Here is a 144,179-nt window from a genome sequence, read left to right as displayed (position 1 = left end):
ATCACTCCAGGGTCCTTGGACAGAACTATAGGCACAGAGGTGATTCTGTCCACCCATTCCATCAAAGACAAACACAGACATGCACAGAGGAAACAATATATCAAGGGAAATCACGGGAGCAAAACTATTTAATAGTCTTTTAATTTAAAATGGGTTTCCACCCAGAGGAAACCCATATGAACAAAGGGATAACATAAAAAAAAACTATGCAAACAGTGCACCAGACACCAGGGCCCTAGCAATGTCAAGGAAGCAATGCTAGCCACTTCCCCACAAGCAGCTCAATATTTATATCATTAAACAAATTGTGAAACTAGTGAAAACAAACTGTAAAAAATGTAGCTTCTATTTTCTTCTATTTCTTCACATTTTAATTTGCAATATTATAACAGTTTCAGGACCAGGATTGAGAAACATAAGCCATTGTTTCAACAGACCCTAAAAGGGTTGCTTTAAAATCTGTAGCCATTGTGATCATTGATGCTTAATCTCAAAGGACATTGCTCTCTGTTTCCATTGATCCAACTGAGACAGAAAACATCATTTTTAAGCAGTCGTGGGCAACTCATGCCACACAGTACCCCCCGAGGAATTCCAAAATGTATGCTAGAGATGTTTTCAAAACATTTCAGCAGTAGGAGCCACTTAAATAAATGAAGTGGATGTCATTTATAAAGAAATGAAGTTTCTCATTAACTGCATTGCTGTTGTCCTTGAAAGATACTTTAGGACCACAGATGACCTCAGGGACCTCTTCTTAGTATAAGACCTAAAGTATAGCAGCTTCATAGTTTGTCACTAGATGGTAAAAATTGGTCTCGGATATACACTAAAAGTCTTGTTCAGACATGTCACAGCCTCCTCAAAATACTTCCAATTGTTCAAGTGTACAAACATTTTTATTCCTTTTTATTAGACGTTTTTTTTTTACTCAACAGAACTTTAAATCATTGCTAAAGTGCTCTTACACAAAAAGCAGTAAGTCACATTTTTCTTGCTTTGATGACTTTCAAGATAATATGATAGATAATTCTCAAATGTTGAACAGCCTCTTTTCTTTTACTACTAGTGATTTTGTGTTGATTTTTCTGATTATTATTCCTCATTTTAATCTGGCATTCTAGCAGAAAAGGTGCCATACAAGTAAAGGTCTTAAGAGCAGTGTACCACTTTATTTGTCTTAAAAATAAGTAACTTTTTCTTATGTTTTTTTTCTGGAATACTTAGCATAGCAAGGAGCATGCAGAATAAATCCAATAAGTCAGACTCTAACCAAAAGGTTAAGAAAAAAAGCCTTAATCTCTGTGATGATGAGAAAAACTGGACCCTACAAAAATAAGCAGAGAGCCAGAAACTAAAAAAGGTTTCAAAGGTGATTGCCCAGTATAGTTATTTATACAGTATATGCCAGAACAATTGTGTTGCTTTGTTACAATGTTCATTATATAAATCATGATAATGCCATGTTCCTCACCTTAAATAAAGGCATTGTCAAATGATATACATTAATAATTAATTATTAAGGCAAAAACCATCCCATATGGTGTGCTGAGAATATACCAGCTGACTCTCATATACTCAATCCTGGCAGTGCACAATTTTACACTGCTCCCTGGTGCTCTCAGTTGGATCTGCTTACATTGAATATGTGATCCATTCTGATCTTCAAGCAGATGATGCTCTCTTCTTTGCTGCATTTATATTTTTTTCCCCAAAGACTTTTAGCCTTTTGCAACTATCAGAAAGGAAGTTTAATTCAATTGAATGATTTTGTGAAATTTGTTTTGTTTTCAGTTGGTGTCTTGGATCCTTCATTTTGTTGGTCAGATATAACATTTTCTACAGAAATACTGACTGTATGGCTTAGTTTGTAAGGAGTAACGTTGTGTGGGTAAAGTTTTACAAATGGGAAAAGCCTAAAGGCCATGGCACGAAATAAATGTATTCTTTTTTTTCCTTACAGAACATTTCTTGTATGGATTTCAATTGGATTAATTTCACTTTAGCTTTTCATTACCTTAATTTTTTAATACTTTTTATACTGGTCCTTAGAGGCATTTACTTGTACCTGCCTCATGAGAAAATCCTATACTCTAAAGCAAAAAAAATAACGACGACTCCTTTTTGAGTAGCAGGCTTCAATCTCTTTAATACAACATTAGTAAAATTGTTCCACAGTGTACATTTAAAACTCAAGCCAAGGTTTTAAATGAAATATATGGACTCATCAGAATCCAAGCAGCACAGCATTTAATTAATTTGTTTTGTCAGGCTTTGACATTTCTTCTAAAACATTATAGATTTTGTATTACTGATATTAAAGAATGACTGTGCTTCATGCATACTGTACTTCTTTTCTAGCCTCTTTCATCTGTTGCTTTTTAAAATATTACCTAACCTTGCCAGATGTTCAAGATATTACATTGGAAATTGCTATCTTAAAACATGAATATATCATTCTTTCTTTTATAAACATAATGTAGTTATGAAACCACTAAGTATTTTAAATTATTGAACAATTTTCAACAGAACTCCTTTATACACTTTACAGTGTCACTAAATGTACTGAAAAGGCAAAAAAGCATTTAATGTGTTCAAAGCTCTTGCATATAAATTGTTACTGAATTTAGATTTGTTATATTTTAATAAAGAACAGCTGTGATAAGTGACCTACATGTATATTGTAAGTATACTTGCCACATTGAGCAAAATATTTTTACAGTAATTAAAAAAGTCTTAAATTGGATGAAAAAACAGAAAATAACTGTGACAGTTTGGAATAAAAGTTGAGAAACTGTTTTGGAGATGTTGACTCCTTTTCCATGCGTAATTATCATGCATCTTGCATAGTTTTCCACTCTAGCATGATAGATAGATAGATAGATAGATAGATAGATAGATAGATAGATAGATAGATAGATAGATAGATAGGACTTTATTGATCCCCAAGGGAAATCGAGGTGTAACAGCAGCTGTGAGCTTGGCCAGCATTCTCTTCTCCGCCACCACCTCCAGGGGGTCAAGGCTCAGCCCCAACACAGAGCCAGCCTTCTTGATGAGTTTGAGTCTATTTACATGCCCCAGCACACAACAACATAGAAGATGGCCGCTGCCACCACTGATTCATAAAAAATGTGTAGCATTATTCCACATACACCAAAGGACCTGAGCCGCCTAAGAAAATAAGAAAATCCTTCAGTTTCATATTTTTTGGTCACAGGGAAGCCAAAGCCTAACTCAGCAACAGGAGCAGGACAGGACATACCTGGACGGGATGCCATTCCATCTTAAGGCAAACACATAGACACAGACTGACACACACACTGTCAGACTAGGGATAATTTTTACTGAAGCTAATTAACCTACCATTACCTCTTTGTTTCTGCCGGAGGAACCTGGAGCACCTGGAGGAAATCCACACAAATACCACGAGAACATATAAACTCAACACAGATAGTACCCCAGGAACTGATCCAGGGCCCCAGCGCTGCGAAGCAACAATGCTAACGACTGCACCACTGTGTTATCTATTTTTGGAACATTTTATTACTGCATTAATAAAATGGAATAGAAAATAAAAAAAATATAACTCTCAAAAAAAAAGACACAGATTATGGCAGCTTGAAATAAAGGAAGAGGGGAAGAGACCATTAATAAATCTCTTTAGCCTTGTGATGGACTGATGTCTCAAGTTGCTCTCCTGCTTCTGACCACCTGGTGAAAATCCACATGAACACGGAACATGAGGAACACGCAGACTCCACACAGATTGACATCCACAGCTGGGTGATTGAACGCAGGAGCTCTAAGAGTGCAGCAGAGACTGCAACACCATGAACTCCCCCAAACTATTTTATCTTGGATATATATTATCTTGGATTTCTCACTTGTGGGATTTATATCTCTACATTGTTTTTCAGTGTTATTTGTTATTAGTTTTTGCTTCATGTTAAAACTATTTAACACAGTAGGATGAACAAACATGGTCAAATACTTCATTAGCTGTAGTGTAATATATTAAACAAAAGGGCTCAACATCTACACATGTATTTTGTAGAATTAGTTAGATACTTCTCATAATTAGTTGTTTTTGTATGGGGTGATACATCCCTTACATGTACAGTATTGGATGATTGTGAACTTAAATTATGTAATTTTAAAAGTTCACTGTAAAAAGCAACAGAGGCTCAGCAGAAAAATGGTTGGGAAGAGAGTGGTAAGGAAAGTACTGTAGCAACTTAGACATCTGATCAAAATGTGATTAGATCAAAATTGTTTATATTTGTTGTCTAAAACAAAGGCATGTGTACTTTTGGAAAATAAAATAACTTTCTTTTGTTACTTTTTAATTTTTTTCTTTGGAAACACCATAAGCAATATAACAAAACATGGGAAATTGGGAGCATGAACAAAATGCAGGGGCAGCAAAACATAGCACTTCAATATTGATCAGTTTAAATAGCATCTTTAAATATTAAATTTATTTAAATTCTGTAAATTAATACATAGTTATTATTTACACTCCCACAATTTATAGCACCACTCAATTATAATTCTTGCTCAATAACACAATAACCCCAAAAAGTTATTGACTTTATAACTTGTTAATTTGTTTGTGCTTATAATGTTTTATGTTTAAAGGTTTATAATTAATTTGAATTTCTTTTTCTTGTGTTTCTTTAAAAACTTGACTAAGCTGATTATCTATCTTTGTGCACAGAATCCATGTAAACTACACCAATGTCACTGACATGTTCTGACTTGACTTTTAAAGATTTCACATTTTGACGTTTTGTCATTTACCAAGATCATTGTCATGCAATCAGTAGCTTTGGAGGCCTTACCCCAGAGGCCTCTTTTAAGCTTAGCTGAAGCTCAGCAGTGGATCTCAGCACTGCCATGCATTAACATCTGGTTCATCATGTGACAGCCAAGTAATAGGCCTTACACTTCATTAATAAAGAAGAACGACTGCAGATAAAGCTACAGTACCAAACTGAAGTCTACAGAAAGAACTCTAGTACATGTTTAAGAATGGAAACATCTGGAGAGAAGCTGATGACATGATGTATTACTTTAGAATAAGCAATCTGTCCTCTGTGTTTCTAATCTTTAAAAACTGTTTCCTTTTTGTCTTTCATTTTGATGTTTCACTTTAAATAGTCCTACAGGAAAGCAGAAATATCTAATCAACTATATCTCCGGTTTTCACCAATAAACATATAAACATACTGACATATATCCAAACATGTCCGCATGCTATAATTTATTTTGCTAATAAACTACTGATACTGGACATGTTATCTTGAAAATGAGGAGACCCTTGCAAAAGAGGGACTTTTTAAAAAATCTTGGATACCCATAACTCTACAACATTTTGAAACTTATATAATACTGCTCTTTCTTTGCCTGAATCCACATGCTTAATGCAACTTCACCATCCTGATTCTAATTTATGTAATGTCTTGAAACACACCTATCTATTAGAAACTGTTCTTCACTGACTTACATAATTTGTGATGGCTAGTTAGGTTGCGATAATGTTTAATGATGTGTGCATTAACACCAACTCCTTACAATTTCAAATACAACAAACAAGGCTATATTTTTTAAATTTTATGATGATCAGACCCTCATCAAAAAAGCCACAGTTTCCAAACTTCTGTATAACATTACTAGCATGAACAAAATCAAAACCAGCACCAAATAAATCAAAGATAAGCAATGTTCCTGATACCATTGATTTTAAATATAATGTTTATGGAGAAATAGTTAAATGCTTGGACTATTAAAATAAAAAACAAATATTCACTCACACATATTTTGGTCCTGCCAATGGATACAAGTGTACATGGATACAATTCTCATTTATTTATTTGGCAAATTTTACTTCTGATCACATTGAACCAAAAGACAGATGTATACCAGAAAAAAGAAGGACTGGTATTTCCTGAGAAATCCAAATAGAACATTTAAGCTGCTTGGTAACAGGAATGGCTGCTTATGTAATTGTCTTTTTCTCAGGAAGAGAACAGAGGCAGAGATGGATCACTGCCAAGAAGAAAGCTAACAAAACTAAGATTTAAATGCCTAACAAAACGTGCTAGCAGTGAACAATGATGGCACGCTTTTGAATATGCTTAAAGAAAACTTGAGGTAGAGAAATAGGTTTTTTTTAGTCTTTATTTTTCCTTTCATTTATTTTAAGATCCTTTTCAACTATGACAACAAAAAAAACTGAAGATCTGGACATTTTGAAGACAGGGGAAAGAGGAAAAGGAGATTTTGCCATGGCCATTCAACTCAGATGAGTTAACAAGACAAGTAATTAGAACATGTGCCTGTATCGATAAAAAAGGGTATGAACAGCTAGAGTTTTGTCTTTTTTGAGACTTGGGTCTGTATTTACATCAAACAACATAAAAAAAATTTAAGAGACAGGAGAAAAGAGCTATAGATCAAAGGAACTGTATACAAAAAACAAAGGAATGCTTGTGTACAGTTAGTTAGCTATTGTTGGTTGTCAGAAAATGGTTTGGGACCTGAAGCAAAAGTGAACTCATGACTCCAACAGGAGTTATGTTGTGTTCAGTTTGTTTTTGTTTTGTTACCTGAATTGTATAGTGCAAACATTATATCTTTATGGAATGTGTTCTTGTAAATGTACCCTGGATTACCAGTACCTCAAGAATCCTACTCAGTGTGGCTCCTTGTTTCTTCGCTCTAGGTCTTCTTCAGTTTGGAACTACCACCTAGTCTATACAGTATATTCTCTCTTTTTGTGCCCCTCATTGCAAAGAGCTCTTTTCCTTACTTTTCCCAATTTCCCATTTCCCTTGCTGCAGAAAACAAGACTGGCAATTTTATTTTAAACACTACACCATACTTTAAACAGCATATTTTCCCTGACCAGTTCCATTTTAATACCTTGTCAGTGTATGCAATCCAAGGAACTGTATCCAATATAGACAGATCATGTAGTCTGATTTTGATCATGTTTTTACTGTACCACAAAATGGGACTAGTAAAGATTTTGAGTGATCTTATTCCAGGCACTAATTTTGCAAACCCTTCAGTCCTACTGGATCTACAGTACCAGCATCTTTTCACCCAGTCAACCATGCAGCACTGGTACAGCCTACACCCAGATGTGTCCCTGCTTGTCTTTGTGCAAGCAATCTGTCTTCCTTACAGGGCCATGATTGTTCCAGAGTCAGGTTACATGTGGTGTCCCACGAGGTTCTGCTCATGCTTTTTAACCTCTTTATGCTTCCCTTAGGTAATGTGATTTGACAACACAGCCTCCTGTTCCAATGACACCCAGATTCACTTGAGGATTACTCCTGGATGTTCATCTGTTGCCTCTAAAATGTAAAAGCTTGCAAAGTGCATTTCCATGAAGCCTTACTTTATTTGATTGTCAGTTTGTTCTGGAGGGTTCCAAACTATGCAGTCAAAAGCATGCCACCTTCATTCTTCAGAAAGGAAACTGCCTGCTTCTACCATCCTTGTAAATGAAAACCCCAGTTTTCTTGAACAGTCTTCCCTTTGATATGAATATCTTTTTATCACAAAATCTTCCATCTGCCACGTCTGAAACATAAAAGTAATGCTAGATATGTCTCTTGTTAAATGTAATGTGGAACATTAAACAAATGCATATTAAATTTTTGTCAAGAAAAGAAAAGGTTTTTAAAATAAAATCACAATGATTACAATGAGATTTGAAAAAGCTTTACATCATTTAGTGCATGGACTTCTCATGTCAATTGCACTTGAAAGCAAGTGAAAAGTTTAATTGCACCAAGACAACTATTGGTTCCTACTTGGTTCTTGCCTCCAGCAGATTTCTTTGTAACATTTAACTTAATGGTATTTACACTCTCATAGTTTCTATTTAAACTGCTTTAACTGAAGAAGCTCTTCCAATAACAATGTGGCTAAAATGAAGAATTATCATAAATCCTGGCAAGCTGATTAGCCATTCCTTTCAGACTTCAAAAAAGATAGCTTTTTCCTCATTTGTCACTCTTGGCATTTTTATATACGACTGAGGGCTAAAATGTAGAAACTTGCCTGAAAAGTTATTTCCCCTGTCTGACCATCATTAATTTCAGTTCCCCAGAGAAGAAGTCAACCTTGTCATCTTGAGATGGTGAATGCAGAGGTGTTATTTTGGTTTTAAGTGATTGGACTTTTGGTGGTTACCATGGAGATTATCTACTTCATTGGTTTATTCCTGCCCCAAAGCTGTCATCATGCAGTGCTTCATTTATAACTGGTGGGATCTGTGTCTCCATGGTTAAAAAATTCAGATTTTTCCGCAGCTTTATTGCTATTATTTTTTACTGTCAGATTAAGCATATCATTCATCAGAATGCCGGATCATTACCCTAAAGCAATAACTGTGGCCCTTATATTCAAAACACTTAGGTATTTAAATCTCTATAGGAAGCTACGGGGATTTAAGCACCTAATTGCTTTGAACATACTGTAGCGCCCCAGAAGTTTTCCTTAGAAAGGTATTACCAAATAGAATGGTTTCTCATTAGCCTTCTGGAAACTGTATAATGAATGATGGCGTCTGTTTTTCATCTAAAGTCAAATAGATAGAAATGGCTATTGTCAAAGTCTGCCTTCCCTCAAGAACAAATATAAGCATCACACAATGTTTTCTAACACGCTTTTTTAATATTATCCTAAAATTTCCTTAGAGTTTTAAGATTGAAAGGGGAGCTAATTTGCTTCTACCTAACCTTTATTCTCCCAACTGAAAAAAACAACAAATATAAATATGTGAATTGCATCTCAGCATTTAAACCCTTCCTAGATTTCAAAGATCATTGATCAGTGGGCATCTTCTGCCCCAGTTCTGGTACCAGACAACTTTTTTGACAAACTCAAATGTTAATGGTTTGCCTCCAGGTCATACAACCCACATGTACAGTATAAGGACAGGGTTTAGCTTCAATGGTCTCTTAAGAGGCTCAATAGTGCCTGATTAGAAGAATTTGCTTTGTCACAGAGAGCCAAGTCAACCTTAAATGATTTTGCCTCTGAACCCTGTGCACAGGGAAGTGCACTAATTCCTGTGAATTCCTAGTGATGACCTACAACTGAGTGTTGTTACTGGGAATCTGACTGGCAGGCTCTAAAGTGCATGGGTTGTTTTTAACACAGCTGTGTTCTGGTTTTATCAAGCGGTACACAGAGAACTGAATTCTGACAGAGTGAAAATAAATAAGTCTATAGAATTTCTTGGGGTACTATTCCTGTGCAGATGCAGTCAGATATTGTACCTGTTGCAGGTACCATGGACAGATGCTTAGATTTGTGTTTGACTGTAAGCCACTACATTATTTAAAGGACATCAACGTGGTTATTTTGATGGAATTCAGCTTTAAAAACACGTGATTTTGGGTTCTCGTTTCAGGGAAACTTGTGAGCTCTGGTAGACTCATACATATTTACTATTCTGTTGGTACAGTACATCAAGAAAATTAATCCATGGTCATGTTTTGCACTACATATTTTTAAACACTACATTTTCTTAATTACATCAGCAATCAGACAGCACAGTGTTACTGTGGTTAGCATTACTGCCAAGAAGCACTGAGGTCCTGCTTTCAGTTCTGGACCTGGGGTGCTATCTGCATGGATTTTGTACCATATGTTCTCCCCATGTTCACATGGGTTTCCTCCAAGTGCTTTGGTTTCCTCCCACAGTCCAAAGTCCAAAGTTATACAGTACTGGTAGGTTAACTTGCTTTTGGGAAATCTGGCTCTAGGTGTGAGTGTGTATATCTGCCGCACAGTGAACTGGCATCCAATCTCACCTATCTTGACCTGTTGCGTGCCAAGATTGCAAGATTGGTTCCACCCCCTCCTTTCACCTCTACACTAAATTTAAAAAAAGCAGAAGAGAGCTCAAGAGCAGAAAGTACTACCCAGAAACCTGAAGACTGAATATGTGAGTTCCCCCGATATATGATCTGACCATAAATAAGCCATTGCAGAGTAACATGGCAAATGTTAGAACATGTTTTATAAATGGCATCTGAAGATTTTTATGTATTTTTTTTAAAAAATCAAATAGTCTTTAATTTTTTTTTACTTCTGTCTAATAAATTTGCAGCGTTCAGAAAGCCAATGCCTCTGTCAGTAATGGGAAAAGTAAAGACCTTTAGAGAAAAACAAGTATTTTATTGAAAGTTTTCAAGTCTATTTTTCATATTGAGTTATACCCTGTGTTGACTTCCCAAGTTATAAAAATATTAAATACCTGCTGTTAAATAATACAGAATATATTGTATGTTTCAAATTTTGTGGACTGACTTCCAATTTTGAAAAAAAATCATCATAATAAAAATCAGAAAGTCAAAGGGTTTAAATAATACCATTTAAATCCAATGCACAACTAAGAGCTGTGCAGATGTATATTTGAATCTGCCCAGACACCCACTGAAAATGTTTTTGCATGTTCCCACGACTGAGTAGCTGAACAGTTGTTATGTCTCATTTACAGCTGTTGACAGTGTCTATGTTGTTCCCTGCAACTCATTTTGAAAGATTTTACACGATTTAAAGTTCTGCATCTGATTGACTGACAAAAGGAGTCAGTATTTTTGTTGAATTTCTTTGGCACCAGAGGGCAAGTGCTGAATCCACTTGCATTGACTATATTCTGAAGTTGTACAGTTGTTGTTGGAGGACATTTGTACAAAAACAAACAGACCCCCACAGTATACATATTCATTGTATTTCAAAGTTAGCTTTTGCACTGATGCATATTAACATCCTGCAAAGAAAGGAGACTGGCTTGCGATATTATCGTCAGTTTAGGAATACAGCATGTAGAACTATCACTACTGCTTCTTAGAAGGTTACTGCCCCCAAGATTGTGATGCATGTTTAAGAGTTGGAAAGAGTGCAAATATAAGCACATACTGAAATGATCACTTGATGTCAATGACTTTAGGCTTTCACGACTTAAATTTTGGTGCTTAAAATAAATACACTATAAAAAGGGAAGCCCCTAAACATATACTGTACATAAAGAAACCAAAGACATGTCCATGAGACGTTTTCTCAGCACCTGTTAAAAATATTCATCAACTAAATTTAAATATTTTATTCTAGCCTTGAGGCATTTTTAATCAATAAGTTAATATTTTATTTGCAGTCCATTAATTATTGGCAGATGTGAAACTGTGTCACGACAATTATTAATCTTTGGATTTTTCGAAAACAGCTTGGCTACAATATCTGTACCATGAAATGCCACAATCAATACTTTGGTTTCACTAGAAAAAGGAAAGGTCTGCAAATAATTAAATGCATTACTATTTCATTATATTGTTGTGACTTTATCTGGACCATTTGTTTGAAACTTCACATTTTGTTGTTTCTAAATAAATAGCAATTACATAAACATTAATCTTTATGCAGTAAAACTTGAAATCTTCAAATAAATTTAAGCAGAAGAGCCAGCAACCACTGCAAGATTCTTTACCTACCCTGGATATGTTAATGGCCTAGAGACCTGTCTGAGAATTGTAAAATTAATTTGAATACAAATACCATCACAATGAAACAGAAATTTTAAATATTACACAATGTTAATGCAGACGTTCCATTACTCAACATACTGTAACAAGGCATTTGTCAGTGTACATTATGGATTTTTGTCTTAGAGATTATGTTTGCTCGGTAAGGTTGTTCTGCACAATGTTTTACATAACAGGCTTTTGCCCAGTTGAAATTTTGTTTTCCCTTAGTATTACAAGGTACAGAATGTTTGTTTCATTTCCAAATTCCCTGTTCAAATAAGCATACTGTATGTTCTCTGAAACAAGACAGTATTGTTTGCATAGTGTGAACAGATCTGTTAATATATTTTAGGAAAACTTAAAGAAGCTAAATTGCATAATATGACATAACATTTAAAATAGCAATAAATCTTATACAAATAATCAGGGGTAATACTTTTTTACATTGTAAGAAAGCCATCTCACAAAAAATGTGGTATTTATCTGTGCTGACCATCACATTATAATAAGCAGTGCTTTTTTCAGGAAGAATTACTGCTGAAAAATGTATGCCTTTTTATATCTAAAGTAGGGTTTTGTTAATGGGCACAGATATACAGTACACATTAAAAATCATCAATAATTAACACAAAGCTACTACTATAATATACTGTAACTCTCCCTGAGTGTATACAAAAATGATAGATACTGTAGATAAATCTACATTTATCCAACCTCTTCAGACTCTACTAAAAATAATCAGTTTAGTCAGACTTTCAACTTTCAGACTATGTTCATAGTGTTGTGCAGCTCAACAGGAGACCTTACACTTATGAAGGAAGTGCAACGCCTGACCAGGCAAAGGAAATCATCTAAACAACATTTGAATCCTGGGGAGGAATTAAAATGAGGATTATGACAACAGCATGTGAGATGCAACAATACTCAACATTCTACCTACTGTACAATGAACATTCTTTGGACATCTTAACTAAAACAAGCCCTCAAGGTTAGGTTGTCACTGTGTGCAAGTGTTGGCATGCTCAGAAGGCATAAAGCACACCTTTAGATTGCATCATCATTATGTTAGCAGATGTGTACAATAGCGGCTTTATGACAGGGACTTCAAATCAGATTAACATTTACTTCTAATGTTGTCCTTTTACCAAAATTCAGTCCACTATGCACAACATTGAAGTACCTATAAAAAATCTATACCGTATTTTGGGCTCTGCCTTAGCTGTAATTTTAATTTTACTTACAAATTTATTTACTTTGTGTGGCTCAGAGAATAGTGTAACTGTGGGGTGTGGCTCTAAGATGAAATCAAAAGAAAAAACAGCAATAAAATACATGCACACTAGCACATAGAGTACATACTGTAAAACCTATCTGAAACCTCTATTATTAAAAAAATATATAAAGCATACGTAAACATACATTAATATTCATAAACACTTTGTATTTTATTAATGAATAAAAACAGTTTCTATATATTGGGGAAATTTCAAATCTAATCAATTTAATAAGGAACCAGTTAAATGATTTCTGCTGTCTAGAGGAGATGTATGCCAATAATTAAATAAATTATTATACCGTATATTTCTATAGCAACATTTCATAACAAACTAAAACAATAGTTTCACAGACGTTGATTAGCACTCATACTGGATTGTCTCATATTCATTTAAGTGAGTGCAAGACTTAATGCCTGTGGATCTGTGTTAATAAAGATTAAATACATTTTCAGATGTTGAAAGATCACACAAATGACATTAATATAGCAGGCTTAAATGATTTTATATAGTTTAAACTAATACATTACCAAATATAACGCAGAAAATAGATCTTTGGATAGTGTACTTCAAACAGTAGATGTATTTCAGCTCCCTTGAAAATGTAAGAAATCTATAAAATACACAGTTAAATATATGATTGGTGTTCAAAAATGATATTTAGTTTGTTTTTACGTAGTACTATTTATTTACATATTACATATTTGCATAAGAGGTACCTTAACACGCTAGATTTATAAATTAAAGGAAACATTTATTATTAGTCGCGCAGTATTACAATTTTACTGCACTCATACTGTCTACGTTCTACTCTAATTTAAGAGAAAAAAAATACAAAACCGGGACAACACTTCAAAAACGATTCAACTGTGTCCATCATATAGAACTCAGGTTAATTCATTACCTTTCCTGGCAGCAGTCATTATTCTGGAAGAAGAGAATTCCTTTAACAATTTTAAATCCGTATTGAAGAAAAATGTTAGTATAGACCAGTGTGTAGTTGTATGTTATATAATTTCATCACTATCCATTTTAAGCGTGTTGCAAATATAAATGTTACGTGTGCCGATTAATTAAGGCTTCAATAAATGACACCTTTGTTTTTCACCTGCTAAAACTTCTTGTTCTTCAAATTGATCTGTTAAGCGGGTTCCCATAACATTTACCTGTTCGATACATTTCATGTGAGGAAGTTGCCTAGAAATATATGATTACCCTTTGTAAGTAAAAAAAATATTTTTAAGTGCAAAATTAATCTGAAAAAAATCGATCACAGAGTCTGTTTATTTTTATTTTATGTCTAACCAAACCATAACGTAGTAGTAAGGCTGTTGAAGTTGTGTCTAGGCGAAATCCATTTACAGTACACTGCTGGAATTAAAATGTAGATACTGTAGATAATTATGGCTGTAATACCAATGAATTTCTAAGCAGTAATGCTTTATCAAGCGAGGAAAAAACGTTTAAATCCGGCTACGGCTCCAGTGCATTACAGTAAACTCTCGTTTTCTTCGCTTAATGGTCGATATCGAAGCATTGCTGAAAATATTTGCTTAAACAGTCACAACAAAAACATAATTATCTACTTCGTATGTCATGTTCGGATCGAATTAGTGCCAGTTTGGTGGAGACCGTTGTCTATCCTGATTATAGTCCCTATTGTTCGAAACCCACAGTAAAGTGCCCCAGCCAACACCGCATTAGCGCAACATGATTTTATATTTCACTTATTTAAATTAACCTATCCAACTGCTTGATTTCTAGCTTAGCGCACCAAACCATTAAAACGCTTCATGTGCAGTTATTTCAAGTTAAGACACCCCACCCAGTTTTAGTTCAAATAACGGTTGATGACAACATACAGTACAGAAGAATGGGCAAGTTTTCCGTATGGGCTATACTGTAGCTATAGCAAGGTTGAAAATGAATGATATTCTTTGAAAGTTCTTTATTGTAAGTAAAGTGGCCATTTTCGCCCCCTATAGTTAAGAAATTAACTACCTCCTTTCTATCTACAGTATATATCCGTCTATCTATAATCTATATCAGTATCAGTAAGAAACTGACAGATACTGGATTCAGTCGGATTCAATACCACGTTAGAGAAAGGTGTGACGACATCACATGGAGTATTTAATGAAAAACAAAGTAGTCTAGATTCCAAGATGAGGTAATGAATGAGAACAGGTGACCAGAATGTGAAAATCAGTTGTATGATTGGAATTCTTTAGCATTTCAATTGTATGAACTTGCAAGCAATAAAGCTTTTGGATTAGTCCACCAAAAAGGAAGAATGTAAATGTCCGTTACATGCCATCTTCCCTGAACTGCTCGTGTGCTTTCAGACAGCCTAGGAGATTTTTCGTGATCAGATTATGAATTTCACCTAATCCTTGCTCGATCTGCCGCCGTCTTTCTTAGTTCAATATCACTAATGTAAATTCTATTGGCTGCATTAGACAGATGTCTAAATCTCTCCCAATCTGATTCCCGGTAATACTTTCACTACTATTAAAGCCACATGACTAGCCTTTTACTTTTATTCTAATGGACAGGTTATTTACAACATGAAATACATTAAATACATGTAAGAGATGTGCTTTATCCTGGAAGGACACGCAAATAAAGGAATACATTTCAGGCCATACTATTAACTATTCCTTTCCCTCCAGATTATAATAAATATATTCAAACTTTACATGAAACAACATAAATACACCTTCCTTTACTAACAGTATGTAAATTATTTAAATTCTTAACAAATGTAACCCAATGTTAGCTTCCTTATAGTGTGTAAATTATTAACACTATTCACTCTTCTGAAAATATTCAAAAATGCTGTTCTAAATCACACGAAATCATATTCATAAAGGCGTTGGAGTTACAGTATATTCAGTGAAGAGACACCCATCACTAAGATTTGGTAATTTCCATGTGACTGAGCAACCTACGCAGATCAATACTGAGGAAATCTATAAATCTGCCATCATGTCAGGACAAATCAAAATAATGCTTCTATTATTTCAATCAATGAACTATTTTCATACGAAACATCTGATACTCAGAATTTGTACGCTTCATTCATCACTAAAGCAAATCATTAATATGTCTCCCAGTGCAATAAACATAATGAGGTCGCGTTTTCCAAAATGCTAGAAATCAAAACAAAGGTTTTGAAATTGCTGTTTTAAAGATAACACAATGAGGCCAATATACAAGACCATTTGTTTTTGCGTTAGGCGTCCTCCTACAATTAATGTATATGGCTGTCGGAAGTGTACGAGTTGAGTGATGTTTTACAGAAGACGTGTTATAGAGGATCGCAGCTTCAGTATGGTATTAATAATGACCACTTAAATTGAAAACCGGTATTGTAGACGTGCAACTTTTTCCAATGGCATCCACCTGCATGATACCACACTAACAAAACTTTATTATTATGATTATGATTATGATGATGATGATTATTATTATGTACAAGGGCATTATACTTATTCAACAAATATCACTCCGTTATACCCATTCTCTTTCCAAATGTGTTAGGTTAAACAGCAAAATGCCATCTGTTATAAATTAATAATCCCGATTTCTTGTATAATCTATTGCTTGCAGTCTGCCCGAAATTCTTAATCTTCTAAGATTCTACTTTAACTGAGATTTGGAACATTTACTGTGGGGATTTAACAGATGTTCTTTAGAGCTAAGTGGAAATAAAGACATGCGATGTGTTCTAAAATAAATGTCGGTTCTAAATTCCGCAGAAGATTACATTTGAATGTGACAGCCAATATTACTACTGTACAGTTTATTTCACAATCACGTCCCTTTTCGTAATTATTACGCGTATTTTCAGAATTTCACAGAAATATTACAAAGCGTATTAAATTCTGCCACTGAAGTCATTAAAGCTCAAAGTATTTTTTTAATTATATAAACCCACCAGCAATAATGAATATTATTATTGTATAAATATTATTATTACTGCTGATGTTGTTGTCTGCAAAATACACATTTTAAGTAAAAATATTTTTTTCTTATGTAAACATACGTTCTACATATTGTGTTTTTTAATAATAATAACACTTTAAATAATTGCGATGCCATCTAAATTTAATTAACCGGAAAATCTGATTTACGGCAGCATTTTTTTATAATCTCAATTCCGATCCCCCTCCCCCCTTATTTTAACAACTATCCCTACAAGTGCTACGACGTAGTGGATCTGTAAAGGTTCCATTGCGTTTCTTCTGCCCATGAAAAATGGCTTTGAGATTAACTATTTGAGGTTCATTCATCACTGATGCAAGATTATTCTGCCAAAATCTCTGTAGAAATTTAAAAGAGTAGTTCAGTATTTCATGATCATCACCAAATCAAGTTATTATTTAAAAGTCATAAAATTTTAAAGTAAATGATTATGATTATTATGTTACTCGGTGTATTCTTCTATTGTTTTTGTAATATTTCACTTTCATTCCTTATGGTATAGTGTTCTTCTACATTTAAGTGCATTTCAATAATGTTTAATCGACTGAAAATAAACTGTTGTGCATAATTTTAAAAACAATTCAATCCAAAAGCGCATCACATAGTAAAAAAGTTAAATATAATCCCACTTTACAAGCGGAGGAAAAATACAGTTTGTATTAGATTAGGACCGTTTTAAAAAGCTTCAAAAATGAACTTTAGGAACATCTTTTTGTGCGACCATATGAGTGGGCGTGTGAATTACAATATTTATTTAGTCTAAATAAATACGCTTAGATTATGAACATCATTTTTATTTAGTATAAAATATAACATCGACACCGCTAAATTAGTCTATCCCACAGGATTGTTATGGATAATCCATACTTCAGATTTGGCTGGAGGTTATTTAATTTGCATTAAAAAAACTGTATCAAGTTAAACTTCTATTAATTGTATTGGCTACTTATAACACTTTCCGCAACAATGCGTCAGGATATTCTTTTTGCTACCATACCTTTTTGTCAATAGTAGATTCCCTAAAATCTCCGGTCAGTGTCTCCATTCTTTAGACATCATCCCAAAATTCGAGTGTAGGCTTGAGGTCTTCTTACGAAAATTGTAAATTTAAATCTTATACTGCAGCACGTCGCAGGTGGCCAGTTCTGTGAATACTGAACCGTTTCAATAGCACAGCCTCACTCCTAGTCGAGTGCCTTATAATTAATTTTAAGTTACTCGAAGCACCATATCATTAAGGACAGAATAGAAAACAGTGTCAGGAAAACGAATGATTTACATAAAGCTTTCTGCCTTTTTAGTGTCTGGCTGGCAAGGGTTATGGTTTAAAGCTAATCGCACAAAGATAAATGCAACTTGCTCTCTCACTAGTCGGACAAAAGAAGTAGGCCCCATTTATAAAATGAACTGAGTATTTTTATGAAACATAATCCAATACCTGTAACACATGCATCACAATTAAGTTAATGTTTAATTGCTTTGTTTTCAATAAACAAAGATCTTAACTATAATCACATCCCGTTACACATAAGTCATGTTTATCTGAAGTTACACTTTCATTACGGGAAGCTGATTAATATGTGTCTAGAATCCGGGTGAGGTTATCTTCAAAAACACAGCAGTTATATAAAAGAAAATATTTGGATTTCTCGTCCTTAAAAAGGGATTGTGACGGTAACAGAATTTCAGTGTATTATCTCCACCTAGTGGACACAGAAAAATATGTGTTACCCTTAACTGGCAATGCACATCAAAGTGGACATACACTGACATCCAGTGGACTCCTCAATAATTACAACGATTATTTTCCTGCAAGAACGTTTTTTTTATTTGTAGTTCGCAGCAGAATTTTCAACTTGGCACATACAAAAGTCCGGTAACCTACCACTTCTGTCATAGACGATTTGTTTACCCTTAAATTTTTAAGTGATACCTTGATCAATTTAAAAAAGAAAACAACGGCTTCACAAGCATTTTATGAGCACATTTCAAAAGTTAAAGGAACGTTTTTTGCAGTGCAAAGTGTAAACAGATTACAATACACCATACATTAAACAGTATTATTATTATTTTACCTGTTTAGAAAACAATTGTGTGAGATATACATATAAGAGTTCTTTTATATATTCAGTTCTGTACTCAATATTTTGTCATTTAGAAAAATCAAAATATAAATCTGAATTTAACATTCAATTCAGAAGCTCAAGGAAATTATTTTTTATAAAAATAATGTTTCATTATTTCAGGTGGGTAGCTGTGCCAGCATGCATAGTCTGCAAAGGAACAAGTAATAGGTTTATTCCATGCTGAAAGGAGAAGAGAGAAAACACAACATTTCGGCTGTGAAGCCTCACACCTGAAGAAGGCTTCACAGCCGAAATGTTGTGTTTTCTCTCTTCTCTTTTCAGCATGGAATAAACCTATTACTTGTTCCATATTTCATTATTTATGCATATACTGTAACATAAACACATAATTAATTCTTATGTACACTGTCATATTCAGCTGACAAGAAACCCTTTGCCTTTTTAATCATCATACTGTAGGTACAGGGAGACACCCTGGATAGGACACCAGTCCATCCCAGATCACACACAGACAGACACATACTCACACCAAGACCAAATTTCCCCAGAAGCCAGTTAACATACAGTACCAGTATATCATTGGACTGTTGGAGGAAACAGAACAGCTGGAGAAAACTTATACAAACACAGAACATCCAAACTCCACTCTCATAGCACCTCAAGTCAGGGATTGAACCCAGAGGCCTAGTACTGCAGAGCAGCAATGTTAACCATTGTACCATCATGTTAACCATATACAGTAGGTATAGAAATGAGCTTCCCAAACTAATATGCCACAGTTTCAAGAAAACATATGAAAGGCTACACAGTTGGTGCGGTGGCTCTGTGGCTAAGGATCTGCACTTGTGGCTGGAAGGTTGCCAGTTTGTATCCTGTGGCCGACAGAAGAATCCTACTCTGTTGGGCCACTTGAGCAAGGTCCTTAACCCCAGCTGCTCCAGGGGTGTCGTATAAATGGCTGACCCTGCACTGCCAGAAGCTTGGGGTTAGAGCGCAGGGTCAGCCATTTATACGGCGCCCCTGGAGTAGATGGCGTTAAGGGCCTTGCTCAAGGGCCCAGCGTAGTAGGATTCCTCTGCCCGCTGCAGAATACAAACCGGCAACTTTCCAGCCACAGGTGCAGATCCTTAGCCACAGAGCCACCGTACCATTCCCGATGTGGCACAGGATGCACCACAGTGGTCAGCATTCCTGCCTCTCAGTGCGGTAGCCATGTGTCACGTTTGTAAACCCCTCCTCTTAAGGACGCTCCAGCCCTTCCTTGTTTTTATACTCATCTCCCACACCTGCTCCCTGTTCTAGCCCCCTTTTCAGTTCACCTTAAAAGCCAGACACTCCTGTTCCAGGCTCTCCATTGGTTTCCGTACCAGGTGAGTCCGGGACCTGGAAGCGCCTGGTTCCGTCAAATTTTTAGTTCCTGTTCCCGTGCCAGTCCCGACCCGGTTACTGCTTTTAATCCCCTTTATCTTGGATGGACCGCCTGGCTTTGGACTTTTGCCTCGTTTCGGATTCTCCCTTGGACTCACTTCTGGACTGTTTGCCTCGGCCACACCTCACCCGAAAACCAGCGGACATGCCCCCTGTTTTCATTCCCGACTCCCGCATTCTTTTTTCCCCGTGTTTTCCTTACTCTACCCCGGATTGTGTCGTCTGCATAGGGTCCTGAAAGAACGCTTACGTTACACCATAGGTTCAATTCCTGGGGGGCTATCTACATGGAGTTAGTATGTTCTCTCTGTGTGCATGTGGGTTTCCACCGAAGTCCAAAGACACACTGTAATAGTACTGTAGGTTAATTGGCTACTGGGAAAATTGGCCCTAGTGTGAGTAGGTGCAGGTTTGTGTCTGTGGGACCTTGTGATAAACTGTCATCCTGTCCAGGGTGTGTCCTGCCTTGTGTTGTTTGCTCAGACAGGCTCCAGCTCTTGTGTGACCCTGTAATAGATAAAGTGGTTAGAGTTATGAGTGGATGAATCTTTTTATCAAGCCTCTTTGTTTTTTTCACTGTTGAAGACCACAGAGATAATTTGCTTTTAATCATATGATCTGCTTCTCATCAGCACTGACTGGGAAGTTTGTTATGATTTAGGGGAAAATAGATGGAACAAAGTTTTGGCAAATCTTAGAGGAAAACCTAATTCAGTCTGATAAAGACCTAAGACTCGTTAAAAATATTATTATTATTATTATTAGGAGGCCATGGTTGCTAAGGGCCAATGGGAAGTTTGGCCAGGACACAGGGGTTACTGTCACGAACACGGACTAAGATCCATCTCAGGTCTTGTAGTAGACCCTATGAGATGCGGTAAGAGCTGAAGAAAACAGGAGGCGTGGTAAAAGGAAACACACAGGGGTTTAATAGTGCACAAAATAATAGTGACAGTCCGTGAGACAGTGAATGGGAGAGACAAAGAACGGCATCCAAATCCAAATGGGTCCAAAGGCAGGTCAGGGCACAGTCCGAGAATCCATCAGCAAGTAATCCATCCTGGGACGCGACAAGGTTAAAATCCCCGGGAGAGGGGAACACACGGACAGACAAAACATGGAGGTCCAAGGGTGACGGGGTGAGATCCTCCAGACCCCTTGGACTCACTTCTGGACTGTTTGCCTCGGCCACACCTCAGGAAGTGGGAGGTGTCGGGGATGAGGCCTATGCCCTCAGGAGACGGACATAGGGTTTCCTGGTGCTAGGCGGGCCTCGCGACATCCTTACCCTAATGATGAGCCCCGAGGACTGGAGGAGCTAGTCTTTAAATAATACACCTAAGAAGGTACACCAGGGGAGCTTAATTACAGGAACAATAACAGGAGTAGTGGAGCCCTCTAGGGAGGGATGTCGGACGTAACAATTACACCCCTACTCTTTTCGAGAAACGCCCTGGGATATTTAATGACCACAGAGAGTCAGGACCTTGGTTTTAAATCTCATCCGAAGGATGGCACCTGTTTACATTATAGTGTCCCCGTCACTATACTGGGGCATTAGGGCCCACATGGACCGCAGGTTAGTGAGGCCAGCAGGGTGAGTGCCCCCTGCTGGCTCCACTAACACCTCTTCCAGCAGCAATCTTAGTTTTTCCCAGGAGGTCTCTCATCCAGTTACTGACCAGGCTCATACCTGTTTAGCTTCAGTGGGTTGCAGAGTGATATGGCTGCTACTGTATATCACTATATTTATATTTATATGTTTACAGTTTATCTTAATATCAGACAGACTCCCATAGATTGCACAAGGCAAATCAGAAATATCTCAATTGCTTTCCAAGCAAATCTGAGTGTCATTAGCATTGTTGTGAAACCCAGATACTTGATGGAAATGATCTGACCAAAAAATAATACATAAACACTAAATAGGAAAGATCTCAGCATAGAACCTTGGGGATAAACTGGCATGAGTGGGACAACACCTGACTTAGAAAATATCCATGAATTAATTCCTGGTAGCCTAATATGACTAGCAAAATCAATACAGGGAATCAATACAATCAATGCAGAATGAAAATGTTGAATGAACTAGATTCCAATAACCATCAGAAAATCATTAGGTACCTTATTAAGGGCTTTTTCTGTATTATGTTTCCATCTAAACACTGACTGAAAAGGTTAAAAAGACCTCATTAGGTTCAAATTGGAAAAAAACTTTGAGATTTGGGCATGGCTTTTCAACACAGATGTGACAATACCATACTCTGAACCTTTGGCAACAGGAACAGATTTTAGATACTTAATGGGGAATTGAATAACTAATAGACAAAGACCAAATAAGTTATCTCTGAGTACAACAGATGCTTATTTATGGGGCCCAAGACAAGAGACCTCCATTTAGCTCAGTGACAAAGGCAGCATCAACAGTAAAATAAGAGAAACCCTAACCTACAAAAATAGGTTATATGTAGTCAAGCCTGCAGCAAAAGAGGTCTACAGTTGGTTATTAGTGGTGTGTATACTGTTGTGAAAGTATTGGAGGGATGTGTTATATTTTAAATAGTAGGAGGTAAAGCACACATATTAGTTTGATCATTTTAATGACCCCTGCTATTAGGACTGGAATAGAAGGAGAATATGGCCACCTTAGTGGCATCTCTGAAGGCCTGCTAATGTTAGTTACAGTATGTTGCAAACCTTGACATTGTTGATGTTTATAAGCCTGTAGAATATCAGTCAACCCTGTCTTCTTCCACAATTGATTTTCATATAGTGCAGTTCATCTGTATACTATGGGAATGAATGAACAAGGGAAAGGAGACAAATTTTCATAGAAGCAACAGTATATCAGACATGGCCTGGCTGGAAAGCCAATTCCAGAAAAGATGAGTTCAAATGCCTTTAAGTTGGGTGCTCAAAGCATGACATGATTAATCTAATACATTAGGCCACAATTATGTGTTAGAAAGCTGACATGCTGCATATTGTATCCCAAGGAGAATCCTCATAGTGAAATCAGCAATAAGAGAAATACATACTGTATATAAACTGGGCAAAGTAGTGCTGGGAAGTCTGAAAACTATCTGAAGGATTTAAGTGTGTGGTAAACTAAAACTGCAAGCAGCGATTGAGATTGATTTGGACTAAAAAGCATCAGAAGGATGTAACATTAAATATTGGATAATTACACCACTCCCCCCCAAAAAAAGTTTCAATATAGCATCTCCCACTGGGAGTGACCTTGTTCATTTGATTTTGATTTCAAAATAAAATAATATTTTTTTAGGTGTTGTGTTTCAGTTTAAGTGAACACTACCTCTGATAAAACTAACCCCAAAAGCGTATTAAAAAACCCAAATGGATGTATTACACTAAAGGTTACAAGCATGATTAATAGTTAATCATCAATATCAGTTAATACTGTGCACCATATACAAACTATTTACCGCAGCTATAAAAAGTATTCAGTCACCCCTTGGATTTTTCACATTTTATTATGGTACTGTTATGATGCACAATCACGTGGTGATTTGTCAGATCCAGAGCAGAAGAGACCAGATAGTGGCAGAAGGCTCCAAGAGAGCCAACTGACTGGAACTCGAGCGCTCTGGGTCAGAGGAAAAGAGAAAGTGAAAGAAGGTGGTAATTCATGGATAACCGGTCAACGGGGCTTCATCAGTCCGGGCTGGTCAATAATGGAAAATAGAAAGGAAAAATTAATTAATAAAGAACTAGCTGGCTGAGAAAGGATTGGCCTAGCTGGTCAGCAAAGAAAAACAACTGGTGAGGCGCGTCAGTCCTAGGAGAAACTGGTTCATTGCATCCCTGGTGAAAAGAGGGAAAGGCTGGCCTGGCACAGTGCCAGCCCTGTACAAACTGCTCAACACAGCTGGTCGGTCGGGATCAGGGAGGCTTGACATCGGGATGGAACTGACTGGTCAGCCCCCTGAGAAAAAGGGAACAGCACAGGTCTTGGAGGGCAGCCCTTATGAGTAGCAGGAAAGTCAGTGAACAAAGGAAGAACCACCACTGACACAGCTGTGCTCCTTTTCAAAGGTCTCATCTGAGAGGAGGGGTCTCACCCACCAGTGGTGAGGCAGAAAATCCCCACTCGGTCAAATTCTGAGGTCAAATAAAGTGAATATTGGTTTACATAATAGATGCTGTGTTGTCAAGATTGTTCATGTCAAACTGCTACATTAAAAACATGGCTGCCATGAGTCTGGGTAATTTGCATACTTGATTATGTCTTTGTGGAACAAGGTGCCAGATTCATGAAGCTTCATGCAGTCTGAGAATGTGGAGCTAAACTTGATCAGTCAAACAGGCTCTTTTTGAGAATTCAGTAGTTTAAAGACTGCTTATTTAAAACCACTATGTTTTGGTCTCATAATTTGGCCACCATATTGGACTGGCTAAAAAACATTTAAATAACAGTTTCTCTCAAAGCATGTAGCCAAATGGAGCTAAATTTGGTTAGCCTAGACTAGAAAAGGTTACTGTTTCAACATTATTCAAGGAAAGCTGCTTCATTAAAAACATGACCAACATAAGGAAATAAAATGTTACGGGTGCTTAATATACATATTGTTATGTCCCTTGTGAGGGAAATTAAACAACTGTTTTGAAAACACAGTTGTTTGCTTTAAAATCACACCTTGGATGGTGCAAATTACTGTATCTTATGAGCTACATCCATATTTTAAAGAAATACACTTCAATTGTTTGCTTTTTCTTCTCATTCTGTAAAATGTTTTCCTTTTAAGCATATATCATTTATTATGCAATACAAGATCTTATTTGTGGGTGGCATGGTGGTCCAGTGATTAGCATTTCATTTCTGGGGCCCTGAGTTCAGTTCTGGACTTGGGATGGTATCTGCATGTTCTCTATGTGGGTTTTCTCCAACTGCACTGGTTTACAACAATCCTAAGACATACAGTACATGTAGGTTAATTGGCTTCTGGAAAAATAGGTCCTAGGGTGGGAGTTTGTGTGTCCTGTGATGGATTGGCATCCTGTCTAGGTTGTATAGGATAGACTAAGGCTCTCCTGAGACTCTGTATTGGACAAAGTGGTTAGAAAATGAATGGGTAAATCTTTTTTTTTTCCAATAAAAGACCAACAGAACACTCTCATAAAAAAATATTTTATTATTTAGTAATAATGCTGTATTTACAAAGTACAAGTGAGAGAAAATGGGTTGTTTTTGTCAATGGTTTTATATCAGTAATAAAAAAGTACTTGGGAGAAAACCGAAAGAACAATATATTTTAATAAGTAGTTTATTTTATAAAAAAGGGTTGTACATAAACACTTTAAGGTAGTTTGTTGAACGTTGACTATCTTACAATTCTGAAACCTTAAAACTAAATTTCCAAAAATAGTTTTTTTTCATTATTATTTTGTGGACTATGTAAGAAAAAATAAAGTCTCCTATACCAGCAGGAATGGGTTAAGGTATTTTGAATAATTCTTTAATATTCGCACCTCCCTCTAACTCCACCTCCTCTTCAACTAAAACGAAACTAAAAGTGTCACTAGAAACGAACTCCACAAGTGTCCTTCAACCAAGCATGGCAAAGGCGGACACGATTTAACAGATTACATTTTTTAAACCACTGACATGGCGAGAAAATTGTTGTGTCCGAAGAATATCAAATCACATTGAATCTGAGAAGTGACGTATATGACTATGACCGCCTATTTTCGATAAATATGTTTGTATATTACCATTAGCAACAGTTAACGACACCGTTTCAAATACTGTGAAGTTTATTTCCACAAACATCATGTCCGGCGGAACAGTAATTGAGGTACGTATTTACCAAACAACGAATGTTTGTCAATTGGTAATATGAATATGGCGTTTAGTACAAAGACAATTGTGTACATTTCTAGCATAAAACATTTGAAACTTTAAGAAGATACCATGAGCCGTATTGGCAGCGTTTTCCGCCAAAATACATTTAGTGCATTTAAAAAATAACAAAAACAACATAATAATAATATTGAGAAAAGAGATTAGATTTTTTGCATGGACTATAAAATGAGCATCCTGCCTTGACCTGAAACTTTTCAGGAATAAATCATATGTAGTAGCTTCATGAAAACTAGAAATGTAATTTTTTAATGATTTGTTAACAAATTGAAAATCAGTTTAGTATTTTTTTAATGTTGAATGAATGTATGTCTGATGTAATGGAAGTATTTTACATAACCAAAACATTATTTTTTTAGCAGAAGCTGTAGAAAAGTAAAAAAAAAAACTTTTTAGATTTAGATGTCTGTTAAACCTTTGGATTCAATAAAATGCATTTCTGTTAAAGATTGATTAAATCTTCCCAGTATGAAAATATATTTCATACGAAGGGACAACTATTAAGTCAGAAATCATGGCTTTACAAAATAAAGGGTGTAATTAATGGTTCTTCGTGCATGTTTTGATTTGTCCCCTGTTCAAGGTTGAGGTTAAAATCTCACGTTTTTAAAGTACAACGTTTTATGTTGGAAACTGAATACGGCATTGATATTATTACAGTAGTAGTAATTATAATTCCCAGCCAATTGCAGATAATACACAACCAAAGAACAGAGTACAGTGTGATTCTGTATGATTATTCAATTATTTATAGATTGTTATTATATTAAAATCTTTAAAAGGTTGAGAAAACAACACTGTACAATATCACATTTAACACCTATACACTGTAAAAAATCTTTAACATTTATTGAACTTCATAGACAAATGGAAATGTCTCTATACATATAAGTATACAGTATGCCCTTATAAATTGTTTATATATTTCTCATCTTGTATATTTGCGTTTTTTGTATTTCCTGCATTGTTTGCATTCAATTTTTTCAGGACTTTTACAGATTTTACTGAAATGGAACATGAACAATTAATGTGAAACACAAGGTTCATGGTCTTTATGGCCATAGGTTTGATAAAGAATGGCCTTTTAATGATATTTATAATTACTTTGGTTTTTTAACAGTGCTCTTTTTTTTAACATATTCTTATAGATATTCCCGTTCATGACTCTGACTGTTGATCTGGCAGTCTTTGAAGATGAATATGAAGCCCAGGACATAATTAAAAGACACCAACAGCTTTCTGTGAAAATGAAGGGGGACAAGTGTTTGGAAGTTGGAGGCTCATATGAAAAAGTGGAAGAATTGTTTGCTAAATTTTGCAAGCTGAAAACAATAAAACCTTTTCGTGCTACCAAACATCCACCATATACTAAACCTCAACGGCCTCCTCATTTTAGCCAGGGGGAACCAGTTGAGGTTGCGGAACCCATTATGGAATACATTGAAGAAAAATATTCCAAGGAACTTGATGACATCAGAGGTCATAATGTTATTATACAAAGAAGTAGATCTAGCAGCAAGATGCTTATTGATTTTCAATCTCTACAGCCTAAAAAAGGGACTGATTTTGAATGTCACTGTGTCAGGGAGAGGTTTCTAACTTTGTATCAGAAGATTGCAACCAACCTCCAAGTTAAAACATACAATACAGACTCGGTCTGGAAAACCCATTACAAAAACTTTGAAAAGGAATTTCCAAAACTTTCCATTTACTCAAGAAGGGATACCATTACAGTGACTGGGAGCTTCATTGACATAAGAAGGCTGGACAAGCTCTTACAGGATGGTGAGACTCACACAACAAAGACTCACACAGGCAGCAAAATGCTTCCTAAAAATCATCAGTTGTTCAGGTCAGGGGATAGTAGCTTAAGTTCACCTCCCGTCCAAAACCACCAGAAAGCCAAGGAAGATACTTGTCCAATTTGTTTGGAGTTAATCAAGGAAATAGACAAGACAATATTATCACGCTGTCAGCATGTATTTTGTAAAGACTGCTTAAAAACTGCCTTTGATGTAAAACCTTCCTGTCCAATCTGTGGTATAATATATGGGAAGCTAAAAGGGACCCAACCTGAAAATGGTAAAATGGATGTTACCATTTTGGCATCATCTCTACCAGGAAATGAGATGTATGGTACAATTGTAATAAAATATCACATTCCAAGTGGGATCCAAGGGGTAAGTATAAAGATTTATGTGAAAGATTTAAAAATTCACATTTTAAATCCTGAGGGACAAACAGGCAGTTTCTGTATAGATGTACAGTACTAATATGTACTGTATAATGAGCAGATTCTTGGGCTTTTTTTTTCAGTATTCATACACCCACATGTTTTGGATAACTATATAATGGTTAGATTAATCAGATGTCAGATGGCACAGCAGAGTTTCAGCAATGTTAGCAATTCCAGCCTTATTTGCATTAATCAGAAGGTTGGAAACAATAGGAATTTGTTTGCTGTATTTATGTAAGTGTTGAAAAGAAAACAGTACACTCGTTTAAGGTTTTATTGTTTTAACAGACAGTATTTAGATACATTTAAATTCACGTAGTCCTCTCCAAGCCCTAATAGGAGATTAAACTAACCTCATCTGAGAAATAACATGCAACCTTTGTCATTATTATTAAAAAAATCAGCATTCAATATCTTTGTGTGAAAAAGTAAGTGCACCTCTTGATTCAGTAACCTGCAACATCCCCTTTAGCAACAATAACTTAAATTCCCGTAAGATTTCTGTAAGAGTTGATCAGTCACACATCACCTGGGAGGAATTCTGACCAACTCTTCCTTAACCCTATCGACTCCACCGACATCCCCTCCAAACTGCAGTGTCAATTCAATTCTAATGCACAGCAGGCCCAAACCATCACCCACAAACAACTGTGCTTGATGGTTATATGACGTTCTTCTGGTCAATGGCAGCATTTTCTGACATTTTGCATTATGGCCAAACAACTCCACTTTTTACTCATGTGTTCAGAGCACATTGTTCCAGAAGTTTTTTTTTTCATTCAAGAGCTACTTAGCATCTTACACTGTGCTACAATGTTCTTCTTGAAGAGCAGGGGTTTCCTTCTGGCTATCCTTCTATGAAATCCATTCTTATTCAGTCTTTTCCTAATAGTGGATATTTACCATAGCAAGAAAGGCCTGTAGATCCCTAGATGTAGCTTTGGGCTTCTTTGAGACTTCAGGGAGTGATGTACAGTCAGATCTTGGAGAGAATTTGGTAGGATGGTCACTCCTGGGTAGATTGGCAAAGGTCTTGAATTTTCTCCATTTGTAGATTATCTTTCTTCCTGCATCAACTGAAAAATCTGTTTTCTCATTCAGTGTTATAGAGCCATTATTGCTTGCATTCTCGTAGCTTCTTTAACTGTTTGATTTGGCAACTCTGTCCATTATAGAATGAAAATCCTATTTAATTTTCACCACAGTGTCCTTGGGTTAGGAAGCATGTTAACCTGGAGGAAAAATTAGATTTACCAAAGGCTGTTCTTAAGGATTATGCAGGTTAATTAACTTATTTTACTGAGGAACAAGTAAAGGTTTATTCTATGCTGAAAAGAGAAGAAAAGAAACACAGCTGTGGAGCCTTCTTCAGGTGTGAAGAATCATGTCTCTCATTTCACATAAATGTTAAAGATTAAACTGCAATTGATTAAGTCTTAGTTAAAAAACAGTACACTAGTATGGCTGTGTTTGTCACTTTAAAGAAGAAAGACAGCTGTGTAAACAGTTAAAGAATTTTAATTGTTTTAACTTACAGAATTAGATATTTTGATGTGAAATTTAAAGAGTTGTGTGTCCCCAATATAGAACAGTCTATGCTCTTGTGTAATTCAGCTACTGATATTCACTGAGCATGAGGATTCTAATAATACTTTTTTTTAACTTAGGAAGAACATCCGAATCCTGGCAAGAGTTATGAAGGGGCCACCCGAACAGCCTATCTTCCTGACTCTCCAGAGGGCAAGAAGGTTCTGAAGCTTCTTCAGCAGGCCTTTAAGCAGAAACTAATTTTCACAATTGGAAGATCTTCGACCACTGGTAGAAGCAATGTGGTTACGTGGAATGATATTCACCATAAAACCCACATATATGGTGGGCCAACTAAGTAAGTACTCAAAAAGAATTTTCTTTGATCATTCTCTCATCCTAGCGTTAGTCCCGCATCAGCAGGGTCTGCTTGTCGGCACGCCCGTCTCCATTTGGTGGTTTGAATCAAATCTTTGAGCTGACGTTGCCATTAAATGCAACCAAGAATACTCCAACCGGCGCGTCGCTCCGCCTGCCGTCGGAGTGGGGGGGGGGAGGAGAACAAAGTAATGTAGCCAATTCATAGAGGGGGATTATTAGGTGGCATAGGAAATTTAGCCAGGACGCCAGGGTTACACCCCTACTCTTTTTTTTATGTTTTATGTCTCATCCAAAAGATGGCACTTGTTTACAGTATAGTGTCCCCATCACTATACTGGGGCATTAGGACTCACATGGACCACAGGATGAGCACCCCCTGCTGCCTCACTAACACCTCTTCCAGCAGCAACCTTAGTTTTTCCCAGGAGGTCTTCCATCCTGGTACTGACCAGGCTCCCACCTGCTTAGCTTCAGTGGGTTGCCAATTGTAAGTTGCAGGGTGACATGGCTGCTGGCACAGGGTAAAAGATATTAAACTGCTAAAAATATCATTACAGCATTAGAGCAAAAGAATTTAAAATGATGTATTGGTTAACATTAATAATGCAAAAGTTGGTTTTGAGAATGTTTTATCCATTTACTTTTAATCTAAACAAGAAAAGAAACTTAAATCCTTTAAAATAAAATAATGAATCACATATATTAAGTGCATTGTATTTCAGAATTCAGTCTTGTGTAATATTAGGAACCATCCTAAACTCGTTTAGGTTTATTTAGTTTTTTTTTATTTTGGATCTGCAATGTTCTTTATTTGAATCTTTAGCTAATGTGTGTGATCTTTTTTTTATTCAGCTATGGATATCCAGATCCTGATTATCTCACCCGTGTCCAAGAAGAACTGAAAGCCAAAGGAATTTACTGAGGACCAGTGAAAAAATAAAGAATAACTGTTCATACAAAAGTGACTGCCAGCATGGCATCATAGTGGTTTTCAGTTTCAAGTGTTTCATTTTTATCCTTAGGAATCTTAACTCTTTCATGTGAGTCTCCTCTTAGAGAACTTTGCATGAGTCTCTTCCTTCTAGGTTGGTCTTCATGTGGCTCTACTCACTAGATTTTCAGTAAACCCCAGGCACTGGAGTACTCAAATCAATTAACTCCTTATCACACAGTTGTGAATCTTCTGTTTAATTCAAATCTTCACAGTCACTTTTCACCAAGCACCAGACCTTCACTAACTTTTATGACCACTAACTTTTCTGGCTGATCCTGTTTAGTAAGGGAAGCTTCTCTACAGTACTTTCCTGACACGGCAGCAGCTAGATTACCGTTTTCTTTCTTGTCTCACACACTTAGAGACCATCTGTCTGTTGGTGTTAATGTGCAGGGAGTAGACAGGACTCAACTGCTGCCAGCTCTTTCCTCTTGCTCAGCTGTGGGAAGAAGAAGGTACACTGGTATCTTGCCAAGTGATGCCCTAATTCTCCAGGTACTAATGCTTTCAGTCAACCCTGTTCCTTAGCAGTACACATCATTCCCATTGTTCCTGGCAAACAAACATGCATCCCACTGTCCAGAAACTGTGATGCCCTTTGACAGACTGCTTGTTTTTTTTCTTTCTTTTGATGAATATGAAATACTCCAATATTTCCCTCTACGCTTCTGGTATGTGTGTATGTGATATGAATGAAGTGTGAATGATACTTACCTTTTTTTTGTTTCCCTAAAATCACTGCAGTGTTTTCCCCGTTGGAGTATTGTATTGTGTTGATCAAGATGGCCACCAGTCACTTTTCCTGTTTGTAGTATCCCACAAATAATCTTAGAGGGAAAGGTTACTGATGACCCATCTATAAATAACAAATGTAAGGTTATTTGTTTTGTTTAAGTGGATATATAACTCTTGCATGACTCTGTTTAAATGTATACGTTTTTATGGATGGTTAAATACTTTATTTTGATCAAATTGCCCATCTCTGTTATATGAACAAGTAATAGGTTTATTCCATGCTGATAAAAAGAAGAAAGAAAACACAACATTTCGGCCGTGGAGCTTTCTTTCTTTTTTTCAGCATGGAATAAACCTATTACTTGTTCCTTTGCAGCCTATGCATGCTGACGCAGCTACCCACCTGAACTACTACATCTCTGTTAAATGTCTGTTAAAAAACATGAGCGGGTCCCTTTAAGAGGATGGTCCTTGGAGAGGAGGGGCTATAAAAGGGACTGGGAGAGCTCAGTAGAGACAGGGTGTCTTGGAGAGAAGGTGTACAGAGAGTACTCCTGTGAGGGTTTTTTGTTATCCCTATTTTGATGGCAATAAATCCAGTTTTGTTTGCATTTGCAGACTGCTGTTTGGGAGTTTCTTTTCTTTTGAGCCAAACCTGGTCGCTTGGCAGGTGACATGCCCCTAAGTACAACCAAAGCTGTGTAACCCTGCCCAGGTCTGTTGCCAGAGCATTAACTCACTCCCTCCTTCCATAATAGAGGCATATTAGATATAGCCTGAAATTCTCTTCCTCCCAGCTGGTCTCATAAGCTAATTAATTGGCTCAGAGGAGTGGCTAATTCCATGCAGAGCATATCCTTTCCTTCACTTGCAATTTCACTCCATCTGAAAGGCAGTTACTCTGTCACTCATTACTCACTTATTCATTACTTCATTCTGCAGGCTATGCAGGTTGGCTAGAGGTCACACCATTGGGCATTTTGCCCATAATATGCCCAAAAGTTTTGAGTCACAATGGTAGCATTGTGAGAAAGCCTATACAGTATTACACTATATTTCCACCTCTCAGGATACAATACTTAAATGTATCAATATAAAATCAGCAAATTAGTTTTGACTTAAAAAGAGCATTTGTCTGTGAATGGCAGAAAATTGCTCAAATATAAAATGAAAGTTCATTACTTCTGAGCCTCCCCTTTGGAATACAGAGAAAACTGCTATCAGTCAACTTTAAAAGAAAATCAGTTATGATAGTACACTAAGTACACTGTTCACTGCTGTTATTCCATTTAGTGCTTTAAATGTAAGTAAAAGGATTTTAAAATCAGTATATCTCAAGTACAGATGCATCTGATATTTCTATTATTTATTTCTGTATTAAACTTAATTTGTAACTCCATTATAACTGTTTTACAGTAGACAATGTTGGATTAATAAAGACAAACAAAAGTAACTCAGCATCCAATGGAAGGCAAAAAATGTGATTTTGGAAATGTTTAAGTAAGAAAAACAATTTTGTATTTCTTATAACATGTGAGAACCTAAATCAAAACTTCTATGTTATTCAAGTTTAGTTGGAGTAGTAGCTCCATCAGTCTCCGATGTGTATTGTTCAAGGTGAAATATTAATCATATTGTTATCTGCTGTTGAGAGAATAGAAATCATGAAATTATATCCTGAAAATGTATCTTATAAATATACTTGTATTGTGCTGTTTATATCTAATACTAGTTTAATCTATTTTATTTAAACATACTTCAAGCACATGAAAAAATTTAAGCTACAGTACATGCCTGTAAACACTGGTATACATTATACAATGCACATGTACAGTGAGGTACAGTGATATGAAGTAGCACATATTTCAAAATAAGTAGCATTTTATTATGTAGTATATTTTGATTTATATGATAATACTTGTTTCAGCAATATGCTTCAAAATTCATGTATGAGGCATTTGGGAAGAATGTTATGGAAATAATTAAATGTTGCTATAATGTAAAATTTTACGTTTTAAAATACTGTAGATTTGGTCAGCATTTAAATTGCACATTTTATAGTATAATGCAATTTTTATTTAAACTGCTAAACAATAAACAAGTAGTTCATTGGAATTCATTGGAAATAAACACCTGAAAATATGGTAAATACGTATGAAGATCAGTTTCAACTGTAATAAATTCTAAAATATATTTTGGAAAAATGCTCTTGCAAAATAAAACTGTAGGCCAAAAGACCTTTTATATAGATACAGTATATATTTTTAATCAGAACTTTAATGTTCAACAAGAATAATTTTCTGGGCAAAATGTGTCAGCATAATCTGCAAACAAAAAAAAACTATATACAAGTATGACTTGAAACAGAACTGATTACATAAATATTACCCCCTTTGCTATGCAAACTGAAATTACTTCAGGTGCACACAATTATCATATATTGATAAGTCACACAGTTATTGTAGTTGCATGGCCTCTGTTGTACTCTGTGTGCAATAATAGTGGTTTATGTGATTTACGAATAAATATGCCTGTCATTGTAAAATCCCACAGTCATTGAATTAAATCATGATGACCATATAGCTGTCAAATCAACAAGTAAATGAAGTTGTAGAAAAAGCACAGATCGGCATAAGAATATAAAGAATTTCAAAGACACTGAATATGGCTTTGAATGCAGTGAATTTGATCATTAAGAAGTGGAAGAAGAATCGTATGAGTCAGACATTGACTTGAGGTTGTCCCTCCAAATCCAGAGCTGGGAGGAAAGTTAGGTGGAAATTGAACATCGGTGTCTTTGCAAGAGTTAAAGTTAAATTAAGATGTCCTAGTTGTTTCACAAAATTTACCCATCTCAAATACCACATAGTTTGTAACAAAATATTAAAATTATAGTACACATGTGTGGTAAACGTTTTTGTGGTCATTTAAGACATAGTTCATGTCTACTGTCAATCATGGTGGTGGCAACATTATGCAGCAGGTTAGTTGTAATAAGCAGGGATAGGCAGCTTGTTAAGAATGAGAGCAAAATGGACTGTACAAAGTACAAGGACACTTCAGATGAAAACCTGAAACCAGAATGTTGTTTAAAAATGCACAGTAACTCAAAGGAATAGGGTAAGCAAAGGGTAATAGCTACCTTTGAGTGGCTTAACAAGAAAAAATAAATATCTCTTACTGACCCAGTCAAAGTTATGACTTGAATCTGATAGAAAATCTTTGGCAAAGTCTAAAAATTGTGTTTCAGAAAACTCCAACCAATATATCTTGAGCAAATTTGCAAAGAAAAATTGATGTAAAACACATGACCCCAGTGTGCAAAGGTGGTAGTGACTTACCCAACAAAAATCACAGCTGTAATTGTTGCAAATGTGCTTTCAACAAAAATGTACAGGGGTTAAAACTGTGGTAATATGCAGTCAACAATGGTTTTTGATTTTTCTTTCTAGTTTTTTTCTGAAATTTAACTATTTACCAATTAAAGTGTTCAGTTTCAGTATTTAAGTTTTCATTAAAATATTTGCTGCAAAAAATGTCATCATTAGGGAGGAGAATACCATTGCCAGGCATATATGTATATAAATGTATATTTTGCTAGTCTAAAATATGTATAATATGATAGCAGAATATGGTTAATTATCCTTTTTGTTGACTTTTATAACTTCAGGTTTTCATATTGGGAAAAATCTATATGCTGCATGTACAGTTTAAGCAAGCTTCCTTATATTGCAGAAGGGCTCTATGGAAATGTATGAACTTTAAGTGCTAATAAAATTATTAAAATGAAAGTCAAGATTGCAATGTGTGGTTCTTATGACATGCCGAGGATGGCATGCCAGAGCAGTGATCTTTTAATATGTAGGTCTAGGTAGGTAAAACACTCAAATACAGCCATAAATTACAAAAACTATTCTTATTAATAGTGAAAGAAAATCATGAACACAAAACAAAAGCTTAAGCTCTTATTCGAACTTCTAATCACTTCCTTCAATTCCTGCTTTCTAACCAGGCAGTTAAGTTGCTTACTGATTTCCAAAACAAATCTCTGAATCTGTTTTAAAGTCCCTCTCTGAGAATCTTTCAAAAGCACAGTTTTCAAAATTTAGTCTTTCTCTGAAAGTTACAAGGTTACTTTAAATGTTTAAATTTCACCAATGTAAATGTTTCTTTCTAAAAATTCTAAGGAACTCACATATTAAAGGTGTCTATTCCATCTGCCAATCTCTAGGCTCCTTCTCCCACGGCTGCCATGCAGTGCAATGGATCTGTCCTCTGTCACCAGACAGCAGATGTGTTACCGCAAACATGTTTTTATAAATCGTCACCTGACCGACACATCTGAATGAGGGCAGCAAGTCATTCCTCACAGCTTTTAAATGCTTAGAAAATGTCCATTATTGTGGTTATCTGTATTGCAATTTATTTGTTTATGGTATACTGTATAACAATACTGTATTACAATAGCTGACCATGGTGTTATTACTGGAATATAGAACTGAGCATCAGAAGAAATGGATTGCAGTTGCAACATTCCCGAATTTAGTGGAAAAACCACAATACAGTATTTTATTGAACACAAAGTATAGGTAAATTATGCATTTATGAACATTTATCATCAACAGTGTGTCTTGCATGATAGTTATAGGTGAGTTGTGTGTGTAGTTACCATTGAAAATATAGAGGGATTCTGTCATTCTCCTGTAATATTAAAATATAATATATTAATGAAGATTGTAAAGCTTGGACAAGCATGTGCTTGTTTTTTGGTCTCTCAGTCTTATATTCCACATATTGAATCAGGTCATCTGCAGATGTGCAATGGTGCTTATAAGTAGTTATACCATAACTACACATAAGCATAGTAGTCCATACCATAACTGTCCTATTCCCATCATACACAAAGCTCTCAGAGGCACTGCCTCTCAACTGGGCTAGGCCCTCAGAGGACCGAGCGGAGGAGAATTAGTAGGTTAGAGCTGCTGAGAGCAATGTGGCCAGGGTCCCCTCTGGCTCATGCTATGAGAACCTGCCCAGAAGGGTGGTGGCGCTGTCATCCTGATATCGGGGAAGTGAGCTTCACTTACCCACAGAAGGTGGACTCTTTCTGTCCTAACACCCGTGAGGACAAACAAATTGTGTGCCGATGCATCATAAAAGAAAGAAGAGAAAAGAATAGGAATGGAAGGTGTAGAGTGTACAGTATTTGTGAGCCTGACTGCACAGTGGAGAGGAAAAAACCATGCCAATTCAGGGGAAAACCTCTGGTGGCCCTTGTGGAACAGATGCCCCCATTCTGGGCATACTAGCAATGGATAATGAGCAGCTGAAATGTCTAAGGGGACAGTGTGGATACAAAGGTTGACTGCAGAGGAGGAAAACAGCACAGTGTTTTAATAACTTGAGTATCCAAGATTGCTTGGGCGGCGGAGGTGGCGGCTCAAAGAATGAGGAGTGTAAAACAGAGGGTTTATACCAACATTGGAGATTAAAACTGATAGTTTTTTGAGAAAACCAATTCCTGGTTACTGAAATGTACACAACAAAAGGGATCAGTTAAGAACAGCATAGAAAAAGAAAGAAGTGGGAGTCTGGGATACAAGACAAGTCATAGAGTCAAAGACCCGATTCTGGAAAACGGGATACAGAGGAACCGGTCAATTCTGCAGCTCTTAAGAAACTTAAAAGGGCAGTCAAACACATTGCATCCATAAGTGCATCCTCATAGGAGGTAAAACAATCTCAGGATGGAAGATGAAATGAGGAGGATGTCGGAAGAGACAGGTTTCCTGGAAGAAACAATTGGAGGTGCTGTCTTTGGATTCCACGAAGTGTGAGATGGATTGCTGGAATAGAAAGCAGTGTAGAACGTACAATACACTGGAGCATGAGGTGGAACTGAATCCCAGAGAGGTAAGTTCTTGTAGCACCTGGAGGAAGAGTGAGAATAGTGAGGTTAAATGGAGAAGGCGGCGGCTGGTGGAATGGACAGTAGTTAGTGTGTGCTGTCCAGGCAGAAGAGTAGGTCACGTAGGTACTGTAGATGGAGCTAAAGCAGCAGACATGCAGTAACATGTCGATTGAAGCTGGGTGGAGAGATTTAATTTGAGCCAAATAGAAGTTGAAGAAGAGAAGGAGCTATGTTGGGCATCAGGTTGTGGAATTTGGGTATCTGCAAATGGGAAAGTGCGTCCAGTCCTGCAGCATTGGAAAGGCCAGGGGGGTGTTCAGCTCTGACGAGTAAGTTATTTGTACCAGAATTCATGGTGAGATGGTGAAAGAGGCTTGAAATCAGAAGGGGGGTTGGAGGATCTTCCTTTATTGATAATGAAAACAGTGGATTTGCTATCACAATGAAATATAATTGGTTTCCCATCAACAGGCATCCCCAGCAACTGCAGGCGGCAGGGTAGAGTTCCTGAAGGGCTGAGGATATTACATGGAGAGAGAGCTCCTCGATTTGAGAGGTCCAGAAACTACAAAAGCATTGTGCAAAGCATACCTGCAAAACTGACCGGAAGCATCAGTGAAGAGAGACAGATCTTGGGGAGCAGAACAGCAATCATTGTAAAACATAAAGAGGCCATTTCAGTGGCAGAGAAAAAATGATGCCACATTCTAATAACTAATAAATGTCCCAACAAGGACAGCAAGTAGTGATAGAATTCGAATTCTGAAAATGAGAGATGAGGGAGCAAATATGAGGCAGCTTGTATCTAAAGTAATAAGGCTCTTCTTGCAGGAAACCTTACAAGTAGCAATATCAATAGGGTTGATCTGGTATGACGAAAAGGAGGCTCTAGGGCGGGGCCAATGAGAAATCCTTTTCAGAGCTCAGCTTGAATCAAGACGGCAATCATCTCTGGTTCAGCAGTAGAAGAACGAAGGTTAGTTCAAGAATAAGATGAAGGTGGAATTGAAGACAGGCCAGTACAAAATCAATTTCGTAGGCTAAAAGGTACTTTACAACAGGGGGGTCTGGAAGATCCTAAAGAGTGAGTTCCAGGGCGGGAATACAGATGGGTGTATGGACATTTTGCAGCAGCGGGACAGATGAGTCTAGAGTGGGCAACACTGCAAAGTTACAAATGTGCAGATAGGGGCATAACTTAGCTGGACAGGAAGAATGGTTAAAATTATTACAAATCTATTTAGACTAAAAAATTTAATTGGTCATCTATATTTGACCAAACATGAGGAACAAGATGGAGGAACAGAAGAATGAATAGACGCAGGAAATGAGGGGGGTCAGAGAACAGAAGAGGTGGAGGAAGAGGCACAAGTGGCAGCTCTAGAGCAGAATGAGCTGGAGTGAGCTGTAGAAGCGCAAGTGTGAGCCACTAAAATCTGGTGAAAAAGGTCAGTATCAGGAGAGGACCTGTTGACAATACGATTATACAGCAGCACGGATAGCCACAGCTTTAGTTGAAAAGGCTTTGTGGTATTCATAAAACAAAGAACCACCACAACCAAAAGTCCAACTCCTGGCGCCTGAGAGGGTGGACAGAACAGATGACATGTCTGAAAATAGAGAAAGCCAAAATAATTTATTTTTTTTTGCCAAGGGTTCAATTTTTGAGAAGACGTGGGTCCCAGGATTTTAGGGTTAACAGCAAGATCTCTACAATCCACTAATCAGTAATCAATAAATTCAGAGCTGGCTAATAAGAGATAAACAAGATTGACATCTTTACCTTCGAGAATCTGGCAGTGGTAATGAGGAGCACGAGCATGAAGATGAAAAGTAGGTGCAGCCGGAGAGCCTGAGGCAGTACAGTGTAGGTGTGCTGAGGGTGAAATTTGACACAGGGATGGGAGAGGGAGACTGGAGACGGTTGGGGCTGATGTAGGAGGCACAGTTGAAGTGAAGGAACTTTCAAGTGTATGCAGACTGGAATTGATCTCGGTTGCAGAATGAGAGAGGGGTTCGAGAATTTAAGAAACCTGCTAGGAAAATTTGATGAGAAATGTTATCGACTAGAGAGCTGGGTGGCTGTGCAGCAGGAGGAGAAGGCAGAGGAGCTGTCCAATTTTCAGAGGGCAGATCTGAAGAACCTGCAGTGGAGAGAGAAGGAGGAAGGACTGGTTCAGCTGAGATGGAACTACATAAAAGTAGAAAAGGGCCTAGACAGTCAGACTGAAGTGGAATAGGAATAGATTGGTCGAAAAGTGACTTGAGGAGTTTAGAGAGAGGCCAGTCCTTTACAAAAGATGAGTCACTATATCCGTGGTGGTGCAGTGGCATTTTGAGTGGTGTAATCCAGGAGGCTGGATACGAGAAGCAGAAATGTCCGCGACCGGCGAGAGAGGTGGATTACATTGAATCCCAGGAGGGTGACGGGGCAAAACAGCAGAAAATGAATAGAGAGAATCTTCAAGATACTGAAGAAGAAGGTCATTCGAGGGTGGCAGAGAATAGGCATGCAAGCCAATATAGGTCTGGTGCTCAGAAATCAAGAAACTTGAATTAAAAACTTAACTTAGATATGTGTGTTAATGAGGTTCAGGTTTAAATAGGAAAGAGAAAACTGAATGACAGAGAAAGGGGAGGAGCACCCCCAGCTTCTCCCCCTGAACCTTGTCGGTTTCAATTTCCTGCGCAGATATCTGTACAGTTCATGCACTGTCTTTTGTAAAAATGATCACAAAGATGGAAAACAAACTCCTGTCAATCTTAGAGAGATTCCTTGATGTGCCTCATTTCATGATTTACTGTATCATTAAAAAACTATGTTTGGCTATAACTCCCTGACATGTTAGAAACCGGTGGTCGCAGAAACTTTAGACAGCAAGTGCCATTTCATTCAATATACCACTGTCAAGAAGGCCTTTTTATTCATAAACATGGGACACTGTGTTTGTGTTTCTTGCTTTTCACCAGGCTTAAAACTCAGCAGGATCAAACACCTGGTCCTAATCAACTTTTCCACTAATGATGTGATTTAGTTCTGTAGAAGTCAAAGTCTCTCTGGTGTATCATGGTCAGTTAAGAATAATTAATCAAAATAATGGCTAAAGCATTTGCACAATATCCTAAATATTTATGCTTTATTTTTTCTAAACCCATACATGCATAGAGTGATGAGTCTCTTTTGATGCTGAGTATACATACCTTGGAATATGCAGCTTTGGGGAGTTAATTAAAATAAATGAATTAAAAAGTTTTTTCTCAAGGGTTCAATCAAGTAAACAATTACTCAGCTGTAACAAAAATACACAGAATACAGGAACCCTATGGACTAGGTCTGAGGTAACACAAAACAATCTGGAATTAAGACAAGTAAGCACGAAACCCTAGCAGAAGTAGTGCCTGTCTAGAGGACAATGAAACAAGAATCTGGATCTCAGGAAAAGAATAATCAGCCACATTTAATGTATAAAATGTGAAGACAGAAACCTTGAAGACTCAGAGCACCAGAATAGACAGACTCCTTCTATTGTAGTTCTACAGCTGTGTATATCTCCTAGATTCCATTTTGCCGTTCACACGAATTATTAAAGAGAAAACTAAAGAATAGTATATAAAAAAAGTTCTAAACAATGCCTTATCAAAACCTGAACGCTCAGACTGAAGAGTGTTTTCTAAAGGTGAGACGATTAACATTTTATTGTCAACTATCACTTAACAATTGAAATCTATTGTTTAGGTATTTGGATCCATGGACTCAATGTTTGGTGGAAACATGGTTGGCAGCTCTTGAGTCTTTTTGGGCAAGTCTCTACCAACTTCGAACACCGGCTTAGTGTAATTTGTACCCATTCTTGGCACTTCTGAAAGATTGACTTTACCATGCTCAAAGAGATATTAAGCTATGGCTTGCTTTCTTGGTGCTCTCCAAAGCAGTTAAGTTGAAGCAAAGCGGTCTCCCTGTCTAAGATTTACTGCTTGTCAGAAGAGGTGATTGTGTAGCCTCTGGAGACCTCAAAGCAAGGATCTAAGTGATTCTAAGTTCTATGTGTTAACATAACACATACTGTAACATGTGTATCCAACATTGAAGGCACTCCTGATTGATAGAAACTGGTCTGACTAATGTGGATTAAAAAATACATTTGAAGTCAACACTGAACAACGAGCAGGGGGATTACATATTATGAATAACGTTTTGAGTCATCACAAATGTTTTTAAACAAATTGAGTTTATTGAAAGTAAACATACATAAGCTACTATTTCCATCACTAGTAAAAAGCCAGAAAAGCTGATTTGTTTGCAAAAGAAAAAAAGCTGTAAAAACAATACAGAAAATATTTGGCCTTCGTATTTTTTGTGGCAGTATTTACATTATATACAGTACTGTCATATTTGCCATTACTCTGTTTCTAAGGCACCAAAGGCTAAGTAGCAGAATATTTTCTCTATATTGTGCAGAAAATACAAAAGAAAATAAAGTCAAAACCATTCATCATAATTCCATGAAAACTGAATAAAAGCAATATTGTTCCAATTTGCTCATGATAATGTTAATGTGATACTTTCATGATGGTAATCAATATATATTAGTCTGTAGTTTTGGTGTCACTGGTAGATGTAATACTTTTTAGTGCAGATTTTTCTTATATAAAGATATCTGATACATAAAGAAGATATTATTACACCACACTGAAAGTAGATGGAAAAAGGCACATAAAAGAAACAGGGTCCAGATAAGTGCACAATAAAATCACAAACTCCCTCTCATTCAAGCTTTGCCTTATTTGCCTTTAAGTACTAAATCAATACATTTCAGGTACAGATTAGCTGTTAACATTTTTTATTCCATTTTCCATTTAACAGAAACCAGAATAAAGATTAGCTTTAAAACCTATCTGTATGTACATTAAAATAGTTTAACGTGTCCATATTATCAAATAAAACCTTTGCAGTTTGACAGGACTAAAGTACAAAATGTTTTTATTTTCAAATTGTATGCATTAAAATATGATCAGGTGTGTTGTCAAGTGCACTAGCTTGTAAAGTCAAGGAATCTGCAGTATGATGAAAACTTCACACATTGAGGAAAACCCACTAAGAATGTATTTCCTACAAGAAAATGTAACTAGTATGCTATATCTCTATAGTGCTTGGTGATTAAACAAATAATGCTTTTTAGAATATAACAAACTAAACAAAGTCTACAGCAATACGTGCCAGGTGAAATTGGATGAAGTCCAATGTGACCGAAATATGTCATTTGCATAAAAATATAATAAATAGAAGCAAAAACTGACCTTTCATTCAGTGTTAATTCAACTGCAATGTTGTTACTTTCTTTCGAACATAATTTGATTTTTTTTAATTACGTAATTATTAAAAACATTGTATAGTAGTAATAAAACATAACAGTCATGGCAAAATTGCAGAAAGCAGTTAACATACTAAACACTCATTGATGAACCCAGTACAATTTCAAACTCTTGAATTTACTCCTCCTGATTCACATATCATTAATAAACATTTATGTGTTAGGGAAAGAACATAAAATGTTTTCAAGTAAAGCTACACATTTTATTTCCAGAAATAATACAGAAAAATGCCTGTAACCGATACATCAATGTCACAAACATGAAAACAAAATAACAACAGGATATAAGAATATTCCTCCTTGCACATTACTGTTTTAAATTTTCCAATTTACAGTTGTATTTGTTATTTTTAGTTTAAACAGCCTTTGTTTGTATACTCAAACGAACGGCTTTCTGAATAAACTCTGAATCTAAGATTAATTCAATGTAACTATTAATTAAATAAAGAATTCCAAAGTGTCTGAAGTCCAAGTATTCTGAGACTTAAAGATTTGGAGATTCTTAAATCAGTGCAGAAAATTCAGTACTTTCGTTTTTGTCATTTTTAATGCTGGGGACAAAGTAAACTTGACAAACTTGGGTAACAAGCAAATATATATATATATTTCACTTTTATCTTCCCCAAATATATTAATTTTGAATATACTTTTAATTTTATTGCTTAATTTCTAAATCTAAAAAAACCTTTAACATCTCTTACAAAAGCCGGTTCTATAGACAGAGGTCTGAAGTCTGTTTAAAATAACATTAACATGAAAAACAGGAACAATTACAGATATCAGATGTATTTAAATTCAGTCAGTGACCATGAAATAAGTAATGTTTTCAAATAAAAGGAAAGCCTAAAACTCATAGTCAAAATGTGAATTTCCCAATACAAGTGAGACCCGTAATGTTATACTGAAATATGGACATCCATAGGAGACACCAATAAAACAGCAAGACTTAACTGTTAGAGAACAAAAAGTAAAATAATTGTGAATTTGTACACTTTTCAAAGAAGCCTGTTCTAAGAAACATTAGTTGATATCTTCCCCATTAATGAGACTGTGGTAACTATCTTTTCTTAAAGAAGTGGCTTTGTATTTGTAGTGTCAACTAGGCATATTATTCCACTTCACAAATGGCAAACAAAAACTTTCTTTCTGGATTGGGCATGGACTCATTCATGAACTAATATTTCCTAGAACAGCACAAACAGACAAATGCCAAAAATCTAAGAGGACAATTCTATATGTATTTACTATTTAAAAATGGAAACTTCATCCAATATTAAGTCTATTACTAACAACAGTACTTGGGTGCCAACCTTTAAGAGACAACTGAAAATGTACTGTACAATACTAGAGAATTCAAATCATAATAAGTTCAAAGAGCTCTTCAACAGTGTGCATTCTTCCTTGTGTCCCATTCGAAAAGGAAAAAATCTGACAAAAGTTAAGTATCAAGCAGCAAAGAAAGAACTGATACGCTAACCAGTTGCTGTACACCAGCTGCTCCTGGAATACAAAGCAGCAATCATTAATTATTGGTCTTATTTCTTTACGCACATGTGAAGGAAATCAACTATCACCGTAAAGAGGTAGGGTGAGACCTCAGATCATGTGTACCAAAAACATTTACATCACCAGCATTATCTTACAACACCAGAGCCAGATCCCAAAGGTGAACGGTGAATACACTTAACTTCCATACCACTTTGTGACAAAAACCCTTCTAGTATCTCATCAGCATTTTCTGCATTTTGGCTGGATTTTACATTCTTTGATTCAAAGGATCCACAAACATTATATACTGTTAGAGTAAAATGCCAAATTAAGGATGACTTTCATTATTAAAAAGCAAAATGTGGGGGATAAAAGCATTTACACAGCATTTCATTTAACATTTATTATGTTCAAAATTCAATTAAAGTGCATATTAATGCCTTCAAATTGATGACCAGTGGATTGCAATAAAAAAAACTCTCATGAATAAAACAGGAAGGTCTGTTATTTGGAATTTTATTTAACAGAAAGAAGGGAACATTTCCCAAACAGGCCAAACAACTAGAAGTTTCAAAATGGTGAAAGAAAGTGTATTACCAATTTCAATTTTTGCTAAAAATAGTAAGTAGATTGTTACTCAAACTGTAAATTCCTGAATGGCTACGAATTTCTTAGTTTCCATAGTTTATAAACTTTTTATTCAAAATCGTACTATCTTCTTAAGTCACATTCACATAAATGATTTTGTTAAAGTACTAGGGGTATAAACAGTGTAGCTCTTATTTTAGATTTCAAACATACAAATGTTTGATAAGAGTGTTTCATGTGTTACAAATTAGATTGATTCACTTTTTCAGATCAAAATCCAGCTTTGAAACTGAAGAAAGTGTTTTTCAGGCAGCAAATTCATCCTGATTCTCTCTATCCCGTTGCAGTTTGATTGCCTATGACTCGAAGTATCTCCCTATGGATACTGAGGTCCTGCGTGTTGATGCTTGAATCGCCAACCTGCCCATCTTCATATCTGAAAGACAAGTACAGATGATTTTACTTCAAAGGAATACATCCCCGAACTTTAGGTTATTAATTCACTTGTATTATTCTTTTCATAAACAGATGCTTTATCCAAGGTGATTTATTGAAGCTACATTTATCAATTTATATTTTTGAACATAAATATTGGTAACTTATGAACATTTCTCAGTCCCAGAGTCTTAATTTCACATTTTCTAATGACCAGTTCATATTTAAATTAATGTTATTAATACATGTAACACTTGTTGACAGCTGTGAAAATAGCTTAAATAAAAATATTGTAAAAGTGTGTATGATAAAAAAAAACAGAAAAAAATAAAAACAAACAAATTATAAAAAAATAATAGAAACAAACAGGTTTTTGTTCACATTTTAGTTATTCTCCCAACTGAGTCATCAACCCCTCAGGTCCAGTCTTGGTAACATAATCCAGATAAGCTTTGGTAACTTTACCCAGACTTCATCCATATCAGTCAATGGATCTTCACCTTTTGTTTATAGTAAATATTTTAGTGTTGATTCATAATTAATAGGGAGTGTTACAGTACTGTATATGTCAGATGGAAATAAGCAAAAGAAAATTTAGAAAAGTATATTTATATACAAGGGAGCATCATATAACTGAGTGTGTGTGGGCTGTTGTATGGTAAGACAGCTTTTTGAAAGGGCTGTAATATGTGTACTTAGCTGTGACTTTTTAAATGCGAACCTAACATTATTGTATTGAAATTTTAAAATAACTTTAAAAAATGCATAGCATCAAGGATAGCATTGTTTTAAACATTAAAAAGAGGAAGATTTTTAAAAAGTTTCCGCTTTACTCCAAAATAACAGTACCCTAACAGGAAGCAATATATGAAATGTACTGTATCCCTTCAAGTGATGACATTTTTTTTTTAATTCATGTACTCCATGAATTGGATAGCAGATCCCCAGAATGCAGCCTACCTAGAAAAGCTGTCTGGAGAATGAGATGTTCTACCTCAACAATTAGCAGACTTGAATAGAGAAACCATAAAACCGTTCTGTGAGGGACACACTGCATCCCAGAAAACAGAGGGTCACCACATTGTCCCTGGAGTGTCACATGTATAAATTTGATCCATCAACTGTATGTAATAGTTTCAGACAGCGGTGGCTACAGCACGAAAATTTCCAGAAGGAAATATTAGCTAAAATAAGTAGCATAGAATCCATCATACACATCTGAGGTAGTGGCAGTGGGAGTGTTTTACTTATCCACAAATACTGTTTTTTCCATTGTGTGACCACAATGTAGCTAATAAGACTTAAGACATTGAGAATATTGTGTACAATGGGTGTTATCATATTACATAAAAGATACTGCTGCTCTGGAATCACAAGAGAGAAGAGAAACCAGATACACTGCTAGTCTTAAATGAAAGTCTCACACTGACAGGCTAAAAGACCTGAACCTTTATAGTATGAAAAAGAAAAGTGGACCTCAAGCAAGCATTTAAAATCCTTCAAGTCAACTCGATGTACTGTAGGATCAACTGTGAAGATCAAAACCAAAGCACACAAGTGGAAACTACAATTGTACTTACGTAGACTTAACTTAGAATAAGAAGCACTTTCTAACGGTGTGGGTTCTGTAAGTGGAACAAGCTATCCAGCCATGTTGATGTCTGAACCCTGGCTTCTCACATAATCACCACATGAAATATCTAAAGCAATCAGAATAACTAGATGGGCCAAATGGCCTTCTCTTGTTTGTGAAGATGCTATGTAAGCATTTTGGTAACTGCTGTGTTGTTCAAGCCAACTAGTAGAGTGGAGAAAAACATGGGAAGGAATCTGCTTTAATACAAGAACATTTTGGTGAAGTGTGAAGTCTTATTACTTTGAGATACAGTGATGAAGTCCTTGAACCAACTGTTTTCCTGTTACTGAAAACACAATCTGGAATTGTTCCATTTTCCATCAGAAACAACCTGTTACTACAGTAATAGGATTATAAAGGCATGACTTCAAGAAAACAATGGTCTTAACATTGCCAGGCTTTTCTCCCGACCAGAGTCTAAATGAACATCTGTGGGACAAACTCACCAATATCATCAATAGGAGACATCTGAAATCAGCCAACCTTATACTTATGCCAAGGTTGCAGATGAAGAGTGGCTGAGCTTTTTACAGGGGCTTGTCATGTCAATGTATCAACTTTGACATGACCTTTGAGACTGAGCTTGATTACTGAACTCTACCCCTACCACTGGCTCACACTGATGTTTTTTTTCTAAGATGTATGTTATTTAACTTTTTTTGTTTTTGGTGTTTCCTTAATGTCTTTGTATTGGAGCAAATACAAATGCATGCAAATACACATTTAATTGCACTTGTGCATATGACACTGAACTGAAGGACTTTATATCCAATGCATAATTTGTGTGATGATGATTGCTTGGAGTTTTTTTTCCACAATTTCTGGGTTATTGTTTGATATCTATTTTAAATTATGTTTTTTTTAATTCAGTGAACTGAGCATTTTTTTCTTATGTGCACCACTGTAGATTAGTGTGAATAACAGGCATGATTAAAAAATAAAATGATTTAAAAAATGATTAAAGAATACTGCAGGCATTGCTTGGGTTCACCCTGCAAGTAAATCAACCTACTTTGGTTTTATCTATTGTGAGGAAGATGAATAAATCTCAGTAACACATTACTTACACAAAGAAAAATCTGGTACAGACATGATCTGTGTTTGGAACTACCCAGATATCACCATGCTTGTGCAGATCAGGAGAAGTAATAACTGCAAAAAAAACATAATTCATTTATTCAATGACTTTATTTTTCCTTTATAATAAATTCATTTATTTATTTTTCCTTTAAATTAATAAAATCCAATTAGAAACTACATGTAAAATCAAGACTGAAACACGAACATACCTTCACATAAGGCTATGCACTTCAAATTACGGCTTTGCAAAAACTGTGGATGCTGTCCCTTTTTCTGTGACTGTGCAACAAAATAGCAGAAAGTAAGTACATATTCCAATACATTTAAACAAACAGAACAAGAAGATCAGTTAAAATGAGAGCTGATCTCATTAAGCAATGGTTAAATATCTATAGAAGCACTGGGTAACATGGAGCTGCAAAATTAATTGCAAACTAATTTACAATTTGAGAATCTTGCTTAGAGTGATAGAGCTTTCATTACACACAGAAAGAGAGTATAAAAATAATCAGTTTATTTGGGCTCAGGCTCTACTGCTAGTGCCCATTCCTGGAGACACAAAGCGGGCAAAATGGATTGAAGTTCCACACAACATGCTCCAGAAGACAGTATGCCAAATGTACAGTGTTAATACCAAATACTATACTAAAAACATAATTTTTTAGAAAGATACTGTATGTATACATGAAGATACAGTAGTAAGTACTGCATCTTTAAGGAAAAGAAAAACTGTTACATCACCTTTGAAAAGTATCTACACAGTCTGGCTGAGACATAAAAGACTTGCATCCATCTGCTCATTTTCACAACACTCTAATAGATCAGGTGCCTATTTTGAGCAAACTACTGACATCGATACTGTGAACACACCCAGAATGACTAAATCTGATGCCTCAAATCATCAGTCATCAAATTTAGATGCATCTTAAAAATGTATGTATAAATAAAAAAGTGAATGGGGCTTGAATTTCTGCACTCTTCTCCCAATGAACTGTTACATATAAATATGTATTCACTTTATCTCACCTGTCCATTCACATTGGCCTTACTGTTTGATGCAGTGTCATCCTTAGAAGTCACTTTCTGCTGCTTTTTGTTCATCCCTACAAGTTCATAAGGAGCATTTTCAAAATCAAAGCTAATAGAAAATTAAAACACACATTACTTAAATATCAAAATTAACCACACTTAATCGTGTTCTGTCAAGATCCACAGCTTCTCCATAATTTCATTTCTTAATTGATGTCCATTAATAATGAAAATAAATCATTTTTATCACACACTCCAGTGTGTGACTTAAATCTTTCTTTTGTGAAGTAGTGTCACTAAACACGTTATTTATGTATCCCAATGTTTTTCATTCAAAAACTAACAGTTTGGTCTTGACAGATTAAACTGCTAAACTTGCTAAACTTGTATATAACACCAGTAACTTAACAGTCAATACAGAATTATGTTCCTGTATTCCCAGATTTGTCAAAGGACAAGCTTCATCATACCAACCTGAGTAACCGAAGGAAATGCTTGACAATGGGCTGAGATAGATTCCACTTCCATAGATGGCTCCATGGAGCTACACAATCATAATGGAACATTAGAACAGTCTCTTGATTGATTACTCAATTCTCCGAAAATGTGCTTTCTGTTGTCTTTTTCAGTAATAAAAGCAACAGTCTCTTAGATACTGTTACATTTTAACTTCATAAATATATATCTTAACTCAGCAATTGAACTATTCTTTATTTCAGTTGAAGTGGAATTTTGATTTGTCCAGGTATCTCTTGAAAGTTAAATACAATCGATAAATACATTGTAAAAGTAACTGTGTGAATCAAGGAGACATGCAGGTGTTCATCTGAGCGTGTATTCAGTGTCTGATGTTTGCTTTAGGACTTTAAATACTCAGTTCATCTATACTCAATTACCTGCACTCTTAAGAGATTTGCTGCTGGTTTATGATAAAAGTTCTACTTGACTATGCCTACAGTATGATAAGTATTTCTAAATAAGTCCTGAAAGTTAAATGAATAAAAAAATCTTACACTTTTCTAAATTATTATGAGAAGTACCAACATAAAGTAACATGACTGAATGCAGATACATTACCTGGGCTTGCTCCTTTCTGACATGCACATTTTTGCTGTGCTTAAAATACTTTAATATAGTTTTTATATTAATCTATTCTTATCTAAACAGGTGCCTATTTTACCTAAGTGCACCTGAGTTCTCTGCAATTTAAATAAAATAATTAAAATAATTACTAGACTAAGGCCTGAAAATTCAATATTTCTTAGAATACAAACATTTAATACATTTTAATTTCTTCAAAGGTTAAAACATGCATCTCTATCACTGTATTTAAATGAAATTATATGAGACAGCTTTAAATTTAAAATTGAATCACACAGCCAAAAAGCTAAAATTTAGTCACTTTAAATTGAGAAAAACTCCCCATTCGCTAGACAGAATGAGATAATAATTCAGGAGATGTCAAATCTACAAAACAATTAACTTATGATGAGTGTTTTGTCAGCATTTTTTGGCATGTTTAGTTTGCACACAGCTGGTGTTGTATAATACCTGACATGAAAAATAGGAATACATTTAAATGATTTTTTTTAAAGTGAATGACAAAGCATTGGTGTATTGCTATCTACAAAATAAACTCCACAAAGGAGTTTGTAAAATTTTGAGTTTTATTCAAATTATCTTACCTGCATTCTTTATAGTGTGCCCTAGTTACACTTTTGTTTTGAAAAGGATTAGAGCATCCATTATCAACACATTCCAGTATGACCTAAATTTAAATTCTCTTATAATAATTGCTTCTCATTGTTCTCTAAAAAATAGATTTATTCTCATATGAATAGGTACCCCAAACCTCCTTGCATCCAATTCTCGATAAGCAGTGGCATATCTATAATTTACATTAAACTTTTAAAATTCAAATGTTGCCTGCAAAGATTTGCCTTGTTCCAATAATTACATTTTTTCTCTGCATCCTTTGCTGGAATAAATTAGAAATTAGGACAGTGTGCATTCATTTAGTGAATATGGGCAGTTGTAAATGATGTATGTTGGAAAGGAAAAATCTGAACTGAAAAGGCAGTCGGTTAAAACAGTGATGAGTTTTGAACACTTTAATCATAAATCAGGTTTTTTCATTTATTTCCTGCCGATCCAAATTTAAAAAATTGTTAAAAAATGTATTTTATAGCTTAGTATAAATACAGACCATGTACAGCTGTTAGTTTGTTTTGCTATAAATACATTTACAACTGTTGCAAATCAAGTTAATTTCTGGCTTATCATTGTAAATTTACATATATAATATAACACTTAATAAAGAAGACACTGTGCTCAGATATCAACTGTTAAATCAGTTACTGTATCTACTGGTCAATTAAAAAATATTACTTGTACAGTATCTAGTCTTGTTCTATACTCAGTAAAAACATTCCAAAGATAAAGGGATGCACATACTGTACAAGGACAATCCTGAAGTAGAGGCCTTGATCAATTTATTCTAAAAACGGAAATGATTACAATACTGGTAATCTGAGGTAGCAGACAATTATCCATCTGACAATAACATTAAGCTGTTATCTTACTATGGGGAAAAAAGAACATAGTCAAGATGAAAAACCTAAAAACAGTATCATTCTCACTTTTGTGATAACATCATGCTAAACGCTATAATTGTACATGCTATACATTGTCAGTTTCTGCATGCACTGTCCATCTCTTTTCTCATTTTCTGCCCCTATGTATAAACATGCTTGTAACTTTCAATAAAAATGATTTTACTGGGTTTTACTGATATTCAGGCATTTATGAAAGCACTATTTTACCTGTAGTCTTGTGTTTGATGCAACTACTAAACCATTCCTCAGTATGGAGTGCCAGTTCTCTATGTGTGAACCACTGAAAAACAGAAAACAATAGAAAACAAATCAAAATATTTTTTTTCTAAAGAATGTCAGTTGTGAAAGTATTGCAGTCAATAAGAGGACAATTTAAGTAGCTATGTAATGGATATCACAGGGCACATATAAGTATATGGAGTTAAGGATGTACAATTAGCAGTGGAAAAAACAATACTGAATTGAGCTTAGACATGTCAAGAGGTTGCAAAGTGGTCATATAATCATGTCTCCTTCAATTGCAAGCACAGCGTGTTAATCAAGGCCATACGACATACTGGTCCAGTACATGTGATCCTGTATTCATCCCCATAACCAGAGGTCTATAGGATTAAGGTCAGTTGACAGTGCAGGCCAAACAAGTTATCATGTTATCATAACTTATCATGATGCAACTGCTCTTGCATGCAACTACTTTTTTAGGCTGATTTGAAAGACTTTACAATGAAAATCTTGCTTGAAGGTATAATTTACAAGACGTACATATCCTTGTGTTCATTTACAGCTGCCTATTCCTCTGCATCATGCAAATCCTCAGCTTATAACGCTGATCATCATAGTATGAGTAACAAGTATTGTTGAATAATTAGACAAAAGGTGACAGAAAAGTCTTACAGAAGAGCTTTATTCAAAAGAGTCTTGGCTCTAAGCAACTGTACCACACATCAATGTGTACAGTCCAATTTTTGGAAAATGCTTTTCTTTTCAGGTAGTTTAATTTAATAAAGATATTAGTATAATATCTTTTCAGGTAGATCAATCTTGATCGTAAAGCAAACCCTGTGACCTTCAAGCAAAATAGATGCACTTCTCCAGGGAGAATCAGAAGAAGCTTTTCTGTTCTAATAATATTACTATAGACATTTCTTTAAGGATACTGTATGTCATCTCAAATTGCCGAGATGTGGGTTAATCAGTGAAGAGCAAGCTTCGTGCTTAGCAAAATGTTAGTTGTTTTTTTTAAATATTGTTGACATTTGTAGAAAATCTGAGAAATCTGATGATAATGAACTTAAAGTATTTAAATATGCATAAAAAAGTTACACAAAGTTATTTTGATTTTGCAAAACAAAAAAAAATGCAATTGAAACAATGGTGAATCAATTCTTTGGAGACAGGTCCAAAAGAGAAAGGTAGGAAAACCCACTGAAATGCGAAGGTACTCCCGAAGAGTTTTTTGGCAGCTCTGAAATTGGATTCTTTGGCCGGCGGACTGCTGAGCAGAAGGAACTGGTGAGGGGTGTGCATGAACTTCAGTTGCTGTCACCAAAAAAAAAAAAAGAGATGTTAAAACTTCTCAAAGAGCTTTGTTATTTTTAGATGTGCATTGAATCTCACACTTGTGACTTCAGTGTCATACTTACAGCAATTAAAAATATGTTTGACAGAAACCCAAATTATCCGTGACTGCATGGATATACCAGCGTGATTACCAAGCTGTAAATTATTCCAAATAAATCCCTCGGGGAAATATATTTAAAAATAAATGTTTTTTTTTCCTCCTAAGATTTTTACAACAGTATGCCATTATGTTCTTAAATCTTGCAAAAGTGTACAGGTATAGCAAACTGAAAATAAAATAAGTTGTGTATTATTTCTAAATTTTTCACTTCATCCATAACATTGTATGAAAAATGTATGTAAAATTGTATTTGTGATCTGTATTTATAGAATAGTAACATTCAATAATAGTCTGCTATTTATCATTTAAAGAAAAGAAAACACCAACAATTATGTAAGAAAATCCATCCATTATCAGAAAGCTGCTTAGAAAGACTTCAACCTGGATGAGCCAACAGTTTATTGCTGGACACATACCCACAAGTTCATAGATACAGATTAGAGACACCAAACCAGCCTAACTTAACCAGCATGTATTTGGAAGTAGGAGGAAATCGGAAAGAGCAGACAGGGGAAAACTACACAAAAGTGAAAACTCTAAATAAGGTGCCCCAGACAGGAATTGAACCCAGCACCAGAGCTGTGAAGCTGTAGCTCTAACCAGAATGCCATCCAACTGAGAAAACATTCCAGATAATATACAACCCACTCTTTATTTATTTTTAAAACCCACAGAATTGTCAAAGGTTTAATAGTGTTAAGTTTGGGTTTATAGACTTTCGGTTTTTGGCACTATCTGTTCCAATCTACTCCAAAACCAGACTATATCGGTTTTCCTCTTCTACAGTCTTTTTTTTGTTTGTTAAATTGTAGTTCTGGAAAAGAACTCCTGAGTACCTCCTTGTAACCTCCTATAGTCTGTCACAATACTTTTTTACACTGTTCACTTTAGCTACATGTTCATATGTGTAAATGGATTTAAATAACTGAACTGCAGCTGCTAAATAAAGTGCAAGATTACCAACCCTTTTTTTAGAAGTCTTGACAGATAATGAACGTTTGCAGAGAAAACCTCATTTTCATACCTGGCTCTTTGTTAGTTATAAAAACCAGGCTTAAATCCACAACAGATGTCTGTTAATGACAAGGTTTTACTTTCTTCTCAGTAAGAAGTTCCCACACACTAACAAGAGCTCACAGGTTTTTTGTTAAGGAAACATTTTAGACATTAACGTCACATGAGCAGTGTCTAACAAATTCTTCTTTGAATTCCTTCCCACCACTGAACCCTACAATTATCAGAAGAAAGGTTTGATCCACAACTGCAACAATTTCTCAAAATTTTTAATTTGATTCTTAATAAAGAGTTATGTTAACAACCATTGAGGTTAGTCTGTATGATGCTCTTGGCAAGAAATTACAGAAAAATGTTTCAGTTTCAAAATCAAAGCTAAACACTGCAGCTATGTAATCTTTCATCTGTATTGATGGATATTATGTAGAACTCAATAAAAAAAGATATCCAAAATGAAAGGGCTTTCTTTTTTTCTTTGTTATTGAATAAATTGTAATATATGCAATGCATAAACTGAATTTTCTAATTGGCTCAAAATAAACATAACTAATTTGTAATAACGAAGTAGCCTTTATGTTTCATAGCTTCCTATGCAAATACATTTAATTGTACTAAGTTTGCTTGTGCTCAAGCCACTAAATTTTTATTATTTCTCAGGGAACACAATTGGATTAAATTTTAAAAATCAAAAGTGGAGAGCTAGCAATTACTTATTAATATGATTTAATGGTCTTTAAACACCTACACAAGTATTTCCTTCCAGATAATTCTGAGCAAATCTCAAGTATGACAAAATAGACAGCATTTCAATACATTACTAACATTTCCACCTTGTAGCTTGATCCCAGAAGCTAAGAAAGGCTGGACCTGACTAGTACTTGAATGGGAGACCCCCAGAGGAAAACTGGCTGCTATAAATGGTGATGGTTCACCAATTGGTGGCACTCTTCCTCTGGATAAGAATTTCCAAACTAAGGTATCAGTATGGTGACAAGACATTGTAGTGTACTGTAGATGTCTTCTTTGACTACTGCTTGAATACTTGATAATTGAACATCTGATAGTGATTTTCATAAGAGTAAAGGTGTCCTTGTTAAATGCCACTTCAGACTTGCACAATCTATACAATTCAAATGATAATATCTAACTTATCCGTCTAAGGTGCTGTATAGTGGGTAATAATAGACTGTTATTATTAGCAGTCACACCATTGTGTTCATATACTATATATATAAAAATATTTACCTGGACAACAAAGTTTCCTTTGCCCAACTGCATATAATATTAAACATACTGTAGCATACAGTGATATCAATCATATATAACAATATAATAAACAAACAATTTCTATGTTGATATTTGATTAATTTTATTTTGAATGAAGAAAATTTAAATGGATTTTCAGTGAACATATGTTTGGAAATCTGTTTTACTTTGCTTTTCTAAATTGTTCAACTTTGATTAAAATTCTGGTGGTAGAAACTCAAATGAAGAGGTGACTTACTCTGGGTACTGGTAGCTTGACTATGTGAGACCTGTTACTGGATATCACCCTAGAGAAAAGGAAAATTAATTAGTTCACTGGATGTTCATAGCAAGATTCCAAGATTTTTGTCCCTTGCTTTCTCATTTAAACATATTCAATAAAGTAACAGCAAGCCTAACCTCAGGAAAAGTAAGAGGTACATAAAAATGCAGAATTCAATAAAAAAATATGTGTTGAATGGTTCTCCTCTTGCCCTTAATCTTTTTTTCCAATAAAAAAATCAAATGTTTCCACTTTAGAATAATTTATAAGAATAACTGTCTGTCATCTAATCAAGTGACATGTCAGCCTGTTCCAAACAGGAAGAAAAAGTGTGTTTTTACTAAATAATTATCTAATTTTACTAAATATCTTACTTTTCCTTAATCTCTTTGTATGTCCTTGCATTCTGTTGGATGAAAAATAAATAAAACTGAATTTGAATTAAACACTGCAATTAATCTTGTATATTCACTGGAAATGTAAGGTCATCTAATAACACTAAAAAGATTTAGCTTATTCAGTGATAAATCTCACTTAAAGTCACTAAAACCTTTCACTTTCAGACCAGGTAATTAAGACTTCTTGTCCGTCTCTGGGCCTTTTCTGTAGAGTCTTAAGTAGAGTGAACTGATGAATTATGCATAGTCTTGACTCAAAGGAAATTAAAATAGTTGACAACAAACAACATAATTCATTACAAGGAGATTTTAGTAGGAGTTATTTTCAAAGGTAAGCAGCAGTTTCCAGTCCAGGTTTCTTGGGCCAGACCACTTTTGCTTTAGCTCAGAAAGACGTTGGAGAAAAAAATAACAGCAATTTCCAATTAAATTTATTTAATCCACACTCTTGATATTATTTTCACAGTTGCTTTTTAAGAGTTAAACACCATCCCTTACTCCATAAAAACATCACTTGTGCCCTAACTTTACAACATTGATTTACAGGCAATCTCACACAAGAGGTATAGACCTATACACAAGATAAAGTCTTATCTATATCCTTTTATTTGACTATTTGACCAATTAAAAACAGGCTTCTAGATACTGCCTAAAGACAGTTTTGTACAGCTTCACCAAAGTCTTGTGTTCTATAGTTGTAACCAATTTATTAATTACTCCTCCAATGATACTGTTGACCTACTGTAACTCTTACTTAATCGTTAATTTCCAGCCCACACATTTTCAGGTCTGTTCCCATGATATTATTTCAATGATTTCTGTAATACTTCTATAATCTGCCATGCTGCCTTCTGCCACCCACCCACCATCTTCATGCTACCAACAAAACAAGAATTTTACAGAAATCTTACTGCTGTTTTAGAACTGATAGTTCACAGGGATGCAGGTTGTAAAACCAGAACAAAAAGCCCAGAACAACTTAGCTCATGACATAGTCTGTTCCTGACCATTAGTATTACCTAGCTGCTACGTTTTACCAAGTTGTGTAACAATTTGCAGAATCTGTTGATTGAAGCTGTAAAAATTCAAGTACCAATATTTTAAGGTAATTTTATTGATTGCCTTTTGAATAGCCTTATGCAGAGTTAAAGTCTGTCTGTTTACAAGCACAGGGAAACAAAATGATAGCTATTCACACTTGGAATTCATCTTCCCTTGAAACTCCTGTCTTCAGTCTTCCCTAATTTTATGAAAAAACAACAGATTCCATACCATTGTAGAAGGGGGTGAGCCAATGGATCATGTTTATCCATCTGTTTCTTTATTTCCAAATATGGTGCCTGCAAAAGAAAAAAAAAAATCTTATTTTATTCCGTGTGCTGAAAGTCTGGGCATGTATTAATATTTAGCATTATGTTAAGTATTTTAGTATAATTATATACAGTTGTGTATTTAGCAAGACAAATGGGTAATAATTTAGATATAATTGTATATTTACTGACTGAATGACGTGTAAATTAAAAATTCATAATTCAGTGGTAGCTATTTATCTGACACCTATTTATAATTACAGAAAACTTGTTTCTCCTCCAAAAAATAGTATTACAAACACTGTATTTTGTATTTTTCAATATTTAATGAATGTTTAATAACATGTTATCTTAAATGACTGACCACAGACAATGGTAGTGAGATAATTTAATCAATTTGTAACTTGATAACAAAAAATGTAGCAAAGTAGATTAAACACTAAAAACTATCGAACTATAAGTATATAAATGTTGCAGTATTACCTGTGTCATCTCTCTGATTGATGTAAGGCTATCGAGGGCTCTCATCACCCGATCATAGTCCTTCTTCTGTAATGAAAAAAAAAATACATATTAGCTGTGTACAACAAGCACACCATGTAAAAATATGGTGGAAAATATTCCCTGTGCAGTTCCAAGAAATATATTAAGTTTCTCTGTGCACAGGATAGACAATAAAGGATTACACAGTAGTTTATACGTGAAAATTGAATGGCAGCAATTTATCACTACATTTCTTTATGATGTCTTTAATGAGTTTTTTAATAAAGAGTAATACACCACTCTTATAAAGTTTGTAGGAGCTATATTGTAGTAGTACATGGAGTCAAGTTACTTAGCCATTTTGCGTTTTGTTGTAAACTGTAAACTATTCAATTAATTTCAACACAACTGGCTCCAAAGTTGTAAATCTGCTGAAATCCCAAGCACAGTTAAAAATGCGTGGCTGTGCCCAATCTTCTATTTTGAAGAACGAGGAGGAGGACAGAAGGAGAAGCAGCAGAAGAAGGATTATGAATTATACCCGTGGGTTGAAGGCCAGTGTCTTAGAATCATTAGGATCAACCACTGAAGGATATGGCTCGAAAATCACAACTTTCCTTGGGGATTCCAGGGCTGATCGACACATGGAGACCAACAAATCAACAACCTGCAGGAAAATCAAAAGAAAAGTGTACGTGACTTCTAAGCAGAAAGTGTAACATCTGGTTTATGGCAACACGGAGACTAAACTGAATATACTGCATTGGACTTATTTAGTATTCACATTTCAGTAAGCAACTAATTAAAGAACTGTTTATTTCATATTTATACAAATGTAGTTAATGTGTGCCCTATACATCTTAAGAATAAGAAATAACTAACACAAAAGAGCTTCTTTATGTAAAAGCTGAGCTTTATTTTTCTCTGTAAACTGCCACCAATAACATAACATCAGCATACAAATCTGTTAAAAAAGTTTTTTTTTCCCTGAGGAGTTGATTTTTTTCATGAGTCAGTGTGGCATAGCTGTTACGTCCCGGTGTGTGTTTTTTCTATTATGTCCACACTGTTGACCCTTGATTGTTCTCCCTTCCCCATTGGCCCACCATTACACCACACTTTCAGTATGACGTCATCATCAATTAGCTCTCAGCCAATCAGAACACATCTTATTCAGCATATAACATGGAGGTTTTCAGCAAGGAGAGGCCTTTCGTTTGACTTCGGTCCTGTTTGGTTATTGCTTTGCTTTGCTTTGCTTTGCTTTGCTTTGCTTTGCTTTGCTTTGCTTTGCTTTGCTTTGCTTTGCTTTGCTTTGCTCGTTGGTTTGTTTTGCTTTGTGTGTGTGTATTTTCGTATAGCTTCGGCTTTGTTGTTTTGTTGATTTTCTGTTAGTTTCTTTGTACTTTTGTTTGTTTGTGTGTTTATCCTTGTTTTGCCATTACCTTGCCCTAACGTGTTACATGTTCACCTTTTGTGTTCTTTTGTACCCTGTTCCTGTTGATTACTCTTGTTTTCCCTTATTTGTATTCCTGGTTCACTTGTGTTTTTGTGTGAACTTTTGTATATAAGGTTAGTTTAGGTTGTTGGGTACACTTACACACTTAGTTGATTTTGTATTAGTACACTAGTTTAGTACGGGTGAGTGCCATTTGTCTTGTATGGTTTTGGGTAGTCAATGCAGGTTAGCTAGGGTGTTGAAGACGCCGAAGACTGTGTGTTTCGGGTTTTCTTTTGTAGTCAGATTAGCTTTCCCTCACTGTCCTAGCCAGCTCCATTTTGTTTGTTATTTTCTTTCCTTTGGCACCACTCTAGTTCCTTACCCTTCTTATCACGCTTCCTAGTCCCTCACCAAAACCCCCCTGCTTCCAAAAGAATTATCCTAAATGTTACACCCCTTTACCCCTAGACACTTGGGGTCGTAACAATAGCAAATGTAAAGAAGATAGTACTCAGGAACTGATCTAACCTTCTGAAGATCAGCCGATTGACTACGGGATATACTGTAATACTATAATAATGTCCACAACACTATGATCATTTAAAATTTTAATACAGTAAAATTTAAAATGATCATTGTTAAAACATAGATAAAACAGCTAAAATGTTAATAAATTATATTACAGATTACTATCTAGAATGTGGTTATCTGCTGTAAAACTGCAATATTCAAGATGTAATCTTGACAGGACACTTTTTTTAAATGTCTGTTTTCTAAAGAATACACACACTTCTCAGCATAACCTTGCAAAAAAAAAAGGGATCGATTTGCATTTGGTTGTTTGCTAACATTTTCCAAGTATACCTGTAGATGCATGTTGGATATTACTCATCAGTTTGGCAGTTGGCAACACTCAAAGGTAACCTTGGTTAATTTGGAGATAAGATGACCATTTACCTTCTGTATTTCAAAATCTATTCTTTATCAGCACTGCCAAATGCAAATTGATAAGAATAATAAAGATGTATTTTAAGTATTTGAAATTTGAATTACGTGGCTTGTATACTTGCATTTACAGGATATTGGAATTCCACATGTGCTTGTGAACTGAAAGATCTGAATGAGCACCCACTTACAGGTAAAAGCATAAACTAAAATTTGCAGAGTGAATAATGCACCGTTTTACACATCTTTTTTGTCTACTACAGTTTAGGAGAGTAGAAATACTGTAGCAACAAGGCCTATTATTTCACTTTTAATTAAGTGTTATTAAAAATTTCTTATAATCTTTGTGTGCCTTTACCAAGCAGCCTGGAGCCTCTCTCTAAATGCACACAGAGGCCCCTCTTCATGATCTCAGTCACAGAATGGCTTAGTGTTCTTTTTGTGTGGGAAAATAAGGGAGGTGAGTTTGTCTTTTGGATAACCAAACCTTATGGTATCTCAGCTAATTACTAACTTTTGTCGCCCCTTATAAACAAGCCCAACATCTCCATTGGCTAACCACTTGCTCTCTCAATCTCTCCATCTAAATTCGCAATCTGACTTTTACAACCAACGTGACTGCAACAGTCCAAGTCGGAACTTTTGTCCAAGATGCCAGGCTGAGAGAGTGTGTCCATAAAGTGCAGAATTCTGTCCAATATATTCTTCCTAAAAAGAAGAAATCTTGTGTTCACGAGCCCACTGTTATTTTTGCCTGATCAACAAAATTAGACTGTTGGACTCTTTTTGTCGACCTCCAGAATATCAGAGTTTTCTCAGATATAACAAAAACTCTAGCTGGAATGCGCTGACTTTCCCCTTGTTTAACTTGCCAGATGTCATGAGAACAAACTGTGCAGAATGTTTTTAAAAAACGAAGTCAGCAAGACGCTACTTTTGGCAGAGGTGCCTCGGCCTACCTCAAGGAAAAGCTCTCTCTCTCCTCTGTCTGCCAACACCTGTGTTGTGCAGTTGTGCTGTAATTTAAATTAATGTCTGTTTTTAAGCTTGCCACCTGAGTTACCAAGATGAATTAGAGAAACCAAGAAACTACATGCTGTTTTACACTCCGCATTCAAATTCAAAGGGCTTTATTGGCATTAGCGATTAACTCCAGTGGTGTCAAAGCAGATGCAACTAACACAACATTTACAGAATGTACAATAAAACATTTTATTGGACATAGACATACTGTACATCATATAAAACATTGTTGCTAGACAGACTGTGACTGGACATGACATACTGGGCTGCCAGCTCTATTGAGTTTCCCCATTCCTCTTACAGTAGGATTGGAAGCTATTCTGCTTTTGGCAGGTGTGGGAATTGTGGGATTAGATTTGTTATTTTAATGAAGAATGCGTGTCTAATCTTCATTCCCTGACTATAGGAGGTGTAATACCGTTAAAATTTACTTGCATAGCAAGCTGGTGTCTGGATCTGATTTTTGGTATTTCCTGATACCAAAATCAATACTTCTTAAATTTAAATTACAATACACATTTTTGTCCTGTGGCAGCACAGTATCAACTGAGCCTCTTGTCACTCAGCATAAAAAATATTAAAAAAAAATAATCATGCTGTACCTGTGCTCCAGTAGCAATTTCATCTGCAGCTTCATTCATTACTCCCAGTGTTTGGAAAGCAAACACGCACAGCTCTCGCTCACATACTGTGGGCTACAAACAAAAACAACTGTTACAAATACTGGTTAGCATTTTTAATCAGTAATCTTTTTCTAAAGCACAGGATTCTTGGTGAGAAATCAAAGCCTTTAAAAAGTTCTCTATAAACCATTCTTACTATAAAAGACCAACTAGTCCATTTGGTTGTTAGAAGCTAATCAATCCAGGGATTTCATACAGCCAATCCTTAGAAGACTGCAATTTCTATGACCAGTTATCAAATCTTGGTAACAAAATAAATTCATAAACATTATAGAAAAAAATAACAAATTTTAAATTAAGCACAAAATCATGAACTTTGTAAACGTACTGTAAATTACCATGTTGCCACAAATGCGCATTTGAGTTCCCATGAATTGCGATGTTATGCATCCCTTCCTGCTCACTAGTCACAATGATGACTAAAGTAATGTGATGTACGAGCAAATTCGTACAAGTTGTGCCGCAGATAGCACATTGTAGTTCCAATGTGGTCTGAGTTAACAAGTAAGTAGTATTTGTTGGCAAAACCGTCTCGAAATCGAAAGCAATATTTCTATTGGATTAAAAGAGGTGTATTCACAAGCCTATATATTTACAATGTGATAAGGCTGCAGCACGTCACCGGATGTTTTGAAGCCTCGTTCTGAATCGCAGAACATGGCGCTGTGAATACCTGGAAATGTCCTCTATTTTGTAATGTGAATTGAGGTTTTACAAGTTACTGTATACATTTTACTTTTATTGTAGTTTGAAATGCACTCATCAATGCTGATTCTTGGATTATTGGATTCAACAACAGACAGTAGTTGTGTAGCTTCCATACTTCCACAACACTTGTTAAAGTAGTGCCTCCTATTCATGGTTCTAATTACACATCCACAGTTTCCCTAGTTCGCATTTGCCTGTATATTCTGAAGATGTCCACTGGGTTGAATTTCTATTTACATCTGGTCTTCTTTATTGAAGACTAAAAAGATTCAGTTATTCAGCCTGTCAGAGTAGGACATCCCCTTAAACCCCAGAATGGATCTAGTAAGATATCTCTGCATTGATTTCAGAGCAGCAATATCTTTTTAATAATGTGGTGACAAAACTGTACATAATATTGCAAGAGATCTTACCAGTTCAAGCTTGAAAACTAAGGGCATGCAATACTCTGCAATTGTCCATAATAAAATGGAAAACATCTGGACAGTTGTATATTTACCTGGTCAGTAAATACTGTATATACAGTAGTATCTAAAATAAACATAAGTGCATCAGAATCTGGATCACGGATATAAATTGAGGAGAGCAATGGATCCAGTGCAGATTACTTTGGCACTCCACTAATTACATCGACCCAGTTTGAGCATTCACCTCTTACTTGTGCTCTTACACTTATCTTCCCAAAGATAAATACAGAGATACGTTGGTAATGCTAGGGATGTGTTTTTGAAAAGTGCACCATAGAGTGAGTTAATGGATATTCAATGTTTTTTTCCCATTAGGGTAACTATAAAAAAGCAGGAGTGTTGGTTTTAGGACTTAAAAAGACTACACACTAATGTTAAAAGTATTTTGGTACATTTTTTGTTTTCCTTAATACATCACCAATGCAGAAAGTGAAAGAAAAAAATAGCATACTTTTTTTTAGCTCTGTTGTGTAGTACTGTAAAGTAGTGATGTGAAATTCTTGGACTGGAGCTTGGCAATTGGATTTTCGTGTTTGAGGAGTCATTCTGCTAATGCCTTTCCCATATTGCTACACACAATATTTAATACAGTAGTAAAGATATCACACAGTAAATAATTGTTTACGTTTGCTTATGTAATGTAAGTTATATATTTATGAATACAGTATGGTGACATACATAGTGCTTTAGAGTGCTAAAATTGTAACATGCTATGCCAGTGCTTTTTTAATCCTGTCATAAAACTGAGATGTGTCATGAAACATCTGTATAAATTAAAAAATGGTCACAATCACTATCAACCTCATCATCAGCATTCTTATTATTGCTATGAAAAGAGACCCAATATCTTTTAGCTTTTCAGATGGAAGTAAATGCTCCAGTTAACAGCAATGAACAGCTGTGGTACTAATATCTCATTAATTGCTCTTTGATTGTACTCTGTGATGTCTTTGCATCAAAATAAACGCAGTCTTTGGACATGCTGATGACCGCTTTGTATAATTTATCTGTCTGCTTGGAGATGTGTCCCTTTCATAACTTGCACAATTTTACATTTAAATTAAGTGAAATTAACAAAGATACAGTTTTTGATTTTAAACCCCTATGCACTCAGCATGAAGAAAGTGCATACTTCCAGATTTGAATTAAATTTTATTTTTGTATTGTATAAAAACATAATGCCAGATAGCATTATTGAGGCCTAAGATGTTAAAAAAGAAGTTCATGATCAAGCAGATAAATAAAATAAAATAAATGTGTTGATAAATATTAGAACATATCCATGTAATAACAGTAAACTGCAAAGTGCTCTGCACATTCCAAGTGATACTGCACAGGAAAGATAATTCATAAAATGGTTCATCGACCACCAATTACAATAAATATTAATTTTCATTATTATGTATTATTATGTATTTTTGGGGGGAGTGCTAAAAACCCATGGTCATGCTACATTAGCTTTAAGATGTAAGATAGAATTAATCAATTTTACACTTCAGCTCCTGCCATAAAATTAAGATAGAAGATGTTTATGACTATTATTTTGCTGGTGTAATTAAACATCACATCACATAAAGTCTATATTAATAGAATACCCTCACACTGATGCAGGACATTGCGTTTCATGGTTTAAGAAAGCAGAAGTGGGACATTTTGACCATTCACATAATATACAGTATATGAACCATACAGGGTATAAATGAACAGAACTGAAACCCTTTAGACTGAATAAAGAAGGCTTCAGGATGATTTTTCAGAGAAGAGTTATTCATTTTCCTGAATGGAACAGGCAAAGTCAATCTAAACTGCCGGACCCAGTGCCAACTCCAGTAATTTTAAAATATGCTGAAAGAAGAAATTGTATCAACCTCAAGAACATGACTAGGTAGTTTGCTCCAGATTTCCACAACCCTATATCCAAGTGCCTCTCCTGCCCTTTATTATAAAGGCATTTTGTCTTCATTTCTATTTGGGTTGTCTGGTTCATTTTTATTGTTGATTCTGAAACATTCTTGGGATAACATTGATCAAATCATGACTATTGAAGTGAAGTGAATACCTCCATGAATGCCAAATTGGCCAGTTAATTCATTGCATGGTGCTCTTTCAGGTCCTGTAACGCTATCTCCTGTTCACTTTGTCAAGGCAGAAATGGATTTGCATAACTGTAGTGTAGATTGTGGTAATACTCCACAATATTCTACAGGCATGAAGTCCAAATCACAGGCTTAAAGACCTTGGATAACTCATTGTTATCCACACTTTTTAAGTTTTACAGGAACTTTATTACTAATAGCCTTGCACAGATCAGATGTCAGAAATGGAAAAACTGTGAAACATACTTCTTTAAATAAACTTAATTGTGGTTTGATATATTTGAGACATGATAACAAGAAACCAGAATACAGAATTAAATTCCAATAACTGTTGCTACATCTATTATTTACATTAAATACGTTGACCTCCAGATGTGAGGAACATACTCACAGTCACATATTGAGGATATGCATTCTCATTATTTTCTACATAAATCTCAAAATACTTTCACATGGAGTCTTGTTAACCCCAAAGAGAAGCTCCTAGTCCACTGTCACTCAGAATCACTGAGTAATTACTGGGAGTCTCTTGTATTTTATCACTTATGTAAGACCTTCTAGACAGGCTGTTTGAACTGTTTCTTATTGTTGTATTGACCTCAACTAATATAAGACTATATAAGACTCAGGTATTTGACATTTATTAATTAGCTAATGCAAATGCTAATGAAAATGTGAAAAGGGTACAATACTGTACAATCACCTTAGAATAGAGCACTTGAACATAACACTACGCAGACTATTTCACAAATAGCATCAAACATGTCTTTCATGGGTTCTTGCATAGAGAGACAGATGTATTGAATAAAGCACTGAAGAAACTTCACCACTGCTGGTGCCACTCAAAGCCCTTTAGATGACAATGGAGGAAGCAGGTTTGGTTAGGTATTGCTTTACAGCAATGAGCTAATCTGACTTCTTGGTACCAGACATGTCAGAATTGCTTTCTAGAATACTACCATGACAGCTCCCCTGAATTGAGTAAATCTTGATATTAAACAACAAAATTATTGTCACAAAAATCTGAAATATAAAATATAAAACAGTGGTTTGCAAACCTTTGTTCTAGAGAGTTCTACTGTATTTGCAAAGTAAGTTGATGAATACACCAATACATATCCCTATAATATTAAGACATTAAAAAAATCAATACAAATCCTCTGTGTTGGCAAGGAGATTTACAGATTTTTGGAAACTTAAATTCAGATATCAAGGCAATGAAAAAAGATTTCTAAACAATTATAGAAAAGAGAAAAATAAACTAAAGCTGTAAATCATTTTTTTTAGCATAAGTAAAATATTTTTTATTAGTAAAAATATTTAGTATCACTAATGCTATAAAAATGCTTCAGAATTACACATTTGTTCATGGAGATTGGTTATTGCAAGCAGACAATCCCTGCAAATACAATAATTCCAAACTCCCAACAATGCTGTACAATGCCTTGTATAAATTAGCTCACCTAAAGCACTCACCTTTCACTCATTATGATACAGATATTTACCTGAACCTACTTAAAGGTAGCTGTAATTGCTATATATTTAAAAGCTATACACTCAAGATGAATGAAGAATATTGCTGCTTTTAAACTTATGGGACTGCTTGTATTGCCCTGTGTCATTCTATGTCTGAAGCATTTCTTTATGGATGTTTTAGTGTATCCATGGACAATGCAATGATGAGTCAGTACAAGCTCTCTCCTTCCTGTACTAGAGAAATGTATGTTTTGTGACTCAGGAGTCCATACTGAGAAGTATGATTTTCGAAACTGGCAATGTAGCACATAGATGTTTTGGGGCACATGGCCATCATACACAGACATAAATCTCTGCTTAAGTTGTGCCATAGCTCACTGGAGATGAGCTCTCAAATTTAGAATGTTGGTGCTCCAGAAGCACAGCTCCAGCAGATACTCATGAAATGCAAAATTCAACATACACATTTCCAAATTAAATAAGCCTTCAAAATACTTGAAGCACCAAAAAAAACTGTTGATATGCTGCACAGGCTGCCAGGGTGAACTGCAGAACCAACAAAAAAGAGCACACAAGAGGACTGTCAGGCAGATGTCAGATGCATGTGAAAAAAAAAGAACTTTCTTTCAAAAAAAGTTTATTAACTTTTCTAATAGCACCTTTAATAAACACCACTAGTGTACATTAGGCTTTGTTAATTGTGAATTTGCAAAACTGCAAAAATTGCCAAATGACAGGAAAATATACTGTCCATTAAAACTACCAAAACAATTTCCAATGAATCTGTGTAAACCTGTGTCAAAATATTCTGTGATAACATAATGGATTATTAAAGGTGGTGCTAAAACATTTCATAATCATCTGGTTTTGCTTTGAGACAAATTTTTAAGTGTTTGCATGCATGGTTGTAGAAACAGAATCGGTGGAATATTGCATTTATCTATTTAAAACAAAAGGTTACATTTTCATTCCAAGTTGACTAGTGATAATTAAAACACCTAATTTATACAACCCTGGACTCTTGTCACTTGCAGCGTGGTATTTTAATGAAAATCCCCATGTCCTTGTTAGCAAAATCACTCTCTGCTCACCACCGTGTTTTTGTCACTGGATGAAACCAAATGATAACAATAGTTTTCTCATTAAACTGCAAAAAAATATGAATCTAGAACAATTATTATAAAAATCACATTTTTCATTTCTTCTATTAAAATCATTTACTCTGTGATAGTGTGAACATGTTTTCCTATGATAACTGAGCAACAAAAAACTAAATTAGAATTGGTTTCTAGGTTATATCTAACTGTAAAGCCATCTGAATTTGTTTTTGATGCAATCAAACAGGAATTTGTAAGACAGGCCCTATAATACCCTAATTTTGATAATGATACCCTATGATATGATACCCTATACAGTATATACAGTATTACTGTATGCATATTGGATCTGAGATCTAGAAATCTATCAGAGTTGGAAAGATAAATGCACTTTTTTTTCTTAGAAAAGCTAAAATATCCATAAAATGTAAGTTATATATTCACTTCCAACACATTTATTATGATAAAAGTACAATTTCTACTTTGTACTGTCTTTTTGTGTCTACAGATTCACCTCAGGAGATCAGTAAATGATTGTTGTTGATGTCCTTGGTCCCCAGAAATATCATTATTTAGTAAATCTATTGATTCAAAGAATTTAGAATATTAGAAACACAATAGTTTGTACAAAGCTGACAAAATGACTAATTCTGATTTATTGTCCAAGATATCATTAAACATAACTAAATAAAATACTCACTCTCAACATTGGTCCATTCTGGAACACATGTGGTTCATCACATACCACACAATATTCATTAAGTACTGGTATTCTCTGTTCAGCATATTCCATGGTCTAAAGGCAAACGAAAATAAATTTAACAATTTATATTTATAAAGTTAAGGCTAGTTCAAGAAGCATTATTACTAGAACTTACCTGAACAAGAAAGCCTCGATCTCTCACTGGGATTGACTTTGCTCCACAGTTTGGCTACAATGATAATGATAATATTCTCAGTCTTAAAATTGTACGACTAACGTAAAAAAGGCAGATTTAGGTTCTTGCAGAAATGGTAAAGTCAACACACTATACATGAGATTTTGATCACCATCTTCTTCATTCACTACTTGAACTACTGTCTCACTACTCTCTGTAAAATTTAATAAAAATAACAAAATATATAAACCAAACACTACAAATAACAAAACATTACTGATGCTAAAACAACTTTTAGCTTTGAATCTAAAATGTACACCTGCAAAAATAAACATCTTCTGTAGTATTATCAATTTGAGCAAGACTGAAAAATTCAGTACACTATATTTAGTTACATTACACTTAGCGAAGACCAATTTAGACTGTGAGTTATTATTACTTAAAGGAGCACATTTACCAAATTATCAACTTTAAAACATGTTATACAGCAAAATGCAGACTAGAGTGTAGTTACAGTAATGGCTTTTGCTGAGCTGGTGTAAACTTAAACAGGATATTTCAAACTTTTGTCACAATCGATGGCGAAAACACGTTTAATTTTTGGGAAATGCTCTTTTGCAATTCTAATTAAACTTACTTTTTATTGGGGAAAAGAAATACATTCTGAGTTGTTTTCAAGAAAAACAAAATATTACCCATTTCCAAGAATTGCAAAATTACATTATGCTAAAAATCACAATAACTCCCTGTTGGAATGTGTATAAGCATGAACTTGATAAGCCAAATACTTCCCGGTTCCACAATCAAATGTGTGAAACATATAGCATCTTTGGGTTTCAGTACTTACAGTTGGCTGAGAGGACAAAGATGGCGCTAGCATGCCAATAAGCCCTGAGGTAAGAGAGAGTCGCCTGCCCTCAGAAACAGGCTCCTTGAAGAGCTCGGTTTTGCCCATTTTGGTGTTGCTGGAGTAGGACCGGCTTAACAACTTGTGGTGCTTAAGTCCGTCCAGTTCCTCTGTCCGAATAGTGCTTGAGCAAGATCTGCTCAGGAGTTTGTGGGGCTTAAGGTTGCTGTTGTGCTCACATCTGGGATCTCCTGAACATGATCTTGGTAGAAGTTTATGAGGCTTCAAAGAGGCACAATCATCCTGCTTCAAAGAGGCAGAACAGGGCCGGTTCAGGATTTTGTGGGGTTTCAAGGCCACTGTCTGCTCAGCCCTTGGGTCACTTGATAGAGAGCGCCCCAGAGGTTTATGGGACTTGTTGGCAATTCCATCTTCTGCCTTAACTGTACTTGAACAAGTCCTGCGCAACAGTTTATGAGACTTTGACACTCCATCTTGTTCTGCCTTCAATTTTGTTTTACTCTTTCCACATCCAGGCGGAGGATAGCTTGGTGATCTGGAATTTCATGATATAAAAGAGAAAAAAAGTTCCACTTTTACAAGTTCCCTGCTGAAACTAGGGGTTCATCTGGTTGGACTATATCTCAATTTTTATTAATTGTTTTTTGAATTATAAGTGGACTGAGAGCGTATGTTTCTCCCAGCTAGTACATCATGCTAGTAGTACATCACAGGGTTACTCTCAGCAATGCTAGAATCCATTTATATGGCTGAGTGGACTAGAGGCAAGCTTGAGGACAAAACAATGTCCACAGTTGGAACATGAACCCAAAACTACCACCCTTCACAGCCCCAAATGGTAATCATTAACACTATATTAATTAATATTGAGTATAAACATACAAAAGGAATGATAAACAAGAAGTCCTGAATGTGTTAAAATTCTTTTGTCTTGGGCTGCATTACTACCCATTACCTGACCATGTTTTCTGTGTTGCTTGTTATTCCATAATTATAATTTCATGCTTAAAAGATTATTTCCCATAAAAGATATGTCACCACTGGAAACCTCCATTGAGATTCATTCACAGACACAGATTAAATTAGCTTGTTGAATTTAGCAAAGCCACAAAGAGAGAACAGTCAGCAACACAAAGCTATCATAGTCTGCAGTGTCTTTTGTATCAGGCTTTGCACTGTCTGGCTTTTGATATTGAGATTAGTACTTTTGTTTGTTCATGGATCACAAGGCCTAAAACTAAAAACAAAATTTACACCACCTGCAAAAAATCATACTTGCTTTACTCCAGAGAGCCTTCATCAATGCTTTTAGATGTGACAAAAATGAGATTCTCAATAGTGTTAAAACAACTTAAATATGCTGTAATTTTGTAAACAATATACAGTTAAATAGAAAAATTTTGAAAATATGCAAAATGCACTAAAATATTCTCATTAAACATTTTCAACTGTTTGCCTGAAAGATATTTTAAATTACTGTCTAAACTACAAATATTGTAGCAAAGGTTTAAATTTATAAAACAGAACATTAGTACATTAAATATCTTTACCTGCGCAGAGTTGAAAAGATGTGCAGAGGAGACTTCACCTTCTTATCTGTCTGTTTTTTGCTATGTGGGCAATTTATCTTTTCTTTACTTTGATGTTTCCATTGCTGAGTGACAAATGTCTGCATTATCCTTAAAAAAGAAAATACATAATGATATTTTATATTGTTTAATAATGTTTTATATAATTTCATCTTCATGACTAACATATAGATACATAGAATTTGATTTCTTAATGCTGACAAACACTACAGCTCCAAATACCTTTTGTTATTATTGGTACTGGTACATCTAAATATTGGTCCATTTACTGTATATATATGAAGAAAATGTTTTATTCCTCTTATACAAATATGCTAATGTGCACCACAATGTGTAAAAAATAGTGATGAAAGCAAAAGGCAGTGCTGTGTCAACATTATGGTAGTACTGTACTTTAATTGTTTATGAATTACATAGGATATAAGGCAACCAAAGATAAATAATTCTTAAAAACTCAGTCACACTAAGGTAAATACAAGTGATCCTGTAAGATAATTAGAAGCTTTTTTCTGGGTATATTTAAGAATGAGAATAAGGTTTGCACAGATGGGATATCATCAAATAAAAAGACAGAAAGATAGACTTTTTTACTTAAACCACAACAATTCCACAGAACACATATGAGGACTATTATTACTATTATGTCTAATATGCATTGAACCATAATTCATATAATTCGAATAACGCATGATTCAATTTTTCCAAGTCACAGAAATGCAAAATATATTTTTTTAAATATGCCAGGGTGCCCTGGTTTCTTTACATCGTCCAAAGGCATACTGGTTGATATTCTGCTGTAAATCTGACCCTGGTGTGTAAATGTATGTGGTCTTGTGTTTGTATCTGTGTGTGCCCTAAAATGGACTGGCGTTCCATCCAAGGTGAACTTGCTTTGCACCTGTTGCTTGCCAGGTTACACGCCCCAGCACCCTGTACTGGATAATGTGGGTCAGAAAATGGATGAATGGATGAATCCAACAATATTGGATAATTTTGAAACCATGCTTTCTAAATGGGTGACAAAGATCATTTTCTGCATAAATTATGCATAAACTTACTTTTTCAACTGATGTCCGAGTCCAAACCTCTCCTTTGTAGAGACCTGGAATACATCAACTGTCGGAACTGAAAATAGAGAAGTCATTATTGTTTAAACACAATATTCAGGATACAATATTTAGGAAGAATCCTCATTTAGGGATCACCTTGCACAAGGATACATTTTTATGGATTTTATATGTTTAATTAAGCAAGCTGAGTAAGTCCATTAAATATCTACCGAACATGAAAACTTTTATTATTAAGTGAAATTTTCATGTTATTGAAATTTTCAATAGTTCAGATTCAAAATGCAATCTGAAAGTGCAGTTTTAGGGAGCTACAGAAACATTTAAATTTAATATTTAAAAACCTACTATATAGTATATAACACACTGGGATAAGTTTCACTAGGTATTCCATAATGACAAGCATCTGTGTATTATGGACTAATTGACAAATCTTTATGGGCAACTTTAAATTATGTTTTAAACTTTTAAGATAAATTAATCCATGAATTAATGAATCCAATCCTGAAATTTAAAGGGTTAAAATTATAATTAATAATAAGGCTGGCAGGTATAAAAAATGAACACATGATCCAGAACATTATTAACTGAAAACATTTTTAAAAAACATTGTCTAACCTGGGCCATTCAAATACTGGGTGAGTGAACAATGTAACCGCACTATCACAGGCTCTTTCCTGATTACATCCCAGGCAAGAGCAATTTCTTCCTGTTAAAAACAAATAATTGAAAGCATTTTAAACAGGTACAGTATGCTGAATATGAAACGTTTCAGTAACATGAAAAATCTCAGTCAGTTCTCCTTTGCTTAAGAACACCACCTAAAACATATTCTTGACACAAACTGGAAATCTAAACATATTATCCATACTGCTTTAATATCAATTGCAATTTGATCTTTACACTAACATATTTTATAGTACGCGCTAGTAATGTTGATTCCAAATATCACTTCAGATGAAAAAAAAAATATAACTTACATCTAGGAAACTGACATCAATATGCAAATCAATGTCAACATCGTCAATTGCACCATATTCCCTGGAAAACAAAAACATTTAAAATAAAGTATTGTTTCATGTAGAAAGACTTTGCAGAAAGCATCGTTTTCAAATTTTTTAAAAAATTATAGTGTTGCAGAAGTATGTTGGTTAGAAAGTAGTGTAATTTGGTGCAGATGTGGCATTGGCTCAAATGGCAGAGGGAGTAAGAGCTTAGCCAAGGGATCCTTGATGAAGTGGAAGTTAAAGGTAGATTAAGCCAAGGAGCTGTTGCACAGTTGGCGATGGGGACAGGGGATGTGAAGTGAATGTCAGGAAAGGTCAGCATGCCACCTGTATTTACATACAATTGGCTACTCAGCAAATGTGCATTTCTCATGTTCAGCACCTGCATCGTCACTTGCACTACACTTGTGACACAAAGTGGAAGCAAAGATAAAACATGCTAAAAGTCATTGTCGATATTTTTACCACCAGTGTGTTTCCTAGTTAAACTATGTTAGCATTTTTCTAACTGATGCAAATTATCACTTAACATTTTAAGTTATATCAGAACACCTTCAAGTTATCTGGTGTTGTTTTTAGACAAGCTGAAAGCATGCTTTCTCATATGCTTTCGTTTTTTATTTTTGAATAATCAGAAAACAGAATTAGATAAAAAAGTTTAAGACCCATTCAATTAAGAAGACTTTTTAAATCTGAATTCATTGCACAATTCAGTGCAGGAAGGGATGATTCAAAATGGATCCAGATCCACCTGAAGCAAATATATAACAAGGGACTCCCTATAAGTACTTTTGAACATATTTTATTCAGAGCAAGGTTTAAAAGTGCAAAAGCAGTGTTTGAAGATGTAATTTTATTGTTGTTTTACTGGTGATTTCATAATATCAAACATCTATATTGACACACATTTATATTAAGAGAAAAGGTAGCAATTCAATCCTGCATCATACATTTCTAAACACTTGGAAAATTATATTGTGACTTTTTCTGTACTGACATCTTCAACCTGTCCTTTGCCCAGGCCACTGTACCTAGCTGCTTAAGGACAACCACCATCGTGCCAGTCAAACAAATCAGCACCCACATGCCTGAACGACTACCGCCCTATTGCACTCACCCCCATCATAATGAAGTGTTTTGAAAAACTACTTATTCCACACATTAAAGCCAGCATTCCAAAAACACTTGATCCTCTCCAGTTTGCCTATCGCACAAACTGCTCCACGGAGGATGCAATCTCTATAGCTTTACATTATGTTGAAACTGATGTGAAAGTTCATTATCTTTACACTGTGTATCAACGTTTACTGACATAAGGGAACATGGAGGACTGGAGGTGAAAGATGTAAATGTTCTCATTCTATTTAATCTAGACATGTAATCTTCAAGACTGCCAAGTTCTGTGCTGTACTGCCAAATTCAGCACAAACAACATCATCAAGTATGCTGACGATACCACAGTCGTGGGCCTGATCACTGACAACGATGAGACAGGGAGGAGATACAGATGCAGCCATTCAAAGTGCGCGTTACAGACACGTACCGCAGGTGACGTCGCTCAGTATGACGCAAGATGACGCGGGGCACCGCAGTACGTGATTGGTTGACCGACAGGGGCACTCGTGGTCCGTTGGTCTGTCGTGGAAAGACAGTAAACGTCTTTGCTGTGCCCGTTGTAGGTATTGAATTTTACCACTGAAGGGAAATCTTAGTAGCTGAGCATAAAAAGAATAGGAGCATACTGCAATGCGTGTGAAGGCCATAAACGATATTAATTTTGGAACATAAACATACAGTGTATAGCTGGTCTTGGTACTTTAAAGAAAAAAATACACACCAGTATTCCATTTCTCCCTAAACATTTTAAGCTTCGAAGTCTTTAACTAACGCGATACCGGAGTCAACAAGCATACTTTTAGAATTTGATTAAAAGGGAATATAATATGGAATCGCGTATCTAAAGAATTTAATAACGGTATTCGTGTGCTGCGACAGGGCTGTGTAGGGCTGTTTCGCCTGCCTGTTCATGTGAGCTGTCTTGTAGACGTGACTACCAGCTGACAGGTTGTGTTTTCGAATCCAGCTGGTGCTGCACTTTTCTTTTAACAAACATTTCTTCGAAAAAATAGAATAGCGATATTATGGACAATCAATTGACTTTTATATTTCAAAATATCGCAACATGATCGATATTTGCGATATTTTGAACATATCTTCCCTTCTGACAGCGGTGCCTGCTTCTATTGTGTGTGTGTGTGCAACAGAGTAAATTTTTAATAGCGTTTTAAGCGAATAGGTAATTAGATTGCTCGTAAACCTAATCGCTTTTTCTACATAAACACAGCATGATTACTCTCTGAAAATGCTTTTCCTTTATTTTTAAAGTAGGCTCAGATTTCAACTATAGATCGTATTATTATAAACTTTCTTGGAAAAATGTATTTTATGTAAACCATGTTTGCTATTAATTCATTTAGGGCTAAAATACGTTCATTGTCTTCCAATCGAGTCGAGTTGACATTGGAAGCCTGCCACACCCGGACTGTTAAACCAACGCATTAGCACGTCAAAGCCCATTGAGGGTATTGAGCCAGTATTGGCTTTAGTATTCCCCCCCTCTCCCCTCAATTCAATTCAATTCAAGGTGTTTTATTTGCATGACAGATGGGTACAAGCAGTGTTGGGTATGTATATTGTAACGCTTACGGCAGACAGGCACTGTGTAACAGCCGGCGCACCAGAGCAGCGCACCGAGGGAGCGTCTGCATTTATAACTTGGTTTTTAAAATTAGTCAAGCAATATGAAGCATCTTCTTTTACTTTTGAGTCCCTTAAATACATTGAACACAGCTTTCTCACCACTTAAGATTGCTCTTGATACCATCCTTACACAAAGCAGAAGGGAGATTTTAGTGCCTGAGCATAAAAAGAATAGGAGCATACTGCAACGCGTGTGAAGTCCATAAACGATATTAATTTTGGAACTTAAACATTCAGTATATGGCTGAAATTTAAAATAGTATTCTTTAGGTGTGAGGGTAGGAGTGGACCGCAGCAGGCATAATCAGCAAACCAGGAAAACAAAGAACAGGACAGGTGAGATGTGTATCCAGAAAGCGAGTGATCAGAAAAAGGAAATGGAAAACGCAGAAAAAGAAAACGCTTTACAGGATAAAAACAATAACAACAGTAGTGGCTGGGCAAACGATTTTTTTTATCGAAATACAAATTGAGATACTGTACTGTATAATGATGTGCATGAACAAAGGTATACTGCAATTTTCCTTAGATACGCGATTAATGCTTCGTAGGAGGAGGCGGTCTTTTCCTCTTGTCTAACAGTCTGTCCACAAACAAAACATTCCTGTTAGACAAAAGGAATTGAAAAAAAACAATTTTGTCAATGAAAACCGGTGTGTGTGTCTCTCCCTGCTGGATGTTCCTCTCACAAACTGCTGAATGAATAAAATAATTTTATTGAAAATGCGTTTGCGATTGTCTGGTATTTAATTTGGTCCCTTTTAACTGTTTTTCGATCTACTGTATTGCTTTGAGATGCCACTTTTAAAGGCGATATGTAAAATAAAGTTTTTTTTATTATTGTTATAGAGAAACATGATCAGATTTTCCCTGGTTCAGAAAAAAGATCTAAAGTGCTACACATAACTTTCTTAATTCGATGTATTTAAAGCAGTGAACTACTGTAGGTGTCACATAACATTCAGAAATACAATCACGTATTTGACAAATAAAAACGATTATAATCTAATCCTTCCACGTTTGATCCCAAAATCCCAAGAAATATAAATCTTGACGGGTAGAAAGCTATGCTGAAAGTTTATTAAGATGCTTAGAAGACAAAGATACTGTATCAATTTATGTTGCATTAGCCTGATTATGATTAAAAAACACATATAATTAAACACGCGTTTGCGATTTAAATCAGAACACGATTTAAATCAATATCGATTCCATATTATATTAGCAGAAAAGCTTAAAACTACCACTTTTTCACACGCTATTTCACATGCTAGTTAAATACTTCGATGCTTAAAATCGTTAGGGAGAAATGGAATACCGGTGTGTATTTTTCCTTTAAAGTGCCGATTCCTGGAATCTGACACCCCTCTGAAGTGGTTCCATAAAATCTGGTATACGGAAAAGAAAGCGTTGATAAATACAAGTGTCTTTTAATACACTCTTTGCTGTGCTCTTGAGGATCCTTGTGATGTTTTGAGCTCTAGTTGAATGATAAGCTTGTCTAAAGTCATCCATTATTAATACTATTAGTAATATCTTCAGTAAAGGCTTTGATGCATAAATATTTCTGATAAAGGTAGGTTGTGTACTTTTGTCCAACTGAGCAATCTTGCTTTCATAAAATATACCAACATTTTAATGACTGATGATTAACATGCTGTAATACACAGTTCAAAATTAAAGGCTCAAATGCTGTACATGAGAGGTTAAGCTCCCCCTGGCGGTTTTACAAGGCGACGCCGGATAGTTAACCACGTGACACCACGTTAACTGCGTCATACCGCGTGATACTGTGACACGCCCACCGGGGTATGCCGCGAAATACCTCACGCATTTTGAATGGCTGCATCTGTAAAACAACTTGCGGACTGGTGCCGAACCAACAACCTATGTCTCAACATCAGCAAAACCAAAGAGCTGATCGTTGACTTCAGGAGACAAGGAAAATTCCACTCCCCCATCTACATCGAAGGGTCTGCAGTGGAGATGGTGAATAACTTCAGATTCCTAGGTGTTCACATCTCTAAGGACCTCACATGGGCACTCAACACCTCCAGACTCATCAAGAAGGCACAACAGCGGCTGTACTTCCTGAGAAGGCTAAAGAAAAAACGCCTGCATCCACAGATCCTTAATAACTTCTACAGATGTACGGTGGAGAGCATACTGACCAGCTGTATCAGAGTCTGGTACGGCAACTGCACCGCATCTGACCAAAAGGGTCTGCAGCGAGTGGTCAAAACTGCTCAACACATCATCGGCAGTGCCTTACCATCCATCCAGGAAATCTACAACACCAGAAGTCTGAAAAAAGCCATTAAAATTATGTCTGACCCCACTCACCCCAGTCATAACTTGTTTGTCCCCCTACCATCTGGCAGAAAGTTCCGGACGCTCCAGTCGCACACAACTAGACTCCAAAATAGCTTCTTCCCCAGAGCCGTCAAGCTGGTGATGCCCCCACTCCCTCCCATCATACTATGATCTCTCCTCACTTCTTCCTGTACCCACAATGACTGTACTCCAACACCACTACATACACGACAACTGAATGTAAACCGAAATTGTACTTAAAACTGTACTAGTTGTAATATTTATTAATCACCGTATTATTTTTGCACTGTTCCCCTAATTACTTTTGCACTGTTTTTGTCCTGTTGTTTTCTTTTCTGTTTGCATATTTCCACAGTTTTGATTACACTGTTATGTTATTACACTGTACTGTTATTGTGTTACTGTCTATTGTCTTGTTTTCTGTTCTATTTATATACTCCACCTGAGTGACTAATGAGAAACACTATTCAGTTTACTATGCACCCGTGGAAGTATAATAACAAATAACGTTGAATTGTTGAATTAACCATGGGTTTTGTTTAATATAGTAGGTAAGACATCACTGGAAACAAACATTAAATTATATTATTTGAAATAAAAATACACCTCCTAAAAGACCACAGCTGACCATTCCTGGCTACATAATACCAATTAATTTTCTAAATTGATCTAAAATCATGGTATAGTGTTTACAAATTGATCATTTAAAGAAAAAGAGTGTTCAAGTAAAATCCTCTAAAAAATAATACTATACAGGGTAATTATCACAAAGACGGCACACTTTTCTGTCAGAAGTGGCATTCTGAGAAGTAACCACTGAGAAGTAACAGGGTTCTCTACACTGTAAAGTCCTGAGGGAGAAGGTATCCTGTGACAATTTAATTCACACAAAATATTAGACCAGTGCTGCTAAGGGTAAAGAAGAAAACAACAAGGAAACTTTCTGTTCTCCTTCCTCGAGTAAGAGGCATCACACTATGCTATTTTTCATTTATTTTCTGTGCCTATCAGTGTTAAATTACCTGTAGGAGTGATGCACACATTGCTGCTATCTAAGTTATTTTCAACACAGCTTAGAAGTCTCAATTAATTTCTACGTAGGCCATTCCCCACCCTCTCAAATAACTCTTAGAACGTTGTCAACAGCTGGCTTATGGTTTAAATGTCATGACAGAATTATTTCACTCTTAATATCACTACATTCAAAGTGTTTTCCAAACACAATGAACAGGAATGCAAAAAGAAAGGAAAGATCTACTTAATAAGCAATCTGGTTTATATCTTTCTAACGTAATTAGAGTACTAGTCTGACCATACCGTATCTAATTCTGGAAATGTAGCCTTTACAAAATTGTCACACCTTTTGAACTGACTATCAGATTATGTATTGTAAAATAAAACGAATAATTTGACTTTTTTATTAACACAGTGTTAAGACTTGAAGATGACTACCCTATAGACAAGAAGAACACTGTAGTATGGCATACTCTGCGAGCCCCTGTTAAATAGCTATCAGTATTGATTGAGCTATTCTTATGTTACAAAGGACATATGAGATAATGGGGGACTTCAGACTGAAAATGTATTAATGTTCAAATGACAGCATATTGTAGATTTGAAGTTCAAAGTGTATAATCTAATAAGGCTTGCTGTGCTAAACCCTGTAACACAAGGACAAATCCAGGGTACCTTTATTATATATATCCAATACACCTGTTAAGATAAACTCAAAATTTTATCTGCTGTTGAGTCTTTGCCTGGTAACATAGAATTCTAAAGGCTAGATCAAGATTGTAATATTTTAGACTTTATCCTCCCTCCGTTTCTGATCATAAAAACTTAGAACTAAATAAGTAATGCCAGGAAACATAAAAAGCTGAAGTTGTAGGTTTGTTGGCCTTGGGAATTTACAGGCATGTTTCATGACGAAACACAGACATGATCAGACCCAGGGATTAATTGCTTACTTGAAAATAATCCAAACATACCTAGCGCATAACATCAAAACAGTGCATGTACTATAGAAGATGAAAAAATTAAATAGCAAAGGCAATGACAAACAATATACTGTATGTTAAAATAAATATAGAGCATATTGAATAATAAAACTAAACTAATATTATATTAAGTTCTTATCGTCAAGATCTCATTATTAGTGTTCTACTTTCTAAGTTTTTGTAGGTAATAACATTTGAGTTGCTGAAGCTAACATATTTCTGTGACTTCCTGGCATTTCACCAGCAGCAAAACACTTTGCTTGCCAAAGATAAGGGAATTTATTTTTTTATAAAAGTAAAATACAGTGATAAATTACCATGTCTTAGAACGTCCGGATATAAGAAGGAAGATTTAAATTCTTCAATTATCAGAACAACATTTTCCAAAACATTTTCAGGACTGTCCTGCAAAGGAGGAGGCACTACACTTAATATCCTTAATTCCTCAAACATTGAAAGATGAATCCTTACACATATTTAAGTTTTGCATTTTTTTTTCAGTGTAATCTGTAAGAATCTTATTGCAATATTCTCCAAGATGGTATGAAGATGTGTCTTTTCAGGTGCATTATGAAGACTGAAAAAAAGTAACTGCAAGAGAAGGAAACCAGTGCCACTGGTTTAATACTGCAAGCAGCAGTATCTTGAACGATGTGGTACTATATATGAAATATCCTTTATTTAAACTTACATACTTAAGATGCACATGCAATACACTTTGGTAAAAAAAGAAACATTCTGTATTCTGTAATTGCTGAACATCTAAAATGTTTGTACACTAGTATCTAAGAATGGAATGATGAAGATCTATGATACACTTAAAAAAAGGAACAAAAACTGGTAAAATAAGATTAGTGTAATCAAGCATGAAACCTAAATGAAGAATCCCACTATGTTTCACTGATATTTGAAATTGTAGCTCAGAGTAACTATTCCTTTCCATTAGGTCACTATGATATAGTCAAACTGTAACTGTTTCTGTTCTTAAATTCTACTCCCTAAATTGTAAAATGTTGAGTTCTTTTTTGCTGCAGAAGTGTTTTATTATCAGAAAAGAAACATAAGAAACTAATATTACATATATTCATACTAAAGCATATAAGATATTCTTATATAAATACTGTACATGTAGACAAATAAGTCAACAGAAGAAGAACCCAAGCTGTCAATATTTTGCTTTTCTAAACTTATTTGCATTTTATAATCCCTGCCCATCCATCTGATTCCAAAACAGATAATTTATATTGCAAAATCATATTGCCATAACAAGGCCAGCAACTCACAACTGGCAACCCACTGAAGCTAAGCAGGTGTGAGCCTGGTCAGTACCTGGATGGGAGACCTCCTGGGAAACACTAAGGTTGCTGCTGGAAGAGGTGTTAGTGAGGCCAGTAGGGGGCGCTCACCCTGAGGTCCAGGTGGGTCCTAATGCCCCAGTATAGTGACGGGGACACTATACTGTAAATAAGCGCCGTCCTTCGGATGAGACGTAAAACCGAGGTCCTGACTCTCTGTGGTCATTAAAAATCCCAGGGTGTTTCTCGAAAAGAGTAGGGGTGTAACCCCGGCGTCCTGGCCAAATTTCCCATGCCTCCTAATAATCCCCCTCTATGAATTGGCTACATTACTTTGTTCTCCTACCCCCCCCCTCCCACTCCGACGGCGGGCAGAGCGATGCGCCGGTTGGAGTATTTCTCGGTCGCATTTAATGGCAACGTCAGCTCAAAGATTTGGTTCAAACCACCAAATGGAGGCTGGTGTGCCGACAAGCGGACCCTGCTGATGCGGGATTAATGCTAGGAAAGAGAGAGACATTGCCATAACAAGACCTCAGAATTGCATGGTGCTCTATCTAAACATTTCTCATTTGTAATTGTTCTAATGTTATTAAAATAAAATATGCAAAATCATTGTTTGCAACATAAAATATGGTTGATTTGAAATACATTTTGACATCCTTTGTTTCAGAGAGAAATAGTGTTGTACTTTGATTACCCAAGATTGAGCAGAACTCCTGCCCTGATGTCAATATCAAGGTATTAAATCTTTTCATTAAATCAGGACATTAAACTACACCATGGGTGCAGATGCATCACCACAGTGAGTTTGATGAGATGAAAAGTACATTATATCACTTTTTTTTTACAACTGGAAGGATGCACTGGCTCAGTGAGATATTAAAAATGACCAAGGTCCTAAAGTTTAGCAGATTGCTTTCTGGTGTTAATTTGGCACATTTTACAGACAAATTCCCTGCTGGAAGATGACGGATTAAGATAAAAGGTTTAACTGAAAGCTTAGAGGCTAAACAACATTTTAGTTCCGTCTGTTTAGTAACTAGCATGATGGTAATCATAGTGGCAAAGATGACCTCAGTGGACTTTCTGCACAGAGCTGGGAGAGTAGTGGTGTTATGGCAGGTTCTGTGTTCTGCAACCCATAAATCAGTGGCTACACACGGGAAGACAGCCAAAGAGAAAGGCTAGAAGCCTGTTCATCCATCACAGCAATGTAGTATGAGAGAAAATGCTGTTGGCTGTCTGCACAGGAATATAAAAGCAGGTTATCACATTCTACATCATTATTCACAGCAGTCACAGCAGAGAGCTATGCTGAAACTCGGTACCTTTCCCAGCTAGCAAGAGCAAGCAGTTTTTTACATTCTTTTGTCAACTAATAATTTCATTGCTTTTTTCTGCCATGTCTATATTATGGGACAATCAATATAAAGACAAAGGATACAGTTATCTGTAGCTTTTGGTCTTATTTATTTTCTTCAATATGTTGTTTAAGGGACACACAGCCATGGTTAAAAACTCAATATACAGTACTTCCATTAGAAACAGCAAACTGTAGTACTAGAGTTTGACAGCTGGTTAGAATGTTGCCACAGGTATACAGTCAAATGTTACCATGTGTTTTACCTCAAAATTAAATGAGGAAGACCAGAAGCCACAGCTAACTCTATTCTGCATCATCTTTATTTTCCCTAATTTAACAGAAACAGTAATGCTACCTGTTACTTCCACCTCTGCCTGAGACTTGTAACAAAACAGTAAACACAATCTAGAGTAAACAGTTTTTTAGATTCACTTATCACTTATTAATAGTTTCATTGCTTTTTTCAGCAACATACCTATAATTCAGTATGACATAATATAATTCTATAATATAATATAACCTATAATTCAGTACATTCAGTATGATATCTGGGTGTGTAAGACAACACGGCAGAGTGCAACAGGCTTTCATTCTGAACAAAACTGAAAATAGGAGGCACATATTTACCCCAGAGAGTTGTAGGAGTATGGAACAAACCACCCAGCCATATTGTTGAATCTGATATGCTAACTTCTTTCAAGAAATGGCAGGAAGAGACCCTTTATTGAATTAGCTACTAATTACGAAATGAGCAAGATTATCAACCAGCCACCTCTTATTTGTAACTGCTGTTATGTTCATACAAGTACTGTATATGACCTGACACACAAAAAGGTTGTCCCTAAAATGCCTTGTTTATGAAATGTGACAGTTTAAGAAAAGGGTAAAGGAGATAATACTCCTCCTTAATAAGGGTGACAAGAGTGGAATATATCTGAAAAATACCTGAAAGGTGGTGAACATTGTTCAAAGGCCACAAAAGATAGCGCTTTAAACTAAATTCTTTGATATAAGTTGTTTGCATGAAGAAACAGTGAAAGTAATCCTACTTATGTTATAGTATCTTAACACAGACAGGTCAGGAAGGGATATTGTTTTCCCAAATACAAATATATATATACGGTACAGTATATGCAGTAGTGAGCAATCAGACATTCATGTTATGCATGGGCAGTAGTCTGTGGCAGAACTGTCATCTATTTTTGTACATTCGTTCCTCATCATCTTTCTTAACACACTGTACTAGATAAGGTCATACAAGGTGAGTTTTTCCACAACTTCCTGTCAATCTCAGTATTTAATCTTTGAAGTTACTGGGAACACCAATGTATCAATTTTAAATAATTTTAGTAGTTATTTTTAAATGTCACATGCTATAAAACCAACTCATTTTTATAAACATTTCCATTCTGTTGGCCCTGTCATTGGGTCCATACAATTACACAGTCTGTATGATTTCCCACTAGTCTATACTGTATACGTGACGAGGCTCAGTGCAACAAGCATATTACAGAAGTGTAGAATTCTGCTGTGGTGGAGAACTCGGTCTTTTGGCACAGCACAGTACCCGACTGGGGAGTAGCATAGTGAGCCTGCAAGTGACCATGATTTTAAAAAAATAATTTGCACAATCATTTTCATTCACTTAGTTCATTATTCAGTAAGTGCAGCATGAATCCAAACAATTCAAGCAAATCCCAAGGCTGGTGTGTTGTGTTTTATTCTATTTCTTACAATTCAGTCCCTGCAAAATAAGTGAATAGGACATAATTAAAATTATATTTTCTAGAGGTATTAATTAAGTTTGACCTGATTGTTACATTTCATTGTAAAATATGAATGCATCTATAATACTGAGAGGTGTTATAAATGCAACAAATGAGTATTAGAACCAAACACATTTTTTGTATTTTAATGCCTCTCACAATTGTGAGTATTGTAAAATAACCTTGGCACAAAACTTAATCATGCATATCATGTTTAATTAAATAGCACTTGTTATAAAAGAGTAATTTATTTTCCAAAAGTGCATTAAAGCTTAAAACAATGCATGGAACACACTATTTTAACCTCAGAAATGTTCATTTCGAACAGTTCTAGAAGCACTGTGAAATGCTTATGTGCTTATTTGATATATACATTAATGTTATTTAATGTGAATAAATTATACATGTACTGTACTTTACATGCAAGGATATGTTCTAATATTTTTTTAGCAGGTTTCATTTTATACACATCAATTGTTTATGTCTTTAGCTCACACCAATAATCCTTATGCTGTCCCACAGGTGGAGAATGAAGACAGATGACATGTTCCTTGTTACTCATCCAGCAAATCCTTTATGGCCAGCTACTCTCAGCTCTACCCCTGGTGATGCTCTTCCAATTGTGTGCCACTGCTTGGGGAATCACACTCACCATTAGCTAGTAACATGAAGCAAGTCTCAAACTTGCACCTCCTGGGCTATTGAGATCAGTCTACACTTTACACTTACTGTTTGAAAAACTCAGAAGTCCATGAAAGACTTTACCAACCATAGCTGTTTGTCAGAGTCTATTACATTCTTATTTTTACAACACTGCCAACTGACTAATTCAAAAAGCATTTATCACTAATACAAATTAGTACTATCTTCCTCCAATTATTAAGATTTATGGGACTTATAGGTGTATATTAGTATATACAGTATAAGAAACTGATGCAATAAAAAAAGCTATATTTTAGGGACAAACCATGTCACTCTATTTTGTTGTACAAATAATGACTAAAAGTATGTTTATTATGGTGCAATGATGAAGTACTAACTGCACATTTGCAATTATTGCTTCTTTATTCTTTAAAATATTCTTATATACTTAAATATTCTTAAAATACTTTAAAAATTACTTTGAACAAATAAATAGCAACCACATAAAATTAATTCATTCAAATAACACTATTTATTGAATAGGTCTTAAACATCAGTAACATTTACAATCAATTGGTTTAAGAAAAAAAATATTCTCTTAGCAGAAGTTTTAGAGAGAAGACAAAACTTTTACTTTTTTTGTACCTGAGAGATACTGCATGAGATCCATATATTTCTCTCACTGCTGCTAAATCAGCCTCAAGCTGTGGATGCTTGTGGAGTTCTCCATCATAGTTAACCTGGAAAAGAGACGGGGGATGAGATGATTGATGACGTTTCTACATGCACTTCCTGTCCAAGCAGAGGATTAAAACAATAACAGTGTTTTAGTAAGCTTAAACAGAGCATGAATTGTTTTTAGGCTATATACAGCACAGAGAACAGATAAGTTTAAAGCATTCTTAGCCTCATTTGTAAAAATGCACAAAGATTGTATAGAGCTACAACATCAGTGCAGATATTACAGTTATTCAAAGTGCAACATTTATTTACCACCTATATCCATCTATATACAATACAGAAACCACCATCACAGCCTTTATTGATGCACTGCTGGACAAGACTCTTAATGTACTGATTACATCTTGCCATCTTACTACAGATCTTATTGGTCATTTTTGTTCTAGTAGGATCTGGTTTGGCATTGTCTTGAACTATCAATGATCTGTTTTTCGTGCTACATATCCAGCCCCTTGAAATTTTAGTCTCTCCACTTTCACGACGATGTCACACATAGTCAGTTCTGCTGTAACACTATAGCTGCATTGCTGAAGAACCTTATGTTCCAGAAAGCTCACATCATAATAAGCATTGATACAGCGGGAATTAGGAGGTTAAAGGGAAGATGATGAGACTATCATGATTAACAATTTGGTACATTGCTGTTATTTAAAATGCTATTTTATAAAATCCATTAAATTTCATCGACTGCATTGCACAAGCACAGTATTCCTTAATTTTGTCACTGTTGGCAAGAACAGTCCGCAGCATGGACTCTGCACATCCAGCTGTGCAAATGAATCCATATTCTCTCGCTCCTCTCACACCACTTTTTCACATCACATTTTTGTTGCACAGTAATGACTATCCTTTTCTTCAGTACCACTACCACCACCAGAATGCTTCACATCCTTGCCACTCGTTATTTTAATCAATAAATCAATTACTGCACAAGACAAAAAAATAGATGTGGTATATCACAGTCCATGATAACATGTGAGATATGTATACAAGCTGAATAAAGACTGACAATCTTAGGCAGAAACATGGTCCAGTTTACTGTGACTAGATTCTGCATTATTGTTTATACTCTAATTCATGCCTGCATTGTAAAAAAAGAACAATACAATTATTAATAAATTGTGTTCTATAAAATTTGCACTGTGGAAATGTGTTACAGCAGAACTGAATACTCTAACTAGGTTCTTACACGTTCATTTTACAACATTCCATGCTTTGTGGATCATACAAATTTTCTGTGAGTATAGATGTATTTAATCTACTGTATTTTATACATACATTGGATTCAGAGTACAATTTCACATCTATATGTTATTGCAAGCACTACATAAAGGTTGAAGTCTTTAAAACATTCCTTCAAGCCATCAAGTAATTTTCACATTTAGAAACACACACACAATCTTCTAAATCCAAAGCACCCCAATCCTTCTGTTTATTTTGGACAGCTGTTTTCTGTTAATTATATTGATTAATCCAAATATATGGAAGTGCTGTCCCCTTTTGGCTTTGGGAAATATTTTGGTGTTGGCCTGTTCAAAGAAATGAATAGTTAATAATATAATGAATAATTTATGGGTAAGCTGCAGAATGTATAAATTAGATCTACTACACATACAGAGAGGATCATGGAGTACAGTATTTAGTTTTCATTATACCATTGCTTTTCATTAACTTTATTAAGCATCCTGTGTACTGCATATACTGTGCAACATAAACACACACATACGCATCTTAGACCTTTGTTCATACTGCAGTAATCATTGTTTTTCCTCTCCTGCTAGGTATGGGAAAACTGTCATTTTTCATGATGAAAGACAGTGAAAAATGAGTCACAGAAAACTCTAATCAGCAAGAATTCTAAAAAAAATAGCTGTATAATAAGTTCTCTGTTGGGCTTTTTCAGATTCTGGATTATTTAGGGTAATTCACCATGATACCAAAAGTCTTAATTGCATTCAGAAAGACAATTATTAATGTGCTTTCTGTATACCTTAATATTGCAAGTTTCCATAGGTAAACTTTTGCACATTATATTTTTGCAATGTATTGCACCTGCTATTCAAAATCTGTCTCCATTACAGAAATTTAAGGTGATTGGTCTGTTTGCTCCAAATATATGCACCGTAAAAAAGATCACTTTAACAGATCACTGACCAAAACAATGACATAATGTATTTGCTGCACTTTGACAATCAACTTTAATTTCAGAAAAATAAAGCTAATGTTGTATCTTTATATAAAACTGAAATGTGATCTTCAAAAACCACAAAGCAATTTCCCTAAATTAAATTGCCTAAATCTGATTTACAGAGTTAATAATGTATATTATGTAAATGATATAGTTACATACTGTATATATAATCATCTATATTCATATATAGGGAGATACACATTACCTACAGTACCACTTCACATGCTTAGATATTTTTTTAAATATCTTGTGCGTGGAAGTTAAGGTAAAGTTTTTAAAGGATACTTTTTGCAAATAAGTACTGATAAAACATAGTCCAAGCTATTAAATTTAAGAGTCTCAGGAGAAATAGAAGAAATGAGTAGATACCAGTGGAAAAACCTGTTACTGTTACAAACTGAAAGCAGTCCATCACTTTAAATTGATTTAAATTTATTAAATCAGCAGTCACTTGCCACATATTGCTATAGGAATTGCTGAAATCAAAAACAGGATGAGAAGATAGTAAAGTCAGTAACTCTGCAGAGTCTTTACATAACATAAGAGATGGATACGTGATGTCAGTTGGGGGTTCACATATACAGACTTTTTTCACACTCTGTTTAGATAGCAAGCCCATGTGGGTAACATCAAACTTGGACTCTTACCTTTTGCTATCCTGACAAACTGTAGCAAAGGCTTAGGATTCCCTATCATATCTTACTAAATGCCAATGGGGGAAAGATGACATAGGACTAAACCATATTCAAATACTTAGGATTCTTCCAAAAATGAACAGCACTTGCTTTCACATTTATCTCTTTAGAGCACCCATAGAACTTGAGAGAGAAACAAAATCTTCACTAAGCAGTTATTTAAAAAAATAAATCATCATTAAGCATACAGTATATTGACATAATTTTATTCTATTTTTTTTATTCTAGTTCCAGTACTGTAGCTCTGGGGTGATTCTGCATAGCATAGTTTAAACTATATTTAATTGAGATTTTTGCTTTATAGTGTGATTATGGTTATTGTCAAGTAGCAGTTGCAGTGCATGCATTTATTCAATAATAAGGGCCTAAGTGTTGTATGCTGGCAAAAGCCTTCTTTCAACTTGCCACTCCTGGCATTTTTAAAAGGGCCCTGTTTACAGTATGTCACTCCACTTCAAAAAATTATTACATAGCCCAGACCTGAACAAGCAGGCACAAGCTCCAAACGTATTGGACTATGTTAAGAAGGAATAATGCTATGTTTTTTGTTCATTTAGTCTAAATTATCAGCGCTGAATTCTTACTTAAAAAAATTACTCTATTCTCAGCTTCATGAATTTCACATAATCAATATTAAGGAGTTAACATCAATATAACAGGAAATACCCTCAGTTTCGAGGAAGGCAAAATCAATCTCAAATCTATGAAAGTTCTTTATCTAATGAGCAAGTAAAAGCATTTCTTCTATTTTCAGCATAGAAGTAAGCTTAACTTGTTCCTATGCAGCTAATGCACACTAACATGGCTCCCCAACTTGAACATCTTTATTTTATACAGAGCAAAAGCAGAGAATAACAGGAGTACTTGTAATCAATGTTCCCTCTAAGCTGTTAGCGTGTGTGCGCGCACACAGGTTATGAAATCAGTGCGCATAGGAAATTGAACCGCACACAATTTAAAAAAAAATTATAATAATAAAACAAACACGGTCGTCAATTGAAAACTGCTAAATTGAATTGACCCCATGAGACTGGCTGCGAAAGGCCCAACCTGGCTGTGTGCATTATTATTGCTACTTGATAATCGATGTCTACTGTATGCTCTCGTAGTCTCGTACCTCACTGCTCATGCTCGCTCGACACTCAGTCTCTATGACTGGGCTTGTTGGATCTCTATACTTATATGAGGATGACTACATTAACACAAATAATTTCGGGTTTACAATTTTACATACACTCAATTTAGTGCGCACAAGTTTTTGTCACTGAGAAAAAATTTGCACAACTTGAAATTTTTGCACACACAGGCCATTACAAATTAGAGGGAACATTGCTTGTAATACAATTTTCTTACACTTTCAAAAAAAGTAACTAATATCAGTTTACTGGTGGTGCAGCCCACGGGTCATACTTTGGATGCAATTTGTACCCAATTTACATAAATGTTATGCCTTGACATACCAATTGTAATCATCTTACATTTTAAGATTTTAAAGCAACACAAAATTTAGAGTAGTAAAGAAAATAACATAGGTAGATGATTAAAATGAATCAGGATGCAATCTGCTTGACCTTTTTGACCTTTGACTTGTACCAGACATAAACTATCTCCAAAATGTAAAAAAGCACTAGGAAGGCAAATAGAATGTTAGGTTATAAAAAGTAAAATAAATCAAGGAAAGTAATGTTTGGATTATAAACCAAGTCATAAATAAAATACTGTTTTTAGCTTTGATCATCTCACTATTATGATTGAAAAAGTATAGCAAAGGTCAACTCTGCTACTTGTAATAATATAATAAACAGAATGTGTTATTTGAGGGTCAGTTAAAAGAATTACATCTCGTCAGTGCAGAACAAAATCAGGTAATTCTGATTTGGCTGAAATGCATAAACTCCTGAACATCCTACAGTAGGTGACCTGCAGTTACTTGTCAAAATTCAATATAAACACTAGGCCCAGGGAGAACCAATGGGTGACAAGTTTAAACAGGTCTAGAGTAGAACACAGGAAACATTTCTTTACACACAGAATTACTGTACAACATAAATAACTCCTGGGCCTTAAAAAACAGATAAAAGCCCGAGGCTAGCATTGTGCTAGTAATGCATAAGACAATGCATTCAAATTCTCAAGCCCAACAATTTGCACATTCTAATATTTCTTACCTCATATTAATCATTTTTTATACATAAATTTAAGCTGTTCTGATATGAACAGTAGATTCCTATAAATTAAGGAACAGGGAAGGAAAACAGCTTCTATAACAATAGACCAGGTACAACAGCAATGTGGCTATTGATCTGTAGGAGGTACTGTGAAATCTTCCAACACTGCATTAGACAAATATTCAGAACTATACCAACCTGTACTTTTACAGATGCAGCTATTCAGAATGCTCTAAGCATAATGCGCCATACCACAAAGAACTTGCCACATTACACCGCATGGTAACGGCCAACATCTTTTTATTTTTTCAAATTATCTGACACAGGACTGCACTACTTTGTAAAACCACCAAATTTTTATTTAATAATAAAAATGTGTATAAATCCATTAGTGCTTTCCTGAGCTAGTCATATCGTACAGTAACACTAACTGATCCTTTTGTTTTCTTTTCATTAAATATAGTATATAGAATTATTTGTATTTGTGTATAAATAGTCATTAGAAATTTTATTTGATTGGGAAATATACATAGTGGCTTTAGAAACATGTTGTATTTAAAAGCAATATGTTAAAAAAAAGATAATCTGTAGTTTTTTATGACTCAGAGAATGACTTACGGTCATGTACTGTAACCCTCTCAGTATGAGGCATTGGTGGTTCAGTGTAAGAATTCTGGCCTGTCACGTGAAACGCCTGGGTTTGAATCCCAGCCCATGCCCAGCCTAATGGAGATATAATTTTCTCCTGTAACAAAATTAACTTTGTATACTATATTGACATATTTAATAATTTTATACATCTCATTTAAATATTAAATTAATATTAAAAACAAATGTAGGGCTGTTTTACAAAAAAAGATTAGTCAGTCAGTTATATAAAAACAGCTTTGTTATCTGTTCCATGATGTTTCTTGGATTTACTTGCATCTGAATTAACACTGTAAATTCTTACGGTGAGAAAACATTGTAATGTGTTTGTTCTGTTTTAACTGTTAGATACAGTTATGTTAGAATGAAGCCTCTGTACCTTTGTAAGCTACTCTGAGTTAGTCCGCTGCTATAGGCTGTTTTACTTTTTCTTTGTCACCAAATTAGAACATCAGGAGTTTCTATAGAGGTTCCATGTGTGTGGACTGGACATATTTTTATAGATGCTCCTGTGGTTTTGTTTTCTTTCAAACCAATGTTGTTTAAAAGATGACTTTCAGAAATTTTATTTAAATACAGTAATATCTAATTGTATTTTAGAATGTGGTTACATTAAGATATGGCAAACAGATATCATTTTACTACTAATGCAAACACACAGAGAATACTGGTATTCCAATGCAAAACATGCATCCCCACCCTTAGTATGATACATAAAATTAATATAAATGTCAATATAGTATACACATTATTTTATTTTAAGTGTATATCTAGTTTAAATACTAATACAATACGTGTACAAAGGAGAGCAATATTTAAAAGCAAATACTGGAAATATGTTGGTCAGATATGGTATAACTCATAACTTGTGTCACCGAATCTTTTTTCACATTTCGTCTGTCATACAGCTCTGTGATGTTGACCCAACACCTCCCAAAATATAACTTTATTTTTTTATTTATATTATTACTTTATTTAACTCTATTTTAGGGTGTGACATCACCACTTCTTTTGATCACCATATCCTAAACGAACAATTGCGCTGTTTGAAAAAGTTCTTCCAGGGCTGAGGTATTTCATTAATGATTTAGTGAAGTGTGATCAGTGAAGTGTGAATAACATATGGCAAACTAACAAACACCAAACATTTACCAAACCAGACTTTTAACTATTTTTAGCTTTCTCATGATTATTGCATTACTTACATAAACTCTTTAGAAAAGTCTTTTTTTACATTCATACATGATATATTTTAAGTGCACATTACAAAGTAGGTATATGCAGAATGTAGATAGAAATTGAATGTATATTAAAATTAAAAATATTTTGAATGCTATGAGCTATTATGACATGCCAGTTAAAGCTTTCATTTAAGAAAAAGCAATCGTTTGCCAATATTCTCTCTTTAAGGCTGAAACAGCAACTTTTCTGGTTATAGTACGGTATTGGAGACCGATCTAATTCTTACTGCTCACACAAAAACTACCCCTTTTTTTCACTTCTCCAAGGGGGGAAAAGGTAGGAAGATTCAAGGGAGATGCAAACACACTTCTCTAAATAATAATCAATTACTGCATTTGCAATTCATTAATCAATTAAGGGTTGGAAAGTTAGAGGTGGGGAATACTTAGCCAGCCACCCCCATCTAAATGTTTCTTTAATAACAAATGCTTGCTCATATTCTTTGAGATTCCTGTGGCTTATAAAACTCCCGTTGTGCACACTGAGAACAAAGGAAGAAGATCTGCCTCACTGCTGTCTTCAGTCCGATTCATTTTTGGGACTATCCTGGCCGCTTGCCTCTGATCATAAGACTATCCATGTGGCATTCTCTGTGGGGTTCTTGACTGACTGTTTTTGAAAAATTGGCTGCTTGCACCCTAGACTGAAGTTTGCAGTTAATTTCATTGTGGTTGCTTGCCTGTTTTGCCTTGCACATCTAATTAATAAATGGATATTATGATCCTGGAGTATGCACTGCAGTATACCCACTGCTGCCCTTTGCTGATCATTATTTTCTTTTGGAGATCCATAATACTTAATAATAATTAGTGATATTAATAATAATTATCAATAATAATTATTATGGATCTCCAAGAGAAATGACATCACAAGAAATGATAATGACATTACCTTAGAAACCACCGTTCATGAAACATCCGCAAGTTGAGTGGTCTTGTTGATTGGAATACAGTAGCAATCACACCACTTGCAGCCTTAATTATATAGCAGGCAGCTAGACTTGTCCTTTAATACAGCATTTTACATCCTAAGCATGCTGGAATGTTATTTGCTTAATAATTATCAAGTAAGCCACAACTTTGTGGAAGCTCTTGCTTTTAATACTTGGTGACAATCATTTATCCAGGCATTTCCAAGTTTTTGTCCTTCATTAATATGGATGCTAAAATTGGAGTCAACTAAGTATTTATTTATTTTGGATATTTTATCAAATAAATCATCTGACCACTATAGGTTTAACTACAAAGCGCGAATGCTATTAAACAATTAAAGATTATAAGCCAAAAAATAAACTCTTCGTTTTTAATAAGCTTGATGTGTGTGCAGCAACCACACACTATTACAAAGTCACAGTCATAAGAGTGAGGTTAGATGTGAGTTGATCCTCAGCCCACTCACCTGACCACCATAATAAAATTCTTCTGAGTCATTGTCCCCTTCAGAGTCTTCCTCTATGGCATTATGGCACTAAAAGACAAACATAAGTTATTAACTCCCACACAGATCTAATAAATATCAGAGATAAAATGCAGAACATAATTGTTAAACATATTAATAATATATAGAGATTCAATTATTTGCCTTCTTCATTTATTTTGGTACTTTAAGTTATGACTTCAAGTAAATGGTAAGAAATAGAGAATGTTAACATTCAACAGAAATAATAACACCAACTAAAATTCCAAAAGGAAAGTGGAGTTCAAGCTTTTCAGTTAACAGCTGATTAGGATTTTAATCTGAAATATACTGGAAAACCAATACTTCACAATTACTGTACTGTTTGTATGTTGTCAGAGAAAGTAAGACATCAATTCATATGTATATATTAAAAGAAAACAATGTTATAATACACACATTTCGAGGGAGGCTAATAGTTATTGTAAACTGCTCAAAAAAAGCCAATTAAATACCCCAAGAGAGGGTCAGTTTATTTCAGACAGAACAAGTCACAGCATCAGTTCCTCTAGATTTTCAGAGATGACTGTGGGGAAACAGGATCACTCAGTATTTTTTCATAAGACATAAATTATGCCATCTGTCAATTTGGTTCAATAGTTTTATGTGTCCATAACTGTGTTGGTGTTTTATTCGCTAGCCACTCTCTGCAAATCCTGAAGACTGTCTAAATTGACACATTACTCAGGTCTGCTGCTTCTTGTAAGTTCTTGTACATTAGAATTCTTTCCAATGGCACAGCACACAAAGGACATACCACTTGCTACTTTGAACACTACTTTGAACATTATGGGTCTTCTCCAGTGGAACATAGTGTTCTATAATATTTCCGTATAGTAGTATATGTAAGATGAAGAGCTGGTCTCTGCCTGAGAGGTACAGCTTGAACATAACATGGCACATATTTCACAAGGTTCGGAAATATTTACGGCTCAATCGCATCCCATTCTTCCTGCAAGACCATCTTCATGCAAAGCTGTGGTGATGGTAATTAGGTGTGACACTGAGCTCCATGTTTCCCATTTTTTTCAATAGGATTGAGATCTAAAGATTACACTGACCAGGAGAGGTGACAAGAATCTCATGCTCTTTAGGTCAACCAGACATTGCCTTTCTCTTAAGATGTATAACACCTGTACCTCTTTTTACAAACATAATTAGCTCCCCAAAACCCCTTTGTATAGTGAATATTTGTAAAAAAGACCTCTTTCCATTATTTTTTATGGAGAAAAATTACAATCTTTCCAAACTCCCCAAAATGACACTCCTACTATGACTAGTAAAAAAGCATACACTTTTTATTTGAAAAAAGAAACAATAATAACATTCATATTGTCATTTCTGTTTTTAGTAATAAAAAACACTGCTTACCTAAATCATTAATCATACCTAAGTACTGTGCAGTAACCACTTCATTTGCTTTTGTATAATTACACACACTCTCACAAATTTCATTTTCTTAACGCCTTTAGGTTCTATGATAAAGGCTAAACCACAAATATAAAATATACATTTTGTATAATATAAAAATATAAAAAAAACTAAGAGTGCACACAACAGAGAACAACACACTTAGCAAGATGCAGTGAACTGTATCAGATGTCTCTCCTGCCATTCTGTAGGCTCTGTGCTAGCTCTCACCCATACTAGTTAGTACAATGTGATGCGAACACTCAATATCAAACAAGTCATATGACACCTTCCTCTTCACTCTCTACCATTTGACGGATGGTAGAAATTTTTCTTCGTACCGCTTCTTTATAGTTTTGAAGTTGGCTTTTGTTATTTAAAATGTGGGTAACAGTTCACATGCTTTGTAATATTGAATTTTAATAAAAAGTAAATTTGTAAAAAGAGGTATGGGTGTATTCATTTCATTGGGGATTCACAGCCTTCCAGACAGTGATCATATCTGTGTGTCTTACAGAACTACTGTACAGGTCAGTTTTCTCACCTGGGTCCTATCATTCTGCTTCAGTTTGATGGATAGGCAGCTGGTGGCATCATTGCTTATTCTAATTTCTGTGAAAAAAAAAGTGCAAACATGAAAGGAGTAGGTCTCTCATTAAAATTATTTTAAAATCCACTTAATTCATATCCAAAGACCTTTTGATCAATATAAATATGATCTTAGGAGTATTCACTAATACCATTGGTTATTTATTGCTTTAATACCAGATAACAAAAATAAGACAGATTATCGTACACACTTGTTTCAAAAACACCAAGTTTTATAAAAAAATGTATTTTGAAAAACAGTTTACCACTGAGAATCAATGTTACATCACATTTTATTAATTCCCTACAGCCCGCAAGCCAGACAAGCTGCCACCTGGTTATTCCCTAGAAAGAATATATAATTAAACAAGAAACTTCTAAAATAAATTTTACCTTTTAGAAAAAAAAATATCACAATGAACCTTTAGAGTATAACTTTATTGAACATATATCTTTTTACTTGTGTAGACACTCTCTATTTACAATACACTCTAAGAGAAAACATCACAATTACAGAAACTTACAGAGAAGTTTAGCTTTGAAATATTTTTAAACAAAATGTTAACCTAAACATTCTATTTTATTTTACAAGAGTAAACGGTATATATAATGTTAATCTTTGTATTTTTTAAACTAGAATTATTTCCAAGTATATTTTTATGGGTAGTGTAAATACGAATATTTGTAAAACGGCCTTTAAATTTAGCTTTGGCTATAAGAATATAAGACCTGTTCCAAACAAGAGGAGTATGCATCTAACTTATGTTGTTGATGTTATCCAGCTGTTTGAAGTACTTTGCTACACCGACTTTGTCAGGGCCTTTGAGGATTAGATGCATACCGTTAAACCCAACGGCCAGTGTTCGATTCCCACTCAAGGCGCATGTTTCTCTTACAACACAAAAGGTTATTTTTTTAAAGAAAGTAGCAAACATTATGTACATTATATTGACATTTTTTTTATATATCACAATGTGTTCAATAAATATATTGAAAATATAAATGAGCAAATATAAATACTCGCAACAATGGGAGTAAAAAACAGTTCAACTGGTTCAATCCAATTAAAAAATACTGCATCCCAATTCAAGACAAGCCTTTACAACAAGTCTGAAAATGAAACTGTAGCGAATGCAAGTTCTTAGGCTTGTGCCCTCGCCATTCCTCCCCCAGTTTGTCCCTCACCGCATGGTCTTGAATCCGGGTCTCCGGCATCGCTCAACAGGGGTGTTGCCCACTGAGCTGAAGAAAGCCTTCTCTACCCCAGGCAGCCAACATCCCTGTCATGTGCGGGGGAGGGCGGTGACATCTTTGCGCTGCCCCCGACATACAACATGTATGTCGGCCGTTTCGTTACAATATATTACAATCATAATTGAAAATAACAAAACGATATTAAAAATGGCACCGAACTATAATAACGTATCTGATCATTATTAACAATATTAAATTATTAATAACAATACATTTCAAACTGGATGTTGTTCAGGGTCTTTTGTCGCTGTTCTCACGACCTTCGCTTTCTTAAACTTGAGAAAGGATGCTTCAGATGTTAATAACTCTGCCAACAAATGACAGAGCCTTCAAACCAGTTTATTTTAAGTTCACAGCTTTTATTTAAACAATATCTAGTACCTGGTCGCATTTTTAGAAACCATAGTTTGAATAAAGTAGGTCCCATATGTAAGTGAGCTCATAACGTGAGAAGGCATTAGGCTACATTTTTATGCATCAAATGTTCAGAAGTCTCTCAGAAACATAAAAATGTAACATATTGTATGGAACGATAGCTGACTGATTCTTTCAATTATAAAGAAAATCAAAAATAAGAAACAATAACATGTGCCTACCTAAATTAGACATTGCATAACTTTAAAATCCATAAAAACAGGTTTAGTTAAAAACACTTTTTATGCATGAAAAATGGGTGATTTTTCTTCCCCGCGATCAGCTTAGAGTCTTAGTGTAAGCTGTAATTTCTTTTAAACTTTTTAATTAAACATTTTAAACGCTTTAATTTTGTAAATGCAACACGCATTCCATACAGAAAACAATCATGTTTTTCACTGGTGTTAAGCAGATCAGCAGGTTGCTGACAAGATAGTGCACCGCCCACTAACCATAAACACCGTTCTGCAGCTTCTAATTAAAAAAGATAGAAATGTTTCGTCTATACAAATACCACAGACTATTCTCGATTATTTTTTCTGGATATCACACTTAGTTCAATATTTTATTTACATCTAAATATGGAAGTTGTCAGGTGTTAGCATAAACTATTGGTAATCAATATTATAAAAATTTGCAATGTAATAATTTGTTGCACTTCTTTGACATCTTGTAAAAACATTAATTTACAAGACTTTGTTCAAATATACGTTGAATCTGACTATCTGAAAGTAAGTAAAATACAAACTTATAAAGTAAAAAAAATGAAGGTAAAATATAATTTGAAATTAAGACAGGATTCACTTTTTTCTGTCTGTTTCTCTTCCCACTCTCTCTCACCTGCTTTGATTCGGACACAAAAATGGGAGGGAATGTTTCGTGCCAGCCGGCGCATTATCATCTCACACCAGGGGAAAGCGAAAAAAGCTGGTAGTGCTTCTGTCATTTATTTCAGTCTTCATCACTCTGCCCAACCCACCCCCCCATTCAAACGGGTGCGGTGTGTTAACAAACTCTCCTTAACAGAGCCGCTTGTAAAAGCAAGGTGATTTTCTGCTCATTTAAATAAAGCTTTCTTATTTAAACTCCTATTTTTGAGACACAATGCTTCAGATGTCAATACCTCCACCAAAAATGATACAGAACCTTCAAGCCACAGGTATTTTAAACATTGCAATATGTGAAAATTTTGCAACATTTAGATAAATAACATCCAGTACCTGGTTCCATTTTCAAAAACCTTATTTTGAATAAAGCTAATATCATGTGTAAGCGAGTTCATAAATCCAGAATTACTATCTCTAAATCTGCGAAACACCTAACCATATACTGTAAAGCTTTCAGTGCTTTGTTTGTGTATATTCCAATCACAGTGGGGGGAGGGTGTGTGGGGACAGGTTTAGTCTGCAATTGAATTCGAGCTCTGTATTCTTCACACCTGAAGCACTGTTTTCTCTGAAAGCGTTTCTCTTCCCTCTTTAGTTGATCTTTTGAAGCCTACGCATGCGGACGCAGCTCCCTACGTGAATTCTCAATTTTTGACTGAGAAGGCTTTAGAGAACTTTACAACCATTTTTATTTTCTTTGTGATGCAAGTTTGAAGTGCGATGACAAATTAAATCAATTATAAATATGGCGTATACACTGGCGGTTTTATAAATTTTTCACTTAAGCATATGGAGGAGTGTCAGATGTCAAGGAGATGCCCCCCCACAGACAGACTGACAAAGCAATTGGGAAGTTAATTATCCACCCATTGCAAAGGGTGCAACCACAGCAACCACAAATAAATACAAAGTGCAACTTTTTTCTTTTCCTGATCAGAATTGTAACAAACTGTCGTGTTTCACTTCCTTGCGTAACAATCATGACGTTGTCACCCAAAACAAGGTTTGATTTGTTTTTTAAAATTTCAAAATCTTGGCTGGTATGCTTCACAGAGTGCCGTGATCTCGACATGCAGGTGCGAAGTAGAGTTAACAGCTTCAGCTTTAAAAGGTTATTAATAATTTCTTCCGTATCACATTAACATTGGAACGTTCTTACAAGTGTAAAAAGAGGCGATACACAACAAGTCCCCCAGAGCCACACAACATCGTCCGACATTGCTCTTCTTGTGTCTAATTTCCAGGGGGTAATCCCAGTTACCAAAGGGAACAGCGCATCGGTCCTTGATTGTGGTTAAACAGTACATATGATGTCTGGTGGAGTTTCAGCATTCACTTTTCTGTAATCTGTTCAGATGTCTCATCAATGTTTGGTACAAATAAACAGGGGGACTTCACAGACTTCATCTTTGAACTAAACTGCACTCCAGTAAATGTACAGTTTATCACCTTCTGAAACATTTCTAGTTTAGAAGGAATTGCGCGATAAGCACATTGTTTAACAGGGGTGGCATTACCCATGTCTATATCTCTGTACGCCACAGGTGAGTTGGAGTGTTTGTTAAAAAAACAGAGTACCCTCTATTAAATTTAACTACTGTATGATTTCTTTTTCTGTTTCAGCTAAATGAGGGGAGTAAAAAACCTAATCAGTCAGGATCTCAGAGTTTAATTAGCAAGCGCTTTGGTTTAAAATATTTTATGTCAGCATCTAGACTGTACATTTACAAAGTCACTGGCTCAGTTAAAGGTGTAGCACATCTTCAATGTTATGGTACATATAGATAAACTGTTCTCTGATTACTAGCAATTGTAAAAATAACCCTTTTCCCTCCTTCGTTTAACTTAAAGAATTCTGTGAAAAAATCCTTAACAATGAAACCACCAATTATAATCATTTATCCAGATACACACACTCATGCCAGAGCCAATTTTTCCAGAAACAACCTTTCAGGGTAAGTCTTTGGACTGCACCGTACTGTACAGTACAATATATGGGTTGGCTGATTACTGGCTGCTGAAATTTGGATTAAGACAAAATATAGATTCTCCCAATTCGGGTGTAAACCTGAAAGAGACACATCATGTTCACAATAAGCTATAATAGTAAACTATTTTTTAAATATATTTGACTAAGTAAGAAACAAAATGAAAGTAATTCACAGATGGGGCTTTTAACTGCCTGGGTGCAGCGCGCTACATTACAGTCCATTGCCCTGTACCACTATAAGGACACTTATGGTCCATTTGTGATATTTAGCTGCTTAGATACACGATTCCATATTAATATTATCCAGTGGTATTAAATCAGTATAACGTGTATCTTTTTACAATAACAACAAGTGGTGTTCTTACTATGCATTCTAAGAAAAGGATAAAACATTATAACTTTTTATGAAGTACAGTAAATAAGCTTTATAATGTTAAAACAAGCACGTTAAAACCACAACTCACTGTAAGATACCAAGTTAAAGTCTTTATACATAATTAAAATATTTATGACAAAGGTGGAGGGTTGTGTACTTTTGTCCAACTAAGCAATCTTGCTTTTATAAAATATTCCAACTTTTTAAACAGTTAAATGTTTAACATGCTGTGATACACTTAAAATTATTAAAAGTCTAAACAGCATACACCGTAAATTCTGTCATTGGAAAAAAGATTATCCCTCAGCATTGACCGGGATTCGAAACCGGGTGTTTTCTGGCAGCAGCCCAGATGCTGCACATGAGACATTAAGCTTTCCCATCTCTACCTGGTGGTTTTGCAAGGTATTTCACCCTATTTAATAAATATATATGTCATGCTACAATTTCTGGTAACAATACCACAGCCAAGAACAAATGTGGCCAAAAGTATTCAGAAAGAACCTAAAAATGTATATGATATCGCCTGTACCACAAATAAAGGGTCTCATCAGAATGAGATTATTCTACAATGTATAGTTTATACTTACCTGTTGTTATTCTGTGGAAAATGACTGGGATAGGATCTCTTGTAACTAGTACATCGTCATCATTCTCAGAATTAGACACATATGTGTTATCTAAAAAAAAAAAGAAACGTTAGTAAATTGCAAAAGCTTTTCAAAATAAAAATGCATGTGCTCAGAAAATATCAACTTACACATAAAAGAATTAAATACTGTATTGAAAAAATTGAAAAAATAACAATATCTCTTTAGGCTGAGACCTCACCATTTACTTTATGTTTCATCAACTGAATAAAGGTTTAGCCTGTGTATAATATTTGCAATTTATTACATTTTTGAATGTCTGTGAATGGTAAAAAATAAAGTTACAGATGAAAACAACAACTGGACATTTTCAAAATGTGCTAATTACATAAAGATGTCTAGAACAACTTGAAATATACTGTACAAATTTTCAGTAATTTAGGTATTATTGTTAAGTATCATAGACTCTTTGACAGGGAACGTGATAAGATACTGTACATGGGAAGCTAAAGAAAATTATGGTTCACAGTTTGCTGCAGAAAGAGAAGGTGAAGGTAATTTACCCCCTGAAAGGTGGAAGATGAAGGGATAGATCTCCAGCTGTGACCAAGACAGCCAAAATACTGGACTCCATCTGAGCTAAAGAAATTAGCCTTCATTTTAAACACATCCCAGGTTTTGTATTTTCCTAGACATTTTCTTAAGATTGGATTTATTTTTCCTCTAGGGATTTTGAATAGTATCTCCTTTAGCGAAAAGAAAAATAGTACTCATCATTATGTCTGAAATATATGTTTTTTAACTTTCATTAGCAAATTATTTAAAGCAAACAAACATTTGAGCTTAATAAGCTACTGTTTGTATTATTTGAAACTGGCATCTGCATACAAAGACAGGTGTGTCTAAAGACTAGACACTTGAGAGTTCTGGAAAAGGGTGTTATAGCTTTTCAGGTCTTCTTTTTTCTGAATAATCTCACAACAGCAGCTTTATGGGACATATTAAATAATTACTCATTTTAAATAATACATATACATTCTCCACATTCTTTCATTAACAGTAATATTATTTGGAAATCTTCCTTTTTTGTAGAATTTTAACTTTTATTTCTGAGAAATACTAAACCAGAAGAACAAAAAACAAACCATGTGCCTTCCACACATAGTTTTGAAAACATCTGAAGAGCCATAAATTACATTTTTCTCTGACTTGAGGACTTTGCTCAGCAGAGTGATGTACCAAATACTGAATCAATAATTATGTTGTGATATGTGTATGTGTGCATTTCATGAAGAGCACATTATCTTGATTTAATAAAAACAAAATTTGTTTGGAACACCAGCTGTCCACTGCTTCTCTTTGAGAGCATCTGAGGGACCGTGTTCCATCGACGACATCCAAATCACTGGGCTGTCTGGCTTTTTTTGATTCTCGTTCTCTCAGCCTGAAACAATTTCTGTGCAGCAGCAGCCTGGATTAAACTCAAGTTCTTACAATCCCTGCAGCTACATACACTTTGAACAGTAATGAGGCAAAATAACTTTGTTCTGACAAAAAAATAATTTGAATAGAGCTGCAAAGTCAAAGCCTAGCACGAAAGGAAACCTGGCACAGCACAGAGTTCTCAGGGCATAAGATGCCAACACATACAAACTTTGTAGAACAAATACCTGAGCTGTGAAATAATCTTTATCAAATAATACTTCAGCATTGCCTTGGTTGTTTCCATGTTTAAATGTTTATTTTCTTTCAAATATGCAAATACTTTTTGTTGTTTGTAATTCAGTATTGTGTTGAAGGTTTGTTTTTTTTTACTTTTTTAACTTGAGAGGAGCTGATAAAGAAACAGAACCTTCTTTACCAAGAACAGAGAAGCAAAAAAGTATCCAAGACAATTTACCCTACAACAACACAGGCCAATTTCCCAGAAACCAAATTGTCTTCCAATATGTTTTTGGACTAGAAGAGGGAACAGGAGCAGCTGGAAGAAACCTGAGCAAATATACAAACTCCACACAGATACTGTAGCACCCCAGATATGGAATTGAACCCAGGGCCCCAGCCCTGTGAGGCAGCAATGCACTGTACTACCATGCTGCCCATTAAATGGAGAACATTCTTTAAAAAAAACAATTGCAAGAACAATTCGAAAGAGGAAATACAGCATGTGACCAACATGGTTAAACCACAGGCCACTGCAACAGACTTTTTTCAGTAAAATAAGACGAGTGATCAGATATTAGTATGAAGAGTAACACAGGCATGAAAATAAAACATTATTGAGTTTTATCTTTGAAATCCACCTGCTTAAAAAAAATCGGTGAACACCCACTTAATCATCTAGTACAAGAATAACTAAAAACGTGTTATATTTGGACATTTATCTTTTAGCATCTTTGCTTATTTAATCTTACTTCGTATTCATTTAGTGAAATTCAGAAGTTAAAACAAAAAAAGGCAGGTTAAAACTAACAAATGGCATTTTCTCTCAGTTCCAGAAAATGTGTTTAGGTGAATGGTCTAAACACCACATTAACAAATACAAACACTTGACAGAACAGAATGGTTTAAACGCTTATGTCTGCATTAATCTGTCAGTACTATACTAGACTACAGGTCAGGGAGATAAATAAATTGAATTTCACTATTGGAATAATAGTTCTAAGAATTAATTACAATACAGGCAAGACACACTTTCAAACAAATTGCTGCTTTCATGCTCTACATTAGTGGAAAAAAAAAGTTTAAATAAGGCTAATTTTCCAGTGTACTGGGGGTGGGTTGGTGTACAACAACAATTTATGCAATCTCATTATCCACCTAATAGAAAAGGGGAATGTACTGAATTTCCTCTTTTTAGAAAGGTTACAAAGGCCCATCTAGCTTGTATGTTAGTTAGTAGCTGAATGATCCAAGGAACTCATTCAGCCATTTCTTAAAAGAAGCCAGGGTATTGGCTTCAAGAACATGGCTGGATAGTTGTTTGTTCCATACTCCCACAACCCTTTGAATAAAAAAGTACCCTCTATTCTGTTATCAATGTGCTTCCATAGTTATCACTAGTTTCATTTTTGTAATCCAAGCAGAAGAAGAAAAAGGAAACATTTAAGTTTAACTTAGAAACTTTTCACATCTTTTCACTTACGACTTTTTATGTACAAGCACTTGCATTTGGGCAACTAATTTTACTCTTTAAAAAAATACTTTGTTTTCAATTTCACAAAATACCTGTAATGGAGCATTGCATTATCGCAAAATTTTTGACAACCTTTCCCATCTATAAAAGACCAAAGCACCTTCCATGACACTTTATTTCCTGTGTTTTGTATAGCAATATGTTAATTCCCAATCTACCTCAAAACACAACACTCAGGTAAATTCTGCCTAACCTTTTTTCCTTTTTACACAACTGGTTTTGTGTGCTTGACAACAATATCACTTTTGAAGCGAAAGACAGAACAACAATAATTATTGTTATTGCTATTGGTATAGACCATGACCTTAAACACTACTAATCTGAAACCATAAATCACTCAAGGTGGGACAAAAAGCAAACAAACATTCTTTTATCAAGGTGGTAGGAATATTTATATTGCTGTTAAGAGCTTAAACAAACACCAGAACATCAGGTGCTGTTAATAACAGTTATTGACGGTATTCTCCCTAGCAGTAATGAATTCCCTTACACTACCACCAGCAGCTATATCACCCTGCAACTCACAACTGGCAACCCATTGAAACCAAGCAGGTGTGAGCCTGGCCAGTAACTGGATGGGAGACCTCCTGGGAAAGCTAAGGTTGCTGCGGGAAGAGGTGTTAGTGGGGCCAGCAGGGGGTGCTCACCCTGTGGTTTGTGTGGGTCCTAATGCCCCAGTATAGCGATGGGGACACTGTACTATAAAAAGGCGTCATCCTTTGGATGAGACATAAGACCGAGGTCCTGACTTTCTGTGGTCATTAAAAATCCCAAGGTATTTCTCGAAAAGGGTAGGGGTGGCCAAATTTCCAATTGGACTTTACCAATCATGACCTCCTAATAATCCCCATCTATGAATTGGCTTCATTACTCTGTTTCTCCTCCCCACTGATAGCCGATGTGTGGTGAGTGTTCTGGTGCACTATGGCTGCCGTCACATCATCCAGGTGGATGCTGAATATTGGTGGTGGTGGAGGGGGGTCCCAATTACCTGTAAAGCCCTTTGAGTGGAGTGTCCAGAAAAGCACTATATAAGTTTAAGGCATTATTATTACTATCCTGATTCCTTATAATAACCAAGTAATTCTTTGGTGAATACTGATTTTGTACTGATAACAAACTATAGGTCAATGTCCTTTTTTAAAATGTCTTTGCAGACACAAACTGCTAAACCTTGCAGTACTAAAAGTAGATACAATATGTATTTTTCATTTTTAGCAGTATATCTATGTACTAATGCACTAGAAAGCAAAAAATTAGAGACACAAAATTACTGAATTTGAAAGAAAAACAATACACTAAGACACGGGAAAAAAACACAACACACAGTACTGCTTACCTGGATAATCTTCAGATACGTGCACTGAGTAGGACACCCTAAAGAAATAAAAGGTCAGTTACTGAATGGTAATAATATTTGATCATTTTTAGCATAATAAAAAAAAACATTTACATGTGTCACAAGTGTTCATATGTAAAAAGTATTAAAATACTGTATATTGCCACTATGGTATGACTGATAGTAATTGAAATGGTATTATTAAATAAAGTCATTAAATTGGAATAGCTACTACCATTGTGTCTGATTATAAACACAATGAATTAAACACTACTAATATGGCTTAAAATAGTGCAAAGTGTTAAATCACAGATACAAATATAAACATTCATTAATGATGTAGACGATCTGCATCTTATAATCTATCATGTAATTCTTACGGAAGAGTATAATATATGCTGTGTTTATTCATGAAGTTCTTGTATAACAAAAAAAACTTTTCTGATATAGTTGTAAACAAGGCAAAAAACATCTAAAAGTAAATGCAGAAAACTGTTTTAAAGGGATAAATCTGAAAGTGGAATTTCGACTTGTACTCTCCAAATGTAATCCCGTAATGATGACCTATGTAAGACAAATCTTTATTCAAAACAAAAATCTTCAGGTGCAAACAAGTCTGGTTTAATCCATTTAAACTGCATTTCTGTAGTAATTTATAAATAAGAGTTACTTTGCAGAAAACATTAATTCAGTTTAATACAAGAACAAAACTTTAAAGTTAAAAATTAAAGATGATCCAGTTATTAAGGCTTTAAAGAAACTTCCATACAATACAGAAGCAATTTTGGAAAAATAAAATATGGGTTAAATGTTAGTAGCAAGCAAAGTATGTATACTTGTTAATACAAAAATCATGGTGCACCAACAATATCCTGAATACTGAAGCAAAGCATTGTTACAGTTACATGTCTATTAGCATTACAGTACATGTAATTGTTATGTGTCAACTCACAAGTGACCAGAAAGACATCTGCCTCTTTCTGAAATTGATGAGTGACACTATGTTCAACCACACACAGTTAGAAAGTTTATAGTAATAGCAGTAGTCACAAATGGCCAGAATGATATGGTCAGTAGGAACAGAAGCAGTCTGCAGTACTGTCTGTTTTGAAATGCTGACAACCCAGTGCAGATGCAAAAAATATTGCAGCAACTTCTGAGGTGCAAATCTGAAGCAGATCTGGGAGCTGATGATGTTTACCATGTGACAATTCAGTCAGCGAAGCACTTCTCAATAAAAAGGAGTTTGAACTTCGACAAAATGACAGCCAAGCAGCATTCTCGCTTTGTGCAAGATTTCCATTTCTCCATACTGTAATTTTAAGTTCACTTAAATGATAACCACAAAGTTTATTGACCAGTCTTTGAACAGGAGCAGAATGCGACACAGGTCGCATATTGACAACAGGACAAAATGACAGTCAGACAGTCATCCTGATTTGCACAGGAAAACTTCATCTTGCCACATTTCCACAGAGTGTTTATTGATTGTTTAACTCCAACCTCACATTTACTTCTGATCATCTAAAAGCATCAAATATCTAACAGATTTCCAGTGATCAATGCATTGCATTCCCATTGTACTTATCACCCTTTGGTGTTAGACACATGCTTACTTATGAATTGGATGAATTGCTTATTTTCAGTCTTCTGCACATCCCTTCTCCAATCCACTCCTTCCTGCACAACCATCAAGCTTTCACTGCTAGTAGCCTTGCCTTGCCACTTGCCTAGCTCTACTACTATGCCGATGGATCAGTTTGTAATCACCTCTATTGCTCTGCTCACATTTTCCATAGCAGCCAACAATGCCCATTTGCCATCTTCAAACCAGCCCTTCCCCATCTGCCAATGGACCTTCAGGCAGTTAAACAAGCCACCATCCTCATAACTGTCGCAGACCCTGGACTCGCTGCTCCAACCACGATTCTGCCAGTACTCAGCCCTGTCATTCCAACTAGACCATCCCCTCTGAGACACAGACAGTTGCTCTACTGCAAAACGTTTTGAAAGAACCAGGCTGTTCTTTTAGCTTAAACAGCAAGGTAAAGTTTTAAACACTCCTTTTTTTCCACAGTATCTTGTCAATCAGCAGCAGCCGTAACAGCCTGATCTGTCCCTCAGCACATCCTGCTGACGTCACACCCTCTGGGACTGCAGGTCTAGTCTGGACCCCTGGGCTGTCCACAGCACTGCAGCACTATCCCCTGCTGTTTCCTTTGATGCTGTTACTTACTTCCTCTACCCTCACACTATGCCTGTAATTTCTCATCTCGTTCTTTTTTTCCCATGTTTCTGTCCCTTCTAACCAACATCTGCTTCAGTTTTGCACTTTAGAGATTGCAGTGATACTATATATGTTCAAACTGGGTCAGGCACCCCGTAATGCTAGCTGTTCTTCTTCAAAGACTGTTTGGCCAATTAGCTACAGAACACATACACACAAAAAAGAGAAAATACAGTTGCAAAACAGTGAAAGAGGGATTCTGCATCAACTAAAACCATTTTGGTCTCTTGATTAAACAAACTTTATACCCTTTCTACACCCATAACAGGTCATTGCCTATTTGGCAAACAAGAACTGAGCTGCTCACTTCTCTTTTTCAAAAACTATTTGGCCAATGAACTGAGAAATCTCATTTAACGTTCAACTTAGTTTACTAACCCTGTGAAAATGGAATTTCATCTCCATGATGCCACCATCTATCAAGCTCTACAAACATCCATTTTTTTTAATTTAGGCAAGATTTTTGATTGGTTGGTTACAGTATTGGGGTCTGCTTTCCACAAAAGCTGTAAAATCGTTTGTCATAACTTTACTGTATATATAAGTTCTAAATGTTATTGCTTATAAAAGCTGTTTATACAATCTCCATTTGGATTGGTTAGGTGATTCCATAATCTACATTGAGTCGGACTGTAATCATCAAGCTTCACTTCCTAATCATAAAAAGGCACAAACCTGCATAATGAAATCTCTACATTAAATTACACTGCAACAACTTTTTAACAACTCTTATTTTTTTCACAGCATAGCTGACTGCACAGTAACCGTGGTGAACAGGTGTCCACACTAGGCCAGTACAATTTCTAGAGGTTAGAAGTTATAAGGTGATGCAGAGAATGTTTAGTTAGCACAGTGCCACAGAATTCTGATCATACTGAAGTCATGATGAAACAAAGGCATGTATCATTATTTCAGAACAACAATCTTAACCAGGTTAAGCAGGTTAGAAGATAGATACACTTGTGACAATAATATGTGCTTTAAATGACAACACAAAGTCAAAAAATAACACCAAGTTTAAATTGGCGATTTCAGTTTTGACACAAACGTTAAGCAGAATGTTTACAATGCAGATCTTGATGAAGAGGATTAACCAGAAAAACAAACAAAAGCAGAAAGATCACACACAGCACAGACTGCATGGATCATACCCACTTGAATATCTACATTGTATATACAGATAGGGCTGCACTGAACTGGAACACCCTGTTTTGACCACAAAAATAACTAAACACTGACAAAAACCTGAAATATCTGTGCAAAAGGGAAGTTTTTATTTTTTATTAAGAGCTGCTTGTCTTAACCACATATCAGTATGAGGCTGCTGAGGTTAATAATGTTAAAATATACATTATTTAAAGTGGAAATTCACCCTTGGGAATACAAAACATTCTGCTGAGTCAAATCCCAATGCCATCTGCACCATTTTTAAAGTGTCCACTACTCTTGTGATGTATGGTGTGTGACAATCAGTGAGTGGGGATTTAAAATAATATTTTCTCAGTTGGGATTAAAAATCTCACTATTTTATATTACTGATCTTATTCAAAGTTCGGGTAGTACCATCATAAGTACAGTAATTGTAAAGGTACATTTTGTACAAATTAAAAATCACAGTTGGTACATTAGCCCCCATGGATTTTCACAAGAGTAGCCAACAAGTTGCTTTTCACAAAGTACCTGAACTCTTGCAAATAATTAGAAGACACACAAACTCAAAGCACTGAAGCAATAAACATTTTGAAGGTGATTTTCGGGAGCAATGCAAAATCCACTAAATACACTGTTACCAATAGTAACACCCATAATGAAAGTGTCAAGAATTATCACTTTTTTAAAACAGAATATTAGAATAGACAATTATTATTGCTACATCTGGTTTTGGTTTGGAATAGCCGATTGAGTGTTTCTTCTCATCAGTGTAGTGACTCTACTTCATCCAAACTGCCCAACTTCAAGGCCCTCAGAACCTTCAGAGGTTCAGCTCCGACTGGAGAAGAGATGAATCTCTCATCAAAAGCACCACATTCCTGCAAATAGTCGCTGAGAGCCATGAGAGCACTGGATACCCAATCACACCCTTCCCCTGGTGGTGCTGGTTGAGTCACTCGGGAGGCCCCAAAGCTATCAATTTTAGATTCGTGTAAATTACAGTGGCTGCCAATTACACGCAGCGCCAGTGCAGAAGCATTCAGACTCTTGCCCGGTTTTTACATTTTGTTGCTTTAAAGCCAGTAGCCATGACACTTTGAAGGAGCAACTAATATTTGTTATACACACACAAGATACTCCACACATTCAAAAAAATAAAAAAGAAAGAAAGAGATCATTTATGAATGGAAAATGGAAAAATCATGATTACATAAGTATTCAGCTCTAAATTAATTTAAGTGTAGACAATCATCTTAATGAACCGATTAGCAGAATGTAATAGTGGTTAACTACAATAATAGTAGCCAGCAGCCATATCACCCTGCAGCTCTCAACTGGGTACCCACTGAAGCTAAGCAGGGTTGAGCCTGGTCAGTACCTGGATGGAGGAGAGCTCCTGGGAAGCTATGGTTGCTGCTGGAAGTGGTGTTAGTGGGACCAATGGGGGTCGTCCACTATGTGGTCTGTGTGGGTCCTAGTGCCCCAGTATAGTGGCGGGGACACTATGCTGTAGTGGGTGCCATCTTTCGGACGAGATGTTAAACCGGGGTCCTGACTCTTAGTGGTCATTAAAGATCCCTGGGCATTTTCTCGATAAGAGTAGGGAGTTATCCCAGTGTTATCCGGGCCAAATTTTTCCCCTCGGCCTTAACGGTGGCCTCCAAATTGTCCCCATGTATGACTGGCTTGCACTTGCCCTGCGGTGTATTGGCGCTCTGTCCAGGGTGGGGGTTTGTATGGAATTAAAAAATAAAATCTTCAATCTCACATGGGGTTTACAACAAAGCAACTACAGTTGTATGCAAAAGCTTGGGCACCCCTGGCCAAATTACATGTTCTGTTGATTTTCTAAGCGAAAAGAAGTTAACACAACCTCTGCAGCGAACAAACTTAAACTTGACATATTTCTGCAAATTTTAATGCACAAGTTACTATTTATTTACTGAATTTAAGAGATTGAAAAAAAAAATAAAACAGTAAACGTGGCATGTGCAAAAGTTTGGGCACCCTTCCAGATGATCCGCTAGGCTATAAAAACTTTGCATACAACTGTATATGATACTGCAAACTACCACAAATCCATAATAGTGCATCACTCAGTCAGCACCTTCTCTACTGTTAAGCACGGTGGTAGCAGCATTGTGTTGTAGTTCTGCTTCTAATCAGCAGGGACCAGGAAACTAGATAAGGTAGATAGTAACACAGATGGAGCAAAGTACTGGCAAATCACGGGGGAAAAGCTGCTTCAGGCCTTCTTAGATGACTGGGCAAAATATAAAATATAGGTTATAAAATAAATAATTGTAATAAAAATATATAAAAATGAATATAATTTTGGGGAAATGTTTATACAGTATGTACCTTGCTTTCACTTAATAAGATTTATGTAAAGAAATAGCTGTTTATTTTATATGGCCTATGCAGAACTGTTACACAATACATAGCAAGGATTCCAATTTTGTAAACACTGCATATCATGAAAAAAATGCACTGAAGTCCTCTATAACTGAAATGTGAGGTTATTCGTGGACTGCAGCCAGCAAACACTTCATGAAAAAAGCAAAACTCAATTTGAGTAATATCGTGCAAGATCATACTCTGATTACTCCAACTTTTCATTCAGAAAAAAAGACTGCACACACAATATGAATAAAGCTTAGCTATCATTTTTTGTACCACTCACTGCAGTTTTTGCTGTTTCATTTGTAGAATGTGTAAATAAATACAAATTACTTTATACAAATTGTTACTATAAAGGGAGAGATTGAGGCTCCAGCCAGCACCTGCTGATGACAGGCTGACCATGGCCCACAATTATAAAACAGCCAGTGTTCAGCATCACCTTTGAGCCAGCTTACAGCACACTATAAACTTGCTATTATGACCATCATTTTAACAAACCAATGTTCATAACACAGGTGAAAAGAGCAACATGTTTACTTTTAGATCTTTAGATACTTTTAGACCAGATACGCTTCTGGCAAATGAAGGCATTGCCTCTATTTTTATGTCGCTGTAAATCAATGAGACTGCCATCAAAAATATACCATAAAATCAGTCATACAACAATCCATAACATTTCTCTAAAATAAATTAGACTTCCATTTTAGATTGAATGTTTTAGATATATGAGTTTGTGTATATAAGGCCAACATCTGCATGATTTAGAAGCTGTGGAAAAAATGAAAAACTATCTAGGTAGGGCATATTCGGAGATCATGTTATTAATTGGAAGATTCCTGCCACTTGGATCTGCAAAGAACGTCATTATTTATGAATTCTCTATGGCCCCACTCCACTCTTCCTCTGAATGACAAATTAACTCAAGCCCTGTCCTGCCACCATAGCCTAGGCTACACAGTTGCTTTGAAGGCCCTTTCAAAGACAACAGCAGAATTAAAAGCCCATAAAAGTCCACTGGGTTATATTACTCTGTTGCCTACAAGAAACACAGTTGATTGTAAAGCCTCACCTGTTTAATAATGTATTTTGAATACTGACTAGAAAAATGAGAGGTGATAATTCAACAAAGCCCCAGACACACACACTCACTTCACACTGTGGAAGGGAACCGGAACACCTGGAGGAAACCTGTGTGAACACAGAGAGAACACACACACTCCACGCAGATAGCACCCCAGGGCCAGAATTGTACCCTAGGCCCCAGCCCTGCAAGGCAGCAATGCTAATCGCTCCACAGTGCCGGCCTGCCAAGTTACTTGCCCTTTACAAATATTAAACCAACTAATCAAATGAGGTTCATCCTGCATAAAGGCTGAGCAGAAACAGAATGCAGCTGCTCTGTGATTTTCTTAGTAATTCGGTAGTCTTTTCTTTTTCAGTCACGCCACCCGTAATTTGAAGGAAATGCAAACTTAGCATGCAAAGAGGTAAAAACCATTATGGACGTTTTGAATTCATCGGTCAGTGGTTTTAAGCTTCTCATGTTTACTATAATCTCTTGCATCTGGTGACTTTATGTGAAGTCTTGTTTCAACATAACTCAGCAAGTATAGCAAAATCTTTTTTAAGCAGAATTTCTGTCATAGTATAATTATTTTTGTAATTATATATTAGCTGCTTTGCGATAATGGGTGTAAGGATAAAAGGTATAGTAATAGTCTCCCATGTGTACAGGTATTTAGTTAAATCATAAATTTAGCTAGGAATTTTATATCACAAAAATACATTGGAGAACAATTTAGTATAATTACATTACATAATAAGAAAGAGGCAATGAAAACTGGTCTCTTTTAACCTAAGCTTAGTACTGGTTTTTATGTCATTTTTGCAATCACCTCTTCAAATAGATAAAAATAATTTCCAGACATCATAATTATAACTTATATTATTATTTTAATGATATCATATATCTGGCCATATAGGACTAAGGTATTGATTGTATACAGTGTAATTTCTAAAACATCAGTGCTTATTAGGTTAAACATAACATGAATTGTACCCCCTTTTCAGACTTATATTCCAGTTGCACCTGAAACAAGTTTACCTTGATACTATTTGTTGATTATTTCCCTTTTAATACAATGTAAAATGAGTCAAAAACAGTAAAAATTTAATTTCATTAAGGTTTAAAAAGGTCTTTGGATCCAGAAATCCAACAGTGAATGTCATTTTAATTCTGACATCAAAGTCGCATCAGATGATAACTGGAGCATCTTCTCTTGTTCAGCACAGATCAGGCCGTTGGGTATTCCTATGACATCAACAGTAAAGGTGTTCCTGATCCACTCTGGTGAGGCCTCAACTAGAAAATACTCCAAGAACTGTTCTTCCAATGACAAGAGGTGCACTGCAATCACATCACGAACAGCAGCATCAAGTGCCAGACCATATATGTGCAGATAGTTCTCCAAAGTTGGGAAAGCAGAGACATCACTTGCGTTGATTCTATTAACAAAAAGCTGCAGCTTTTTCTTCATAGCAGTGATCTTGTCAGACATGTCAAAAATTGTTGAAGAGAGCCCCTGCAGTCCCATATTCAGCTCATTCAAATGTGTGAATATATCAGCCAGGTAGGCTAATTTTACCAGCCACACTGGATCATCAGATAGACTTCTCAAGGGAGATTGCTGGTCATGCAAAAACATCTGTACCTCAGAGTGCATTTCAAAGAGCCTCGTGAGCACTTTGCCCCTTGATAACCATCTCGCTTCAGTACTGTATGTAGCAAAAGCTGCACATGTTCGCTGCCCATTTCATTACAAAGCACACTGAACAGACGTGAATTCATTCTTGAATCAGCCTTGATAGAATTTACAACTTTGACAGCAGAGTCTAACACAGATTTTAAATCCTCAGGCATTTTCTTGACTGCCAAGAACTCGCGGTGGATTCTGCAGTGCGTCCACTTCATATCTGGAGCAAACTCTCGAATTCATGCAAATACACCACTGTGTCGGCTTGTCATCGCTCTAGCACCGTCAGTACAAACTCCGACGCATTTTTTCCAGTCAATGCCATTCTCTTAGATAAATTCATTAAGAAGCTGAAATATTTGCTCTCCTGTAGTTCTTGTTGGTAGTGGCTTACAAAACAGAAAGTCCTCATGGGACACACCCTCAAACTCATATCTAACGGAAATGAGCAAATTGGCCAAATCAACAAGATCTACAGACTCATCTAATTGCAGTGAAAAGCATCTGCTCATCTTAATGTGCTCTGTCAGCGTACTTTTCACATCATCTGCCATATCATTCTACGAGTGACTGTGTCATTCGAAAGTGCCACCAGGTCGAGCTGTTTAGCAGCTTTTTCTTCACACATTATACGTGTCAGCTCTTTTGTCATCGGTAAACAAGTTCTTCAACAATGGTGTGGGGCTTACCTGCTTTAGTAATCCTCAAGCTTGCAGGGTAAGATGCTTCTTGGGCTTTGGAAGCTGGAGTGACACTGTTCCTTATGGTGGACTTGCGCTGCTTCAGATATTTTAAGTTTCCTTTGAAAAAAATCAACAGGCTTAGCCTTCAAGAGTGGATGTTTCGTGGTAAAGTGCCGCCTCAGATATGCTGGCTTCATGCTTTAATTGCTGAGAATCTCACAGCACACGACACACTGTGGTCTTGGCCCTTCCTCCATCCCGGTGTAAATTAATCCCAAATTTAGATAATTTGGATCGGATCACCGTGAAGTCCTTTTCCGACGCTTGCTAACACTAGCAGCTTCAGCAGCAGAGCTAGTGTCGATGTATAATCCTCCTTGTTCTCAGCAGTGCGTGATCTGTCAAAGCAGGCATCATTACTTTTGGTGTCTATTCCTTTTAGCCATGACATAATACATTTTCGATCAATTGTTCTGTTGGCGAACGTGGCGCTGTTGGAGAAATTTTTCCCCGTTCACCCTTAAAGGCAGTCAGGAGTCCATCTCAGAAGTTAAAAGAAGTTTTTATTCCATGCGCATGGGAGTGAAACGGAGATGCTCGGTGTATTTTTCTCAAACTGACCTAAAACAGTCCTTAAATATTTTTCTGTTATCTTTCACGCTTTCCTGTGCCCACAAGATTGGCAGTGTTCCAAAATCATGCACATTCTCCTACCTCCCTTGCTGGAGATTACTTTTTAAAATAAATTAGCCACTTTATTTAAAAAAGTGGCACGCATTCCTATACAATGGTATAGAATTACATATTAGCTCTTGTGTCCTCTCAAGTATTAGCTCGCGCTGTATTGTCATAGCTAAGTACGTAGGCTGACACATAAACTAATTTTATTAAAATAGAAAATATGAAAACCCATCCCAATTTTTCAGTGCACACAACAAATTTCCAGGGTCATCTGGCGTACCACCTTGGGGCGCTACGCATATAACACAGTTTGAGAACCACAGGAATACAGGAATGTTTGCAGAAAATGATCTAGTCATCATTTGATTTCAGTGAATAATGAATGTTTAGGTGGCTAAAGTAATTTAACACTATGGGTTTATTCTAGCTGTGATAAAAATTGAACCTAAAAATTAAGATGAGAAACCTAAATTGTTTACTCAGCCAGAAAAGAAAAACAGCAGTGATCTAGCAAGGTTCACGAACCATAACCGTGAACGTTAATTGAGAAGGTACTGAAATAGAGTCACTTACTGTATACTCTACATTTCTCCAAAGCATCGATGATAGAATGTGTAAGTAATGGTAAAGTGAAGTGAAAGCATATATTAAGGAAGAACCGCTGTTGCTGTTCACTGAACTGACAGATATTACAGACAACAGATGGTTTATAAAGATTGTGTAAACCCTCTTTGAATTAGAAGTTTAAACAGCTGGAGTTTCAAAGCAGCGCAAACCAAAATCACCTGTCCCGCTAACACACTTTGTTATAAGCTGCGTTATTATACAAAACATGTGGTATGGCAGAGGCCGCTTTTGCAGTATGGGATTCTTCAGACCAAATTCATCAATCAGCAGTCAAAAAAAAAGTTGTTACAGAACAACTGTATAAATAAATGTTTGACTACTATGTCATCAAACCTTTAATCAAAGCATTGCAATGCATTATCAGCGAATATAATTTGGTCAATTGCACTAAACATTTTTTTCTCTTGCACAGAAATTAGAATTACAGTAGGCACCGAATGTCAAATCCACAATCACAAACAATGTGACTACACATTTCATTAAAATTATTTGCAAAGCAGATAACCTTATCCAAGGTGACTTCAAATGCTTTATATGTGCAAGGCAGAAGACAGGGCAAAAGTCTTGATACTGCTATAGTTGCTGTATTACATTGTCCCTAGTCTTTAATAGATTAATAAAACAGAAAATCTACAGGAGAGGTCATTATTGACATATTTACAGCTCACATTTTAAGAATATATTTACAGTGATATATTTTGGTATAGTAACATCAGATACACCTTGCTCAATAACTAGATATGGTATCAACAATAACTACTTATATGCTGTTTGGAATATATGGTCCCTAAAAGTAATTCTTCACAGCAGAATAAAGATTGTTCTAAAACATTAGAATCAAAGCAGGCATCAGAGGATTACACAGGCTATGCTTCAGATATTGTAGAATGCATTACAAATCTGTTCACATGTTTTAAAGAACGTAATATGTTTATTTTTAACATATATATAAATTTTACATGGTCTGGCTGAATTTTGACTGTAATATGTGCAACATACTATAACAACTATATCTCCAGATCCAAATATAGTATAAAACTCACTTATGATATGTTTAGAACATAAGAAATTTAGTAATACTGATGCTACTCCTGAGGTGAATTCCAATATAAGTTCTTTATCAATGCAGCTATAACCTAATGGATACCAGTATGAGTCCCATCAAGCACCCTGTGACCCTATGTAATGATACATAAGAACACATCCCGCCAACAACTTCACACGGGGATGCACTTCAACTCCATTTTGTAGGACTTTCAAGATCTTCACTCACAGCTTCACAGGGTCAATGACAGCTGAATGTTATAGCATACAGGTGCAATTATAATTTCAGCTTACCATCTGGTGAATCTAAAAAACAAGGCCAGTGCTCCTATTCTGTTTTCTTGAGAAGGAAGAAACTGATGCTTAATAACTCTGAAATTAATGTTCATTAAGAATTCTGCATTTTACATTTCATCGTTTCAGTACGCTAAATATATCCACGTTCCATTCTCTGAAACAAACAATTTGTGATGCGTCCCATAATCTCTACCTTAACACTGATTGCTGCATGAGTTCTTCAGTTAAACAAGCAGTACACAAAAAATGAGCTTTAGTAAAATCATATTTTTGAAATATTTGATTAAATGATGCAACATTACTGTATTATTATTGTATAGATTCCTGAGGCATTTACTACGCTTTTCATATGAAAAAAGGAAGGCGACATCACCTAAAGAAGGAGGGAAAAATGCTTGGCATCAACATGAGAAAAAAACAGATACAGACTACAGGCCAAATAGATTCCTGAACTATGCCAAAATCTTAAGTGATTGTTGTACCAAAGGGTTAGTACTTCCACCTGTACATGTTTTGGTCTCATGCCAGGTTGGTTTCCTTCTGGACATTCATATTTAAATCTTTCTCCACAGTAACGTGAACTAATGTTGAACCCAATCCACTTATAGGGCTTTTGGTCTTGTGCCCAGTAACAATTTCCTGACCAATCTAAGGTCATGTTCCCTGGCTTTTGCAACTTTACCTGCCAGACAGCAAATGTTGTTCAATTGCAAGTAAGCTGCCTGACCTTCACCAATACAACTTGAGCTCAGACAGGTAAAACGTATTCAGTGTGGCACCATTTATAGCATTTATTTAATCTATAGCTGTTTGGATATTTAATTTTACTTCTAGACTTTTCCCCAAAGTCACTATTTACTTTACTTATTTGTTGCGTTTTAGCCTTTGCAGTGTACCATTGGTTTTTCAAACCGGTAATACCTGTCCCGCAATACTGATTGCTGTCTGTATAGTCACTGTATAAGTCAATTGCTCCTTCATGAGTGCCACAGAAAATACTGGGTTAATTGCATCTCTTTTGATTGGGCCATACTGCGCTTCAACAGAATTCTGTTGTGAAGAGCAGGTAACCAAAATTGTGAGGGTGCTTGATGGGACTCAAACTGGTATTTTTATACAGCAGGGCAGGTCAAACCCACGCCTAACTCATTGATTTGAATACCTGACTCCAATCACCCTCTTTTCATTATCCTAGAGGTTCAAATACCTTTTCTATTAATGACCCTGATTGTTAAAACCATTTGTTCAATAAACATATGGCAATGTAAAATGCTGTGTGTGTTGTTTGTTAAATAAGACTGTCTTTATTATTATGACTTAGAATGTATTATTATGACTTAGAATTTATTATTATGAAGATCAGATCACATTTTAGGAGCCATTCATACAGAAATCCAGATAATTCCTAAGGGTTCACAAACTTTTTCTCACAACTGTAGTGTATCTGTTCATTCTTCCATGCTTCATTTATTTCTGAGATATACATTTATCTTGTCGTTTAATCAAGCATATATAGTTCTATATTTACAGTATATATATTTAAAGAATGATGCACACATGAAGCATTTATTCATTTGACATAAAAAAATGAAAATCGTTTAAGTTCTACAAGGTATTGTTTGATACAGAAATGGAAGCAACTGTATGTAATGTTCTTGGTGAATGATAAAACACATATAATTAAAAAAACAGTCTGAATGTGGTGCATCCAAGTGGAGTTGATTCTGGATGTTTATTTTCTCATTTTTACAATTAGTCTGTTTGGAAAGGCCTTTGGAAGATATCAACTACCTTCTAAATCAAAACTTTTGATTATACGTTATATTCTTCATTATTATGAATAAAGAATCAATCATGTTAAAACAATTTTGGCTGACAGATTGTTTGAATTTTCAGGGAAATGGTTATTATAAATTATGTAATAAAACAAGTCATTTCTGTGAAAACATATAACAATATATAATTGTAAAAACACAAAACTTAAGATTGTGACTGTAATATGAGAAGACAAATACTTTTTCACTCCAAAATTTAAACTGTCAAAATGTGCTTTTTTAATTTAAAATAATTAAAGTTGCTCAGAAGACGCCTGTCAAATTAATATTTATTGCATAGATGAATGAAAGCAGAAGGTTTATAGAACTAGGTGGATATTTATTATGTGTGCTCAAAGAACAAACTTCTGTCTCCTTACTTGCTGCTTATAGAAAATAGACAAGTTCACAATTTAGCTAACTGTTGCATATAATTACTTCATATAAAATGTACTTTTATAACACCAGCTCTGAGAATACTCAACAACACTCATGTAGTAAAAATGTCATCTGGTTTGAAATAACTATGAATCAGGGAGGAACTACTGTTTACAATGTAAGCAAATGTAAGCCCTGTCACAAAATGAAAAACAATTTTAAAACAATTACAGTTCTTCAGAGTGTTGCGTCTTGAGAATGATATCAAACTTTTATGCTTCACAACACAGCCTCTCAGGCAATTTCAAAATTAACAAGTACCAAATACAATATTGTATGTCACTGACTATATACTATGCATTATCCAAATGCCATAATTTAGTATTATACAGTGGAGTCATTTACCTACCAAATTGTTAAGCAGAATTCGCAATGTTCATAGGCAGAAATAAAAGTCTTAACCCTTCAATTTTTTGCATAAAAATTTCAAATGGAATGAAGAAAAGTGAATTATATCAAGAGTAAATTTAATTGTTAAGCTCACATCAGATAAGCAATACTTACAAATTTGCTATCACACTGCCGGCAACTTAATGCCTTACTAATAGGATTACCTATAAAGAAAAGTTCAAATAAAGTTTCATTTCTCTATTGGTTCCAGTTCTGAAATGAAGCATACTGAAGGGTACACATTGAAATCTATTTCTTTATCACTTTAGATATTCAGTTAGTTCTCTGACTTTATACCAAAAACAGAAAATGTAAATGTAAATGTAAGCCTTTAAAAAGGGTGTAAAAATTATTAAAATGTTAATGTAGCTGCATAAAATTGCAAAGCTTGGGGCAGCATAACATTTTTTAGTAGGCTTTATTTTTGCAGTCCTTAGGTAGGCAGAATTAATTTGTTACCTAGACAAGCTGAAATATTTTTTTTTTATGCAACTAAAATTAATCGGAAATTTTAAGCATTTCTGTAGGACAGGAGAGGTAATTACATTGCAAAAGACTGTGACAAAGCAATTGGCTATCACTTTACAGTAATCTGAGGACAGGATAAGAAAATTACACACCTAGAAATTCTGTGAATTTGTCTGTCATTATGTCATTGTAATAACAGTTTATTTTGCAAATGCAAAAAAGGCATATTCAGGCAATATTAATCCTACATTTGACTCAGCCCTTACAGTTATGATCTCAATTATCAGTAGAATATAATAAAAGAAACTATAAAACGTACAGTAAAAAAATCACTATGAGTTAAGTAAACTCACTAAGAGTGAGTTTCCAGTTTTCCCAAAAAGGTGTTCTACTGTAAATGCCTCCAAATTCTGGAGGGCTCCATCTGGCAATTAATTCATTCACTTTGTGACTTTTTGTGTTTCTGAACCTCAGTTAAGCCATCATCTCTGGCACAGGAAACATTTTTCCACATACTACAGGATAACCAGACCATTCCATTTTGGGTGTTAGAAGAATATACTATTTTAAGGTACATAAATATAAATGACAAGATTTAAAATGTATCCACACATGGAAAGCTCATAATAGGCACAATGACTATGTTCCCTAGATTCTGTTAATGTCTTAATACATTGCTTAGTTCAATGAACAATTTTCACCTGGTTATCTTGTATTACGAATACCCCGTGTGTAAATCAGTGTATTAACCTCAACATTGTTACTGTGTTTCTTCTGTCAAAACTACAGCTACAAAACAGGTACTGGCAATTATTAACCATACATTCATACGGTATATCATTCTATTGAGATCTGTTGTCATCCTGTTAACAAAGCTGATTTTTTGTTCACTATTTTAAAGGGATCATGGTTTGATTGCTCTGAAGAACAAAAAAAAATGTTTTCTAATCAACTATATGATAGCCTTCACAATTTTTTTGTACTGGAAAATCCAAGATTGCATTTTAATACATGACTGTCCTAATGGAAATTCTGTCATGCCTTTCCTTATAAATGAATTAGCATTCATTTGCACAACAGCAGTGAAACCAACTCAATATACAGCATGGCATTATACCCTTCATTTACATTTCAAAATGGCAATGAACATCCACAACTGAAAAAATATTGCATTATTATACTGTCCCTTTTTGTTGAAAGACAATATTGTATATATACATGTATATTCAACACAGCTCTTTCAAGGAAGGGAAACCAAAGTTGTCTTTTAAATTCAAAGACCCACTGCGATCTATTAATTCTAAATCTCTAGGTATATAATATAATGTAATTAAGGCCTATGCTATAATGAAAAAATAAACATTCCAATTGCATTTAGATGCTTATATAAATCTAGCTTTTATATAGTTGTACACCTTATATTCAAGTATGCTAGGGGATCACCAAAACATATGAAAGAGGAAAAGTATTTCTGTGCTTTTACTAAAGTATGCACAATTTTTTATTAATAGTTACCTTCTATTTTATTCCCGCACAACTCTGTATTTTCCAATTCTTTATGTCTCAGTTTCAGGGCTACAAGTCCCCTATTACTCTAAAAAAATTAGGACTTTTGGACACGCTCCTCTGTCAGATAGACATACACCTTGTCATAATCGCTCATCAGTTGACACCTAGTGAACTCCACAGTGAAATACAGGAAAGTTTGTTCCAACTGGAAGAGCCAAACATTCTAAATCCACTGCAAATTTGCAGGAGGACAGCAAGGTTCCAGAGTCACTCAGTTCCAAAGAGAACCCAAACCAACAAAAGCCAACCTAATGCTGGTTGTGCTCAGACAGTTGTGCACCACAGCTAAGGGAATCCTGAAATCACATTCAGCTAATGATATTGTCCAGGCACATATAAATTTGTTTATGAAATGTGCTTCCTGAGCTAAATTATTTACTGAAATATTTCCAAATTAGGGCAGCATGGGGGCACACTGGTTAGCAATGCTATCTCACAGGGCTGGGGCCCTGGGTTCAATTCTGGACTTGGGGTACTATCAGTGTGGAGTTAACATGTTCTCGAATTCATGTGAGTTTCCTGTGGGTGCTCCGGTTTCCTCCCACAGACCAAAGACATACTGGTAAGTTAATTGGCTTCTAGGAAAAGGTCTCAGGTCTTTGCTTACCAGAGTTCAGGACACAAGACATTACAAGAATAGCTCAATTTAAAGAAGAAGAAAACCTGAAATCTTGCATTTCCTTCACAAAAATATCTCTAAGGCAGATTCACCTCCATTGTATGAACCACTAATAATAATTCAAGAATAAACAGATGCCTTTAAATACCTATCAAACAGCTTTGATTATCTTTAAGTAGGATTTGGCAAGATATGAAAAGTTTGTGCTTTTCAACCAATAAAATAAAAATAAGACAATGGTTTCAAATCATATCTAACATCACATAATTGTTTATTCATATAATTTAAGGCTTAATGGTATTCAAAATATCACGCATATGAATTGGTAATTCACCTTAATTGTACCTCTGTTCTTTCCTTCACAGCCAATTAGCAAGTATTATTAAACAGATAAATATGGTCAGGACAAGCAATTCATTGTTATCATCAGTGGTACACACAATCCACTTACACTGTAATTCAAGAACATAATAAATGGAGTTTTCACTGATGCATGGTTACTGTTAGTTTGTCATTGTCATTATTCTTTCTGAAATCTTTTTCGTACAGAAGTCCTCCAGTCTGCAAATAGCCTACCTAATATTTAAAGATAGTTTCGGTTCCCATTAACTATGTGTTAGTTTAGTTTTTTTTCAGCAAAGTGGGTAAGGCCTTTCCAACAACGAACATGTCTTACTGCAGTTGCAAATGCATCCCCACTTTCATTTGCATCCCATCACATGGGAGAAAAGAGTCAGAGGCCATTCTGCTCCTTAATTAAAAAACTTTGAGATAGTGGTAATTCTTTCACATTCATTCTTTAATATCACACTCTGCAGAAAAAAATGTTTAATTTAAATTAACATACAAATAACAAGTCACCTTCTTTCCACAACATATAAATAACATGTATGCTAATCCTATGCTAATATTCAAACAAGTTCCTATGATAACAAGTACTCTTTGATACAATGGTATCATAAAAATATTTTTCAGATTATTTTTAGGTCTTCATAAATGCTTCACTTGCAACATAAAACCACAGTCTCAGCACACATATTTTATTATAATGAAGCATTAATTCATTTTTTCAGTTTAATGCACCACAGAACATCTAAAACAGGTCAATGGATTCGATATAGGCAGATCATATTCATACTTGCCTTGACAGAAAACCTTAGTATTTAAAGCCTCACATTATATATTAAATTTTAAAAAATATACATTGTTTTTATATATAAAAGCCTCTTGTCACAAAATTATTTACAAGACAAAAAGCAATTTTATTATGGATAATGTATATATTACTCCCACATGCTTTGGATTTTAAAAAGTTGTATTGAGTGTAGCCTATTAAACACTGATCAAGGCATACTAATACACTCTTAAGATCAACATGATATCACTTAGTCAAGATAGCAAAATATTTTTCTTTTGTTTCCTTCTTGTAAGTGTTTTTTACCATTCACCTAAAAACAGGAAGTCAAAAATAAGGATATTTTTAGACATGATTTAAGATGTGCAACGTTAATGCTAAAGAATGCTTACAAAGCAATCCAAAGTTCTTTGCAAGAGAAAAAACCTGTATTTGCAAAACATCAGTAACTATTATGATTTTATCTCCTTTCCCCCTCTTTTCTTGATAGGAATTGTGGGACCTCATATGAGATACACCTACCTTTTTAAACTTACTGATAAAGGCATATAACATGTCAGATGGTTGTTTGTTTTAAGGTTTTATTATGTAAGACATCATAAAATAAATGTGTTTTTAAAACCTATGTCATTTTTTAATGATACATTTTCTATATTAGACACAAATTACTGATTCAAACTACTCCGTGAGGCAAATACCCAGTGTATTAAGATCTTAAAAAAATACTTTTCTTTCAAGTTTGTTACTGCAAGAAGCAAATCCAATCCATTCTTAAATGTAAAGCTCAAAGTATGCATGCTTTGATGTACAGTAATGGTTGCACATGAACAAGCAAAACTGATCAATAGCTGTAGAATGAGGAAATATAGATAGGTATCATAACTTGACATTCAAACATTGCCTGCATATGTTACATTAAGGCACTTTGATTTTAAGCAGAACATTCAATACATCCCAAAAATGTCTGACATTACAATCTTCAATGCCGAGTAACAATTCTTTCAGAAGTGAAATAACTGACATGGATTTTTTTTCCATCATTAACATTACTATAATACAGTACTAAATCAATTAATACATACTGTACAGTTCTTAATTTTACAGCTTGAAAGATGAACTTTAAGATTGTCAGAAAACATGACATTCTGTGCTATCATAACAATAAAATGTACTAATGTTTAGTGCTTATATAAATAAGTTATATGAGCAATATCTGAGGTTGAGGAGTTGTCACACTAATATTACAAAGATTTTAACTGCATAAAAGAGTTTTTATTCAGACAGAATATCCCAATCATAATACAACCGAAACACAGTATACACTGAAAATGCATATTCATTATTTCATATAGGTCACTAACATCAAAACATACTGACACGCGAAGAGGGCTCCACAGCCCAGATGTTGCGTTTCTTTTCTTCTCTTTTCAGTGTGGAATAAACCTTTACTTGTTCCTTTGCAGCCTACACATGCTGATGCAGCTACCTACTTGAACTTTTCTAAACATATTTCTTCCTTCAGTACTTCGGGCTGTTAAAAGGGAAGTAGTCAACTTCCCATTTTTAGGTTAAAAATTCAGGATGACATTGATGCCATGATTTGTTTAAAAAAATCGACTTACTTAAATGGTCTTTATGTTCACAACATTGCTGACATTTGTAAAGTGTAATAATTCAACCAGGGGTACTATTTTATCACTTTTCACCCTACTTTCTTCAGTGATGAGCTCATTACTTTCAAAATATATTTATTAAGATTTAATTGGAAATAAATGTATTTACATAAGATGTGAAGCAATGCATAAAGCAAAGAGGACTTTTATGTTTTAAGAACAAGTGACTACATTGAATTTTCAAGTTCCTCTCTGTGACATATTTTTATTAGGACAGAGCCTAGAAAAATTCACTGTGGCAGAATTTAAAAATTCAGTAATAAGCTTGCTTGTTTCTCGTGTTCACTAGGCATAAGGTTTTCATTACACAGAAAATAAACGGTTTTTGAAGTGTAAAAGAGGTAGCCAATCAACAAGTGTTAATTAAGGTTACATTCAGAGTGTTTTTTTTTGTGCTTCAGCTGAAAAAGGGTTTTCAGACCACCTACCTTTTGCTGACTAAGGGAAAAGCTTAAAAAAACTGACAAAATCAATATTCAAGGATGTTTTTACCCTGGATTATTAGAAAAGCAACTTAGAGAAATGAATTACAGAAAAGCTGATCCACTCAACATCAGCAAATTAATTTCCTTATTACAAAACAATAATATCAAATGTGAGAGCTCAACCTCCATCGCTGACAAAAAAATCTTGATCACTGGTCTCAACAAAAGCCATACGTATACAAATGAAATTGGAATAAACTGTACACTTTCCATCCAGAACAAATTCAAACAACTGGATGAGATGAAGAACAGGTGGCAGTGTAACAATGTAGGGTATGTCAAAGATGCTACATGTTACATTTCAAAGGCATAGTGTTGGGAGTATGCTATAGAACAACAAATACATGTGCGATCATGAGTCAGCACTCTTTAATGTGGAAAAGCAGAACTAGTTCTTATGGGAGACTTCAACTTTCCCCACATAGACTGGGAAAGACCTATAGGAATGTCAGCAACAGAAACTGAAATGCCATTTGAGGTGTTAATGGTAACACTTATCACTGCAAGCTGATTATCTTTTATTACGCATAATGGCCTTCATTTCTATCGAAGTAAAGCAGTACAGGGAATTAAGTCTCTTGACTTTGCTGACTTTTAGGTGAGTAAATTATTTATTTAATGTTAATCCTAAATGCAGATATGTAAATACAATTGTAGCTAGAGAAAATGTTTCTATTGAAACATATTTAATAATGTTGCACTATTTAAAGGGTAACATTTACCTCACAGTAGTGTGTACCACGTCAATTGTGTTATTTGTATTGACTTATATCATTGTAGTCTCATGACACGGTAAGGACTTAAGGTACAGTAAGTAGTTAATTTCTCGGAGCCCTTGGAGTATTTGTAGTTACTTCTCCAGTGCAATAACCTCTTCATTAAATCATAGGATAAGATCAACTTTCTCTCCCACCTCTATGGCACAGACATATTGGCATAGAAGAGGCAGAAACGTTTCTGGTACTAGAAGCATTTAAGATTAAAAGAACTCCAGGGCCTTACAGTACTATAACAACTGCACTCAAGAGTGCCTGTGATGCTACCCATATGCCATTAAGAAAATTGTTACAATAGTTGCTGAAGAGAGGGGTTAGTGTCGCTATACCGTAAAATTGCTAATGCTGTGTCCATCCATAAAAAGAGACAAAACTGACCATAAATATTAACAGATCAATACATTTTACCTATATTACATGTCAGAACATGAAAACTATAATTAGAACCAAAGTATAGGATCCTAGAGGATAATGGTTAAGGATTTAGAAATAGTAATTTGTAAGAAAAACTAATTTGTAAGAGTTCTTTGAACTTTGAAGTTCAAACTTTGAACTTTGAAGATTCATCAGTAATGGATACATAGATCATACAATCCAGTATATATCAATTTTCACATGGTTTTTGATAAAGTTACTTGTAAAAAATTCTCAAAGTACAGGAGACAGGCTTTTATTGTGTGTTTCTGAATTGAAAACTGGTAATGGAAAGAAAACACATATAGGGGGATTGGGGTGGAAGAATTAGCAGAGTAATGGATATCTGTCCTAGGACCACTGTTCTTTCTAATTTATATCAATGATCAAAATTCTGGTAATATTAGAAAACTAATTAAGGTTACAGATCAAAATAAGAGGACTACCATATACTGAAAAATCAGCAAATGAAATTCAATAAGATTTAAATACAATTATAAATTGGCAAATGTCTGGCAGATGACATACAATGTATCTATGTGTGGAGTGTTACATGCATGAAACAAAATCAAATTCCAGGCATTTTACTACAAAATAGTAAAAACACTAAGCTTGATGAGGCTGCTTCCAATGAAGCCCTGGCTGTTTACATCTTCTAGACAATGGGGGGGGGGTGATATAGGAAGTCAAAGAATATGAAGGATATATAGTTAAAACCACACAAAGTACAATTTTGACATAATGTCACTTGGTTTAAAATGTAGTAGCAAAAAATTAATTTAGAACAGTATGCACAATTTTGGTGCTCTGAATCTGTCCAAAGGAGAGCAACCAGACACAAGACTTAGAGGAATGTTGAATACTGACAAACTAAGAGAAAAGAACACTGAACGTTTTTAATCTTACGAAGAGAAGACTATGAGAGGATCCAGTCTAAGAAAACAAAATCCTCAAAAGAAATGACAAAGTCAGTTTAGTGGGACTTTTTCCACAATCACCAGACACAATCCAGAAGTTACAAATGGAAACTATGTGTAACTGCATTTAAAACCAGGAACAGTAGGTCCTTTGTGCAAAAGATTGTTGGAGTATGTAACAAACTGTCTAATGATGAATGAGATTCTTAGATCAAACTGGCTACGTGGGCCAAAAGGCCTTCTGTGTAACTGTTAAATTCAGTGAAGTGTAGCATCCACCTGGGTGATCTGCAGCAGCCAAGGCACAGAAGGTCTGGTGGACAAGTGAGAAATTGCTTCGCCAATCAAATTAGGGGGTTGATTTATGCAAAAGAAATTATGACTCCATCAGTTAATACAGTACCAAACTTTAATTAAAAAAACTGCATGCTGTGGCCATAAAGGCCTTCATCAGGCTCATTATGCACAGTAAAATATTCACCTTGCATTCTGAATGAAGAATTAATTATTTTTATAATTACTGGAAGCTGCTCTGATAAAGAGAACTTCAAAAGCTACTTTGTCTTTGTCTGTGTTAAAAATACTGTAGCTGTATATACCATAGATTTACTGATCTATGTTCACAAAACATACTATATTCCTTTTTTAAAAAAAGCTCTCATTTGTTCCACATCTTCACTGCAAAGAATGTTGTAACTACAGTATTTATCAGTATTTACAGTAGAAGCGATCATAATTAATGTAATAGTGCAAGTTCACTGGACGTTCACTGTCCATAAAATTAGTGCTAAATGGAGGTGAAAGAGGTACTTTTAATTGTACTGCTTTGCTTTCCAGTCTGTTCTGCATAGTTTTGCGTAGTATTCTGCCGCATCCCCAAACAGAGAGATGATATATAAACTTTAACTGATACCCTTATTAACCCATGTACTTCAGGTGGGTAGCTGTGTCAGCATGTGTAGGCTGCAAAGGAACAAGTAAAAAGTGAAAAGAGAAGAAAGAAAACACAACATTTCGGCTGTGGAGCCTTCGAAACATTGTGTTAACCTTTGTACTGTATGTTGCTGCATGGCTGGAAGATCTCCAGGTGCAGGAGTATAGCACCCTGATGCCCTCAACTCAGGAGGGCTCATGGCAATTTAATGGGATAATCACCACTTTAAAATTCCTCCCCCCACAGTCAGCTGGAACTGAAGGCCTGATGTGAAAATCACTGTGATTTTAGCAACAGGAGAAGAGAAAATCAACACTCACTCCACCACAAAGTTTCTCATACATAAATGAATAAAAATCTTGGATAGTGAGAAACTGCATGGAGAGAAGGCTTTGGTGTTACATTTGAATTACATTTCTGTCACCATGAACTTTTTTATTTAAATAAATACAAACTGCGTTTCCAAAACAACTATTTGAAGACACTTCACCTCTTGCCACTATGCATCTCTGTCAAGATGAAAATCAACTCACATTCTTGCTGAACAAGTCATGCAGTCCTGTTTGAAAGTCTCGGACTGACCAGCTGCAGCAAGGCTGGATCACATCCATACTTGCATGTGTGGCCTAGCAAAAAATGAGGTGCAGTGGGATGCACAGTTGGTTATTTTGAGAATTGTTATTTATTTTTAGACTATTTTTAATTTTATGTTTTACTGTGGCCTAACTACAGATAATAAAAATATTCTAAGAACGCAAGCTCTAGGAAATGTATTTAAGCACGAGTATACAACTTCATTTGTAAAAGTTGTCCAGACATATAACAGAACAAAACTTTAGTGAAATGAGAAGAATGGTGCTAAAGCCCATGAATTACCAGCCCATTCATTTCAATGTGAGTATCCACTCCTTGACACACTAAAATGCATAGGTAGCAATCTTGTAACCCAACAAACAGAGGAAAACAATCATTTTAACTTTTGTTACCTAACACAAAAACCACACATCTGACTCACCTGAAGTTCCTGTGTGTGGCTAACTCAACTGCAGCATCCGGTGCCATTCCTACTCCTTCCTGTTAATTGTAATATTCATTCAAATCAGTATAATCTTCTTGTTTCATTTTTGACCTCTGGAAACTTTATACCATGTGCAACCATGCAGAAAAAGGGTTTGCAAAACTAGAACAAATCTACCAACACACTGAACATGTCTCCTTGCTTACTTCTAATTCCTCACAACATGACTAAGGAAACCCATGTAATATTACTTTATCAGGATGACTAAGAACCCTGATTTACCCTACTTACTTGCACTGAAAAAGATGCACGTTCTACAAGATGCAAAGTGTCTATAATGCTATAATGTCTATAATGTGTCTATAATCACATTTCTCCCAGCACTATTTTTTCCTTCATCTGCTTGTTTATTTACCCAAGTCACATCAATACTGGAATGCTACAAAACATAAATCTCTGCAAGCCGCTACTCTTGGCACTGCTTGTGACAATTTTAAATTTGTGTTCTTGAAATTAGGGAGGGAAAAGTTATATGAGGTTGAATAAACGTAATGGACCACTGCCTACGCTCAGTGGGAGGAAGTTGCTTGGATGGAGTTAAGTCTCCCAAGCTCTGGTGTTTTAAAATGACTACTTTTCATTACAGGTTCCAGCACGTGGCAGATTTTAATTTTTCTGTGGTCCCCAGGTGAAGACTCAAAGTTTCCTCTGCTGCTTAAATTGCTCAAATTATAAAATAAGTCTAACTTAGTACCTACTCAATAACTATTTCCCAAATGCATTTCCCTTTGTTCATCCATGATTTGACATTTTCATGTCACTGACTCAGGAAGGCTCTACTTCATTTTATGGTAGTATACAGTTGAAGTGGAAGGCTTATTTATTCCTAGAAATTCAATTTCTGATTATGGATTCTTTGCATGCTATCCTACTTGTTGATGTACCAAAATGAAATAAACATTAAGTATAAAACACTGCTATAGAGAGAAACTGGTGATTGCATGCAAGTCATTTTATGACAAAACAGTTTTTATTCCACCATCTAATGAAAAATCTCTTCATGAACTCACGAAACCTTGAAATTATGAAAGTTCATGACATGCATATGGCAAAGATGTAATTCCAGCTTAGTTTATACAGAATACTATGCCAATGAATTAAAATACGGAGAGCTTCAAAAAATTTATCACTTCTACTTAACATAAATGACATAGGCAAATCTTTAGTGATTCATCACTAAAGAGCACTTTACTGCTGACAAAGAGGACCATGATATAGTTTGTTGTTTTTTTCACCAAGTCTGAAATTCAGCTTATTGCTGTATATCCCCTCATGCCCAATCACCTCTCTCACTGATGAGGTATTTAATTAAAATATTATTTTTAACAATGTAATGTGTTTTTCATTATTGTGAAGTTTCACTTTATTACAGGTGAAAAAATTGTATGAGGAATTTTAACAGGTTGAATCGCGATTCCAGTACCTCTAACCCCTCAGGTTTACCAACTGCAAATTTACATAAAGGGTTTTCAAAAATGTAAGTACTGTATAAAATTTAAGATTACACTGCAGATAGCATGGTTTTATGGAGGAATATTATTTTCTAGATACTATGTTCTGTAAACCTAAATTACAGAAAAATTAATTCAAACAATTACTTACTGTTAATTTTGTATTTATATATCTTGTTAGGACTTGCTTATCTTAATTGGTGCTACTTCACTGATCAAAATTATTAAACAACTTACTATAAATTAGCATATTTATCACAATGTTCAGGAGTGGTTCAAGACTTGCATTTTGAGTATAGAAATAAGTTGATGTAAAAGTATGGATTTATACCATTTTAAAAACCACACTGCTCAAATATGCTCAGCACAAGGTGAGAGTCAGTGATTTTAAGTTTTATATATATTGATTGCAATGTACCCAAAACAAGGACATGTAAAAATGCTACAGATAGAACAGAAAACAGTCTCTTTCCTTTAAAGGTTAAAGAAGCTTCTGGCACATTTCTAGCATATTTTCTAAAAGAAATCCAAAAATTAAAACAGGAACAGAGCTAGGGACTTAATTAACTTGATGCTCAGTGTATGGGAAGTGTATCCAAACTAGAGTTTGTTTTATGAATTGAGAGAACACTTATTACCACTAAAACCGTACAGTGGAGTTGCACTTGCACTTTCACATATTTGCAAAGACAAGGTGCACAGTGTGAATGTGCATACAAAAACATGTGCAGAATCACAGACTGAGTCATCTTTGTGTGGCAATTGAAAGGCCCAAGGGTACACAGTTAAACACATGAACATCTCTGTCAGTCTCAATCTCAATTCGGATTCCAACAAACTCCAGCTGCTGGTCACTCGAGCACTGCATGGAAAAATAGTCTGTATGGAAAAAGTTCTTAAATTGTGCTACTCTTGCCTGCCAAGCCATGAAGCAGCAGTCATAATTTAGTTTCCAGTGGACTATGAATGTAATGTGGTTATTTTATGTTAAGATAGTTACAACTTTGCAAATCCTAATACAAAAGTCTGATAGTGTACACCCTCTTGTATATACATTGTTTATAGTGCATGGACCTTATTTATACCTAAATATGTTTCCTTGATATACAACTTTTATATATGATTTAAACAGCATCTGAGGTACGACATCTTTGAATCAGTATGCAAAGAATATGTAATTAAAATATAGATGATATGAAAAGAATTGTAACTACACTAACTGTAAAATACAATTTAATATGGTAATTAACAAATATTTTGCTTAGGTGATGTTTATTTCCATATAAATATTTGCACAAAGCAAAATTAATTTCAGAAATGATATTATTATCATTTGCAATCATCAAAAGACCCTAAAAGCATGTGATATACGAGCACCAAATACAAGTACAATACAGTAGCAGCGCTGCAGTCGTAGAAGTGTGTGAATCATTTTCGATTTTGTGAAATCCAGTTAACTAATTTCATGTTTTGATGAGGAACTGCCTTCTGTTTTGCATTGCAACAGGCCACAGCCAACCTCTGCAGCCAACACACTTTCCTTACATATGTGACTGCTGTTTTCCCCCACATCCAACAGCAGCACAGCGACTCTTACTGCGGGTAACAAATACAGTAAGTCAGATGGGTAATGTTAATGGTCACCAGCTCAATTTGAAATCCCTTACAACTACTGCTTTGACTGTTACAGTGGTTTATATTTTGAATCATATCTGCTTATAAAACCCCAGCAGCAGCCTCGCTGATGATTTGACAGTGTTTAGAGCAAAAGAAGACATTCAAAGTCATACACTTTGACCATTTGAATTCCAAAAGGGTGGCCAGCACAAGACAAATTATTGCTCTGCATATGTTCACTTTAGAGGCCACTGGCAGACAAATCCTCATTTGAACAAACACTAAATAAAACATGAATATAAGACTGAATAAACAAAACGTCAGAAACATTCCATTTTAAGGGGCTTTAAGTATCTTCAAAGAGGGATCCAAAGATTCTCTAATTTATACCAGTATAATAATACTTTGTAATGAGAAAAAAAGTGTCTTAAATGACTTATTTTACAGCTTGAAAAGCACATCACTGAACATTTTAATTTCATGGCTCAAGTAAATCTGTCGACACAAAGATAAAAGTGAAAGTCTCTTCCTGATCTTCCACCAGAAATAACTATTTGTAGTAATTCCAGCTAAAGTTCAGTGAATTCACAAGGAACTCACATTCCTATGGACTGAACGTTATGTTTGTATTATACAAACAAACCAGTAACACTGAAACAGGACCTAAACATTAGTAATTTTTATACAAAAACAATATATCTACCACCCTGTATTTTACAAGTACAGAAACATGAAAATTTGATTTTATGTTAAATTGCCATGATAGTTTCTATATTTGGGTATTATAAATATACTGTATAAAGCTGTGGATAGTTTGGTACTCATAATTGTTTAAACTGCCACATTTTTTAATACTTAAACCACTTTTTTATTGTCCATTGTTCTCTTTATTTCAGGTTGCACTGTGGTACTTTACCCATTGTAGTTACACTGTATGTGTTAAATTGTTTCTGATATCTATTTTTTTTGTTACACATCCTTATATCTGACCTAATGTGGGCAATATTTATTGCATATACAGATTTAATACCACAAGAGGAGGACAACAGGAATTTTTCATCATTTTGGGTACCCACGACATCTCTAAAGCTTTGCATGGTTAAAATTGAAACAAAACAAACATCAAATCAAAACCATAATCATCATCAAAATTAGGTCCTGCTTTGGAAGCAATTTAATAAAGGTTATCCATTATACACCCCATTCCCATGTCACTGAATCCTGAGTGACAAAACAATAACAGTAATAACCAGGCAATGAAACTTACGCATTTATTTATTCATATTTCACTACTACAATGTACAGATATTTACAGATCCGTGAGAGTGCTGCCTTCTACAAACATGGGAACAAACTTACCAGCTACTGAAGCACAAATACTGTATAAGAAAAAAAGAGAATCTGTTATCTTATGAAACAAAAGATCCTACTTAGGACTGAATTTCTCTCTAAAATCGATACTAAACAAAAGGGAACCTATTTTCCTGTTCATAATAATAAGGCAAAGACATTTCTTTTTATTAGGTGGATACCACAAATAGTAAAACAGTATTTCCACAAATATAAAACAACATTCCCTTTCTTAAAGCCTGTAGTAAGACTCTTCAGTGCTGAAATTACCTTCTGTAGGGCTGTTTTGGCTTCTACTCTTTCTTCTGTTTCTTCTCCTACCATTACAACTTCCCGTTTCTGGATGCTCTTTTATTTTGTCGTAGAACCTGCTTTGCCTCCATCGCTGATCTAATGATTTAACAGCAGTGATCATTTTAAATTATAAACACTGAAAATCTGACAAAAAGAGAGAAACGGAATAAAGCAAACAAAAGGATAAAATCTGAAGGTTTCTTTCCTTCAAATGGTATGACGGCACGAAGCAGGAGGGCAGACAGTACACTGCCCGAACCACTGTCTCAAAAGACCCGAGGCAAGTCTTCCACATGGCCAATGCATTTCTTTCACTAATACTTCAACTTTGAACTTTCTAGTAGCTAAATTACTTTTTAAAGAAAATAAATTGATCCACATTTTAGGCATACTGTTCCTTCAGAAATGCGCACTATTTTTGAGATCCCTCATGCTTATATACTGTGCCAGGACAATAGCCCCAATATTCTATTACCTTCCATGTTGTACTGTAGACACTACATACAACATCAAAGTAGTAAATATGTAACTAGCATAATGGCTCTCTACTTTTTTTTTCCCCCATATATGGCTTCCTTCTGAAGCTGTGTTTATCATACATACTTGTACAAAAAATATTCAGGAGCAAGCAGAATATGTTCCAGTATATTTTTCATTATAAATGGGTACTGAATCCATTTCAGTATGCACCCTCTTATCCTTATAGTATATTCATATTCTGTCACCACCACTCATGGTTTCCCAGAGTTGCACACAGGCCAGGCGGGACACCTGGTCAAATAAATGTGTGAACACAGACAAAATGAACACAAGACTACGTATTATTCATAGTAACACACCGCAAGATCATTTTCCATCCAGCAACCACAATAGTATGTAATCGCGTAGCTCTCAAGCGAGCCCTTCTATTGGCTCAATGCATGAAAAAATAATAAACCGCTCCTTAATAACAGAAGAAAACAATGATGGCTTGATTATACAAAAGACAGGAAATAGCACAAAGCTCTTCCCTGGGCATCATACAGTATATAATAATTAATTTTCTTGTTTCGTGCAGGACACCCTGCCAACGTTATTGCACTGCAGTCTTCCCATAGCCCTGCTTAAAGGGCAACTGCAGTCCCAATTTTCATCAGACCAGTTATTAAATTCCGGTAACAAAATAGATTAACTGACGGTATCGCAAAATTTGACAAATTCTGAATTAAGCACAAAATCGTGAACTTTGTGAAAGTACTGACTGGTCTCCATGTTGTCTCACTACGGGCAAGAGAGTGAGTTCGGGAAGGTTTTAGGTCACAATTCTCACACTCACTAGTCGCTGTAATTACTAATGTAGTGTGATGTACGAGCAAATAAGTCCAGGTTGTGTAGCAGGCATCTCACCGCAGAAATGTTCCAACGTGATCTGCATGCTGACTTAACAAGTAATAAGTACTTGTCGGCAAAACGGTCTTGAAGTCGACAGCAATATTTCTATTGGATTGAAAGAGATGTATTCACAAGCCTGCTTGTTTACAATGTAATAGTGTCGGTTCACCTCACCAAAGTTTTCTTGCCTCATTCTGAATCGCATCAATGAAGGCAACATGGTACTGTGTATACCTGGAAATTTCATCAATACTGTTCACTGCTACAACTCTTTGTGACCATGCTGATTATACTTCTTTAGTACGCTTCATGATGTCATATCACAGCCTCAGCAAGTCTATACTGAAACTATACTGGTTACAACCCCAAGTGTCTAGGGGTAAAGGGGTAACATTTAGGATAATTCTTTTGGAAGCAGGTGGGTTTTGGTGAGGGACTAGGAAGCGTGATAACAAGGGTAAGTAGAGTGGTGCCAAAGGAAAGAAAATAAACAAAATGGAGCTGGCTAGGACAGTGAGGGAAAGCTAATCTGACTACAAAAGAAAACCCGAAACACACGGTCTTCGACGTCTTCAACACCCTAGCTAAGATGCGCTGACTACCCAAAACCATACAAGACAAATTGCACTCACCCATACTAAACTAGTGTACTAATACAAAATCAACTAAGTGTGTAAGAAGGCTCCACGGCCGAAACGTTGTGTTCTCTTTCTTCTTTTTTTCAGCATGGAATAAACCTATTACTTGTTCCTAAGTGTGTAAAGTGTACCCAACAACCTAAACTAACCTTATATACAAAAGTTCACACAAAAACACAAGTGAACCAGGAATACAAATAAGGGAAAACAAGAGTAATCAACAGGAGCAGGGTACAAAAGAACACAAAAGTTGAACATGTAACACTGGGGCAAGGTAATGGCAAAACAAGGATGAACACACAAACAAACGAAAGTACAAAGAAACTAACAAAAAAAACAACAAAACAACAAAGCCGAAGCTATACGAAAATACACATACACAAAGCAAAACAAACCAACAAACGAAGCCGAAGCAATAACCAGAAGCGAAGCGAAGCGAAGCGAAGCGAAGCGATAACCAAAACCAAACGGGACTGAAGTCAAACAAAAGGCCTCTTCTTGCTGAAAACCTCCATGTTATATGCTGAATAGGATGTGTTCTGATTGGCTGAGAGCTAATTGATGATGACATCATACGGAAAGTGTGGTGTAATGGTGGGCCAATGGGGAAGGGAGAACAATTAAGGGTCAGCAGTGTGGACATAACAGAAAAAACACACACAGAACACACACTGGGACGTGACACATAAGCAGGTCTTTATATTGCACACTACTCAAGCACAGAAATCAACTCCAGTGCAGAAATATCACCTGCTGTTATCTAACAATAAAAATTCCACTCTAGGACAGACTAATCTAAATCGTAGCCCAGCAATTCCAAATGACAAGCCTAACCGTACATCTTGTTCATTTGTGCTTGATACTCATTTCCACCAGTACATTCAAATACATTTCCATTTCAGGCTTTTCCAATGGCATTCTCACATGATAAATTTTTCAAGCTCATTCTTTTCCATCCACACTAGTTTCTTGACACTAGGTTCTTTATTGAAGAGATTCAATGAGGAAATGAAATCAGCAGCATAGTTAAGGCTGGAATTTTGTCTTGAAATTTGATCTATCAGTCTTTTTTCTCTTTTAATTAGTTTTTCTCTTTCTGCACTGACCACTTCTGTTTGCATGGCTACCATTTTTTGCTGTATTTCCTGACTGTGGCTGCAGTGTCTTATGTGGTTAGTCTTGAACATATCTTGCTATCTGGACATGCATTTAAAAATGAGAACCAGAAGCATTTCTTTACCGACAGGGTTGTGGGAGTTTGAAAAAAGCTTCTCAGCCATGTTGATACTCTTTGTTCAAGAAAAGTCTTTAATCATATAACCAATAACACCATCACTTCTGAAAGTGGACGGTTTCAGCTTCTTTTCAGATAGCCCTTGTACCGAGACGGAGAATGAAAACTCCGCAGCAAAAAGTGGGATGGGCCTAAATTGTGCTAAAATGTATCTACTGTTGCATTGTGAAATGGATAATTAACTTTGGTATTAACCTATGGTTAACATACAATTTACAAGCCTTCCCTTCAGTGCAGAACGGCAAGAAATCAATGTGGCAATCCACAGGAAAACAGCAAATGAAATAACAGTACTGCTAAATTCACATCAAATACTGTGCAACAACAATTAATACAACTGCAGTAATAAGTTATCCATTCGACACTCAGATACAGTTCCGAAACTGAAGAAGCCCCTTTCTTGCTCTTATATTTTTAGAAACATAATTATCTCCCCCTAAGCAGCCATCCACTGTTGATGCGTACCCCTACATTCCTAATTATTTTGCGGCCAAGTTTTGCTTTAAAAGGAATGTCACTCGCTTTTATTTTTTCTATATCAAGAATATGACTCATAGCATTACATTTTAAACAAAATGGCAATTAATTAAGCATGAACAGCACAAGAACTAGAAAACTGTAGGAAATATAGTCACAAATGTAAAAATGGAGAGAATTATGGATGGAAATTTGAGACTAATTTTAATGTATTATTTTATAATACAATGTATTATAAACAATGTCACAAAAAAGCAATGTTGTGGTATTTATCATTTTAATAATGAAAATTAAACAACAAAAAAAAAACATTCATCTACAATTTCCCAACACATGACTGGATTTGTTTTATACACAGAATAAAAAAATGTGGTAAAAATTAGCCAATTTCTAATGTGGCTAATTTCAATAAAAATGCTAAAAACATTTCTAAGCAATTATGAGCTTACCAAACAAACTAGATTGTGTAGTATCAAATTGTCAAATGTAGAATTACTGTGTTATTAATAAACATGCACAAATCAGTTACTCATCTTCAGAGTTCAGAATTCTAATTACACTTTGTGGACCATACACTATAAAAAAAATTACTATTCTAATCTTAGTGTACTGTTTTGAGACACATATAAGTTATAGAATGTAGCATTTGCAAAAGGGAATTTGCACTTAATTGGTTTGATGGTCACCTGATTCAACTTTAGGTTTACATGTAGGATTTGTTAATTAACCTAGTTGTGAGCACAACTCAATTTTAATGATCTATCAAATTCTCTACAAAAATCCAAACAATTTAATATCCCTTGTAGTCTTCACTACCTTCTTTAAACATTATTATTTTAATAGAGAAATACAGTTGAAAAAAGTGTCATTAAGGTACAGAAATGTATGTTATCTTAAATACATTGAGTATAGAGGGGCATAACTAGGTACACAAGGAACCAAATCCTTGTTTTACTTAATAAACCAAACTTATTTAACATTATTAAGCATGCAGAATAAGTGAATTTCACTCAGAGTAAATGAGGTGTCATTTCAAATTTATCCAAGACCATGTACTGCTGTAAACATCAGGTAGAAGAAGCTAATATTTTAAATGTGAAGACAGTTATAGTAGGTACAGAGGCAAAGCTAGAAATGGAATATTGTGTCAGTTACAAAGTTCAAGTAATTCAGTGAGTTGTTCTAGAGATGTTCTTAGATGTACAGAACAAAGCTGGCCATGATCAGCTACAGTAGCAGATGTGATGTGCTGTGAAACTTGGACCTTAAAGATATGAGGTCTTCTTTCATGACAGGCCACAGTCAGAAAACCGGATTATAACCTGTATGGCAATGGGCTAGCATGTGATCACTTCTATCACCAGCCTGTGGTCCTGAAACGTGGTACTGACAGAAAAGGCTCTTCAATTGACAAAAGGTGAAGCTTGAATGAAAATCATTCTTGTTTTTTTATTATTTTTTTTCTTTTTCATTGACAATGGTGAATATCCTCTACCTAGACTGACAAATTCCAAGCAGACAAACGGTACACCAGGACAAATGGGCCTATGAGGTCATCTGAATTCAGTCTTTTCTACAACAGCCTTGAGATACTCTTAGAAAACTTGTTACATCCTGAAAATATTCCACCACTGGTTTGAGATAAGTTTAGTGAACAAGTACATAAGAGAGTATCAGCTTGATTAAATGAGCATCGCATTGTTATGGGTTGGCAACACATCTTAGGATGTGTGAGACTTTACACTACACTCTTCTGCTTATCATTTTATTTGGCAAAACATCATGCCAGTTGGTAACTTTCACTTTTGATGGCTCCTGAACATGTTTGTCTTCAAATATGTCAGTATGGCCATTCATGACATACAATCAGGATCACTCAGCTGGAAATTTTCTTATTTCCATACCTGGCAATGAGGTGATTCTTGATAATGTTTCCAAGAAGTCAGTTCATGCAATATACACCATACAAATAGTGACATTTGTGAAACAAAGAGACTAACCACAAGGGAATCATAAAAAGGTACATTGATGCTAGATGTTATGTTTTGTTTAGTGCAAAGCTCAGAATTTTTTAACCCATATCAGATTATCTTTAAATATTAGTGTCAATTAATACTATTTAATACTAATTAATATTAGAATATAATAATCAATAACATATTTTGGGGGGGAAATTTCGACACCCATGTCTGTTCTAAAAAGTACCACTGCTCTCTCAGTTAAATAACACCACGTCCGAAACTCATGAGCAGTCGTCAGCCTTAGTTATCAAGAACTTTTTGTGCAATATACAGTGGGTGAAACCTACCGAAGTAGCCTTGCATTAATAGCAACTTGGACGACTGAAAAATACATAATTAAAACGCAGCGTTAACTTGCCTTTTAGAGCCCCTTGAGTATGTGAATGTAAAGGTGGAGTCCGAGTATCGGAAATCTGAAATAAAAGAAGAAACGCCCGTCAGGTAAAAACGACAGGTACAATCAATACAGTACTCACAAAGGAAAAGAAAGAATACAACCGCAGGAAAAGTCCCTTTTCAACAAGTGCAGTTGCCATGGCAACATCAGAAGGGATTTCCACTGACAACGGATGAAGAGAACTAATAATGAATATTCACGGAATAATTCTGTCTGAAACAGTATCCCATATGGAATTCTTTATTTCAGTCAATGTGTTTTTCACAGAATGCTCCAGCTAACTGATTGTTAGAAGGCACCGTATTCTATTAAATGCTCAAGCTAACGTCATGACTAGCATGATAATGTTTTCTGGTTGTTTTCCGTCTATACATTTATAATTACAAATGAAATATATCATTTCAACACATTCATGCATTATTACATAGTGAAATTTTACTTTGATTAAAACAAGAACAGTACAGAATTAATTCTACATTGCTTTATCAGATCTTACGTTTCCTTTTAAAACCATCACTTTGCATTTTTATTCTCAAAAAGAACAGAAAAAAAACATTTTTTTCAGGTCACGATATGGCAAACGATAAGTTCATTCCTCTATATCTTTGGTAAAATCATGTAATATATATATACGTAGTAATGTTTTTGCATGTAAATATATAATGGTTAGTAATACCCACAACGCAAAAGTAGGAAACTCACCAGAAAACAGGCAGTCTTTCTCCGCCTTGCACCTTTGGATTACGATGTCGACGTCTTTTTGAATTCTCTCTTGCCTTGAACACATCCCCATGAAATAAAAACCCCTGGGATGACTTGTTTTATTATTTACTGTAAAAATTACTGTCTTCCCTTTCAGGATTTATACATTCAAAAAGACTGATTTTTTTAGAAAGGCAGAGCAATATTCATTAACTGTGGCTGTTTATAAAATCCCAGGTGTGTCAAACGAACCTTGCTTCTGTATTTTCTCTTGCAACAATAGGTTCACAGATGAAAAGCACCAGAACTCAACAGCACCCTCTCCTCGATGTATATTGGTGATAGCTTTTTATACCGGAAGCCACAACCTCCACTCCACCTCACACTGCTAAACCCAACAATGGCGATTTCGAAAGCTATAGCAGAAGCTAGTCTTAAAGTGAAACTGACGCTCAAAAGCCGTTATTTCTAAGTGACCTGTTTTGAATTCATTATCACATTGGTATATTTGAACCGGTACTGAATACAATCTGCAAAGTAATTGAACTGCACAGGTCAGATGTTATACTAAGTCGCACAAGTGTCATAATAAGT

General features: G+C 35.3%; 2 protein-coding genes across 2 annotated transcripts; one reads left to right on the top strand and one right to left on the bottom strand.

Moving 5' to 3' along the window:
• Nucleotides 1-26,046: 26,046 nt before the first annotated feature.
• Nucleotides 26,047-31,311, top strand: LOC148837754 (E3 ubiquitin-protein ligase DTX3L). The gene is made up of 4 exons (XM_088911214.1): nucleotides 26,047-26,141; nucleotides 27,355-28,386; nucleotides 30,110-30,327; nucleotides 31,203-31,311. The coding sequence occupies exons 1-4, from the start codon at nucleotides 26,118-26,120 to the stop codon at nucleotides 31,270-31,272; spliced, it is 1,344 nt and encodes a 447-aa protein (XP_088767340.1). The 5' UTR covers nucleotides 26,047-26,117; the 3' UTR covers nucleotides 31,273-31,311.
• A 10,891-nt stretch (nucleotides 31,312-42,202) lies between these two features.
• parp8 (poly (ADP-ribose) polymerase family, member 8) lies at nucleotides 42,203-143,919 on the bottom strand. The gene is made up of 26 exons (XM_088910887.1): nucleotides 143,586-143,919; nucleotides 142,845-142,899; nucleotides 107,337-107,374; nucleotides 102,802-102,891; nucleotides 97,247-97,314; nucleotides 95,236-95,304; nucleotides 86,798-86,892; nucleotides 73,966-74,026; nucleotides 73,604-73,694; nucleotides 72,977-73,043; nucleotides 71,880-72,008; nucleotides 70,309-70,864; nucleotides 69,462-69,515; nucleotides 69,284-69,379; nucleotides 62,659-62,751; nucleotides 59,189-59,314; nucleotides 58,648-58,713; nucleotides 58,127-58,194; nucleotides 56,433-56,481; nucleotides 53,660-53,772; nucleotides 52,441-52,513; nucleotides 50,093-50,162; nucleotides 49,616-49,692; nucleotides 48,799-48,868; nucleotides 48,577-48,661; nucleotides 42,203-45,874 (listed from the first exon to the last, which is right to left on the bottom strand). Exons 1-26 carry the CDS (start codon nucleotides 143,674-143,676, stop codon nucleotides 45,772-45,774), a joined length of 2,553 nt encoding a protein of 850 aa, XP_088767013.1. The 5' UTR covers nucleotides 143,677-143,919; the 3' UTR covers nucleotides 42,203-45,771.
• Nucleotides 143,920-144,179: the final 260 nt, after the last annotated feature.

The sequence above is a fragment of the Atractosteus spatula genome, chromosome 3, assembly GCF_055471065.1.
Source record: "Atractosteus spatula isolate fAtrSpa1 chromosome 3, fAtrSpa1.hap1, whole genome shotgun sequence".
Lineage (NCBI taxonomy): Eukaryota > Metazoa > Chordata > Actinopteri > Semionotiformes > Lepisosteidae > Atractosteus > Atractosteus spatula.
The sequence above is the reverse complement of the archived record's forward strand: the minus strand, read 5'-3'. Positions and strand labels throughout refer to the sequence as shown.

Bases quoted from the DNA above. Each gene is read 5' to 3' on its own strand.
- parp8 (XM_088910887.1), bottom strand. From the start codon at position 143,676: ATGGGGATGTGTTCAAGGCAAGAGAGAATTCAAAAAGACGTCGACATC. The intron at 74,027-86,797 runs GTACAAAAAAAG...TTTGTTTTCCAG, and splicing joins TCTCATGCAGTATCTCTCAG to GGAATATGGTGCAATTGACG. The intron at 58,195-58,647 runs GTAATACTGCAA...TTTCTTTTGCAG, and splicing joins CAATCAGAGAGATGACACAG to GCACCATATTTGGAAATAAA.
- LOC148837754 (XM_088911214.1), top strand. From the start codon at position 26,118: ATGTCCGGCGGAACAGTAATTGAG. The intron at 28,387-30,109 runs GTAAGTATAAAG...TTTTTAACTTAG, and splicing joins TTCCAAGTGGGATCCAAGGG to GAAGAACATCCGAATCCTGG. The intron at 30,328-31,202 runs GTAAGTACTCAA...TTTTTTATTCAG, and splicing joins ATATATGGTGGGCCAACTAA to CTATGGATATCCAGATCCTG.